Source organism: Heterocephalus glaber, unplaced genomic scaffold, assembly GCF_053883595.1.
Source record: "Heterocephalus glaber isolate CG9 unplaced genomic scaffold, H.glaber_assembly_v1.0 deba00001729, whole genome shotgun sequence".
Lineage (NCBI taxonomy): Eukaryota > Metazoa > Chordata > Mammalia > Rodentia > Bathyergidae > Heterocephalus > Heterocephalus glaber.
This window is the reverse complement of record NW_028258440.1, coordinates 4,740,733-4,884,911: the sequence shown is the minus strand read 5'-3', so window position 1 is coordinate 4,884,911 and position 144,179 is coordinate 4,740,733. Positions and strand designations below refer to the sequence as shown.

General features: G+C 38.4%; 2 protein-coding genes and 1 pseudogene across 10 annotated transcripts; 1 reads left to right on the top strand and 2 right to left on the bottom strand.

Annotated features, from left to right (window-relative positions):
- Positions 1-3,280: 3,280 nt before the first annotated feature.
- Rbmx2 (RNA binding motif protein X-linked 2) lies at positions 3,281-19,554 on the top strand. The gene is made up of 6 exons (XM_004860063.4): positions 3,281-3,389; positions 3,589-3,704; positions 4,693-4,744; positions 11,267-11,396; positions 12,725-12,902; positions 13,443-19,554. The coding sequence occupies exons 1-6, from the start codon at positions 3,385-3,387 to the stop codon at positions 13,940-13,942; spliced, it is 981 nt and encodes a 326-aa protein (XP_004860120.1). The 5' UTR covers positions 3,281-3,384; the 3' UTR covers positions 13,943-19,554.
- A 61,050-nt stretch (positions 19,555-80,604) lies between these two features.
- Positions 80,605-137,690, bottom strand: LOC110344934 (uncharacterized). Of its 9 annotated transcripts, none has more exons than XR_015446827.1 (10): positions 137,482-137,690; positions 107,473-107,598; positions 106,693-106,828; positions 105,895-105,984; positions 105,434-105,569; positions 104,450-104,590; positions 102,881-102,995; positions 89,303-89,406; positions 85,801-85,934; positions 80,605-83,830 (listed from the first exon to the last, which is right to left on the bottom strand). XR_015446827.1 is itself a non-coding variant. In XM_087199859.1 (9 exons), the coding sequence occupies exons 5-8, from the start codon at positions 105,536-105,538 to the stop codon at positions 85,929-85,931; spliced, it is 330 nt and encodes a 109-aa protein (XP_087055985.1). In that variant the 5' UTR covers positions 105,539-105,569; positions 105,895-105,984; positions 106,693-106,828; positions 107,473-107,598; positions 137,482-137,690; the 3' UTR covers positions 80,605-83,830; positions 85,801-85,928. The 9 variants fall into 9 exon arrangements, 1 of the variants encoding a protein (XP_087055985.1); XR_015446831.1 differs by having other exon boundaries at positions 106,717-106,828; XR_002387909.2 differs by lacking the exon at positions 137,482-137,690 and adding an exon at positions 108,021-108,806.
- On the bottom strand, positions 118,901-121,724 carry LOC101703675 (vacuolar protein sorting-associated protein 37A pseudogene; annotated as a pseudogene).
- Positions 137,691-144,179: the final 6,489 nt, after the last annotated feature.

Here is a 144,179-nt window from a genome sequence, read left to right as displayed (position 1 = left end):
TTCCCTCCGACAGCATTACCCCCATGTCTCTAACGTGGGAGCAGGTAAGTACCAATGGCATGCAGGTGAGATCTATAGGTCCTCTTGAGTCAACTTGCCTGATAGTGAATTGCATTGAGTCAGTTGAAATAAGTAGGTGAAAACATTGATAAATTAAAGGTGCTTCTGTCAAAAGACCTTTTCTGTAGCATTTGACAATTATGACCACCTTCCACTCTTCTTTTTTCATATACTTTCTCTTGCTTCTTCATTTTTCTGTCATCCTCCTCCTCAGTCTTCTTTGTGGACTCTTCAGGCACTTTGAGTCATCAGTTGGACAACTGAATTTATCATTTTTTTCTCCCAAACCAATCTTCCCATCTTTCTTTACTTGGAAAAGATCATCACTACCCAAATGTTCTCTCAAACCAGAACCTCAGCCTCACTTCAGACATTTCCTTACCACGCATATCTACTTTAGTCAAAATGCTCCTGAAATCTATTGACTTTGAGCCTGGCCATCACAGCCAATAGGTCTCCTAAGTGATCTTCCAGTGTCAAGACTTGTGTTCCTTAAATCCATCCTCCACATTGCTTCCTAAGTGGTCAGAATTAAAATTGATTTTGTCACTCCCAAGCTCAAGGAAGCATACTAGGATTGTGTTTCATTTTTTTATATATATGCTCTCCCTGTGTACTGAGCATGTTCATCTTTGTATTCTCAGCACTTAACGGGTGTCTGCATGTAGCAAGTCCTCAACAAAAGTGGCTGGCTGGTTGATTGAACGACTGAATGATTAAACATTTGACACTTTGTTTTTAGTTAACTCTGAAATTGATTATTTTTAATTTTATTTATTTATAGAGATTATTGGTACATTTTAGATATACATTATGATCACATTCATCATTGGGAATTTGTACCTGTACAAGATATATATTATTTTTTCCCATTCCCCTGTCCTCCCTTCAACTCCTCCACCCTTCCTATATACATAAACTTTGTTTCCATTTTTTCCTTCTTTTCTTCAATTTTTTTCTTTCCCTTCTTTCCTTTCCCCTACCCCCCAGTTCCCCTTTCCCTTTGAACATTTTCTTCCTATTTCACAATATCTATTATACATTTTGGCCCTCATTTACACTTTCAGTTTCTCACACCAGAGAAACAATTCATTATTTACACATGTGTGTACTATTTATTTCACTTAAGAGTATGGCTTCAAGATGCATCCATGTAGCTATAAATGTCTCAATGAACACTTTTTAATATCTGCAGCCTAGAATCTGACCTTCTTGGCTACTCCATTCTCATTTCAGCCATTAGGGCCATACCCTATCCCTTTCCCCACCCACACAATGCAATTCTCATACTTTGATGCTTTTTCATCTGGTAGTCTCTGCTTGAAATGCTCTCTCTGCACAGCACCCATGTCGTCTTCCATCTACATGGTGACTGCCTTTAAGGGCTAGCTCAATTGTCACCTGCCTCTTTGTAGTTACCCTGGCAATCTGCTCTCTCCCCTTGGGTCCTGCTGATCCCTCAACAATCAGAATTACTTCTCCCTCATCTAGTTCTAATGGCATTTCACTCATACCTTCATTATGATATTCCTCACTTTCTATTATGTTTATTCATTTCTATAACTGTCTTACAACATTGTGAGACAGTCAAAAGAAAGGACTGGGTCTTTGGTGTTCTTCACTGTAATATTTCTAACATCCAGCCCAGAGCATAAGTGCTGAACAGGGTATGCCTTTATGTTGGTGTCATTGTTTTCTTATTAATTTTTATTGAAAAATATTTTTACTTTGAAAACATGCCAGCATGTTTCAAGATCATCAATTCTCTAAAGTTTCTTCCTCTATAAAATGGGGACGGTAATTGTATCTACTTCATGGGGTTGTTGGAAGGATGTAGGGAAAACATACCTAAATTGTTTAGTTCATCTATCTGTTCAACTGATATCTACTGATTTCTGCCTCCCCCTCAACTAGGAGAGAGACTATGGGAAAAGGTGTCAGAGCTCTGACACAAATCTGTGAGTATTCAATTCGGCCTATACAGATACACTAGTCAGCTGCCTATATATTGGTGATAGAGGAAAAATAACTCCCAACCTGTCAGATGTCAGATATGCAGAAGTCGTGGCCTCACAGCATAGAGCAATGAAGGTGAGAACTAAAGAAGAAGGTTAGGAGAGTTTTATTGGAAATAAGAAGACTAGCTCCTGGGTTTCCAGGAGGGGTCCTGAGTGGGTGGCTGCAGGGCCTCTCCATCCAGAGCTACTTATAGACAAACAGAGCACAGGAATTGTTGTTTAGTGGCTGCCTATCACAGGTGGCTCTGTGGATTTAAAATGACCGGATGGAACTCAGGTTCTCTAAATCCAGTTCTTCAACATGTAAGGTGTAAAGGGAACTGGGATTTTAGAGAAAAAAAAAACCTGGTTATTTTGCATTTTAAATTCCTGGGAATTCAGGCTCTTAGTGGGGAGCAGCTGCACTTCCCTTTAGTAGGGAGGGGACTGCATTCCACACTGCCTGAGGAAGTTCGTTCTTTGTCCAAAGTCACTGTCTATTCTTAATTTTTATCAATGTGGTTAGTCACCCAACTCTATCTCTGGTCCTTCCACTAGTTAGCCGCCTTACTCATAAATTAACTAAATAAACTATTTTCTACATTGCGATGAGGACAACAAAATATTTACCCTTTCACCCAGCTTTTTCACTTTTCTGCTCTAACTTCTGAATAGGGATGCTTTGACGGGACTGTATAAGCAACTGACTGGGAGTGAAGGTCCCAGTGGGGCTTCAGACTAGAAGCGTTGGCTGGGACTAAAGTTACCACAGTTTGGGCCGGGGATTTAGCTCAGTGTTTTCGCCGCCTGTTATGCAAGCGCAAGGACCTGAGCTCGATCCCCAGTACCAAAAAAAAAAAAAAAAAAAAAAAAAGATCAGGGGCCGGAGATTTGGCTCAGTGGTTTCGCCGCCTGCTGCGCAAGCGCAAGGACCCGAGTTCGATCCCCGGTACCAAAAAAAAAAAAAAAAAAAAGTTACCACGGTTGTTCAGTCTCCATTCCGCAAACATTTAGAGCTAAACCAATCAGTGTCAGATATTATCCAGGAGCTTGGGGTCCCTGTAATGGACCAGGCTCATACCTTTGCCCCTTATCACAGAGTAGAGTTGCGAAGGAGTAGGGAAAAATTCTCTACAGTGAAAGGAGCAAAAGCCATCAAGCGTGGGAGACCGTGTAAGCGACAGTGCGCAGGCGCCATACCTCGCTGTGGCTGAGCGCTTCCTGTTTCATTTCCGCTGACTCCAGTGGGCCTGCGCAGGGCCGGCACCGCGCCTGCGCCGCGCAGCCTAGCCCGGAAGCTGAGTGAGGAGCGCGAACTACCCCGAAGATGAAGTAAGGTTTCAGTTTGCCGCTGAGGAAGGGGGAGTGGGTCGCAGGGGGTGGCCCACTCGGGTTTGGGTGGTAGAGTGCCTACCCGGCGAGGGGAGGTAGCCGCTTGGAGACCAGAGCGTCTCCTTCCCTAATTTCGCTTCCCCTTACCTTGGGCAGGCCTATCTTACTTGTCCACTCCCCTCCCACCCCCGCCCCACAGCCCTTTGACTAAGGTGAAGCTGATCAACGAGCTGAATGAGCGAGAGGTCCAGCTTGGGGTGGCCGAGAAGGTATCCTGGCATTCAGAGTACAAGGACAGCGCCTGGATCTTTCTGGGTAAGGTCCACATCTTCCTCCAGCAGTGCTCCTTGGAGTCTCTCCTAGCCTGCTTCTGATCATTTCAGAGTTCCTGCCCATCATTTCTCCCCATATTCATCACGCAGTTTTGCATCGTGTTTGCCTGTGAATCCGTGTTTCCCTTATGATTTTTCGCCTGTTTTAGTTTGCTCTCCTTGCCAACCAGTGCTCTTGGGAGTTACTACTTGCCATTCACCATGCTAAGGGTCTTTCCACTTGGTTCCCCAGAGACTGTTGTCATCTCTCCCACACCCAGTCACCCCTTATACAGCGAAGGAAACCAAATGCAGTGAAGTTAATGGACTTCTCTCAGATCACACAACCAGAACTGTGGGATTCTAGAACTCATGGGCTTGGCTATTATCCTATATTACTACTAACTGCCTTTTCCCATCCCTCTCGCCTCAGATTTATCTTTCTTCTCCAGTTAGCTCCTACTTTCCGTTTATGGCCACATTACCATCTCTGTACTCAGTTTCACAACCAGTAGTTACTGCACCAGATATTGTCCTAAGCACTTTACATATCGTTATATTTAATTCTTATAAGTCCGGTGAGACAAATATATTAATATCCCCATTTTACAGAGAAGGAAAGAAACATTTGGAGAAATTATTTCCTATGAAATAATTAACAGTTGTCTTTATAATCTTTAGTTTATGTGTAGGTGGAGTTAATAATGATGTATACTGTTATGTTTGTGCTTTGTTCATAGAAGCTGGATGTGAGGACTGAATAATCAGATTTGTTTGGTTAGTGGTGACCCCAGCCCGTCCACTCAGAGTTAATCACTTTTTTTCTGTATTACTGGCACCTTATATGTACCTCTGTCATTGCATCAGACTGATTTCTGTGAGAGCAAGGCTTGTGGCATACCTTTTGTACCCCCAGTGCCTGGTCCAGTGCACAGTACATAGTAGACACTCGGTTAATATTTGTTGAACTGTAATGTGATTTTCTCTTCTAGGAGGGCTTCCTTATGAACTGACTGAAGGGGACGTCATCTGTGTCTTCTCACAGTAAGTTTTCTTTCATTTCCTGCCTCTTGGGTCAGCAGAATAGTTTGCTTCCATAATGCATTTTGTGGCACCAAAATATAGCCATTTTAATTCTAGGCTGAGTAGCATCCCTGCATGGGGAAGGCTGGAGCTGTTGCCCTAGTCTGAGCCAGTCACAGGATAGGGTGGTAGAATGTTCCCAGGTAGAAGATCCCAGAAGTTGGATAATTTGGGAGGGTGTCTTTAGGATTCTGGTCTATTTCTATTATTTTTTTTCCCAGCACCTTGTTTTGCCTGAGTCTAAACTAGAACAGACTGGAACTCCCAGGAAGGTATCATTTGGCTTATCTCTTTGGGCTCCTGAAAATGACGGATAGCCCCTGATCACAGGGCTCTCTGGACCTTCACCTGAGTGGCATTGTAGGATTAGGGTAAAGCACAAAGGAATTGGGGGTGGAGGGCAGAAGGTTTAGGATATAGTTTTGCTTTCTTCTAGATAAGTGTGAAGTTGAACAGTGACAAGATCTAGTCTCTTTACTCAGAGGCTAAAAAACCACACCCTGATGAGGAACAAGTGTGAATAGGAGACATATTACGGTTTATATCTAAAATGTCCCCCAAAGCCTCAGGCTCCCAGGTGGGGCTTCTGGACCATGGATGTAATAACTGGATCAGTCTGCTGATTGGTTAGTGTAGTTCTAGGTGTGACTGAATGGATTTACTGAAGATAGAAGACCAACCCTGGTGTGAGTGGCACCAAACAGTAGGCTTGCAGCCTGAATGGAATAAAAGGGCAAAAGGAGGCTTGCTGCTTCCTGCCTACAGCCTGTACGCCATAAACTGTGTCCTCTGCCATGCTGCCCTGCCTTGGAGGCAGCTAACTATGGACTGAGTCCTCTACAAACTGTGAGCTAAAGAAAACCCTTCCTCCGTTAACTTGTGGGTGTTGGGTATTTTGTCCCGACAATGAGAAAAACTGAAACACGTGTATATTGTATATTCTGCTATGAGATAACTGCAGCAGCACCTAGTGAGAGAGAATTTTGGCAGCTCACATGCATAGTGGCACCAGGTAGGAGAGGCGCAGGGCAGCTGATACACAGGCTCAGCGCTAAACAGCATGGCTAGACAGTCCACAGGGCCAGAGGGCCTTGGCAGCTCACAGGAGCAGAGAGGAGTAAAGTCTTTTTAAAAAAAGTTTTTACTGCGCCTGTCTTGCAAGCGCAAGGTCCTGAGTTCAATCCCCACTACCAAAAAAAAAACAACCCAAAAATGTTTTTAAAACCAGCATTTATTTTTAAATTAACACGTAGTAATTGTACATGTATGTGTATGGGGTAAACTTTGATACTTTGATAATACTTTGGTATTTGTAGCCTTCAGTGGCAGGCAGAGGACTAAGAGGAGTAGAACATTATATATAGTCAGAAGGCATAGCAAAATGAACAGGGCCAGCACACAGGCAGCATACCCTGGCAGAGAGCTTGCCTTGGCAGGATAGTTGGGTCATCCTACAGGATAGAGGGCCCTGGTGAAGTGGTTGGGCAACTTATGGGGCAGCAGACCATGAGAAAGGAATTGGCAACATCTATGACAAGAAGGCCATGGCAAAGGGACTGGGCAGCCCACACAGGCTACTTTCTCCAATTTCTGGATGCTAGAAAGTTTACAGCAGGTGAAACCTGTAGTTTCATCCCTTTATGGTACCTCTGCTGGATCCAGCCTTCCATCTTGCAGCTGTTTTTGTTTCACTTGCATTGAGTGGTGATTAGCTTGTTTGTGTGTGTATGTTAATTCTGTATTCTGTCTACACACAGTGAAGATTACCTTTGCTGCTGGTAACAATGGCTTTCAAAAGTGCTTAAAATTATAAAGGCAATGTGTTTATACATGTCATTAAGAACATTTGAGCACAGCAAGAGAAACCACCAGCAGTGTGAAGAGACAGCCCACAATGTGGGAAAATATTTTCACCAGCGGTCCCTCAGACAAAGGTCTACTATCTAGAAACTATAAAGAACTTAAAAAGATCAGACCTCCCAAATTTAAAGACCCAATCCAAAAATGGGCATCTGAAATGAACAGACATTTCTCACACAAAGAAGTAGACATGGCAAATAAACATGAAAAAATGTTCAACATCACTGGTCGTTCGAGAGATGCAAATGAAAACAACGCTGAGATTCCACCTCACCCCAGAAAGAATGGCTGCTATCATGAAATCAACCAATAACAAATGCCGGCCGCCTGTGGGGAAAGAGGAACCCTGCTCCACTGCTGGTGGGAGTGTAGACTGGTGCAAGCACTGTGGAAATCAGTATGGAGATACCTCAAAGAACTAGGACTGGAAGTCCCATTTGACCCCTCTATTCCCCTGCTGGGTATCTTCCCCAAAGAATTAAAAGAATCATACCACAGTGATATATGTGCGCCCATGTTCACGGCAGCACAGTTTTTAATAGCTAAAACTTGGAAACAGCCCAAATGCCCATCAACTAGAAACTGGATAAAGAAAATGTGGTTTTTTAATAAAATGGAGTACTACTCAGCCATCAAAAATGAGAAATTAGAGACATTTATTGCTAAATGGATGCCCATTGAGACAATACTCTTAAGTGAAATAAACAAGACACACGTGTAAATACCGAATAGTTTCTCTGGTGTGAGAAACTGAAAGTGTAATTAAGGACTAAAATGTATAATAGATATGTGAAATAGGAAGAAAAGGGGCAAAGGGGAGGGGAAGTGGGAGGGGTAGGGGAAAGGAAAGAGGGTAATGGAATTAATATGAGAAAATTAAAAAATGGAAACCAAAGTCTTTGGAAATAGGGAGGGATGGAGGGGTTGAAGGGAGGGTAGGGAAAGGGGGAAAAAAAGAACCAAGAGGGTATGTAAAGGTGCATATCTCCAGTGATGAATGTCATTATGTTGTACAACTAAAATGTACCAATAAAAGGGTATACAAAAAAAAACACTTGAGGACTAGAGGGGAGAAAGAGAAAGAACAAAGGGTAATACAGAATGGAAAAGGAAAGGAAAAACTGTCAAATTTTGGCCTATTTTTATCTTTTTAAAAATTAATGTTGGGCATTATTTCTAATGGTTTGCTATTACAAGTTATATTTCCAAGTAGACTATCGCATATAAATTTTTGTATACATCCCGATGGTTTCCTTAGTGAAGGAGGGCTAAGGATGAGTAAGCATTTTTAAGATGTTTTAAATGTTAAATGTTCCCAAATAGTTCTCTGAAAAGGTTGTACCAGTTTCCACTCTCACGGGAATGCCCATTTTTCCTGAATTTTCATCAATGATTAAAACATATTTGCCAAATGACTTCATTTTACTTTGCCTTTATGTCATCATCAGTGAGATTGAACATTTTTCATAGCTCCTTATTATTTCTTCATAAATTGTCTACTCATATCCTTTGCCAGTTTTTTGTGTTTCTTTTTCTTTTCCTTTTTTTTTTTTGGTACCGGGGATCGAACTTGAGACCTTGTGCTTGCCGGGCAGGCAGCAGCACCACTGAGTTAAATCTTCGGCCCCATGTTTCTTTTTCTTGTTGATTTTATGAGTCCTTCAGGTGTGAAGGATATTAGCTCTTTGTTATAATACTTTCTCATGCATTTATATACCTGTGGGCTTATTTTTAAAAATTTTGATGTTATAATACATTACCATAATTATTTTTTTTTGATGCACAAATTATCCCAATTTGATCATTAGGAGTCCCTTCAATCCTGCTCTTGTACTCTTTTTCTTAATTTTTATTTTGAAATAATTTCAGGCTTAAAATAGAAAAGTTATGGAACAGTATAAAGAATATCCCTGTCCCCTTCACTCACATTCCCAAGGTGTTAGCATTTTACCATATTTACTTTGCTATTATCTCTCCATATATAGATGATGATTTTTTTTTCTGAACTATATGAGAATGAGTGGCAGGCCCAATGCCCATTTATTCCTAAATTCTTCAATGTCGATTTCCCCCAAAACAAGGACATTGTCTTATTTAACCTTAGTACAGTGAGCAAATTCAGGAAATAAGATGATATTGTACAACACTGACCCAATATTATTATCTAATCTGTAGACTTTTCAGCTTTATCAGGTGTCCTGGCAATTTCCTTTATAGCAAAAGAAAAAAATGACTTTCTGGTCCTTTATCTGTGATAAAAATTATAAATATTTTCTTTTAGTTTGTCTTTTATCTTTTGACTTTGCTTATTGGGATTTTTTTGCTGAGCAAAGTTGTAAAAAATTTTATTCATTTGTATATTTTATTTTAGTATACAGTAAAATTGACCTTTTGAGGGAAGTATACAGCCCTATGAGTTGTAATTCCTGTATAGATTTGTATACTTACCACAATTAGAATGAACAATAGTTCTATCACCCCCAAACTCCCTATGCTTGCTCTTTATAGTCCCCCCCCAGTATTTTATTTGTATGTGGTCTTATTCATTAGTTTTTCATTGCTTCTGGATTTTGAGTCATGATTAGAAGATATTTCTTCCCCTCTATCCATTTGTGTTGTACTTGTATGGCTTCAGTTTTGTACATTGAAATCTCTATTCTGTTGTTCATTGTGAGATTTGGATCCAGTTTTATACATTTTTGTTTTGTTTTTTGTTTTGATTTTTTGAGACCGTGTCTCTGTTATGTAGTTCAGGCTGTCCTTGAACTTACTATGTAGCTCAGGGTGGCCTTGAAGTTGCAGAGATCCTCCTTCAGCCTCCTCAGTGCTGGGATAGAAGTGTGTACCACCATACCTGGTTTTTACTTTTCCAAACAGCTATCCAGTTGTCCTAACTCCAAACCACCTTTATCATACACTAAATTTTTTCCTATTTACAGTACTTCAGTTATGCAGCATTCTGTTCTGTTAGTCTGTTATTTTATTTGTCAGTGCCACATTATTTACAGAAGCTTTTCAGTATATTTAATACTGTATATGGTAGAGTTATACTCATTGTTCTTTTTACATTTTCCCAGGTATTCCTACAAGTTCATTTTTTTTTCTACAAAAATTTAGAATCAGTTTACCCAGCTCCAGAGGAAAAAACAAACTTGTATTTTTATTGGGATTATATTAAATTTATGTATTAACTTGTGGGAAGATCTTGCTGTCTTTATGATATTGAGTTATCCTGTTCAAGAACAAGTGATGTCTTTATATTTGTTCAAATTTATGTTTGTGTCTCTCGGGACTTTTTAAAACATTTTCTTTATATAGATTTTGTACATTGCTTGTTAAGTGTATTTCTAAATATTTATCTTTTTTGTTGCTATTGTGAATGGGATTTCCTTTCTATTATATCTTCTGCTTATTTTTTGTATGCAAGAGGGTGATTGATTTTTAACTGTATCTTTTATGAAATTTTTAGTTTGCTTTTATTATTGTTTTTAAAACAAAATTCCTGGGTGTGGTGGCACACACACTCCCAGCACTCTGGGAGGCTGAGGCTGGAAGGATGGCAAGTGCAAGCCCAGCCTGGGTAACCTAGTGACTTAGTAAGACCCTGTCTCAAAATGAAAAAAAGGGCTGGGGATGTAGCTCATTGCAAAGCCCAGGGTTCAGTTCTCAATACCACACAAAAAAGTTTCAAGTTCTAGTTAGTAGGATGTTTTTTGTTTCAAATGTTATTTCCAGCTTTCTAACATTATGATTTGAGAACATAGTTTCTTCTACGTTTGGGGTTTGAGATTTGCTTTGAGACTTAATGTATAGTCAGTTTTAAAATGTTTTGTGAATTCTTGAAAAGAAATTATCATCTTTTTGTAGGATTCAAAATATCAACATATTTACTAATAGGACATTAATATTTGGTAATAAAATTATTTATAGAATTTTATATTAATTTCTGTGGTTTTATTTCTGTGGTTTTATTTCTGAGTGTTAAATTACCTCATAACTCTGTTTCTCTTTGTATTTCTAATAGTATTTTTAATTAAAAATTTTGTTTCTGAACTATAATGAAGTTCCATGAATTATGCCCTTGTTATGTATTAGGACCATTTTCAATGTAAAATAACCCTCTTAGTCCCACTTAATGTTTTAAATTTTGCCTTGAATGTACCCCTCCATCCCCCCAAATGGAATTGAATCCAGGGCCTTTGTACTGAGCTATATCCCCAGATCCCCAGTTCTTTTTTTTGGTACTGGGAGTTGAACTCGGGTCCTTGCGCTTGCTCAGCAGGCGGCAAAACCACTGAGCTAAATCCCCTGCCCACCCCAGTTCTTTCGTTAAAAAATTTAATTTTTAAATTTTAAGACAGGATCTTGCTAAATTGCCAAGGCTGGGCTCAAACTTGTGATCCTCCTGCCTCAGGCTTGAAGTTATTTTTGTTTTTAATATTGCTGCCCATGTTTAAACTGAATGCTCCTGCTTTATTCTTGTTTAACTTTTTATTTCAACCTTTCTATGTCATCTCGTTCTGGAGGAGTCTTCTGTATAGACTGTAGTATTTGAATTTTTATCATCCAATCTGAAAGGTTTTGCATTTTAAATCAATAGTGTCTTTATTTTTTATAAAATAGGTATGGGGAGGTTGTTAATATTAATCTTGTGCGAGACAAGAAGACCGGGAAATCCAAAGGATTCTGTTTCCTCTGCTATGAAGACCAGAGGAGCACAATTCTGGCTGTTGACAATTTTAATGGAATTAAGGTAAATGTGTTTTTTAAGCAGGATTTTGCTGGATTTTGCCTGTGTGTAGGGGTTAGGTTTAATTTTTTACCTGGGCCTCCCAGGTTCAGGGACAATATTGGTCAGCTGGGTGTGTTGTGAGGACTGCAGAAGTATGGAGATACATTGGCTGGGAAATGATTCCAGGAAATCTTTTGGCTCAAGGCCCTGCCTAAGTTTGTTCTTTTTCCCCATCTGTTAGTAAATCATCTTCCCAGAATCATTCCGTCCCTTTTCCCCTACCTGCCATGCAGGCCTCCATTTTTTACTTTTCCCTTCTCCTCCACCCTCATCTCTAGTGTACTAGGGAATGAAGAGACTAGCAAATATTGCTCTAGGCCAGGGGACCTAGGGATTCATGGTGGCTTTTTGACTTATGACATAGCTGTGCATGTCTATTGTATGACTCCAGTGACCTAGCACATTGGGCCCTGGAAATTCTCTAATTAAAATCTAATGACAAATTCTACAAAAGTAAGTCATCCTGAAATTTTAAGAGAGCCAACAGTCAGAGTCAAAGAAAAAAGATTTTTAAAAAGTTTCAAAATGAGAAATAGAATAAGGTGACAGAAGTTTCTTAAGCTTAAAGGTAAGAATAAAAAATCTGTTCTTGCACTGGGAAAATAAAAGCCAAAAATTTCAGCTTTCAGATGGCTTTGCTTCTGGAGTAAGTCTGTATCTACTTGCAAATAAAATGTGTTTAAGTGAGGGGTTAATTTTGTTGTTGTTTACCTGGAGAATTGTAGTTTACAGCACAAGAATCAGTATGAACTGAGTGTACCAGTATGGTGGGGTTAGAGTAAGGTGTGAGGGGTTTAGAAAAAAGAATGTAACCCTTTTTCAACCCCCCACCCCAACTATTGGTCTGACTTTGCCTCTTCCTAATTACTGTCTTGAGAAAGCAGCTGTAACTAAGGCAGATTTCAGAATTTCTGTCTAGATGCCAGACTTTTCCAGGGAACATTTCACTGTAAATTAATGTTACAGGTTGAAGGTAATTAATTGTTTGTGCTTCAAAATTCTCATAGCCTTTCCTGATGCTTGTGTTTTGGAGCAGTCCTTCCCAGATTTTTTCACTTCATGGCACACACAGAGTATGATGATATTTGCATGGTCCCACTTGGCTGCCTTGAGTGCTGAGTGTATTAATAGCTAGATATGTGTGTTCTGACACACCAGGTGAGCAGATCTGCTTTAATGGTTTCCACAGAAACAATTAGCATGAAGATAATGGATATGGTTCTCCATAGCTTAGGTTCAAATAGTTTGATGTGAGAGCTCTTTGCTGAAGGATTGCCCATCTTGCTTAGATCAAAGGGAGAACTATCCGCGTGGATCATGTGTCTAACTATCGGGCTCCTAAGGAGTCAGATGAAATGGATGATGTGACCAGACAGCTCCAGGAGAAGGGCTGTGGGGCTAACACCCCCCCTCCGAGTTCATCTGAAGGCTCTGAAGATGACAGACCTACAAAAAGTCACAGAAAAGGTAAAATGTTAAGACTCAAGAGGAGATTCCAGGCAGTCTTGGTTTCTACTCTTCCTAGTATTTATGGATAGTTGATAGTGAACTCCTGAGTGTGAAAGGGGAAGGTGTGGGGGTCCTTATTTTAAATGGGAAAGGGAGAATGTCAGAGAAGACGAGTAGTATGGGCAGAAATGTGTCCCCTCAAATTGATATGTTGAAGTTCTAACACTCAATACCTTAGAATATGACTGTATTTAGAGATAAGATCTTTAGAGAAGTAATTCAGGGTGGGGATTGCCTTGTGCAGCGACTTAACATACCAGAGGTGACAGACACTGAAGTTGGCCTCTCAGAGGCACTTTCCTGGCCATAAAGCCTGTGACCATGTCATGCTGCTGCCAGGGCTGTTTTCTTTATGTACATTTTCCATCTGCTAGCATGAGAACATTCTGGAACTGTATACCTTGGTTTGACGTGATATACTCAGAGAAGAAAGACACCTTTTAGAGAGTCTTTTTGTTGTTTCCTTTTATTATTGATCGTCCCCCTTTATGTCTCCAGATAAAAAAGAAAAAAAGAAAAAAAAGAAAGACAAAGAGAAGACTGACCAGGAGGTACAGGCAGAGCAGCCATCTTCTTCTTCACCTCCCAGAAGCAAGATGGTAAAGGAAAAGGATGACCCTGGTCCGAAGAAGCACAGCAGCAAGAAATTGGAGAGGGTTCAGAAGCCCGAGTCCAGAGAGGGGAGGAAGCACTACCCAGGTTCCCCTGAGGTCAGGTCCTCATGCCGTGGTGGAGGAGAGGACCCAGAGAAGGATCCAAAGGAGAAACTCAAGTATGAGCACAAGCCCTCAAGCAGGAAGGAAGTGAGAGAAGACAAGAACAAGGATCGAGACAGAGGGCGCAGCTCAGATACACATTCTAGCCGGCACAGTGGGCATTCTGAAGGGCGGAGTCATAGAAGTAGAAGTAGGAGCCGAGATAAATCCTATAGGCATAAAAAGGCCCGTCACTCCCAGGAGTGGGAGTCCTTTAATCCTAGTGACCACAGGCGTCACTGAAATCTTCTCTGTCTGCCCAGTTGATTTAAAAATAAACTGTGTTTTAAAAATGTAATGAAATTTGCGCCAGGGATTTAGCTCAGTGGCACCGGGCCTGCCTTGCAAGCACAAGGTCCTGAGTTTGATCCCCAGTACTGAAAAAAAAAAAAGTAATGAAATTCAATTCTGCTGTTAATATTTCTGTATATAAAATCTCTGGGAATGAGTTCTTTTAATCTCTTGCATAGATTCATTGAGAGGGCTGTAGTTTCAACAGCCAGGTATCCTGGATTTTTTAGCATGAGCCCTGGGAATATACCTGTAACTTTAGAGTATGTGTCCTAAATTTTGGTTCATAAATACGGCCCTTGAACCCATAGACCCCAATTTGAGATGAAATTGCAGGAAAGGGAAAAATCCAGGTAACTCTACAATTCTAGTCTTTGTGTTAAGTGTTTAGAACCGAACACTGTAGGACTTTTCTAGTTGTCAAAGAGTCACAAGATTCAGACCATTTCATGTGGATACAATAAGATCTTAAGAACGGCCAGTTCCCAGCCCTCTGGAAAACAGTTTTTAATTTTTTTTTTTTCATTTTTTGGTTGATGCTTTGTTTTTGTTTTTTGTTTATATATTTGCATTTTTTCTTTTGGTTTGTTTTTATTGATATGAAATTAAAAGTAACCAGGGCTGGGGATTTAGCTCAGTGGCACTGCTCCTGCTTCATAAGTGCAAGGTCCTGAGTTCAATTCCTGGCACCAAAAAAATAAAAATAAAAATAAAAGTAACCATTTTGAACAGTTCAGTGGCATTTGTTACATCAACAGTGTTGTAAAATCACCACTTCTATCTAGTTCCAAAACATTTCCATCATTCCTACCCTGTGCCCATTAAAGCAATAACTCCCCATTCTACCAATCTGTTTTCTGTTCCTATGGATTTACTTTAGGTATTTAAGTGAAATCCTATGATAGTAATCTCTTGTGCCTAGTTTCTTTCACTTAGTAGAATGTTTTCAGGGTTCAGCTACATTGTAGCATGTGTCAGTACTTTATTCCTTTTTGTGAGTGCATAACATCCCCACTGTACAGATAGACAGTGGTGCCTTGGTTTTACGAACTTAATTTGTTTTATGATTTGGGGAAAATGGCTGCATTTGTGTTTGTGTGGGGAAGGTGGTTGTGGTTGTGCTTGTCACTCCATGTGGAGTTTGTGAACAGAAGCAAAATTTTGCGGTACGCTTTTGTTTGCGAACCATATTGTGAACAGAAGCATCAGTGAACTGAGGTATTACTGTACTGCATTTTGTTGATAGATGGACATTTGGGTTGTTTACACCTTTTGGCTAGTCAGCTTCCTTTTTGTGTACCAGACATACCGGGCCTTCTGAGCTTAGTCCACTTTTCAAATAGCCACTCTTGCTGGGAAGGAAATACTTGTCAGCTCCATTGCCTCTCTATGGCTTGTTTAGCAGTTCTTCCTCGTTGTGACTCTCAGCTTTCTTATCAGTCAGACCTTGTGGTTTGTTATGGTGTTTGTGGCCTCCTGGTGTCTGGTGGTTAAGCACCTCTACCTGGTTTTTGTTACTCTGGGGCTCCCTTAGCCCCTGTGGATGTTGATGGACCTCTTCTGTGAGGGTCTCCCTTACTTTCCTCTCTGGGCTGAAGAGAGGCCCTCCTTAGGAGTGCTGGTGCTCCTTTCACAGTGTGTTCCTGCTGGCCTCTGTGCACGAATTGTTCTCTTTTGGTGCATCTATTCCAGCATGTCCACTTGCCTTGACCTTGTTTTTTCTTGTGGTACCAGGGATTGAACTCAGGACCTTGCACTTGTGAGGCAGGCGCGGTACCACTGAGCTAAATCCCTGGCCCTGCCTTGACTTTTTTATTTCTTCCTCTAATATTTTTTGGGGCAGCTCAGGCCTTGTGTTAGTCACCTGTTGCTGGGATAAAATAACCTGATGACCTGAAATTTAGAGGGGAGGTTTATTTTGGCCCATGGTTTCAGAGGTTTCAGTCCATGGTAAATTGGCATCAAGGCAGAAACAGCATGGTGGCAAAAACTGTTCACCTCATGGTGGCCAGAAGCAGAGAACAAGAGAGCCAGAGAAAGGAGGGGGCTGGGTACAGGTTATATCCTTCAAAAGCATGTCCCCAATGACCCACCTCCTCCAACCAGACTCCCCCTCCTAACAACACATTCAGTCATGATGAATCCACTGATGAATATAACACCTCCACGATCCAGTCACCTTCTAAAAGCCCCACCTCTGAACACATGAACCTTTGGGAGACATTTTAGATCCAAATCATAACAGGCCTCTACTTTGTTCAGCATTAACCTTTACTTTCACCAGGCCTCTGAGAGCCTACTTAGTAGAGCCTATTCATCCTTGTAGTCCTTGCCAGAGGGTTAAATCCTGTACCCTGAGAGAGTGATTCCGAGTCTGAAATCATGCTTTTTTTGGCTCTTTTGCTATAACATCCTTGAAATCCAAACCCAGTGCTTCCTTGGCTCCCATGCTATCTGATTCTAGCAGCTCTTTGGTATATGTGCTTTATTAGGCCTAGTACTTCCCTGGCCAGATTATGTTGGGATTTGGGCCTTCCTATCTTTTAATTATCAGGAGAGGCTGCAGATGGCTCCTTTGAGGGGATTATTGGTTGCCTTGTAGGAAACAGCTTCTGTGGATCTTCTGGTGCAGGGGAAGTGCCAGCTCCTACCAGGGAACAGTGGAGCAGCTTCAGGGCTGGAACTCTTAGGGCTGTCTGGCTAGGTGTTCCAACCCCATGTTTCTGGGTGCCAGGTCTTTCCAACCACAGGAAGTTTTGTAGTCCTGACGAGCAGAGCAGACCTGTTAGGAAATATTGAGCATTTAAATCTCCCTGGAGTTCCGCACCTCTCACAGCTTCTCTAAGACAAAGGGCATCTTTATAAGCCCCACAGAAGCCCCCTGGCTCTTTCACTCAGTCTTCAGGTGCTTATTAACTGTCAGTCATTTCTCAGTATGCTGCTTAACTGTCATTTTTCAGTACCCTGCTTTGGGGCATCAGTAGCACTTCACACTGTTAAGTTAGCCAGCTTTATCCACTCTGTAGGCCTCTTACAGATTTTGTGCATGTCTGAGTCAGTGCAGCTGCAAGGCCCTTCTCCCAGTTTATCTCCACAGAAGTCCTTAGCAGTTGGTCTGCCACCCTGTGCCTGGGGCTGTTTGTGCCCCACATCCCCCGTGTGAGGGTGTCCCGAACCCCTTCTCATCATGGTTTATATTCCTGGACCACCCACCACAGACACCATTTGTGCTAGCTGACTCCTTTAAGAAGCAAATGTGGACATGGGATTAGACATACAAGTGGCTGATTAGTGGAAAAAAAGCCAGATGCAAATCTAAACCCGGAGAAGGGTAAAGAGAAGGCAGAAAGGATGAGTAGGAAGAGAATTGTGCAATCCAGTTCTAAGACTGGTTCAGCAAAGCAAAAGTATCTGTTGGGAGAGGCAGCACATGCTGCGCCCCGAGCGCCCCCTCCTGTTCTTTGTGGGTGTCTTAAACTGCAAGGCTCATCTGTTTCCAAATACTCAGCTGTTGCTGCAACTGGGTAGGGCCAAGTGACCACAGTGTGACTACTGTTTAGCTGTTCACTCCCCAGGGTGAAGGCACTGGTTTGTTTGCCTATTGCCGGAGAAGTTATAAGCCCTTGACCTCAGGTTCCTCAGCTGCAATGCAACCTTCACACGTGTAACATTCATCTGAACCTGTTACATTGCTCTGTGGGACTTGGGGGGAGGGAAGCTAAAGAAACTATGTGGATGCCCATATTTGCTGTGCTAAATAAAATAAACTGACTTATAACCCATGAAGTCTGTCAACTTTCTATATTTGTGAAGTGAATGGCATGGTTACTCTGCCATCCTTTCTGAGGTTTGGAATCTTCCCTGGCCCAAAGTTGCCTGTTAAGGGAGTCCCATGTTTTGCAGAAATGGCCTGCCTTAGTGACTGCCACATTGAGATATGCCCATGGGAAGTCTGGGCTTGGTGAAGAGGCAGTGATGGATGATGGGTTTCAGCCTTGTTAGATTTTAGCTGCAGCTCAGCAGGATTGGATTGCAGAGTTCAACCGCTGTGGCCAGCAATTATGCTCTCTATAGTCAGAGATCTTAGAGACCCAGGTAGAATCTGCACTAAGACCAGCCCGAGACAACCCACTGGCCTTTGGCTTTTGTTAATCTTTGGGAACAGTGAATGTTTCCTTGTTTGTTTCATAGATTGACTTCACACAGGGCAGTTTGAGTTCATTGGCAGACAATTTCCAGTGACCTCAAAGCTAAACAGCCACATTGAATGAAATACAAAGAATGCTTTTTAGTTCTTAGCATACCTGTTTTATTGATATGGCTTAATTAATGCCTGAGTCTCTCTGTCTCTGTTCTGCTTCCTCTAACCTACTGGGGCACTACCTAGTAAGTACCTGTCTTGGCAGTTTATGGACTTGTTGACTTTAAAATTGGAAATCGTCCTTATCTGGCACAGACCATCCCTTCTGTAAACATTTTGAAGCTCTTTGAAAAGAATAACCTGATTATCATCTAAATGACATTTTAGTGAAGTGTAAAGTGCTCTGCATTGTGCTGTTTGACCAAAGAGTAAATCTCATTGCTTCCTGGTGTCTTATTTTACCTGAAAATGTAAACTTAGAAGACATAATTTTGGGTGTGATTATTTGCATTGTGAAGGATTTAACCTATACTTCTTCCTTTACTAAATAAGTGACTCCTGATTTCTGCAAGTGCTACTGGGAACTGCGTTGTAAAATAGAATGATAAAAACAGGCTGCATTTCTAAATTAAGCATGACCAGCAGTATGTCATCCGAGATCTACTGATCCCTAGATGAATCATTAAATATACTGAAATTATATACCAGGTTTTGTAAAGGGGCAAAACCTTATGACACATGTTAATTATTTTACTATAAGGCAATTGTCACACAGATGTAGAGCTGTTGTGTATTCACTCTCAAGCCAATATGCTCTCTATAATGAATATCAGTAAAAATTTGAGTACTTTTTGCCAGCTTAGAATTTAGAAAGGTATTTTTGGGATGATTGAAGATGTTCTACCCTCTTTAAAGAAGCTATTTTAAAGAAGTGTTATGTGAATGCTTTCTTTTCTCTTGTGCCTCATGAGCAGCTGAGGCATTTAATATTCATTCCATTTCAGATTTGGATTATAATTTGCTTAAGTGATGTTGGTGATGATTATGATGATCAAGAGGAAAGCAGTTATTAACAAGCAACCAGCAACAACAAAAACCCTTCATATTTAAATCCCTAAGTTCTTTGGATTTGTATTCGCATACTATACTGCCTGATTGATAAATTATAAAGTTTACTCTGTAATTATGAGTGCACATTTGACTTTTTGTACTGTTTTCACTTATATGTGCATTTCTTTTTTGGTACTGGAGATTGAACTTGGGACCTTGCACTTGTGAGGCAGGCAGGAACACTGAGCTAAATCCCCAGCCCATTATATGTGCATTTCTATGTATTCATATCATTACTATGCCATGGGTATATAACATTCTTTCCTAATGTACAGCATCAGTCTCCCACTTGAATTGTTTTAATTTTTCATGATAATAAAAGTTATTTCTACGGAGATTTTTATACAGCCCTTTAAAATTTTTTTTCTTTTCTTTAAGGTTTTTGTGGACTGTATTCCCTAAAATGGAGTGGCCAGCTCCAAAAGCACAGATAAAATGACAGTTGTCTTATTGTCATATGACTTTTCAGAAATATCAAATTTGTAGAACCATTGGGACTGTAGAACTCAAGTGTAATTCTTTCCAACATTCTGGGCAGCCTTGAATTTTATAATTTTATTCCTTTTTTTCTCTGAAAGGTATATTTTGATATCTTCAAGTAAATCTAATTTGTATTTGCTTTCTTTGCAGGTGAGGCCAGCTATGCATTGTCACTTGTAGTGCTTTAGTGTAGTCCTTTGTATTTAAATGGTTCCACGGATTGCAGATACTTTTCTTGTGGTGCCCAGGATCAAGCCCAGGGCCTCATGCATGCTAGGTAAGTGCTGTCCCAGTGAGCTATATTCCCAGCCCCTGGATCATGCATTTTTAATGTATTTTGGCTGGCAGACTTTGAATAGCTATGGTAGGCACCTTTCCTCCTTATTCAGGTGCTCACCTTTGTATATTTGTTTATTATACGAAAAGCATTTTATAAAGGAGGGCTGGCTGACTTTATTCAAAGCTATAATTGCAAGCGTAGAAACAGGTGCCACCGGGGTATGGTGGCTGTCAAAGAACACACTTATGTTCTCTATCTCTCCCAGTTCTCTCCTCTTACCTGTTTTCTGGTTTGCTGAAGGGAGGAAACTCAGACTTTCTAAAGACAGATGTTAATATACTTTTTATTCCACTGACTGTTTTAGGGAAGGTATCGATCCATCAGCCATAGAGATTGCTTCTGGAGAACAGAGTAGCATCTGGCCGAGGGAAGGCTGAGGGGAAAAGGCTTACTTTTCACTGTATCTTTTGTTCTTTGGAGTTTTGTACTGGATGTATGTTACTAATAAAAATGAATTACAGCCATATGTAAGATCAGTGTTTGTCATTATTGTGGGCCTTTACAAATGACTTTATAAGTTATGCTGCTGCATGTGATGAACTTCAGTATGTGAGGGTAGGCAGTGTGTGAGCAGATGAAAACAGTCAAATTTGAGTGTAGGTGATATTTGGGTGGCAGAGCTGTCTGCCATTTCATTTATTAAAATTCAGTTCACCTAACATTTATAGAATGCAGGTATAGCACGAAGCAAATTTACTCACCTAAAGGTATTTCCCAAAGACATTTTGGATAAGGCTGGGACGTTTCTCTGACCTAGTTTCTTGGATAAAGCCAGGGTATGAGAATAGCAGATTGAGTCGATCATTCTCCTGTTTAACAAGTGGCTGGAGGGAGGCCAGAATGGTTTCTGTACCAGAGTGGTGGTTCTGTCTATGGAAGCTGTTCCTAGCTAAGCAATGTTTGAGGCCTCCTGGTAAACAAAGGTTTTGGTTTGCTCTTTGTGATTACTTGACTTGGGTGTTCTAGATTAGGCCTGTCTTTTTTCCATCAACTGAGTTTTGACAAATGTGGAGGAACAGGTATGGCTCAAAAACGTGAGCTTCCTCTAGTCACACGGGTGGCGTATGTGTCTTAAATGGGCCAAGCAGATGCCTGGAGGCTTCAAAACCACTCTGAAGAGTCACACTGTGAACTGTCTTAGAATAGACTTTGGAAATGAACTTTCAGGGAGGCCTTCACCTCACCTGAATTGGCTTGTACCCATGAAGTCATATATTGACTAGACCTTCACTGTACAATAAGAGCCACTAGGCACATGTAGCTATTAAAATTGAAATAAAAATGAACATTCTAGTTGCTTAGTTACACTAGTGACTCATTAAGCAAATATGGCTTGTGATTATTGGACTGGATTGTGCTTATGCAGACCAATGCTATCATCACAGAACATTCTGTTGGACAGCAATGAAGTAGGCTATTCAGGTGTGGCACAATCCAATGTAGCTGTGATCCATTGGTGCAATCCTCTTTTGGCACTCTCCGTGTCTACCTAAACCCACCTATCCTTTGAGGTTTGGCTCAATTCTATTTCTTCCAGGAAACTTTTGCTGACCACTCCAACTCACAGCAGTGACTGGGATTACCTAGAACCTCTGAAGTACTTCAGGACATACTGCCTTATTGGTATTGTACTTTTGCTTGTCAGGCTATCTTTCCAGCAAGGCTTCAGGGCCAAGAGCAGAGCTTAAAACCCACAGTGCTTGGGAGATGCATCTATATGTAGGTCCCACTCCTCTTCTTATGCTAGAATGCTTAGCCAAAGCATCTATTAAACTCTCCTTATGTTCAGTATTTATAAGAATCAATGTGTAGGACAGACACCACATCACACTTCAGAATCCATTTACTTTTAGAGGTAGGTCAGCATATCATTTTAGATTCAGCAATTCCAACTTTTGTCTTAGGGGGTGGAGGTAGGGTTAAGGAAGATTTGGAAATATTGGCATTAGATCTTTAAAACACCTTGGACATAGCTGATGATATCTTTTTCATCACTTTAGAACATTGTTTGGAAGTGCTGGGTTTGGGGTCTGTGAACCAACTGAAAGAGACACAGACATTTATTAGACTTTCTGACTAAGAGTGTCATGCTAGATCATTGAAAAATTAGGACTCAGCAGCATTTACAGTATAATTTAAGGGTTTAAAGTGCTTTTGCTTTATTTGCTCCATTTGACATCCCTATTCAGGAAGCAGAAGAGGTCAAGAAGGTCAGATGAGGCCACAAGGGCAGAAAGTGCCCCAGTTGGTACTAGAGCCAGCTTTGCACTCCCTGATATTTTTTGAGCAAATTCTGCATCCTGCTTCCCTCATCCTAGCAGATAGCTGTCAAAAAGCCTACTGAGTTCATTCCACATGATAAAGCAACTTTCAACTCTGTGGTGTGGGCATTTGTTGCAGAATGTCCAGGTTAAAAATAACAGTGCATTGAAAAGAACCCATCATTTCTCAGCCGGTTGGGGGAAATTTTCAGTTGATTGACCCTAAGTGGTCTTTTGGTTCTGTGAGCTATAAAGGACTTGTGTGAGTAATAAGAGTTTCCATTTGGAACCATTTTTCTGCACTGTTTGTTTTGTACGTTGGGATTTTAAAAGCATATCCTGGTTTACATTAGCAAAATGATTATTGTATCTGTAAGAACAGAAGTGACTCTTTGTCTGTATTGTTGATGTATTGTGACAGGATGTGATATCACATGAAACAACATAGGGTAATAAAGCACATCCTTTGTTCTTTCCAGCAAAAGACAAAGTTCTCTTACACTTCTTGTGGTTACTTGCTTTTTACAAAAAAATTTATTGGTACATTTTAGGTATACAATACAGTTACATTCATCATTGGAAATTTGCAACTTTACATAATCTCTCTTGGTTCTTATTTATTCCCCATTCCCCTGGCCTCCCTTCAACCCCTCCATCTCTCCCTATTTACAAAGACTTTGTTTCCATTTTCTCATATTGATTCTATTTCATTCTTTCCTTTTCCCTACCCCTCCCACTTCCCTTTTGCCCCTTTTCTTCATATTTCACATTATCTATTATATCTTTTATCCTTAATTACACTTTCAGTTTCTCACACTAGAGAAACTATTCGGTATTTACACGTGTGTCCTGTTTATTTCACTTAAGAGTATCATCTCAACGTGGATCCATTTAGCAATAAATGTCTCTAATTTCTCGTTTTTGATGGGTGAGTAGTACTCCATTTTATTAAAAAAACCACATTTCCTTGATCCAGTCTCCCGTTGATGGGGAATTGGGCTGCTTCCAACTTTTGGCTATTACAAATAGTGTTGCTATGAACATGGGTGCACATATATCACTGTGATATGATTCTTTTAATTCTTTGAGGAAGATACCCAGCAGGGGGACAGGTGGGTCAAATGGGACTTCCAGTCCTAGTTCTTTGAGGTATCTCCATACTGATTTCCACAGTGCTTGCACCAGTCTTTACTCCCACCAGCAGTGGAACAGTGTTCCTCTTTCCCCACAGCCCAGCCAGCATTTGTTATTGGTTGATTTCATGATAGCAGCCATTCTTTCTGGGGTGAGGTGGAATCTCAGTGTTGTTTTCATTTGCATCCTTCGAATGAACAATGATGTTGAACATTTTTTCATATGTTTATTTGCTATTTCTTTTTTTTTTTTTTTTTGGTACCAGGGATTGAACTCGGGTCCTTGTGCTTGTACAGCTGGTGGCGAAACCACTGAGCTAAATCCCCAGCCCCTCATTTGCTATTTCTACTTCTGTCTGGGACATATCTGTTCATTTCAGATGCCCATTTTTGGATTGGGTCTTTAAATGTGGGGGGTCTGATTTTTTTAAGGTCTTTATAGATTCTAGATAGTAGACCTTTGTCTGAGGAACAGCAGATGAAAATTTTTTCCCACAATGTGGGTTGTCTCTTCACACTGCTGGTGGTTTCTCTTGCTGTGCAGAAGCTTTTCAATAGGAAGATATCCCACTTGTTGATTGTTTGTGCTAGTTCACGGGAAACTGAGGTTTTGTTCATAAAATCTTTTCCTACACCAGTGTCTTCAAGAGTTCTACCTAACCTCTGTTCCAGCTGGTTCAGCGTTTCTATTTTAATATTTAGACCTTTAATCCATTTCGATTTTAGTTTAATGCATGGTGAGCGATAAAGGTCTAGTTTTAATCTTTGGCAAGCTGAAACCCAATTTTTCCAGCATCATTTATTAAAGAGGCTGTCTTTCCTCCAATGAGGGTGTTTGACTCCTTTATTTATTTATTATAATGTTTTTATCAGATTCTTGAAGGGATGTGTGATCCCCCAAAGTTTAAGATAGACTGTTTAGGCTAGCTATATGCTCTGGATCTGAGAACAAATTTCACCATTAGGGTGAATAGGGGGCCCTTGAAGGACCTCCCTTTCCCTCTTCTTTAACGCTAGCACTGTCTGCCTAGAATCCACTGAAATCCATTGTGCTCTTTATTCCTGTCTATGGTAGCCCCAAGAGCCCCAGGTTCCCTAGTTCTTCAACTCCCACACTGTAGTGTCCATAAGGATTATGTATCTTTTATTTTTTAAATTTTATTTTATTGGTACATTTTAGGTATATATTTTGGTAGAATATAATGACATTCATCATTGGAAATTTACACCTTTACATAATCCATCTTGGTTCTTATTTTTCCCCCTTCCCCTGCCCTCTTGACTCCTTTATTGAAGATGAGGTGGATGAGTGTGTCTGGAGTTGTTTCTGTATCTTCTAATCTGTTCCACTGGTCCTCAGTTCTGTTTCTTTGCCAGTACCATGGTGTTTTTATCACAGTAGCTTTGTAGTATAGTTTCAAATTAGGGATTGTGATACCCCCTGCCATGTCTCTGTTACCTAGAATTGCTTTTGCTATTCTGGGTCTCTTCTTGTTCCAAATGAATTTTTGGATTGTTTTCTCAAGGTCTGTGAAGTATGCTGCTGGAATTTCAATTGGGATTGCATTGAATCTATATAGCAGTTTCAGAAGTATGGCTATTTTCACTATGTTTATTCTTCCTACCCAGGAGCAAGGGATGTCTTTCCATTTTCTGATATCATCTTCAATCTCCCTTTTCAGAGTGCTATAGTTTTCAGAGAAGAGGTCTTTGATTTCTTTCATTAGGTTGATTCCTAGGTATTTCAGTTTTTTGGATGCTATTGTGAAAGGAATTGTTTGCCCTATTTCTCTCTAAGTGAGTCTGTTGTTCATGTAGAGGAAAGCTATTGATTTTTGTGTGTTGACCTTGAATCCAGCTACTTTACTAAATTTGGATATTAAGTCTAGAAGAGTTTTGGTGCAGTTCTTGGGGTCTTCTATATACAGTATCATGTCATCTTCAAATAATGACAATTTGACTTCTTCATTTCCTATTTTCCTTTTCTTTCTTTTGTCTAATTGCTGTGGCTAATGTTTCCAAAACTATATTGCACAGAAGTGGTTATAGTGGACATCCTTGTCTTGTTCCTGATTTTAGTGTGAAGGATTTCAGTTTTTGACTATTTAGCATGATATTGGCTGTTGGTTTTTCATAGATGGCTTTTATCAGGTTGAGGTAGAGACCGTCTATTCCAATTTTTTCTAGGGTTTTTATCATAAATGCATGTTGGACTTTGTTAAATGCTTTTTCTGCACCTATTGAGATGGATGATCATATGGTTTTTGTCCTTGGCTCTATTGATATAGTGTATTAAATTTATTGATTTGCATATGTTGAACCATCCCTGAATCCCTGGGATGAATCCCACTTGGTCAGGGTGTGTGATCTTCTTGATGATCTTCTGCATTCTGTTTTCCAGTATCTTATTAAGGATTTTTGCATCTATGTTCATTAGTGAGATTGGCCTATAGTTCTCCTTTTCGGTTGGGTCTTTCTCTGCTTTGGGGATCAAGGTGATGCTTGCTTCCAGGAAAGTATTTGGGAGTATTGCTTCCCTTTCAATTTCATTGAAGAGTTTAAACAGGAGTGTCAGTAGTTCCTCTCTAAATATCTTGTAGAATTCAGCAGTGAAGCCATCAGGACCCGGGCTTTTCTTAGTTGATAAGTTTTTAATTACATTTTCAATTTCATTGGTTGATACTGGGTTGTTTAGAATGTTTAGGTCTTCTTTGTTCAACTTTGGTAATTCATGCTATCTAGGAATCTGTCCATTTCTTCTGTGTTGTCCATCTTATTGGCATATAGGTTCTGGAAGTAGGTATTGATGATCCTCTGGATTTCTGCTGGGTCTGTTGTAATTTCACCCTTTTCATTCCTAATTACATGGATTTGGGCCTTTTCTTTCCTTTTTCTGACAAGGTTGGCTAAAGGTTTGTCAATTTTGTTGATTCTTTCAAAGAACCAACTCTTGGCTTCAGTGATTTTTTGTACCGTTCTCTTAGTCTCCATTGCATTGATTTCTCCTCTGCTCTTTATAATTTCCTCCCTTCTATGAACTTTGGAGTTGTCCTGCTCTTCTTTTTCTAGAAGCTTGAGGTTCAGCATGAGGTAGTTTAATTGGGCTCATTCTGTTTTCCTAATATGCATATTCACTGCTATGAATTTCCCTCATAAGACTGCTCTCATTGTGTCCCATAGATTCCAATATGTTGTACTGTCATCGTCATTTAATTGAAGGAACTGTCTGATTTCTTCTTTAATTTCCTCTGTGACCCATTGGTTATTCAGAAGTGTGTTGTTCAATTTCCACGTGTTTATGAAATTTTTCCAGTTTCTTTTGCTATGGATCTCCATTTTCATCCCACTATGGTCTGATAATGTACAGGGGATAACTTCAATTCCTTTGCACTTACTTAAACACGTTCTATGTGTGAGTATGTGGCCTATTTTGGAGAATGACCCATGTGCAGCTGAGAAGAATGTGTATTCTGATTTTGTGGGGTGGAACACTCTAAACATCTGTTAAGTTCATTTGTGCAAGAGTTTGAGGTCTAGTATTTTGTTGCTTGTCTTTTGTCTAGTTGATCTATCTATTTGTAACAGTGGGGTATTGAGGTCCCCCACTACTGTTGTATTAATGCTTATTTGATTTTTCATGTCCGTTAGTATTTGTTTTATATAGTTGGGCGCACAGGTGTTTGGTGCATATATATTTATGATTGTCATCTCTTCCTCTTGGATTGTTCCCTTTACAAGAATGTGTAGTGTTGTTCCTTGTCTCTCTTAATCAGTGTTGGTTTGAAATCCACTTGATCTGTGAAGAGGATAGCTATTCCTGCTTTTTTCCGGGTTCCTGTCACATGGAGTATTGTTTTCCACCCTTTCACTTTCAGTCTATGAGTTTCTTTTTGAATTAAGTGTGTTTCTTGTATGCAGTATATTGTTGGATATTGCTTCTTGACCCATTCTGCCAGTCTATTTCTTTTGATTGGTGAATTGAGAACATTAACGTTGATGGTTATAACTGATACATATTGAATTATCATTGTCATGACTTTTTCTTTTTGTTGGATTCTCCTCCTTTGCGTTTAGTTTCTTGTTGTGCCTGATGGATTCATTCTGCTGGGCTTCCTGGGGTTGTGATCCTTGTTGTCTTTTCCTAGGATATTGTCTAAAATTTTTTGGAGTGCTGGTTTGGTATTCATGAAGTTCCTAAAATGAACTTTGTCATGAAAGTATCTTATTTCTCCATCAATTTTGAAAGATAGTTTTGCAGGGCACATCAATCTGGGTTGGAGGCTGTTTTCCTTTAGGGCTTGAAATATGTAACTCCAAGCTCTTCTTGCCTTGAGGGTTTGCGTTGAGAAGTCTGCTGTGATTCTGATGGACTTTTCTTTGTATGTGATTTGTCTCTTTTCTCTAACTGCTTGTAGAATTTTGTTCTTCTGTTGGGTTTCTGGAATCTTAACAATTATATGCCTATGTGTAGATGTTTTTTGATCAAGGCTTTTTGGAGTCCTATATGCCTCACTTATCTGTATGTTAAGTTCTTTTCCCCTGCTTGGGAAGTTTTCTGCCATCACTTCTGTGAACAGTTTTTTTTAATGTGCTCTGCACTCTCTCCTATTTCTTCATTGATTCTGATTAGTCTTATGTTATTCTTCTTTGTATCATCTAGCAGATGCTGCATTGAATTCTCATGGTCCCTTATTATTTTAAAGAATTTTTTCTTTTCCTGGTCACTATTTGAAATCTTATCTTTTATATCTGAAATTCTATCCTCACATTGGTTCATTCTGCTGCGCAGACTTTCGATGGAGTTTTTAATTTCTGGAAATCTGTTTGTATCTGTTTTATGGATTCCATTTGTTTCCTATGTTGGGATTCCATCATATTCCTCAGCTCCTCTATTTTTTTTTCTGTGTCCTCTCTAGATTTATTAATCATGTCTTGCACTATGAGCACAATCTCTGATGTTATCTGAGAAATTATTTCTGATTTCCTTTTTTCTAGATCCTCTTTCATTGCCAGTTCAGGGAGTCCAGGTGGTTGAGTATGATTGTTCCATCTCGTTTCCCTTTGGGGTTGCTTGAGGTGATCTGGAAGTCTGGTTTTGAGACTTGTTTATGTGTTTTCTCATTTCAATGGGGGGGTGCTGTGTGTTGCTGGCATCTGTGAGGCTTACCTCCTGGGCACTCGGCAGGGCTGTGCTCCTCTGTGCTGGGGGTGGTGATACGGTAGCCTGAAAGGCTCAGCTGCTTGGCGCTGGTGGCCTCTCCTCTGTACTGGGGGCGGTGGTACAGTGGGCCAAAAGGCTCACCTTCTTGGCAATGGGCGGGGCTCTACTCCTCTGTGCAAGGGGCGGTTGTATGGCGGGCCAAAAGGCTCAGCTTCTTAGTGCTTGGGGCCTCTGCTCCTCTGCCAGTTCCTTGGTTTTTATCTTCTCCAGAAACATAATCCTGGCAACCTCAAGAATCTAAGGTTCAAGCTAACAGTTGATAATTTACCCTCTGAATAAAAGGAAAATTTTTTCAAATTAGTAATGCAGTATTGAAATGTGTGTGGGTGTTTAAGAATTGAGAAGAATGAGTTAGAAATTAATGAAGAAAAAGCCCAAATATATATGGAACAAAGATAAGGGCTTGAAAAGGGAGCTCTATAGTCTGAGAAAGCAAGACAAAGACTTTATTGATAGGATTGATGCATGCATTACAAGGCTATGTTCTGAAAATCTCACTGGAGGGGATAAAACTTTTTTTTGATACAGTGTCTCACAGTTTATAACTCAGGCTGACTTCAAACTTGTGATCCTCCTGCCTTAGCTTCCTGAATGCTAGAACTATAGGTGTGTACCACCACATCCAGGTGAAGCTTTGCTTTTGAAATTTGGGAGTTTTGTTAAAAATGCAGATGCCTGGATCCAAAGTTGCTGAGCAGGCAGGTTTAGGGATGGGCCAGGATTCTGCATATTGTTTCAGATTAACAGGTGGCTGTTATCCTAGGATCTTAGTACACATGAAGCTTATCCTGAGGAGCACAGTAAACCCTTTAGCTACTGATTCATACTCCTTTCAAAGCCAAACTGCTGAAAAGAGAAATCAAGTGGTAGGTGTAGTATTCACAGCATGTGGGAAGTAGGTGAGTTAGGTAGGTATCATGTTAAAGCTTGCTTGATGAGACCAATTCTCTTTGACACAGATATCTTGATGCTGCTTTTATTGGCTCATAAGCACAGTAGTGGAGTTCATCTGGTTGGCACTTGTCACTGTGGAGAGACATGTGCCTGAGATGTGGATGTTGAAACAAATGGGCCACAATGCACACTAAGGGCTGTGAATGACTCTTCACACTTTGAACTGATTTAGATTCCCAATAAGATCGCATTTGTAAAATATACCCTATGAGTTATAATGGGCATGTGCTGGTCCAGAAGTCCTCTTTTTCTTGTGGGTTTTCGTAAATAGGCATCACTGTAATTTTAAATAAATTCTTCTCTGTGGGGTTTTTAGTTTTTTTTTTTTTTGTTGTTGTTATTTTGAGCATCTTAGCACAATGTCGGTCATTTATATATTCCTCCAGCAGCCCTTATCAGAGAGAAAAAATATATGATTTGCCTTGAAACTGCTACCTAATGAGTTCCAGGGATGGGGACGAGGTGTGTCCCTGCCAAACTAAAGATACAAAAGAATGTGATTTTACTACTTGGTTGGTCATGCAGTTGGAAACCTAGCTGAAATCTTTTCTCCTTGCCACCAAACTCTGTAGGCTGTCCTTGGTCACTACCCAACTCTGGGATGCAGTGGTGTCTGGATATAGCCCTGGACTTGCAAGAGGAAGATGTGTGGGATGAGAGCCCCTTGCCCTGTGTAATTTGAGGCCTTGCTCTGCCATTTGCTGGCTGTACAACCTTGGCAGATCATTTCCTTCCCTTTTTCTCTTCTGTAAAATGGGACATGACTTTCAGCAGGAACACAGAATAGTAAGCTATTTCACTTCTGAGACTGTTTCCTCATCAATAAAATGGAGATAATGCTTCACAGGGAATATGGGAGAAAAGCACTTAGTGGAATGCTTGGCGTACAGCCAATATCTAATAAACATTCTTCTTCTACCCGTCTCTCCTCTGTTGTGAGGTTGAAGTCATAGAACTGCATAACAACCTACAAATCACAATCCATGTTCACAGTAAGTAATATTATTTCAACAACACATTGGTGGCAGGCAGAGGTGCTGCAAAATAGGAGCCACTTACTCCATGGAGTGAATAAGCAAAATATGTATATTCAAAATGCTATAACTCAGAGCTGTATTAGACAGTGGTATATATTCTGTACCTGAAATGTTATCATTTGAAGAATGTGCATCCTTGAGGATACTTTCACATTGAAATAAGGTTATAAATTGCCAAGACAAAAGGGAAACAAATGATATCGTAGGCCTCTACCCTTCGTTGGATAGAAACCTTCAAGGGTGGAGCACCACTGTAGCATCGTGCCCAGTAATCTCTCTGTTCTGCAGTCTCAAAGAATCATTCTCCTGGGCTTTGGTTATTCCTAGGCTCAACTTTCTCTCTCATCATTCTTACCAATTATGACACCCAGGATTGATCCCAGTCTTGGATGCAGACTGGAGTTACCTCTGTAGGATCATGTCAAGGACTCAGGTGTCCCAGGTCACAAAAAATGTCAGCCATGTCTGCCCTTCCCTACTGGGGGTTAGAATAAATAAAACATTACAGATCTTCTGTAAGAGAAGGTAATGATGGGAGTGGGAAATTCTTAAGGGGAACAGGGGTAAAGGGATGTCTGTTTTATCAGCCCAACTTCCTTTTATTGTCTTTGTGATGCTGGGGATCAAACCCAGGGTTTCTGTTCCCAGTCCCCTTTTAAAGGATTCTAACCCTAGGTAAACACTCAACCGTTGAGCTATGTCCTCAGCCCAGCCCAATCCCGTTTTAAAGGATTCTCAGCAATTATGTGATTGGGAGCCAGAAAATGACTGGATGGGGTTGCAGGAGCTGGGAGATAGTGGTAAGACATGGGGATTGGCTTAGCTTCTGGCTTTCTGTGGATTTTTACCACTTCTTGGAATACAGAAGCAGCATGGTTCCAGAAGGCACAAAATAGGCTGGGGTTTAAAGTGACCCAAGAGCGTTTAAAGGTGATACAAAACTGAGGGGGATGGGTAGCTTCAGCCCTCATGGGAGATTTCTTAGGGGGGAAGGGAAGGAGAGTTTGCTGGGGTCACACTGAGGAGTTGGCCTGGCTACAAAAGCTGCTTATAAAGAGTCAGGCCTGGGGGCACTGGAAAGTGGTTGGAGTCAGCACTCATCTCCCTCAAGCAGGGCTACTTCCTCTCTGAAGCATCTGTTCTTGTCTGACTTCTCCATGGGTGTCTCCAGGAGTGCCAAGTGCCTCACTCTTCTCCCTTTTCTCCAAAGGCGCAGGAACAGTGCAAATGAGTGGAACTGTATTAAAGGGCTACTCAGTGTGGTTAGACAATGATAAGGATTTGACCCAAAGGAGTTGGCTTTGATGAAGATATTTTTAGGCACCTGGAGTCAGCTCCAGCTGAGACAGATTCAAGCATGGGAATCTTGAATCTCTTTGTTTAGATTGAATCCCAATCTCGTTGTTCATGGGAATGGTGAACAACGGAGTATTTCCCGAGGCCCGCCTAGCACACCTTATCGCACCCTTATTTTACTTTGACATCTGGGTCATTTCTGTCAGGGTCTCACTGCATTGCAATGAGGAGCCAGTGAAAGCTACTTACCTTAACACTGCTTGACTCTGGATCTAGGTCTGTAAGACTTTCTGTCATAAAAACACAATATTAGGAAAGAGTTATTTCTGAGACTTGAATACATTATTGGAGCATTATAATCTCAATACTTCCATCAAAGAATCATAACAATTAGGCACTCAGAGAAAGCTAAAAAAGAAGTGAAATCTCTAGAACGCTGTGCACAGGTCTTGGCTTGTTCCTCAGACACTGGGAAAAATAGAGTATGATGTGGTAGAAAGAATATAGGCCAGAATGCTGAGAGGGGCAGGCTCTGCAACTAGCTAACATCCTTGCAGTCACTCAAACTCTTGGCCTCTTTATTCATGTGAAAAATGAAAGATTAGACTGTGGGTGATTTCTAAGAGCCTTTTCAACTCTCAGTTGTAGATAGTTTAAAAAAAATTTGTCTTTCTTGTATCGTATGCCTAGAAGCCTCTTCTTCCAGATCTTTCTGTATCTGACTCCTTGTCATTAAGATCAAACGTTTTGGGTCTAGTTTTTATCAGGAAATCAGTATGGAGATACTTCAAAGAACTAGGACTAGAGGTCCCATTTGACCCAGCTATTCCCCTGCTAGGTATCTTCCCAAAAGAATGAAAAGAATCATACCACAGTGATATATGTGCACCCATGTTTATAGTGGCACAGTTTGTAATAGCGAAAGCTTGGAAACAGCCCAAGTGCCCATCAACTGAAAACTGGATAAAGATATGGTTTTTTAATAAAATGAGTACTACTCAGCCATAAAGAATGAGAAACTAGAAACATTTATAGCTAAATGGATGCATAGTGAGGACATACTCTTAAATGAAATAAATAGGACACACGTGTGTACTCAGATAACAGCAAAGATTTTGCTCATGGTGCAAGACATGATTAATAAATCTAGAGAGGACACAGATAAAAAATAGAGGATCTGAGGAACATGATGGAATCCCAACATAGGAAACAAATGGGATCCATAAAACAGATGCAAATAGATTTCCAGGACATGAAACACTCCATTGAAAGTCTACACAGCAGAATGAGCCAATGTGAGGACAGAATTTCAGATATAGAAGATAAGATTGCAATTAATGACCAGGAAAAGAAAAATTGCTTCAAAATGATAAGGGAACATGAGAAATCCAGCAGCTGCTAGACGATGCAAAGAAGAATAACATAAGACTGATTGGAGTCAATGAAGAAAGAGGAGAGAGTGCAGATGACATAAAAAAACTGTTCACAGAAGTGATGGCAGAAAACTTCCCAAGCAGGGGAAAAGAACTTGACATACTGATAAGGGAGGCATATAGGACTTCAGCTAGCCTTAATCAAAAAAAATCTACACATAGGTATGTAATAGTTAGGATTCCAGAAATCCAACAGAAGAACAAAATTCTACAAGCAGTGAGAGAAAAGAAACAAATCACATGCAAAGGAAAGCCCATCAGAATCACAGCAGACTTCTCAATGCAAACCCTCAAGGCAAGAAGAGCTTGAAGTGATACATTTCAAGCCCTAAAGGAAAACAGCCTCCAACCCAGATTGATGTACTCTGCAAAGCTATCTTTCAAAATTGATGGAGAAATAAGATACTTTCATGATAAAGAGCACCTCAGGAACTTCATGAATACCAAACCAGCACTCCAAAAAATTTTAGACAACACCCTAGGAAAAGACAATGAGGATCACAACCCCAGGAAACCCAGCAGAATGAATCCATTGGGCGTGACAAATTAAACGCAAAGAGGGAGAATCCAACAAAAAGAAAAAGTCATGACAAGGCTTTTAAAACTTTTGACTTCATCTCCCTAATGAGTGTATAATTCAGTCTTATTATTGTACTGATTAGTATTTTTCTGATTCTAGAGTTGCACATGATTCTTTGTGCTATACTGGCTATTTATCATCTTCTTATGTCTACATTTTAATTGGGTTGTGTATTAATGAGCTCTAAGAATTCTTTATATATTCTGGTCATAGGTTATATGCATTGTAAATATGGTCTGTTTAAGGACTACTTTTCATTTTAATGATGTCATTTAAAGTTCTAAATTTTGATGGAATCTCATTTATCCAGTTTTTTCTTTTATACATCACGGTTTTGTATCCTAGGTAGTTCTTGCCTACCCTGAGTTCATAAATATTTTCCCTTATAATTTCTTCTTAAAGGTTTATACTTGTAGGCTTTCATATTTAGGTTCATAGATCCCTTCAGGTTATTTTCATATATGGAAAAAAAGGGTTGAGGTTAATTTTTTATATATGGATACCAGGTGTTCTAGTGCCATTTGCTGCAAACACTATCTCTTCCTCGGCTCTTGAATTGAGTTTATATTCTATAAAATGCTAATGTTAAATAATCTTTCAAAACTCAGTGAACCATATATGTGTGGTTCTATTTCTAGATTCTGTGTTTTATTCAAATGATCTATATGTCTTTCCTTACACCAACACTGCCTTGATTACTGTAGCTTTAGAAGAAGCCTTAAAATTAGGTACTAAACGTCTTCCAACACTGTTTTTGTTTTTGTTTTTGTTTTTAACTTTTCTAGGTCCTTTGTACTCCTACATAACTTTTAAATTTCAATATCCAATTCTTCATTTATAGCAAGTATACACAGACTTGAATTTTTATATATACCTTATGTTTTCTAATCCTGCTAAATTCAAGTACAAGTTCTAGGGACTCCTAGAGATTTCTTAGTATTTTCTCTGTAGATGATCATTTCATCTACATATAAAGATTTTGCTTCTGCCCTGCCAATCCTATCCTAGTTGTGTCATTTTATTGCCAGACTATTTTGGTGGGGACTAGGTTTCAAAGTTTAATGGACAGATAAAGACTAAGCATATCTGCCCTTGTTCCCCACCTTAAGGAGAAAGCATTGTATCTTCTCCATTTATATAAGGCGTTCTCACTGGAAGTATGTAGTACATGTCTTTAATCTGTTGAGAAGTTTCTGTTCTACTTCTAGTCTCCTGATAGCTTTTACCATGAACAGCTGTAGAATTTGGTCCAATACTTTTTCTCCAACTAGTGACAGGATCATATGGCTTTTTCCTTTCCTCTGTTAAAAGGATGACTTTTGGGGGTGGATCTTCCAATGCTGAACCAACACTGCCATCCCTATAACCAAACCACTTTCTACATCCTGCCAGATCTGACTTCCAATAGTTTGTTTTGTTAAACAGATTTCTATCTATGTTCATACTTTTTTCTTCTATTATCTTTATCCAGTTTTAGGATTAGCACAATGTTGAGTTCCTAAAATGAGGGGAGAAGTGTTCCTTCTTTTTTCTGCTTTGTTTGATATAATTTATCAGTTAAAATGTTTATGAGCCTGCTGTTGTCATATAGGTAGGTTTTCAAGCTAGGAATATACTTTCTTTAATAGGTGCTATTCAAATTTTATATTTCCTCCAGAGTTAGTTTCATTAATTTGTCTTCCAAGGTACTTCTTAGAAGTCATCAAATTTACTTCAAAAAAGATTTTTGTAATATGCTTTCTATATCCTTTTAAATTCTGTAAAATCTGTGGTAATGTCTCCTAGATCTTAATATTGTAATTTAAAACATGTATAACTGATATTGTGTAACAGGAAGAAAAGGTCTAAAAGACCAGGGGAATTGGGAGGGGTAGGGGTAGGGAAAAAAAGGGAAAGGAAAAAATATGAGAAGAGGAAAAAAAGAAAATGGAAACAAAGTCTTTGCAAATAGGGAAGGGTGGAGGGGGTGAAGGGAGGGCAAGGGAAGGGGAAAAAAATAAGAACCAAGATACTCATGTAATGGTACAAATTCCCAATGATGAATGTAACTCTATTTTATACCGAATATGTACCAATAAACTTAATGGGGAAAAAAACCCCAACCCAACCTTCTGTTAATTTGGCACTGGGATCTGAAAGTCGATCGTCTTCATCACTGTTAAAAATAAAAGGAAAGGGCTGGGGATTTAGCTCAGTGGTTCCGGTGCCTGCCTCACAAGTGCAAGGTCCCGAGTTTGATTCCCGGTACCGACAAAAAAACCAAAAAAATAAAAAAATAAATAAAAGGAAAAGATTTCATTTTCTGTGTATTTAACACATGAAAGAATACTGGCTAAGTAAAAGGATGATCTGTCAAAGTCATTATTCATATAGAAGCACACCTGGAGTACCTGTGTATGTGAGTTCTCAAATCAAATGAAAATGATTCTTACGTTGACTTTTATTTGGTTTTATACATGTCCTCTTCTCTTCTCCATTGATACAAATAATTGAGAATTACCTTCATTACTAATTTTGTATGTTAAAACCAGAATGAGAAGAGATAGGGCCCATAGTGGGCCAAGAGTAATTGTCCTAAAACAGCATCAGGAGAAAACTTCAGTGTCAAATGGGAAAGAATGTAGGTAAAACAAACCAAATTTTCTCCTTATACTCACTTCTCTCATGATACAAAGTGCTACTCCCCCCCATTTGTGAATTCTTATAAATGTTAAGCATAATTTTAGACATGTTTTGGCCATTTGAGGGAAAAATGCTAACTGCATACCAAGTCTACATGGTACTTTGATCCTCCTTGCCCCCTTTGCTCCTATAGTCTCTCCCAACTTGGATAGTCTTCTTAATTAAATCTATCCATCTTTAAACTCCAACTCAAATTCCACTGTTTTTGAGACTCCTTCTCTGAATGCTCTGGCTTATACCCTCTCTTCCATTCTTGGAATTCTTCTTAAGTGGTACTTAAGGATACTTAAGGATAAGTACTTAAGGTACTTAAGGATACTTAAGGGAACTAAGTAGGACCCCTTAGGGCAAGCCATTAGTGCAGGGACTATTGTTGACCCAGCTTCAAGAACCTAACACATTAAAGACCTAACTTACCTGTGCTAACTAGATCTCTAAAAAGCAAGTCTTAGGAGAGGGAAGCAGAGGCCAAATAAATAGGAATGGGAGAGAAGGTGGGAAGGGAAGGTCAGGGAAGGAACTACACCTGGGAACCAGCGAAGGGAGTAAGGGAAGATTGAGACCTAAATACTGGTTTCCTCATAGGTTAACTCACGGGCCTCATTCTTCCCATGAGTATAATTTCTTTTCAGATTTCTCTTTTCTTAGCCAGCTCATATTGCTTTAACTGTACCTAAAATGTAAAGACAAATCCTCTTCATTGTATGAGGAGAAACTCATAATTTGGTGCAAGAAGAAATGTACTGGTTCTGTGGTAGATCTCATTTCTTCTACCTGGAAAAGTACAAGTTGAGTTTTACACAAAGGAGGGTTTGCAATTAATCAAGTAAAATATAATGTAACATTTCTTTTTTTAATCTATATTTTATCTTAGCCAAAAGGCAGGGAAGCAATCCTTTGTCATCTATATTGCCAGCATTTCTGACCAGGCACACTGTTTGGTCATGAAATCTCAAATGGCTTCCCAATAAACAGAGAAGAGTGACCTAGTGAGCTCCTGAAGTGAGCAGAGTTATATTTCTGCGATGTTTTCTCTAGTACACTGCAGCTTCTCGTTTCGTTAACCTGGGTGCCATTGCAAATGGATACTCTAAGAAACTGTCTCACCAGAAAAATCCTAAATTATATGTAGTCTCCAAATACATGGTATGATACAAATGTTTGGGTAGAGCCAACCCAAGAAGTCAGCAGGGCTGAGACCGTCACTAGAGAAAAGTAACCAGGTACAGGAGCTGCCTGTCACAGTGACTGTAAGGCTCATAGGCTGACAGCAGGAGGAATATTCAACACAGCTTAACTAACTTGCTACATTTCAGCAAATTGGCAAAATAGTTTTAAAGGAAAAAATTTGGCTAGGTGAATTGGCCAAAGGTCACATAGTGGCAGAGCCAAAATTCTGACCTAAATAGACTGAATTTTCATGTACCTTTTTATTTCCTCCAGCCCATTTTCTGTCCTAGCCCACTGGCATGAGATTTCTGTGTGCCAAACTTATATGGTATTTACCAGCCAGTGAACAAGAAAGGATGAAATCCATCGTTTAAGATAATTTGCTTGCACTCTCCTAATTAGTTTCCATTTTATGTTTTCTTTGTGCTAGTATCTAACTTGGGACTCTTTCCATAATCTGTTTTTTTTTTTTCTCTCCACTAACAGCTTCACATTTACTGCAAGCAAATATCAGAATTGGGAGAGATGGAGTGAATTCAATTTACTGACCTTTTCTTTCTATCCAAGGTACATTGCTTGGGCTACATTTGAGGAACTCTCTACCTTTGCCTCAGAAATCCCATCATTGATATTTACATTTCTCACTAGATGGTGTCCTTTTCTCCTCCAAGGAAGAGTCTGTGCACGTTGCAGATCTTGAAGTGTACATAGGAGCGTCAGAAAGAAGTCTTTCTAGTTTTGGCTCTTCAGATTCTGTCCATTGGCTTGGGATTGTTTCAGTACTTTTTGCAGTACTGGACTCAGGGTAAAAGCATTCGCTTAATGACAGAAGACTGCTCAGAGTGCTCTTGCTCACTGGTGGCTTGGGGGAAGTCAGCGTCTTTGGAATGTGCTTTGTGTCTTTTCTGACTGGGTCTTTAAATAGGCCTGATGGAAAGCCTTCTTTAACAACTTCTTGAGAAACAACTTTGTTTTCATCAGAAATATACCTCTCTTCTACCTTATTTTCTGACTCTTTTTGATTAGTATCAGGAGCTACCAAATGATTTTTTTTGTTTTGGACATCTTTTAATAGCTCCACTTTAGTAGTGTCAGGTTTTGCTGCCTGGAATTGAAGAGACAAAACAATTGCTACAGTGATTTCTTCCATGGTTCAATTTTAATAAGACAATTTTCATATGGTTTCTAGTTTCAACCTAGTAGATTATTTTCAAATTCTATTTTCTTGCATATTAGTGATATACTTGAAAGAGAAATGAACATGTTAAGCAATATTTGCATATATATGAGCATAAATATATATTTATGTATTTCATTCACATGTCATTCCAGACCAAAGAGAACCTAATTGAGGTTCTTTCTTTTGCTTCAAAGTTTACTTTTTACTTGTTAAGAAATGCAAACTGCATACATACCTCAATTAATTCTGTTTTCATCATTTACCTTGAAACATTTTTTTTGAGACTGGACCTCACTATGTAGTTCAGGCTGGCCTTGAACTCACTGTGTAGCCCAAGCTGGCCTAGGGGTGGTCTGCTGCCTCAGCCTCCCGAGTACTGGGATTACAGGTGTGCACCACCACACCCAGCCATTCAAACTTTTGTAACACTCTTATTTATGATTAACATGTTTTTCTGAACTAAGAAGCAATTTGAATACAGACATTTTGGGAAAAAGACAAAGTATTAGCTGACTTGGATTTTTATTAAATTTTTACTTTTACATGCTTGTAGAACAAAAGGATTATGTTCCTTGTGGGGAGTTGGTAATTGTATGTAATACACTTTAATTCTTTTTACATCCCCTTCCCCATCCCCTGGCTTGGATTTTTAAAAATGATGAAGAATGGCCAAACTGTGAAGGACTTTGAATAATCTCTCTCTACTCTTTTGAATATATTTTCCGAAGAAGCTCTAAAGTGTAAAGCGTCATCTTTCCTCATCTCCTTAGTTAAATGTCACTTTCCATTTTACAATGTTAAAAGCGGCTCAAGGAAAAGACAGTTGTAATTAAATAAATGACTTTTCCTGTTTCTGTAGCCTTTGCTGATGCTACAGAACCTATAAATTAATTTGAGTTTTCAATCTTAGATCAAAACACTTCTTTGAAACATAGCAGGCCAGTTTTTTAGATAAATGCTACCCTAAAGGAATGTCTTTTGTACAAAACAAAATGAAAGGGAGAAGTCTGAAAAAATGGAAACAATACATTTTGATTATCTGTGCTGATGGAGGTAAACAGCAGTTCAAAAGATTAAAAATAATTATTCTGTATGGCTTTGGCATTTGTCAACATATGGGCCTTTACTATGTATGCGTCTTTTGTGTTGGGAGATTTTGGTACCTCAAAACAGAAAATGAAGGCCTGCTCGTGGATTCTGGACTCAATAGTAGTCTCAAAATTGTCTGGTTTTCTGAACTCATGCACTATTGTTTCTACAACCCCTGCCCTCATGCTGAAGGTGGACGAGGCCTTGCTAACCAGATCTCTGCAAACAATCTGTCCTAGCTCAGCTGCTTATGTTGATTTACTTTCCTTAAGACAGTTTTTGCTCCCATTAAAAGTGGCAGGGGTAGTTGTTTTGAATTAAATATTTGTCTCCAACTTCTTCTGGGCTATAAAGAGATAGTGAAAGTATCGATAAAGGATGTGAGTAAAAAAAAACAACAGATAACCATGAATAAGAACTGTGACAGTTTGGCCGGTGATTAAGCACTGACTTGGGGTAATGTTCTACAGATTAGTCACACAGTTCTGTGTCCAAGGAATCATTTATAAATGAAGGCTTTCTAGTTAATACTAATGTGAATTTGAGAACCCAGAGAGCATAGGACCCTTTAGTGCTGGAAAGAACCTTCATCTAGTCCAAGAAGCAAAAAGTGAGGAGATTCCATTAGTGTCTCAGACCATAACAATCTCCATATTTGGGACTGAAAAAAAGTACCTATCAGTGTACTTACCAGCTCTGAGACTCAGGTTAGTAGGTTGGAAAATAATGCTAAGAAAAACATGTTCCTAGGCTTATGCTCCAGCAGGCGGACTTTACAGAAGTTTACTTAGTTTTACAAAAATTTTTTTTTTATTTTTGTAGCACTGGGGAATGGAACCCAGAGCCTTATGCATACTAGGCAAGTAGTCTACCACAGAAGTATATCCCCAACCCAAACTTTGCTTATAATTTAAGCCACAGGTTCCATCCCTAGTAGGAATGCACACTGTTAGTGCAAGATGCTCATTCATACCAAGGGGCTTTGGTTTTTTTTTTGTGGCCTTGGGAATTGAACCTAGGGCCTTCTCACTGAGCTATGTCCCCAGAGATTTTCATTTTCTATTTTGAAGCATAGTTTCAGGCTGGGCTGGAACTTCCGATCCTCCTGTTTCAGCTTCCCAGAGTGCTAGGATTATAGGCATATACCAACATGCCTGGGTCCATGAGGCTTGGCTATAAAATGAGAGTGTGGGGGCTGGGCATTTAGCTCAGTGGTTCCGCCGCCTGCCTCAAAAGTGAAAGGTCCCGAGTTCAATCCCCGGTACCAAAAAAATAAAATAAAATAAAGTAAAATAAAATAAAATAAAATGAGAGTACGGGGCTAGCTCAGCCTAAGTCCCTTTCTAGGCAAAGTCTTCTGTAGTGAAGGTGATTAAGAACAGTAAAATTTAAAGAGCTTGCACTCTAATGTTTGTTGATGAATGTTGCTAAGTAAAAACAGAACTGCTGCAGAGTCTTAGGTTTGTACATTTAAATGTTTACTAGAGGCTGATTTAGCTGATCTTCTCACAGGTCCCTTTATACCCCTATTGTACTATGATAATGTATATTCATCATAAAGAACTATGGGAAGCCAGGCGGGCTGGTGCATGCCTGTAATCCCAGCTATCTGGGAAGCTGAAGCAGGAGGATCATAAGTTCCAAACCCCAGTCTGGGCAACTTCATGACATAGCAAGACCCTGTCTCAAAATGAAAAATACAAGGGCTGGGGATGAAGCACAGTGCAAAAGCCCAGGGTTCAATCCCTAGTATTGCAAAAACAAAATAAAACAAACAAGCAAACAGAGAAAACCCCCAAACACTGGAAATTGTAAAACATTGTATTTCTTCTGAGTTGCCAAATGAGGACTATAATTCCGCTCAGTCAGGTTTGCTGCTAAGGGTATTTTCTTATGTTCCTATTTCTCAAGAAATGGTAGGTCAATTTGATTGACTAATGAAAACTAGTTTGTACATTTACCCTGAGCCATGGAGCTGATGAAGTAAGTCCTAGGAAGGCAGAGGACTATACTGGATGAAATAGTCAGTTCTGTTTGTCTGGGCAAGAGAAAATTGACTATATTTTACAAACACATTTCATAGACCTATAGAAGGAAAGAAGTCAGAGGAGGACAACCAAGTCTCACTAGCCATTCATTTCCTTCACTACTGCCTTTTTGCACTTAATTCTAATGGCTTCACATTCAGTTGCCCAGAAGTGTCCATTGAGATGCAGCTTGCTTTCCTCCATTTTTTTGGTAGCAGATGAGTCTGAGGAGTAATTACAGTATACCCACTTAGTGATGCTCTTCTCAGTGCTTCTATGCTATATCCAGTTCTAGCTAACCACTCCACTTGGAGTTGTACAAGAGACTGCATTTTTATAGAAATGACCCCCAAATGTTCTGTGACAATGTTTGGATATTGACTGGTTGCTTCCCATGGTGAGAAATTATTTTAATTGGAAGCTCTTCTTCAGTTAAATCTTGATTGGAATCTTTTTGCTCAGGCTCCATTTTAAAAACATGCTCCTGTATCTTTTCAACAATTTGACTGACATCCAGATCATCTAAAAGATTAGCATGTGAATCTTTTGAGCTACAATAAGTCCCTGACTTATGAAGATTTGAGTTATAAACTTTCACAGACTACAAATGGACCTTACATTACGAACATTCATAGATGTGATTGCGCAAGTAGCTCACATGTCTGCCAGACATTGTCACAGTTGTGCCGCTGTGCTCACTGTACAGTGTGATGGTGTACAGCACAGTGGTCAGTCAGAGTCCAGGATGTCGGGAAGCAAGAGGAAAAGCAGCGGTGATGTGGAGGGGACTGCTAGGAAGTGTGAAGTGCAAAGCAATAACCATGGAAACAAAAGTGAAAATAATTGAGAGATTGGCCCAAAGTGAAAAGACGGTAGACGCTGTTCATTCTTATAACACGAATCATTCAATCATTGGGACAATTCTAAAGAACAAGGACAAGATCATGGAACATGTGAAGTCTGTTGTGCCAATGAAGTCAACAATGATATCCAAAAAGTATGGTAAAGTGATAAAGGAGATGGAGAAACTTCTCAGTGTGTGGATGCAGGATCAGCATTTATATTGAGTCCCACTCAGCTTAATACTTATTCAAGAAAAAGCTAAAAGCCTGTTTGAAGACTTGAAGAAAAAACAAGGTGAAGGGTACATCTTTTACCCGAGACTCACTTTGTCTGACTTACGAGCAAATCTGACTTAGGAACATTCTCCCTGAATGGAACTCATTCGTAAGTCGGGAACTTACTATACAGTATTTGTTTCTAGTGGACACCTTAGAACTTTATTAATAATCAAAGAAGCCACTTTATTAGGGAAGAAGAGGTTTGCACTTTTCACATCATAATAAAGTTCTTCATGTGTTCCATCTAGATGTAGTAGATGATTATACACAGAATCAACAATCTGACAAACAGCTTCTATGCTTTCTGTACTTAAGTGTTCAACAAGATTAGCAGCTATAACATAAATGTTATTTCTGGAGATTTCAGCTGTCACAGATTTTGTTAATGAGATGCAATTTTATTTAACTCAGGCTTTGGTAAGTTTTTAGCATCTTTGCCTGAGACATTTGGCAACTTCACTAGTCTAGCCAAAAACAAGACCAGTGTTTCATCTAAAAATGTGGCATTTAACATAGCATCCTTTCTGGATGAAGGCTTTTCTTTTGATTTAAGATTATCAACCATCTTAACCACTTTTCCCATAATTGTGACAGCTTTTAGAACTAAGTCGGAACTTGATGGCTCTTCCTCCACTTAAGGTGGAAATTCTGAACTGAAAATTTCCTTCACTATTACAAATCCCTATGATGTCAGAGAGGACACTGCCATCACCCATTAAATCCTTATACTCTGCAATATGTGAACCAGAATGCATTAAAACTGTGTTGTAAACAGAACTAATACTTTTTCAACAGCTTCACTGTCTGCTAAAGATATAATGCATGATGTTTTGGCCTGTGGTGCAACTTTAATCTGAACTTTAGACATATTCTTGCAATGAATCTAATATTTTTGAGGTTATTTTTTGCATTTCATCATTTACAGACCTTTTTGGTTCCTTATATACTTTTGCAAACAGGTAAAAGCTTTGAAAGAAATTTTACAACAACTTCTTCTATTATGTTGAAAGGCAGTTTGTAAGCCTAGGATGGCTGATGCTGGGGAACCTTAGTGCTTTGGCTAACACCTCTATGGATATTTTTAACAACATTGTCAACTTCTAAATATTGATGTGGACTTCCACTTCTTGCACAAATAAATTAACCATTTTCTGGAAAGTAGTCTGCAATCCTTGGTGATACAATTTTGTATGCTCTTTTGAGGTCAAATTGTAGCAAGATATTAATATAACTAGTCTGAACCACTAGTCAAATAATTTCATCATTATTAGGATGTAAGGATTCTACATATTTTATGTTCATCTTTGGAGACCTCTGTTATAATTGTATTAACTAACTTCATTTGAAAGTAATCCAGTTCTGTGTAAAAATCATCTTCAGATATTTCTGCTTTAATGTTGGCTACTGTTGAGAAAATTTTTGACAAAACAAATTACACTTTGTAGAACTTCTTGAGGCAGTATTATGTTATATGGGCAAAATATCTGACATTTTTTGCAGGCTTTTTGGGGCACTATTTGGACTTTTCTCACAAACTCCTTCAGTTTTAGAGGCAAACATACTGAACCTGGAACCTCATTGCAAAGTAGCAAGGTTAGCGGCTGCTGAAAAAGTTCTTTGATCATTGCATTAGCTAGCCTTTTTGCTGAAGTTTCACTGTTACTATTTATGTCCTTACAGATACAGTCTTGATATCTATATTCCTGCAAAATATTTCAGGCAGAGGAATGAACAACTTTATGACCAAGGTTTTATCAATTGATGGTGTTTAGGGCATTAATGGTACCTGATCCGAAGAGGGTGTGCTAGTTGCAAGTACTATTTTATGCATGGATGGTATTTTATCCAGAATTATCATTTTAATTTCAGGTGATGCTTTACCCACACATTTGTTTCTGCTTGAGAGGTACTTTAAGAGCTGATGACACTTTACAGATGGAAAGTGTTGATTTTCCTGATGTGGGTTTAATATTTTAATTTGAGCATCTGAAAATGCTTTTAACAGGGAATCAATCAGTTTCATAGCTGTTATAGAGCTCCTCTTGATTTATGTTATTGGTTACATTTTGACATGTGTCATCTATGTCTGGTAGGGAAGAACAAAATGGATTTATTAACTATTTCAGAGATAAGCACTTCTACAATATTCGTTGGTAAAACTCCAAGGTTTTCCCCTGGTGGATTATGAGGACTGACTGGCTTACTAGGCTTACTTTTAATCTTTTTATCCTTTTACTTTTCAATCTCCTCCTTGAGGGTAGGAACATCTTGGCTTCTTAAATTTGTTGAAGCAGGCTGTACCAAATCCTTGTCATCCTCTTGAGTTATATATGCTGCTCTACCATCTATGAGACTTTGGGAGTTTGAATCATCTGTTGATCCTCGAAAAGAAGATATTTCTACAACACTGTTGTAAATGCTTTCAGTGACACTTGGGACATGTTTAGTATGACAGATCTGTTTGTCATCTGTAACTTTGTAAGCCAGAGTACATCTCTTTTCTTTCACTTTCAACTTCTGACATGGTAATTCAAAAGGTGCATCCTCTTTTACTAATGAACTTTCTCTGTTTTTGTCACTCTTTTCATTGACTATTTTAAAGTCTAGTTCCTGTACAATATTGTCACTTTTCATGTCATCAGCTGTTGGTGAAAACATCAGTATACCTCATAATTTTGCCTTTTGTCATTTTTTTCTAGATAAACTATCATTCTTGATTTCATTCTTTCTAAGTGGTGTTCCCTGAGTATTTTTACTTTTCACACTGGTTGTTGCAGAAGTAACTTTTGCTACCTTCTCATTATCTTCTCTATTGGAAATTCCCTTTTTCTTTTTATCCTTTTTATTTTTATTTACTATACTTCCAGCTCTGATGGAGGTTACTTACTTTGTTCTTCATAATGCTAGTTATAGAAGTACATATTGGCTAGTGGGTGCTGCCTTTTTTCATTGATGTCTCTTCCTTTTTGAAATGTTCTTTTTCACTAAATGCTCCTCTGTGCATCTTCAGAGTGACAATTTGTTTTTTGGGCCTGTGGTAGATGGCTATGCTGGTGAAGAAACTGGGTTCTCCTTTAAGAAGTTGTTTATCTTTGTAAGTTTTCTGTGATAAATTTTCAACTCTTTAGATGATTTTATCCACACCTAGAAATGAAAAGAATGTGGAAGACCAGTCTTCCCCCAAAAGTGGTTGAGTTTTAAAAGCAGAGATTGCATTCTGGTCTAAAGCAGCAATTATCTCTAGAATCTGAGTGCTACTTTTATCATATTTCTTAGCATTGTTAGATCCATATATTTCTATGACTTCTTCATAAACAGATTCAGATATCTTATCAACTGTCTCTTTACTGCTAGAAAAGAAAATGCTTTTTCAGCATTTGCTAGAAATTTAATTTCACTTTTCATAAATTCTCCTATCAGTACATTGGAAAATTTATAGCCACGTCTACAAGTTCTTCTTCTGATATTTCTTTGTCCTTAGAACTTTCAGCAAGTCTTTGGAAAATATAAAACTTGTAAATAACATCAATTATAACATCTTTCAAAAATGAAGCAGAATATACAGAAGTAAGAATGTTTTTTTCTTTAGAAGGATTTGAGAATTCAATAATATGGCTCATTTCAAGTAAGATGAAAAGGCTGGAGATGGTGATCCACAATTTCCTTCATAATGAAACCAGCTACTCTCCCAAGGAAGGAACTTCTTCCTTGTCATGCATCTTTCTGTGCTTTTCAGTGTGGAATTTAAATTTTTTCACAATATTGCTACATATGGCATCAACAAAGTTCTCAATTGCCTCTAGGTGCATACTTCTTGCATTCTACTCTGAAGTGGCAAGTCTAATCTCATGTTCAGAAATTTCTTTTATGATTTCATCTGGAAGTTTTGAAGTATATCCCCTGATTCATATTCTGGTAGCAGCTCTTTCTCTTTTAGTTTAGTTGCAGTCTTAGAAGGGAATATACATACTACAAGCTTCTAAATCATACCTTCTAAAAGGGAACAAGGCAAAACAGTGATGCATGATGGTAAGGTATGGTTATCATCATTGATGATATGAAGTACACATCTGATGATGTTCTCCTTTTGCAGGGAGGTGTATGCTGCGGATTCTCCTGCAATTAATGCCTCTTCCAGATAATCATAAATTTCTCCTAATAGCAAATAAAAGATTTTTCTTCCAAAACTGATTACATTGCTTTGTATGGCCTTGTAGATATAAATCAGAGATTTATAATCATTTAATATTTTTCATAAATTAGATTGATATTTTTGAACCATTTCTTTATACCTTTCTGAAAGATACAGATTTCATCCAAGATATCTGAAACTAAAATCTGTGATTCAGTGAATTCTGACACAATCAATTTTACTAATGTTGTAGTATCAGTCATGGTGGCTATTGCTTTACGTGGGTTTTTAGCAGCAAAGACATTATGTGAGAATACATGAAGTATTCTGCATAGAAACTCAGAAATTACTTCTGACAGCTGTATTCATAATAAAAGACAATCCTTTTTGTTTAAGATCTTTTGCTTTGTGTTTATAAGTTTCATGAACTTTACCTGAAAGGAGAGTTTTATCTCTAGTAAAAATGTCTGAAAATGATGGTTAAATATTTCTTTTATTATATAACTCACTGTTTTTGAAACAGGTACATAACTTACGCCTTTTTTATCTTGTATAATGGAATGGTACATATCTGAATGAGAAATATCAGTATAAATGGCATCAATCACAGCCTCAATATCTTTTTCTGAAATTGCATTTTGCTTTTCATTTCCATGTTTAACAATGCATATTAGAAATTACTGACATGATTTTGTCAATCTGCCTCATGATTGTGTTACTGAATTCTGATTGTGATAGTTCTGGGTCTTTGCACTGAAGTTCAGTGGACTTATCTGTGACAAAACCTGGGTGACTCTTTTTCCAAATGTGCATATCACAATATGGTGATATATTTTGTACAAGTCTGTCTTTGGAGTATTGATTTCCTAACACTATAGTGAAGTCTCTTTACTAGCACATCAGGATTGAGTTTTGAGTATGACTTAAAAAGCAGCTTTGATACAATATCTGGATGAATTTCAAATCAAAAACTTTATCCAGGATAATTTTAGTTACCCTTTCAGCCAATGTCTTTGTTTCACTGAGGAAACCCTTAGGAAGTAGTAGTTACAGTTCATATTCTTGTATATCTCTGCTGTATGTATATGTGTCTGTGATGTTGGGGATTATATCTGTACCCTATGTTGATAAACACAATTGTTCCTTAGTGTTTTCCAGGATGGTAACTTGGGCTTTTATAAATTCTTCTGTTATCAAATATATGAGTTCTTCAGGTATTTCTAAAAGCTCTTTTATTGAATCTCTTATTGATTTTTTTGCACAGTCCCTAACATACTGTAGAATATTTTGCTCAAAACCTTACAGATCACATCTTCCAAAAAAGGCTGAGGGGTAAGCTTTGGCAAAAAAATGGATGCGTTCTTGCATCATCAAAGTACATGCATGTTGATGGAGGTAACATACTTCTGTATACAAGTGGATGCAGATATTGTTGTTGTTGTTGTTGTTTTTGAGATAAGGTCTCACTATGTGGCCTAGGCTGGCTTTGAACCTGCAGTGCTACTCCTGCCTCAGACTCCCAAGTGCAGGGATGACAGGCGTGGATACAGATATTATCGGCAGGTTTTTAAAATGATAAAACCTGCTATTCTTTCAATAAGAACATCATTACCCATTTGTGATATCATGCTCAATTGCGTCTTGAGACCTAGTTTTTCAAAATATTTCCAAATACTGAATCAATGAGATGCTGAACATGATCATCTGAGTAGACAGGGTTAATTCCTTTGTCATTTGAAAATAGAATTTCATGTTGGGAAATTTTCATCTTAATATTAGTGATTAGTTTTTAAGAGATTTCACTGAAATTAATTCCTGATCTATCTCCTAGAGCTTCCCCATATGAAATCATGCACAACGGAAAAGAAAAAATTCTAGGTAATAGTACTTTGATTATGTCTTCTAAAAATGTGTATGGTAGTAAAGTGTTATATGGAGATAAATGCTGGCTTGGCGTGGTAGATTTACTGATGCCATTAAAGATGTTCTGAATAATATTCTCTGCTGTTAAAGTGCCATAGGAAGATGCTGACAAATCCCTAGAAAACAGTGGATGAAAAGATAATCAGAGATAGATTTCACAATTAAATTGGTAATATTTTCTGCAAAAACATCACTCTCTTTGAGTTGTTTATTATTAACCTCTAAGGACAGCCCACATTGTTTCAAAACATCTGCATAAACTGAATCGACAAGTTCATCCACAGTGTCTGTATTTATGGCAGGAAAAGAGTGCTTTTGGTCATCATGAAGAATACAGATTTTAGCTTTGGCGAAATGGTTATTTACTGAATTTACTATTTGAGGGGTCATTTTACCTAGTTTTATCCCAGTGCTACAGTTTGGATGAAAGATCTTTGAAGTCGTTGAATAAGGTAAGCTCTCTCCACTAAAATAGGCTGAAGATGATTTTTAATAATAATAATACTGGCCATCTGATCAACCATAACGGTACTTTGGCTTACTATACTTTTCTGTATTGACACAAGTGAATCAGACATCTGCAAAATATTGCCATAAATAAACTCCATGATATTTCAGAGGTTTGTTCTGTATATAGATCTTGATGATCATATTTATTGAGGCAAATATTATGCTTTGAAATGGTTCACATAACTTATTTATACAAATGGGCATCTCATTAAAACACAAAACTATTAAATTGTTCTTTCCCAAGCAAGAAGCCTTGCTGGATAGAGGAAGGAGTTGAGATAACAGCTTTCTGCTGATACCTTCCAAAAATGAGTGTGGTAACATGGTAGTATAGCCTGGTAGATGTTGAACTTGGTAATCAAATTTCTTCACATTATTTTGAAGTTTCTTCAGTATATCTTCTGCTTTGAAAGGGTAGTATGAATACCATATGTAATTGGAGCTGGAAGTCTAAATCTCTATCAGTATGCCACTAGTTATCTGTTCTATTATTGAGATAATAGTATGTGCCAGATGATCATCACAGATCACTTGCAATTCTTATTCCTATAAAACATCATTATAAACCAAATCAACAATCTTTCTAACAATTTCTTTAGACAATGATGGAAAGTACATCTTTTTTTTCAATATCCCATAAGCAATGACTCAAGCATTGTTAAACTCATTCACTATTGAGTTCACACTTAATATATTTATTGAGTTGGGCCTCAGTGATATTTATATTTTTGGCCCACAATGAGGTATACAGGTTAAGAAAAATGCCTGCAATTATTTCTTCCAAAAATGTGACAGAGTAAACTGTTGCACTAATTGTCTTTTCTTCTAGTCTTTGAGTAGGAGGTAGGCAAGTAGATTTTGTTGGGAATGCTTACAAAAAGGGGGTTGTCTTTTGGGATAAATCACCCTGAGATTATTCAATGCCCCTGTCAAAGGTTCACTGTCATAACTGGAAAATCTCACAGAGTCTTTACCCTGCCTTTATTCTCTTAATTCTGGCCTTTTTGCTTTTTGGGGAACTGGAAAGTCTCTTTCTTGTCCTGCATGTTGTACACTTGTTTGTAAAGGACAGACTTCTCAAAGGTTGTTGTACATTGTATGACAGTTTTTCTATTAAAGATTTTACCAAGCTATAGGAAATAATACTATGCATAGATTCTTAATTTATTTCTTCTAGATTTTCTAAAAGTTTCAAATAACTACCATACATTTTGACGTATGTTGAACAGTTCACATTCTGCTAATATTTCATCAGAAAGAGGGTCATTTGTGAGGAGGTTGTTGGATGTGTATTCCTCCAAAAGCATTCCAATAAGTTTCTCACAACATTTAGAAGAAAAATAATTTGGGGGAGAACTCTAGGTTTTGTCTAGGTGTGCTATGACTTTCTAATTTTCTAAAGATGAGTACATTCTCATTGCTCTTCTACCAGAATCAATGCTCCAGTTGGGGCATTTGTCTGGCTAAAACAAATCTAAAACATTAAAATTTTATTAACTACTATTTTGGATTTATGAGATCTTAGGCTACCAACCAGAGTACCTAATTTACATGCCAGAGAATTTACCTTACAATATTTTTCTGTATTAGTTGATCCTTTTGAGGAAAAGAAAGACTTCCAATCTCTGGAGCTTTTGTTTTCATAGTTTTGGTTTTGTTGTGAGTGGCCACATTATGGATTCTAAGCATGGAAAATGCTTGTTTCTTTTATTGCTGTCAGGCTGATCATTTATTTCTATCTTTGAACAAAACATGAATCACTCCTATTAAGAGGTCTTGAAAGAGATTGTTAAAATTTGTTACAGCTACCCTTGGGCAGTAAATAGATATTCTTTCCCCAGAACTATTTGTTGCCTATTGTCTGCTTTTATTTTTTTGTATTAAATTCTTTTATTGGTACATTGTAGGTATACAACACAATTACATTTCTCATTGGGAATTGTACCTTTACATAATGCATCTTGGTTCTTATTTTTTCCCCATTCCTAGCCCTCCCTTCACCCCCTCCACCCTTCCCTATTTACAAAGACTTTATTTCCATTTTTTCCATTTCTCATCATTTTTCCTTTCCCTTCTTTCCTTTCCCCTGCCCCTCCCACTACCCCTACTCCTTTGGACCTTTTCTTCCTATTTTACATTATCGATTATTCATTCTAATTATTGGTACATTTTAGGTATACAATATAATGACATTCATCATTGGAAATTTGCACCTTTACATAATCTCTCTTGGTTCTTATTTTTCACCCTTGCCCAGCCCTCCCTTCAACCCCTCCAGTCCTCCCTATTTACAAAGATTTTCTTCCTATTTTTCCATTTTCTCATATTAATCCCGTTCCCTTCTATCCTTTCCCCTAGCCCTCCCACTTCCTTCCCCTTTGCCCCTTTTCTTCCTATTTCACATTACCTATTATACATTTAGTCCTTATGTACACTTTCAGTTTCTCACACCAGAGACACTATTCGGTGTTTACACATGTGTGTCCTATTTATTTCACTTAAGAGTATTGCCTCAAAGTGCATCCACTTAGCTATAAATGTCTCTAATTTCTCATTTTTTATGGCTGAGTAGTAATTCATTTTATTTAAAAAAACACATTTTCTTTATCCAGTCTCCAGTTGATGGGCATTTGGGCTGTTTCCAAGTTTTAGCTATCCCAAACTGTGCTGCTATGAACATGGGCGCACATATATCACTGTGGTATGATTCTTTTAATTCTTTGGGGAAGATCCCCAGCAGTGGAATAGCAGGGTCAAATGGGACTACCAGACCTAGTTCTTTGAGGTATCTCCATACTGATTTCCACAGTGCTTGCACCAGTCTACACTCCCACCAGCAGTGGAGCAGGGTTCCTCTTTCCCCACAGCCCTGCCAGCATTTGTTATTGGTTGATTTCATGATAGCAGCCATTCTTTCTGAAGTGAAGTGGAATCTCAGTGTTGTTTTCATTTGCATCTCTCGAATGACCAGTGATGTTGAACATTTTTTCATGTATTTATTTGCTATTTCTACTTCTTTGTCTGAGAAATGTCTGTTCATTTCAGAAGCCCATTTTTGGATTGGGTCTTTAAATTTGGGAGGTCTGATCTTTTTAAGTTCTTTATAGATTCGAGATACTAGACCTTTGTCTGAGGAAGAGCAGGTGAAGAATTTTTCCCACATTGTGAGTTGTCTCTTCACACTGCTGGTGGTTTCTCTTGCTGTGCAGAAGCCTTTTAAAAGAAGAGATCCCACTCATTGATTGTTTGTGCTAGTTCATGGGCAACTGAGGTTTTGTTCATAAAATCTTTTCCTACACCGATATCTTCAAGGGTTCTACCTAACCTCTGTTCCAACTGGTTCAGAGTTTCTATTTTAATATTTAGATCTTTAATCCATTTTGATTTTAGTTTAGTGCATGGTGAGAGATATAGGTCTAGTTTTAATCTTTGGCAAGTTGAAGCCCAATTTTTCCAGCACCATTTATTCAAGAGGCTATCTTTCCTCCAGTGAGGGTGTTTGGCTCCTTTATCGAAGATGAGATGGCTGAGTGTGTCTGGCGTTGTTTCTGCATCTTCTAATCTGTTCCACTGGTCCTCAAGTTTGTTTCTTTGCCAGTACCATGCTGTTTATATCACAGTAGCTTTGTAGTAGAGTTGCAGGTTGGGGATTGGGATACCCCCTGCCATGTCTCTGTTACCTAGAATTGCTTTTGCTATTCTGGGTCTCTTCTTGCTCCAAATGAATTTTTGGATTGTTTTCTCAAGGTCTATGAAGTATGCTGCTGGGATCTCAATTGAAATTGCATTAAATCTATATTGCAGTTTTGGAAATATGGCCATTTTCACTATATTAATCCTTCCTACCCAGGAGCAGGGGATGTTTGTCCATTTTCTGATATCATCTTCAATCTCTCTTTTCAGAGTGCCATAGTTTTCAGAGAAGTGGTCTTTGATTTCTTTCGTTAGGATGATTCCTAGGTATTTCAGTTTTTTGGATTGTATTGTGAAAGGAATTCTTTGCCCTATTTCTCTCTCAGTGAGTCTGTCATTTGTGTAGAGGAAAGCTATTGATTTTTGTGTGTTGACCTTGTAACCAGCTACCTGACTGAATTTGGTTATTAAGTCTAGAAGACTTTTGGTGGAGTTCTTGGGATCTTCTATATAGAGTATCATGTCATCTGCAAATAATGACAATTTGACTTCTTCATTACCTATCTTTATTCCTTTTATTTCTTTCTCTTGTCTAATTGCCGTGGCTAATGTTTCCAGAACTCTATTGAAGAAGAGTGGTGATAGTGGACATCCTTGTCTTGTTCCTGATTTTAGTGTGAAGGATTTCAGTTTGTGACCATTTAGTATGATATTGGCTGTTGGTTTTTCATAGATGGCTTCTATCAGTTTGAGATAGAGACCATCTATTCCAATTTTTTGTAGGGTTTTTATCATAAATGCATGTTGGATTTTGACAAATGCTTTTTCTGCATCTATGGAGATAATCATATGGTTTTTGTCCTTGGCTCTATTGATATAGTGTATTACATTAATTGATTTGCGTATATTGAACCATCCCTGCATCCCTGGGATGAATCCCACTTGATCAGGGTGTATGATCTTCTTGATGATCTTCTGCATTCTGTTTGCCATTATCTTATTAAGGATTTTTGCATCTATGTTCATTAGTGAGATTGGCCTATAGTTCTCTTTTTCAGTTGGGTCTTTCTCTGCTTTGGGGATCAAGGTGATGCTTGCTTCAGGAATGAATTTGGGAGTATTGCTTCCCTTTCAATTTCACTGAAGATTTTAAACAATAGTGGCAGCAGTTCCTCTCTAAATGTCTTGTAGAATTCAGCAGTGAAGCCATCAGGGCCCAGGGTTTTCTTGGTTGATAAGGTTTTAATTACATTTTCAATTTCATTGGTTGATATTGGGTTGTTCAGAATTTTTAGGTCTTCTTCGTTCAACTTTGGTAATTCATATGTATCTAGGAATCTGTCCATTTCTTCTGTGCTGTCTATCTTATTGGCATATAGGTTCTGGAAGTAGGTATTGATGATCCTCTGGATTTCTGCTGGGTCTGTTGTAATTTCACCCTTTTCATTCCTAATTACATGGATTTGGGCCTTTTCTTTCCTTTTTCTGACAAGGTTGGCTAAAGGTTTGTCAATTTTGTTGATTCTTTCAAAGAACCAACTCTTGGCTTCAGTGATTTTTTGTACCGTTCTCTTAGTCTCCATTGCATTGATTTCTCCTCTGCTCTTTATAATTTCCTCCCTTCTATGAGCTTTGGAGTTGTCCTGCTCTTCTTTTTCTAGAAGCTTGAGGTTCAGCATGAGGTAGTTTAATTGGGCTCATTCTGTTTTCCTAATATGCATATTCACTGCTATGAATTTCCCTCATAAGACTGCTCTCATTGTGTCCCATAGATTCCAATATGTTGTACTGTCATCGTCATTTAATTGAAGGAACTGTCTGATTTCTTCTTTAATTTCCTCTGTGACCCATTGGTTATTCAGAAGTGTGTTGTTCAATTTCCACGTGTTTATGAAATTTTTCCAGTTTCTTTTGCTATGGATCTCCATTTTCATCCCACTATGGTCTGATAATGTACAGGGGATAACTTCAATTCCTTTGCACTTACTTAAACACATTCTATGTGTGAGTATGTGGCCTATTTTGGAGAATGACCCATGTGGAGCTGAGAAGAATGTGTATTCTGATTTTGTGGGGTGGAAGACTCTGTAAACATCTGTTAAGTTCATTTGTTCAAGAGTTCGATTGAGTTCTAGTATTTCATTACTTATTTTTAGTCTAGTTGATCTATCTATTTGTGACAGTGGGGTGTTGAGGTCCCCCACTACAAGTGTATTAGTGCATATATGACTTTTCATGTCTGTTAGTATTTGTTTTATATAGTTGGGTGCACTAGTGTTTGGTGCATAGATATTTATGATTGTCATCTCTTCCTCTTGGATTCTTCCCTTTACAAGGATGTAGTGTCCTTCTTCGTCTCTCTTAATCAGTGTTGGTTTGAAATCTACTTGATCTGCAAAGAGGATAGCTACTTCTGCTTTTTTTCGGGTTCCTGTCGCATGGAGTATTGTTTTCCACCCTTTCACTTTCAGTCTATGAGTTTCCTTTTGAATTAAATGTGTTTCTTGTATGCAGCATATTGTTGGATTTTGCTTCTTGACCTATTCTGCCAGTCTATTTCTTTTGATTGGTGAATTGAGACCATTCACATTGATGGTTATAACTGAAACATATTGACTTGTCATTGCCATGACTTTTTCTTTTTGTTGGGTTCTCCCCCTTTACATTTAATTTCTTGTCATGCCAGATGGGTTCATTCTGCTTTGCTTCCTGGGGTTGTGATCCTCATTGTCTGTTCCTAGGCTATTGTGTAAAATTCTTTGGAGTACTGGTTTGATAATCACGAAGTTCCTAAGGTGCTCTTTGTCATGAAAGTATCTTATTTCTCCATCCATTTTGAAAGATAGTTTTGCAGTGTACATCCATCTGGGTTGGAGGCTGTTTTCTTTTAGGGCTTGGAATATGTCACTCCAAGCTCTTCTTGCCTTGATGGTTTGTGTTGAGAAGTCTGCTGTGATTCTGATGGGCTTTCCTTTCTATGTGATTTGTTTCTTTTCTCTGACTGCTTAGAGAACGTTGTTCTTCTGTTGTGTTTCTGGAATCTTAACAATTATATGCCTATCTGTAGATTTTTTTTGATCAAGGCTATTTGGAGTCCTATACGCCTCACTTATCTGTATGTCAAGCTCTTTTCCCCTGCTTGAGAAGTTTTCTGCCATTATTTCTGTGAAGAGATTTTTTTATGTCATCTGCACTCTCTGCTGTTTCTTCATTGAGCCCAATCAGTCTTATGTTATTCTTCTTTGCATCATTTAGCAGCTGCTGGATTTATTTCTCATGTTCCCTTATAAGTTTGAAGCAATTTTTCTTTTCCTGGTCACTAATTGCAATCTTATCTTCTATATCTGAAATTCTATCCTCACATTGGCTCATTCTCCTGTGTAGACTTTCAGTGGAGTTTTTCTTTTCCTGGAAATCCATTTGCATCTGTTTTATGGATTCCATTTGTTTCCTATGTTGGGATTCCATCATGTTCCTGAGCTCCTCTCTAGATTTATTAATCATGTCTTGAACTAGGGGCACAATTTCTCCTGTTATCTGAGGAATTATTTCTGATTTCCTTTTTTCCAGATCCCCTTTTGTTGCCAGTTCAGTGGGTCCAGGTGGTTGAGTATCAGAGTGTTCCATCTCATTTCCCTTTGGGGTTGCTGTAGGTGATTGGGAAGTCTGGTTTTGAGATGTATTTATGTGTTTTTTTCATTTCGACTGGGGGGGGGGCAGGGGGTGCTGTTGGCGCCCAGGTGGCTCACCTCCTCTGAGCTGGGAGAGGAGGAACAGGGGCCGGGAGCAGTGGTAGGGGTGGTGACCCAAAAGCCCTTTCCTGTGGGCTGGGAGCAGTGGGAGGGATGGTGGCTGCAAAGCCCCTTCCTCTGGACCAGGAGCAGTGGGATGGCGGCTCAGAAGCCTCTCCCTTTGGGCCGGGAGCAGTGGGAGGGATGGTGGCCTGGAAGCCCCTTCCTCTGGGCCAGGAGCAGCGGGACAGAAGGTGGCCCAAAAGCCCTTTCCTCTGGGCTGGGAGCAGCGGGAGGGATGGTGACTGGAAGCCCCGTCCTCTGGACCAGGAGCAGTGGGACGATGGCTCTGAAGCCCCTACCTCTGGGCCCTGAACAGCGGGACTCAGTACCTTGGTCTGGTGGTCTGGTGTCCTCTGCGTCTTTGTAGTGTGGAACCAGGTGGCTGCCTGTCTGCAGCGGGGTGATTCGGTGTCTTCCGCGTGACTCAGGACCTTGGTAGGGTGTGCACAGACCTTCCCGTGTGCAGCGGGCTAATTCGGCGTGTTCTGTCTGACTCAGGACCTCGGTAGGGCGTGCACAGACCTGCCTGTCTGCAGCGGGCTGATTAGGCATGTTCTGTCGCTATTATAAATTTCTTCTTTGATAACATTTTAAATTACTTGCTACTGGCACAGAAAATACAATACACTGATCTAGCCATCCATTTTAATAAACTCTGCTACTGCTTCTAAAACTTGTTATGGGGGTTCTGTGCAAACAATTTTATTATGTGCAAGATTTTATTTCTTCCTTTCCAATTTTCATGGCTTCAGTTTCTCTGTTACATTATTCAGGGTAGGATCCGTCAGGGTCAGCGTGGGCAGCAGCACTCTCAGCCGGGACACCACAGAAAGGGCGAGCTTTGGGAGAAGGTTCTGGAAAACTTCCATAGTACTTGATTTAGCTTCATCAGGAAACTTATTCAGGGGCTGTAATTTTGGCAGCAGATTTTCATCAGTGTTTCTTTTGGACAGCAAGAAAGTTTTCAATAGGCATCCTCATAATTTCATAAAAAGCACATGCTTAAACTGTAGATCTACGAATTACTGTAAGGTGTTCAAAACTCCTTTAATGATCTCTTGAGAGATTTGGTGGCTGGAGCCCAAATCAATTTTGTTTTAAAAAATTTTTGGAGTATAGATTGGTACATTGCTGCTGTTCTTTGTTCTTTCTAGAGGTCGTCTTTTGCTTCCTTGAGTTTCTTTCTTGTTGGTTAGGAATACCTGATTTAAGAAACAATAATTTTTCAAATAGCATTTCAACAATTTCTTGGCTAAAGGTATTAATTTGTGTTTGGTAATCCCCAGCTCTAGTAGAAATTCTTTAAAAATTATGGTAGTACTTGCTTTCACAAGCCTCAAGAGGTGACAAATTTAAAAGTGAAACAGACTGCTCTAATTGTTTTGCTTTTATTAATATTTCATTCAAAAGTCTCAGCTACTATCAACAGCTTATATTTTTCATTTTCTGGGTCATTTGATTCTGCTTGCTATTTATCAAACACTTGTTTAGAAATATCTTTCTTAGGAAAAATATTCTCTAGCTGTCAAGTAATATTCTCTAAAGAAAGATGTGCTTTAAAGAGATTGTGTCTAAATTCTTTTGTGAAAGTTTGAGTTTATCCAAATGTGAGCTTTTTATTGGGTTAGCCAAATTGTTCTTAGTAGCATATAATCCTTGCAAAACTATAATCACTCACTTGTAGGCATGAGTTTATCAAAGCATAAAAGTTTTACCTTTACCACTGCTCTATTTTGCTTAATCTTTTCAAATTCATTCACAATTATTTTCAGAATATTACATACTATATGTTTGGCATACATTTTTAGTTTTTCTGTGTGGAGTTTTGTTTTCACTAAGGAATTTTTGGCATTTTCTGTTGATGGTAATGCTGCAGCCCAATGTTGCCTCCTGGTGTTTTCTTTACAGGACCTAACTTGGTCTTGCTTTTGGCCTTAACACTAGGCTTCAGCTGTGGTCTAGTCCAAATTTAAACAAGGAGGAAACTTTTGATTTTGTTTTGAAATTTTTTTTTCTAAAGCCTCCTTTAGGGCTGCCCTTAGGATTAGCTTTAGAACTGCATGGTCTCAGAGATGGTATTGCATCTGACTGACCTTTAGGAAATAAGCTCTCTTCTAGATTCAGCTAAACAAATTTGGTGATCTTTTTGAGAACCTTTTGGACCAATTCTTCACCCACTTGTAATGGAGAAAATTCAGATAATGTGGTTTCCAATAAAGTGACACTTTTAATGTCTATGAAAAGAAAAGCTTGCCATATCATATGTTCAGGAAAGACACTTTTTTTTCTGCTTGTTTCAATCCCCTAAAGCATTATGGATTTATCAGTAATTCATCACTACTAGGTGCTTCTGATCCTCTCCTCTCGCCATTATTTTCATACCAGCCTGATTCAATTATTGAGAACATTTTCCCCCAAACACTTGCAACTATATCATTTGTGACATTGTTTACATACGATGGTGAGGGATTTTTTGCATTGCTGTTATTTTAGTTTTATAATCAGATGTAAAGTGGGGGAGTTCTTTAAATGGTAACCAATTGTGTACATCTTCCATTACCCTTCCATATACCCTGTTTAAAGTTTTCTTTTCTGCACTTAACAAAATAGGGTTATTCTTGTCCCATAGTCTCCACTTCTAAATACTTCCTCTAAAACTTTTCTCAGGTATAATATGGTTTTGATCTTGGCATTTTGAAATTTGAGACAGCTCAGTGTTGTCTTCCATTTTTCTTTGACCTGACAATATTTCATTTTCTACAACTAATTGTGTTAACAGGTCAGAGTTCTGTTTTGAGTAAAAACTACTGTCTTTTAAAGATAACCTACTGAGCAAATTCTTCAAGATATTGTTGATAATTTCACTTGGGTTGATTTTTTTCTCGGAATGAAGCATTGTTTAGATATGAATACATCTTTTTGATTTTTAGATCTACATAATGCTTAATAAGCATAAAAATGGTACCAGCAATGATGTCAGCATATTCCTTAAGACAATTTAGTTATATATGAATTGCAGGTTTATGTTTTTCTCTGTAGTCATCAAATATGTAATTTGTGACCTCTTGATTCAGACTGATTTCATCTGTCAATATTTTTGGGATATTCACATGTGATGGCATTTGATTTAATTCAAGAAAAACACTGTCATCTTGTTTAAAATTTGTAAATTCAGGGCTAACAAATGATTTTTAACTAGTCTGGCAATCAAGAATATGTAGCAAATATATTTTTTCTATGACAAAAGAATTTAAACTATCCAAAATAGTTTTTGTAATAAAGTTAGCATTTTCCTTACATTAGTCAGAGGGAGATTGCTCGGTATCTTGTTTCTTAAGTATAATTATTTGTTTATCATCAGAAGCTGATTTCAGCAGTGTATCTTTTCCCTTTCTTGGAAATGGAAAGTTCTCCCTTTTGCTTTCATGTGTTGGGTCCATAATAGGAGATGGTTGGCACTCTGCTTTTGGAAATGTGCCACACAGTGTCATGGATAATCTTGAAGAAATAGAATCCTTTGGACTTATGCCAAACATGACAGTAAAACTGAGATTTTGAAGAACAATATATCCAACATATCACTGGAAATCATAGCAACGTGTAAGTTTGGAACTAAAATTGTTAGAATAGTCTTATTTCTACACTTTGGGACTATTCCAAAATTTGCTTCCAGGTATCTCTCAACTATAAGACATTTAACATTTAATGAAGTATGTGAGATATTTTTCTCCTCTATTGTTTTCTCAGAAATGTTACTTATGCTTTCAATAGTATCTAATATTTGAAAGTGAAGTTTTTTTTGATAGTCATTTTTATTGATCAGTTTTTCCACAATATCTTCTGACTAGCTTGGGTCAAACTCTCTGTCAGATATGTCTTTTACATACTTATACTTACTTTTAGTACATATAATGTCCAGCATAGTGTTTGTTAACAACCTAACTTATAATATTTTCAGAAATAACATTATGAGTTATGAATAGATTTTTTTCTTTCTTTAACTCATGTTTGATTCCTTGTAAAATCTGTCTAATCAGTAGTGTTGCATACGTATTTAGTTTAGAGCCAGTTAGATGACACATTGAGGTAGTCATTCCTGACTTCTTTTAATCCACTGAACATCAAGATATGAATCTTTGGTTGATAACCATGGTTGGTTTAAAGCAGTCGCATCTTGCTACAGTGGTAAAGTCATTAGAACTGTGAGGTTCATATGAAGACAAAAGAGAGATTTTACTTTGGAAGTAACAAATGTTTCTAAATTTATTATCCTGATTGTATAATATCTTTAACTACATTTGCTTTGGTCAGTTTACCAATACTGAATCTGGGCTGATGTGTACATGGATTTCTGTCCAGTACGGTAGAATAAGCAGACTACTTTCCTTTACTGCAGTTTTTTGTTCAGGAAAGAGATACAGGAATTGTGGTAGTGTGGCACATGTTTTCATATGCACTTCTGTCTAATATGGCAACAGAGTAAATTTTTTGAAATATGATTCTAATAATACTCTGTAAAAATGATTAGTCTGCTTCAGACATGAAAAGATCCATTGTTTTATTCAGAATTGTAGCAGATATTTGAGCAAGTGGCTTATCACTAGCATGAGGGAGGTCACATAAATGGGATTGTGGCAGAGAAAGTATATTTAAGTGATCAATTAAATCAATTCTGAAAAATTTCATTTAAAATATTTATTTTATTGGTATATTTTTGCAATGCATAAAGTTTACATTGATCTTAGGAAGGCGGTAGATGTACATAATACATCTTGATTCTTTTTTTTATCCTTTCCCTCCCCCACTAACCTCCTTCCCTCATTCCTTATGGGTATTTGGTACATATACATGATACATCTTAAATTTTTTTACTCCCCCAACATTATTTCTTATAATGGACAAAATGGGGGCCCTTTTCTGTTTTTTTGAGTTCTACCTCAAGTTTTTTTTCAATGTTCTTTCTAGTTCTTGTTGCTCAAAAAAGTCTGATTCAGTTTCTTCTTTTAGTGATCTTTTCTCTCCAGCACTTTCTCTGTATCCTCATGCTCTTCTACATTCGACTCTGGTCCAGCTCCTCCAGCAAGAAAATTTCCATAGTTTGGCTTGTATCTGTAACTTTCCATGTCTCCCTCTTCTGGTTCAGTTTCATTAAACATGTCTGGAAACATTTCATCTAAAGTTAAATTGATTAGCTTTTTAAGCATTTGTTTTTCTTGTAGTAGGTTGTGTGTACATGTTTCCAAATCTGGCAAGTTCACATTTAATCAGCTCGAATAGCCTTCAAAATAATACTTGATACCTTCTTTGTGTGCACATGTAAAGCAGAATGCGATAGCTCTTCATGTATGTTAGTACAAAAGTTGGCACTTTCACTTTCCCAGCCTGTCTTGTTGTTCTTTGTATTTTCACTGAGTATAGATTCTAGAGTTTTAAAATTTCTATTGACAAATCCCTCCAATTTAGCAAACACCATTTCAAGGATCTCTGAAGTCATGACTTTCAGTTTATCTGACCACTTTCCTTTTGTGTTCCCTGTTTGGGGAGCAGTACTTGCTCGGCTGTTGGTAATCACCTCTTGACTGCCTTGCCAGATCTCACTAGGCATCATGCTGGAGGAGATGCCAAGCATCCACTCATGTCCTCAAAAAGTGAAGCAGTATACCCACCAGTTCTCGCACATCTGGGACCTTTATCTGCCTAGATGGCCAATGAAAAGGAGAATATGTTTGTTAATTGATGTTAACAGTGGCATTATCTCAGACCTTATCTCCTTTTGAAGGGACTGGAACTTTGCTTTTGCCTGTCTTTCCACTTAACATCTCACAAATACAAATTAATAATGAACTTATCATAATGTCATTGATTAGCTTTCTGACAACAGAATCTAATTTTTTTTCAGCATTAACAAGAAATCTTGTATCTTTACTCTTCTTGGGAGAGTTCTTTACCCTAAGATTCTGATTTTTCTTATTATACTTCAGTTCTTTTGGGATAGCTCCTAGAAAAATTTTTATCACTTTGGTTGTGCACGTACTAAGTAGAGGTTGAAAAAAAAGATTTATTGCTAGATATAGGCTTTGACCTGGCAGCATAACTTTCTTTATTTGAAGTATATTTGCAATTTTTGATAAATAAATGACTACAACTTTTAAAAACTGTATGAGTGATCTTTATTTTTTTGATACTGGGAATTGAACTCAGGACCTTGCACTTGTGAGGCAGGTGGCGGTGCCACTGAGCTAAATCCCTGGCCCTGTATGAGTGATTTTATCATTAATACAAATTAAAGGTTGAAATGTTGATTCACTTTTTCCAGTTTTTAACCAGGAATGTTTTGTTGGATCTCTACCAAGTACAGCTAAAAATTTCATAGTCTTCTTACTTTCAAACCATATTTCTTTTTAAAAATTTATATATTAATTGGTACATTTTAGGTATGCAATACATTTACATTTATTATTGGGTGTTTGTACCTGAACATGATGTATCTTATTCCTATTGGATCTTTCCAGTCCATCAGCATTTTCTAGGTAAGTTTGGTGTACTGATAAAAAAAATGTCAAGTTTAGTGGCATTGATATGATTAGATGCTATGTGAAATATTTTTAATACAGCACCTGCTATTTCTTGGGCTACAGGATGGATTTATGTCATAGAGAACATCTGGCCCTCCCATTCTTCATGTGACAAATGTAATGGTTATATTGAGGTAAAAATGAAGCTTCTTCACTATTTTTATTAATGAAGTGACCAAGGGACATGAAGGTATGCCTTTGAGCACTTGTGCTAAAATATTTATAATTGTGTTCAATCCACTGGACAACCCCCCCCCCCCCCCCGATTCTCTGTACAGCCACCTGGTTCCACACTACAAAGACACAGAGGACACCGGACCACCAGACTACAGTACTGGGTCCCACTGCTCCTGGCCCAGAGGTAGGGGCTTCTGAGCCACAGTCCTACTGCTCCTGGTCCAGAGGAATGGGCTTCCTGGCCACTATCCCTCCTGCTGCCCCCAGCCCAGAGGAAAGGGCTATTAGGCCACCATCTGGCCTGCCACTCCTGGCCCAGAGGAAGGGGCTTCTGGGCCACCATCCCTACCACTGCTCCCGGCCCCTGTCCCACCTCTCTCAGCTCAGAGGAGGTGAGCCACCTGGGCGCCAACAGCAACCCCTGCCACCCCCCGCCCAGTCGAAATGAGAAAACACGTAAATAAGTCTCAAAACCAGACTTCCAGATCACCTACAGCAACCCCAAAGGGAAATGAGATGGAACACTCTAATACTCAACCACCTGGACCCACTGAACTAGCAACAAAAGGGGGTCTGGAAAAAAATAAAATCAGAAATAATTTCTCAGATAACAGGAGAAATTGTGCCCCTAGTGCGAGACATGATTAATAAACCTAGAGAGGAGCTGAGGGACATGATGGAATCCCAACATAGGAAACAAATGGAATCCATAAAACAGATGCAAATAGATTTCCAGGACATGAAAAACTCCATTGAAAGTCTGCGCAGCAGAATGAGCCAATGTGAGGATAGAATTTCAGATATAGAAGATAAGATTGCAGTTAATGACCAGGAAAAGGAAAACTGCTTCAAAATTATAAGGGAACATGAGAAATTAATCCAGCAGCTGCTAAATGATGCAAAGAAGAATAACATAAGACTGATTGGAGTCAATGAAGAAACAGGAGAGAGTGCAGATGACATAAAAAAAATCTCTTCACAGAAATAATGGCAGAAAACTTCTCAAGCAGGGGAAAAGAGCTTGAAATACAGATAAGTGAGGCATATAGGACTCCAAATAGCCTTGATCAAAAAAAATCTACACATAGGCATATAATTGTTAAGATTCCAGAAACTCAACAGAAGAACAAAGTTTACAAGCAGAGAAAAGAAACAAATCACATAGAAAGGAAAGCCCATCAGAATCACAGCAGACTTCTCAACACAAACCATCAAGGCAAGAAGAGCTTGGAGGGACATATTCCAGGCCCCAAAAGAAAACAGCCTCCAACCCAGATGGATGTACACTGCAAAACTATCTTTCAAAATTGATGGAGAAATAAGATACTTTCATGACAAAGAGCACCTTAAGAACTTCGTGAATACCAAACCAGCACTCCAAAGAATTTTACACAATATCCTAGGAACAGACATTGAGGATCACAACCCCAGGAAGCAAAGCAGAATGAACCCATCTGGCATGACAAGAAATTAAATGTAAAGGGGGAGAATCTAACAAAAAGAAAAAGTCATGGCAATGACAAATCAATATGTTTCAGTTATAACCATCAATGTGAATGGTCTCAATTCACCAATCAAAAGAAATAGACTGGCAGAATGGGTCAATAAGCAAAATCCAACAATATGCTGCATACAAGAAACACACTTAATTCAAAAGGAAACTCATAGACTGAAAGTGAAAGGGTGGAAAACAATACTCCATGCGACAGGAACCTGAAGAAAAGCAGGAGTAGCTATCCTCTTTGCAGATCAAGTAGATTTCAAACCAATACTGATTAAGAGAGACGAAGACAGACACTACATCCTTGTAAGGGGAACAATCCAAGAGAAAGGGATGACAATCATAAATATCTATGCACCAAACACTAGTGCACCCAAGTATATAAAACAAATACTAATGGACATGAAAAGTCATATATGCACTAATACACTTGTAGTGGGGGACCTCAACACCCCACTGTCACAAATAGATAGATCAACTAGACAAAAAATAAGTAATGAAATACCAGAACTCAATCGAACTCTTGAACAAATGAACTTAACAGATGGATGTTTACAGAGTCTTCCACCCCACAAAATCAGAATACACATTCTTCTCAGCTCCACATGGGTCATTCTCCAAAATAGACCACGTACTCACACATAGAATATGTTTAAGTAAGTGCAAAGGAATTGAAGTTATCCCCTGTATATTATCAGATCATAGTGCGATGAAATTGGAGATCCATAGCAAAAGAAACTGGAAAAATTTCATAAACAAGTGGAAATTGAACAACACACTTCTGAATAACCAATGGGTCACAGAGGAAATTAAAGAAGAAATCAGACAGTTCCTTCAATTAAATGACAATGACAATACAACATTTGGGAATCTATGGGGCAAATTAAAGCAGTCTTATTGGGGAAATTCATAGCAGTGAATATGCATATTAGGGAAACAGAACAAGCCCAACTAAACAACCTGATGCTGAACCTCAAGCTTCTAGAAAAAGAAGAGCAGGACTACCCCAAAGCTCATACAAGGGAGGAAATTATAAAGATCAGAGGAGAAATCAATGCAATGGAGACTAAGAGAACGATACAAAAAATCAATGAAGCCAAGAGTTGGTTCTTGGAAAGAATCAACAAAATTGACAAACCCTTAGCCAACCTTATCAGAACAAGGAAAGAAAAGGCCAAATCCATGCAATTAGGAATGAAAAGGGTGAAATTACAACAGACCCAGCAGAAATCCAGAGGATCATCAATACTTACTTCCAGAACCTATATGCCAATAAGATGGACAACACAGAAGAAATGGACAGATTCCTAGGTACATATGAATTACCAAAGTTGAATGAAGAAGACCTAAAAATTCTGAACAACCCAATATCAACCAATGAAATTGAAAACATAATTAAAAACTTATCAACTAAGAAAAGCCTGGGCCCTGATGGCTTCACTGCTGAATTCTACAAGACATTTAGAGAGGAACTGCTGCCACTACTGTTTAAACTCTTCAATGAAATTGAAAGGGAAGCAATACTCCCAAATTCATTCCTGAAGCAAGCATCACCTTGATCCCCAAAGCAGAAAGAGACCCAATTGAAAAGGAGAACTGTAGGCCAATCTCACTAATGAACATAGATGCAAAAATCCTTAATAAGATACTGGAAAATAGAATGCAGAAGATCATCAAGAAGATCATACACCCTGATCAAGTGGGATTCATCCCAGGGATTCAGGGATGGTTCAACATACGTAAATCAATCAGTGTAATACACTATATCAATAGAGCCAAGGACAAATCCATATGATTATCTCCGTAGATGCAGAAAAAGCATTTGACAAAATCCAGCATGCATTTATGATAAAAACCGTTCAAAAAATTGGAATAGATGGTCTCTACCTCAAACTGATAGAAGCCATCTATGAAAAACCAACAGCCAATATCATACTAAATGGTCAAAAACTGAAATCCTTCACACTAAAATCAGGAACAAGACAAGGATGTCCACTATCACCACTCTTCTTCAATAGAGTTCTGGAAACATTAGCCACGGCAATTAGACAAGAGAAAGAAATAAAAGGAATAAAGATAGGAAATGAAGAAGTCAAATTGTCATTATTTGCAGATGACATGATACTCTATATAGAAGATCCCAAGAACTCCACCAAAAGTCTTCTAGACTTAATAACCAAATTCTGTCAAGTAGTTGGTTACAAGGTCAACACAAAAATCAATAGCTTCCCTCTACATGAATGACAGACTCACTGAGAGAGAAATAGGGCAAATAATTCCTTTCACAATAGCATCCAAAAAACTAGGAATCTACCTAACGAAAGAAATCAAAGACCTCTTCTCTGAAAACTATGGCACTCTGAAAAGAGAGATTGAAGATGATATCAGAAAATGGACAGACATCCCCTGCTCCTGGGTAGGAAGGATTAATATAGTGAAAATGGACATACTTCCAAAACTGCTATATAGATTTAATGCAATTCCAATTGAGATCCCAGCAGCATACTTCATGGACCTTGAGAAAACAATCCAAAAATTCATTTGGAGCAAGAAGAGACCCAGAATAGCAAAAGCAATTCTAGGTAACAAAACTATACTACAACGCTACTGTGTTAAAAACACTATGGTACTGGGAAAGAAACAGACCTGAGGACCAGTGGAACAGATTAGAAGGTGCAGAAACAATGCCAGACACACTCAACCATCTCATCTTTGATAAAAGAGCCAAACACCCTCACTGGAAGAAAGATAGCCTCTTGAATAAATGGTGCTAGAAAAATTGGGTTTGACCTTGCCGAAGATTAAAGCTAGACTATATCTCTCGCCATGCACTAAACTAAAATCAAAATGGATTAAAGATCTAAATATTAAAATAGAAACTCTGAACCAGTTGGAACAGAAGTTAGGTAGAACCCTTGAAGACATCGGTGTAGGAAAAGATTTTATGGACAAAACCTCAGTTGCCCATGAACTAGCACAAACACTCAACAAGTGGGATCTCTTCTTATTTAAAGGCTTCTGCACAGCAAGAGAAACCACCAGCAGTGTGAAGAGACAACCCACAATGTGGGAAAAAAATCTTCAACTGCTCTTCCTTAGGCAAGGTCTACTATCTCAAATCCATAAAGAACTTAAAAAGATCAGACCTAACAAATTTAAAGACCCAATCCAAAAATGGGCATCTGAAATGATCAGACATTTCTCAGACAAAGAAGTAGAAATAGCAAGTAAATACATGAAAAAATGTTCAACATCACTGGTCATTCGAGAGATGCAAAGGAAAACAATGCTGAGATTCCACTTCACTCCAGAAAGAATGGCTGCTACCATGAAGTCAACCAATAACAAATGCGGGCGGGGCTGTGGGGAAAGAGGAACCCTGCTCCACTGCTGGTGAGAGTGTAGACTGGTGCAACCACTGTGGAAATCAGTATGGAGATACCTCAAAGAACTAGGACTGGAAATCCCATTTGACCCCACTATTCCACTGCTGGGGATCTTCCCCAAAGAATTAAAAGAATCATACCACAGTGATATATGTGCGCCCATGTTCATAGCAGCACAGTTTGGGATAGCTAAAACTTGGAAACAGCCCAAATGCCCATCAACTGGAGACTGGATAAAGAAAATGTGTTTTTTTAAATAAAATGAATTACTACTCAGCCATAAAAAATGAGAAATTAGAGACATTTATAGCTAAGTGGATGCACATTGACGCGACACTCTTAAGTGAAACAAATAGGACACACATGTATAAATACCGAATAGTTTCTCTGGTGTGAGAAACTGAAAGTGTAGATAAGGACTAAATGTATATTAGGTAATGTGAAATAGGAAGAAAAGGGGCAAAGGGGAAAGAAGTGGGAGGGCTAGGGGAAAGGATAGATGGGAATGGGATTAATATGAGAAAATGGAAAAATAAGAGCAAAATCTTTGTAAATAGGGAGAAATGGAGGGGTTGAAGGGCTGGGAAAGGGTGAAAAATAAGAACCAAGAGAGTTTATGTAAAGGTGCAAATTTCCAATGATGAATGTCATTATATTGTATACCTAAAATGTACCAATGATTAGAATGAATAATCGATAATGTAAAATAGGAAGAAAAGGTCCAAAGGGGTAGGGGTAGTGGGAGGGGCAGGGGAAAGGAAAGAAGGGAAAGGAAAAATGATGAGAAATGGAAAAAATGGAAATAAAGTCTTTGTAAATAGGGAAGGGTGGAGGGGGTGAAGGGAGGGCTAGGAATGGGGAAAAAATAAGAACCAAGATGCATTATGTAAAGGTACAATTCCCAAAGAGAAATGTAATTGTGTTGTATACCTAAAATGTTCCAATAAAAGAATTTAACAAAAAAAATTGTGTTTTCTGAAGCTTTTTGTATTTTATGAATGTCATCTTGGTTGAAAATCCAAATACCTTCCTTAACAAATCTTTAGTATAAGCTGGAAAGTCAATATTCAACCTCCATTTTTTTTTGTTTTTGTTTTTTGTACCGGGCATTGAACTTGGGACTTGGTGCCTGCGAGGCAGGTAGCAAAACCACTGAACTAAATCACTGTCCCTCAACCTCCAATTTTTATTTTTATTTTTTTTTTGTAAATTTATATATTAATTGGTACATTTTAGGTATACAATACATTTACATTTGTCATTGAGTGTTTTGTACCTGAACATGATGTATCTTAGTTCTTATTTTTTCCCCCATTACCTATGCGCCCTTCACCCCCACCACCCTTCCCTGTTTACATAGACTTTGTTTCCTTTTTTCTTTCTTTCTCATAATTTTTCCTTTCCTTTCCTCTCTTTCCCTTTCCCCTCCCACCATCCCTCCACCGTTGGACCTTTTCCTATTTCAAATTACCAATTATTCGTTTTAATCATTTTCATCCTTATTTACACTTTTAGTTTCTCGCACTAGAGATATTATTCGGTATTTACACATGGGTGTCCTATTTATTTCACTTAAGAGTATGGCCTCAATATGCATCCACTTAGCTATAAATGACTGGAGTTTCTCATTCTTTATGGCTGAGTAGTACTCCATTTTATAAAAATACCACATCTTCTTTATCCAGTCTCCAGTGGATGGGCACTTGGGCTGTTTCCAAGCTTTACCTATTACAAACTGTGCTGCAATAAACATGGGTACACATTTATCTCTGTGGTATGATTCTTTTAATTCTTTGGGGAAGATACTCAGTAGTGGAATAGCTGGGTCAAATGCGACCTCTAGTCCTAGTTCTTTGAGGTATCTCCATACAGATTTTCACAGTGGTTGCACCAGTGTGCACTCCCACCAACAATGGAGAAGGGTTCCTTTCTCTCCACACCCCCACCAGCATTTGTTATTGGTTGTTTTCTTGATAGCACCCATTCTTTGTGGGATGAGGTGGAATCTCAGTGTTGTTTTCATCTGCATCTCTCGAATGACCAGTGATGTTGAACATTTTTTCATATGTTTATTTGCTGCATTTACTTCTTTGTCTGAGAAATGTCTGTTCATTTTCGATGCCCATTTTTGACTTGGGTCTTTGAATTTGGGGGCTCTGATTTTTTTCAATTCTTCATATATTCTAGATAGTAGACCTTTGTCTGAGGTAGAGCTGCTAAAAATTTTTTCCCATATTGTAGGTTGTCTCTTAGCTCTGTTGGTAGTTTCTCTTGCAGTGCAGAGGCTTTTTAATAAGATGACGTCCCAGTTGTTGATTCTTCGTGCTAGTTCCCGTGCTAGTGAAGTTTTGTTCATAAAGTCTTTTCCTATGCCAATGTCATTGAGTGTTCTACCTAATTTATCTTCCAGCAATTTTACTGTTTGTGTCTTGATATTTAGCTCTTTAATCCACTTCAATCTTAATTTAGTGCAGGGTGATAGGTATGGGTCTAGTTTTAATCTCTGACAGGTTGAAATCCAGTTTTTCCAACACCATTTATTGAACAGGCTATCTTTTCTCCAATGAGGGTGATTGGCTCCTTTGTCAAAGATGAAGTGGCTGAGTATGTCTGGAGGTGTTTCTGTGTCTTCTAATCTATTCCACTGATCCTTGGGTTTGTTTCTTTGCCAGTACCATGCTGTTTTTATCACAATAGCTTTGTAGTATAGTTTCAAGTTGGGGATTGTGATACCCTAAGCCATGTCTCTGTTGCCCAGAATTGCTTTTGCTATTCTAGGTTTGTTCTGCTTCCAAATGAATTTTTGGATTGTTTTCTCTAGCTCTGTGAAGTATATTGTTGGAATTTCAATCAGCATTGCATTAAATCTATATAGTAGTTTTGGAAGTATGGCCATTTTCACTATATTGATTCTTCCTAACCAGGATCAAGGGATATCTTTCCATTTTCTTATATCCTCTTCCATCTCCTTCTTCAGAGTTCTGTAGTTTACAGTGTAGAGGTCTTTTGCTTCCTTTGTTAGGTTGATCCCTAGATATTTCACTTTTTTAGATGCTATTGTAAAAGGAATTATTTCCTGAATTTCTCTCTCAATGGGTCTGCTATTTGCGTATAAGAAAGCTATTGTCTTTTGAGTTTTGACCTTATATCCAGCTACTCTACTGAATCTGTCAATTAGTTCTAGAAGGCTTTTGACCGAGTTTTTTGGGTCTTCTATGTAAAGTATCATATCATCAGCAAATAATGACAGTTTCACTTCTTCCTTTCCTATCTTTATTCCTTTTATTTCTTTCTCTTGTCTAATTGCTATGGCTAATGTTTCCAGAACAATATTGAATAGCAGTGGTGATAGTGGGCATCCTTGTCTTGTTCCTGTTTTTAGCATGCAAGTTTTCAGTTTTGACCATTTAGTATGATGTTGGCTGTTGGTTTTTCATAGATAGCTTTAATCAGGTTAAGATAAAGACCTTCTATTCCAATTTTCTATAGTGTTTTTATCATGAATGGGTGCTGGATTTTGTCAAATGCCTTTTCTGCATCTATTGAGATGATCATATGGTTTTTGTCCTTGACTCTGTTAATATAGTGTATTACATGTATTGATTTATGGATGTTGAACCATCCTTGCATCCCTGGGGTAAATCCGACTTGGTCATGGTGTATGATCTTCTTGATGACCCTCTGTATTCTGTTCACCAGTATCTTGTTGAGGATTTTTGCATCTATGATCATTAGGGAGATTGGTCTGTAGCTCTCTTTTTGGGTTGGATCTTTCCCTGGTTTTGGAATCAAAGTAACACTTGTCCAGGAAAGAATTTGGAAGCCTTGCTTCCCTTTCAATTTCCTTGATGAGTTTAATGAGTAATGGCAATAGTTCTTCTTTAAAGATCTTGTAGAATTCAGCAGTGAACCCATCAGGACCTGGGCTTTTCTTTGTTGGTAAATTTTTTATTACATTTTAAATTTCACTCATTGTTATTGGGGTGTTTAGAATTTCTATATCTTCTTCATTTAACTTTGGCAATTTGTATGTATCTAGGAATCTGTCCATTTCTTCTGTGTTTTCCATTTTATTAGAGTACAGGTTCTCAAAGTAGGTATTGATGATCCTCTGAATTTCTGCTGGATCTGTTGTGGCTTCACCTTTTTCATTCTTAATTGCATGAATTTGAGCCTTTTCTTTCCTTTTTTTGATAAGGTTGGCTAAAGGTTTATCAATTTTATTTATTCTTTCAAAAAACCAGCTCTTCGATTCATTGATTTTTTGTATCATTCTCTTAGTCTCCATTGCATTGATTTCTGTTCAGATCTTTATAATTTCCTTTCTTGTACGAACTTTGGGTTTGTTATGCTCTTCTTTTTCTAGGAACTTGAGGTTCTGCATTAGGTTATTTAACTGAATTCTCTCTGTTGTCCTAATATGGCCATTCACTGCTATGAATTTCCTGCATAGAACTGCTTTCATTGTATCCCATAGATTCCTGTATGTTGTACTGGCATTATCATTTACTTGTAGAAACTGTCTAATTTGTTCTTTAATTTCCTCTGTGACCCATTGGTTGTTCAGGAGAGTGTTATTCAATTTCCATGTGTTTGTAAGTGTTCTGCGGTTTCTTATGTTATTGATCTCCAATTTTATTGTACTATGGTCTGATAATATACAGGGGATAACTTCAATTCTTTTACATTTACTTAGATATGCCCTATGAGCTAGTATGTGATTTATTTTGGAGAATGACCTGTGTGCAGCTGAAAATAATGTGTACTCTGATTTTCTGGGGTGGAGCACTCTGTAAACATCTCTTAAGTCCATTTGTTCAATAGCTTGGTTCAGTTCTAAAATTTCATTGTTAATGTTTTTCCTAGGTGATCTGTCTATTTGTGATAGAGGGGTGTTGAGGTCCCCCACTACCATTGTGTTAGTGCTTCTTTGGTTTTTCATGTCCATTAATATTTGTTTTATATAGTTGGGGGCATTCGTATTTGGTGTGTAAATATTTAGGATTGTCATCTCTTCCTCTTGGATTGTTCCTTTCACAAGGATGTAGTGACCATCTTGGTCTCTCTTAATTAGTTTTGGTTTGAAATCTACTTTGTCTGCAAATAAGATTGCTACCCCTGCTTTTTTCTGGGATCCTGTCATGTGGAGAGCTGTTTTCTATCCTTTTACTTTCAGTCTTTGAATTTCCTTTTGAGTTAGGTGTGTTTCTTGTATACAGCATATTGCTGGGTTTTGCTTCTTAATACATTCTGTCAGTCTGTTTCTTTTGATTGGTGAATTGAGGCCATTAACATTGATAGTTATAATTGAGAGATATTGACTCATCCTTGTCATGATGTTTTACTGTTGTTGGCTTTTTTATTTCTTATTTTTCCCCCTTTCACTTTAGTGTCTTACCTTGCATGGTGCCTTCTCTCTGTTTGGCCTCATGGAGTTGTGACCTCCATTGTCTTTTTCTAGGATATTGCATAAAATTGTTTGGAGTGCTTCTTTGGTGTTCATGAAATTTCTCAGGTGTTCTTTGTCATGAAAGTATCTAATTTCCCCATCGATTTTGAAAGATAATTTTGCCGGATACAACAGTCTAGGTTGGAAGTTATTTTCTTTTAGGGCTTGAAATACTTCACTCCAGTCTCTCTTTGATTTGAGGGTTTGTGTTGAGAAATCTGCCATGATTCTGATGGGGTTTTCTTTGTAGGTGATTTGTTTCTTTTCTCTAACTCCCTGTAGAATTTTGTTCTTCTGTTGGGTTTCTGGGATCTTGACTCTTATATGCCTAGGTGTAGATTTTTTTGGTCATGGCTAGTTGGAGTTCTATATGCCTCACTTATCTATATGTCCAATTCTCTACCTCTGTCTGGGAAGTTTTCTACTATTACTTCTGTGAACACTTTTTTTTTAATGTCAATTGTACTTTGTCCTGTTTTTTCGTGGACTCCTATGAGTCTTATGTTATTCTTCTTTGCATCATCTAGCAGCTGTTGGATTGATTTCTCATGGTCCCTTACTATCTTTAAAAAATGTCTGTTTTCATGGTCCTTAACCGCAGTCCTGTCTTCTATATCTGTTATTCTGTCTTCTGATTCTCTTAGTCTGCTCTGCATGCTTTCAGTGGAGTTTGTAATCTCCTGAATATCTGTTTGAATCTGTTTCATGGATTCCATTTCTTTCTTATGTTGGGCGATCATGTTTTCCATTTCTTTCTTATGTTGGGCATTCACGGCTTCCAGTATGTTTCTGATGTCATCTATTTTCTTATCTGTTTCTGCTCTAGAACCTCTAATCATGTCCTTCACTTTGCTCACCATGTCTGTATTTATCTGGGAGATTATTTCTGTTTAATTTTTCTAGAGCCTCATGCATCTGTTGTGTTACTTCCTGTGCTTTCAGTTCAGGGTGTCCAAGTGGTTGCTTATATGACTTTTCCACCTCATTTCCTCCAGAATTTCCTTTTTGTGGAGTGGAAACCTGCCTTTGTGCCTTGCTTAAGTGTCTTCTCATTTTTTTTTTTGTACTGTCCTTGGTTTAATTCCTGGATTGATATTTCAATATTGCTTAATGTATGTATCTTTGTTGCTTGTGTTTAAAACCCTTGTGAAATGATTGCTTTTCAGAGGTGTCTTCCAGATATAGCTTGTGTTTGGGTTTTGAGACTAATGACTCTGAGGTTATTTTATTTTCCTTATACCAGGAATGAAAACCAATTAGATCAATCACAACATGTTAGCCCAAATGACATAGTCAGCAATACCATAGCATCAAGCGCAGCTCAGACAATGACAATTTGTGGTAGTTATTAATCTATCACATTTAACTATGTGAGTTAAATTAAAACCGAGGACCAACCCAACATAAGTTTATAATGAATAAACTCTCCAATATAGCATCTTTCCCCTTTGGAGTGGGGAGTTAAAAGGAGTTGGGGAGGGAGGGACAGATAGAAAGATCAGGAAAGATTAGTGGTGAGGCCAGAAGACACAGGAAGATCACACAAACTCTAAGAAGTTGTTAAAGGCAAGAGGAAATGGCAGAATGAAAGAACAAAGATGTGAATAGAATCACCTAACAGCAACAGGGAGGCTAGATACCATACTTACTTTCCTTTAAACCTAATGATAATCAAGAGAAGGAAAAAGAGAAGAAAAGAACAATAAGGGAAAAATCTAAATTCAGTGTAGAAAGGAACAAATGGGGAGATGAGGAGCAATGTGGGACAGCAAGAGAACGAGTGAGGGAGAGAGAGAGAGAAGGAAAAGATAATAGAAAGAAAAGTAAAAAATTGAAGAGTAGAAAAATGTAACAATTAAGAATTAAAAATAAGAGAAAAAAAATTTTTTTCTTTTTTGCAAATAGCAAAAAATAAAAATTATGGGCCTCCTTCAGGGTGTGTCTCTGCGGTCACAGTAGGCAATGTAGGAATCCATGTGCATATAGGAGTCAATGAGTCTCAGCAAGCCAGCAGCAGACCAAGTACAGTGGTCTGATGTGCCTTTATTGTAGAGATTCTCTTTACTTTTCCACTGAGCTTCAGTTTTCATCGAGGAGCATGAGAAGCCCTCTTTCTGTTACTAACTTCTGCTCTATCTTGTGGTGCTCAGGACAAGGGTCTTTATAATCCCCTGTGCCTCTGTAGTGTGGGACCAGGTAGCAGAAAAGCCAGAAGGCCAGAGACACACGGGAGGGGTGGGGGGATGAACTGGGCCTTGGAGGTGCCCATGTGGCTAAGTGGACCTCACCGTGGCATGGGTGGGGCCTGGGATGGCCGAGGAGATTCAAGCTGCCTGTCTCACCTGGCTGGTCGTGGCTGGGAGAGGGTCGGATGCTTGAGTTTCTTTTTGAATTAAGTGTTTTCTATGCAGCATATTGTTGCATCTTGATTCTTGACCCATTCTGCCAGTCTGTTTCTTTTGATTGGTGAATTGAGACCATTAACATTGCTGGTTATAACTGATATGTATTGACATAATTTTCTTGACTATTTCTTTTTGTTGGATTCTCCCCCTTTGCATTTAATTTCTTGTCATGCCTGATGGATTCATTCTGATGGGCTTCCTGGGGTTGTGATCCTCATTGACTTTTCCTAGCATATTGTTTAAAATTTTTTGGAGTACTGATTTGGTATTCATGAAGATCCTCAGGTGCTCTTTGTTGTGAAAGTATCTTATTTCTCCATCAATTTTGAAAGACAGTTTTGCAGGGTACGTTATTCTGGGTTGGATGTTGTTTTCCTTTAGGGCTTGAAATACATTACTCCAAGCCTGTCTTGCCTTGCGGATTGTATTGAGAAGTCTGCTGTGATTCTGATGGGCTCTCCCTTGTATGTGACTTGTTTCTTTTCTCTAACTGCTTGTAGAATTTTGTTCTTTTGTTGGGTTTCTGAAATCTTAACTATTATATGCCTAGGTGTAGATGCTTTTTGATCATGGTTAGTTGGAATCCTATATGCCTCCCTTATCCATATGTCAAGTTCTTTACCCCTGCTTGGGAAGTTTTCTGCCATTATTTCTGTGAACATTTTTTTTAATGTCATTTGCACTCTCTCCTCTTTCTTCATTGACTTCAATCAGTCTTGTGTTATTCTTCTTTTCATTGTGTAGCAACTGCTGGATTGATTTTTTATGGTCTCTTATTTTTAAGAATTTTTTTTTCTGGTCATTAATTGCTATCCTGTCTTCTATATCTGAAATTCTGTCCTCACATTGGCTCATTCTGCTGTGTAAACTTTCAATGAAGTTTTTAATCTCCTGGAAGTCTGTTTCCATGAATTTTATGGGTTCCATTTGTTTCCTATATTTGGATTCCATTATATTCCTCAGCTCCTCTATTTTTTTTTTTTTTTTTTTTTTTTGGTACCAGGGATCGAACTTGGATCCTTGCGCTTGTGAGGCAGGCACTGGAACCGCTGAGCTAAATCCCCGGCCCCCAGCTCCACTATTTTTAATCCGTGTCTGCTCTAGATTCTTTTAATCACATCTTCCACTTTGGACACAATCCTTGTTGTTATCAGAGAAATTATTTTTGGTTTCATTTTTTCCAGAATCCCTTTTGTTGCTAGTTCAGGGAGTGCAGGTGGTTGAGTATCAGACTGTTCCATCTCAGTTGCCCTTTGGGGTTGCCTTAGATGATCTGGAAGTCTGGGTTTGAGACTAGTTTACATGTCTTCTCATTTCAACAGATGCAGCCTGCTACACATTTGTTGAGGCAACTTTTTGTTCACCCAGTGTTCTTCAATTCTTAGTAAGCCACCCAGCAGCCTTTCCTTTGCTGCTTACCAGTACACCAATTCTTGGGTTCAGAGTGGTGGCGTTCTGGATCCTTGTGCTCCCTATTGTCTGGGTGGGCTTCTGTCTGGGGTCTGTGCACAGTTGGGATGGTATCTAAGTGTGCCTGTGGCTTGGGCCTGTCCTTCTATGTAGCTGTTGTCTGGAAGGGTCTTTGACTGGGGGCTGTGCACCCCAGTTTCTGGTGTCTGGGCGGGCTTCTGGCTAGGTCTGGGCATACTTATTGATCATATCTGGTTGGGCCTCTGGCTGTTGCTTGTGCACCTGTGCAGCTCTTTTCCAGGTGGGTCTTTTGCTGGGGCCTGTGGGCCCAAGCATCTGGGATCAAGTCTGGGCTCTAGTCCACACTGGCTTCTCCTCTACTTCTTAAATACACAAGGCAGAGACAATTAGTTCAGAATCCCCAAAGAGCAGTCAGTCATAGTTTTCATAGTTTAATTTGCCATGCCATAAAACTATAAATACACCTTTCTGTTCCTGATCTTCCCCTCCATATATCATTACTTAATCCTGAAGATACCTTAAGGATATCTTCACTTGGCTGGCCAGCCACCACCCACTGAAGATTAATGTAACAAGACTAAATTTTAAGCAGTTGGCTTAATCCTTCTGAATATCTAAGTCTTAAATTTGATTGGTTTAAATTTTATTCTACTTGTATCTTAAGTCCATAGCTTTGGGATGATTTGTAACACTTCCTGATTAACTAGACCACATGGTCTATTCTTTTTTAAATTTATGTTTTGGGTTTTTTCCCACATAGTCTATTCTATTCCCAAATTATTTACTATTTAAAGTAGCTGGGAGGAGAGGGGATTTGAAAGCACCACATCTGTGTCCTAATATCAGTTTTCTAAGCAGTTCCATGAGTGGCTGACATTTTATCTACCACCATTTTGTCCTCAACTCACTCTCTGGTATTATTTATGTCTTCCTGTTTTTCCTCCTGATACATTGTAGGACACAAGTGAGGCCAGGGGAAGTGCTTCATTGATCTTGGTACCCAACTGACATCCAGCACTATGCTGTCAACATAGTAGGATCCCAAGAAAGTTTGGTAAACAAATTTCCATTTAATGTTTTTGATCTACACATAGTTCTCTTTGCTCCAACACTGAGTCCTTTGTGCAGACCACAAATAACTAATGGACTTGTACAACCAGCTTCTAGCTAACTGTCTTCAATTTGTCATACATGTTATTAGCAGAGGTATTCAGCAGGGATGTTGATTCAAGAATGTCCCATTCCTCCTCACAACCATCAGACTGTCACCCAATGAATAAAATGCAGTCTTTAGCGCAACAGACTCTTGCCTTCTTGACTCTACTTCTCCTCCTCTCTTCTATCTCAATCATGAGAACATGCTCGTTATCTAACACAAAGCTCAATTGTTTCAACTGTTTATCCTTACCACTATCTTCACATTTTCTTCCTCTTATCTTGATTTCTTTGGTCCTTAATTATATTTTATTGTGAAAGTGCTAGAAAAACAGAGAACTAAGCAACTGAAGGATTAGAATAGAGAGGATGTACATGGTGGAACAGCTATGGTATGTCCACAGGTGAATCTTATGGAAGAGCTGTATCAGAATAAGAGGATGAAGGCAAATGCCTTAAACATGCATTATTATTTATAAAGTAAGAGAATGTGACATGGGTGCTAGTGCCAGCTGAAATGATGTTGAAAGCTAGCTTTTTTTTTTTGGTGTGCATGTGTGTGTGTGTACATGAACTCTGGTCTATGCTATCCAGGTATGGGTAAAGGTATTTTAACTCCATATATTTCAGAGGAATGTTGAGGCAGCTCCAGGTCATATGTGAGTTCTTCATCATGATTGAGTTTACTTGAGCTAAGATTTTTAATAAAATCATATCCAAGATTTTTTGCTATTAAGAAAGACACGTGATTTTGTAGTTCTGTGGTTTAGGATAGAGGAAAGAGAAAAAGAGAGGCGGCATTGACCCTTTATAAACTGCATGTAATTATTACTCTATTGCATTTATATATAAAGTTATCTGATATTTGGACTAATGAGTTTATTTCCTATGATATATTTGAATCTCAGGAGCAAGTAGTAAGCCAGACAAACTAACACCCATCAGTCCTTAGGTCAAACTCCTTCTCTAGGAAGCTTGGTCGACACAATTTACTACCATGCAACCAACCATTTGTATTGTAATTTGGAATTTATAAAGCCTATTCTGTACTTCATTTGTTTGTTGGGTATTTAAAATATATGTGCATTCCATTGAGTTATTTCATATGCATGAAATATTGTTCCAGGTGGTAAAGAACAGGATATTAGCAAAACAGGTGTTCATCAAGGTTTGAGGGCAGAAAGGCCCATAGGCTAAAAATAAAAGTCCTCTGCACTGGACTTTATTTTCCATCATTAGAGATTGAGTAGTTTAGATTATAGTGCAAATATCCTCAAAACGGGGTAGCAGAAATTAATTCTATATATAGCAAATTATTTTATTATTAGAAAAGCAATAACCTCAAATGGTATAAGCAAAAATGCACCTGTAACCAGGAAAATGAGAAAAAGATAGATGCAAATCCTGGAAATCTATCTGGAGAGGAGAGGTGGTGATAGGGTTCTACCTGAGAGGGGAGTGAAAACCCTGGGTGCTGAAAGAGCATAGAACCAAAGTGAGAACAGACAGAAAGATGTAGAAGAGCACGAATGACTACATTTTTAGCTTGGTCCTGGCAGGTTACAAAAGACGGGAGATTCACTAAATACAAGTAGAACTACAAGAATGAAGAGAGAATGATAGAAATCTGCTCTCAAGCTGCATTCTTGTGTAATTACTAAAATAATTTGTAAATTTATTAATTTTTTTGATATTTATGTGATGAATCATGAGACTGTTCAATTTTCTGTGCTGCAGGTAGAATTTTAGACAGAAAAAAGAAAATTACTGTTTGTTGGTATCCTTCATATACTACTTGTAAAAATGATAATTAGAATATCTTACTAGGTTTTTATTCTCTGCTACCATTTGCTCTGTTTCAACCATCCAAGGACTCCTTCGATCATAAAATGAATGTTAAAATCTGGGCCCTCTCCTACCCTGCCAGCATAATCTTTGATCCCTGTCCTACATATATTCTATGCTCAAGAGTACATAGCAACATGCAGCTCCATAAACATAATCATGTGTTTCACACCTCAAGGTTTTTGTTCTATTTCCTTTGTCTGAAACTCTAATATCCCTCTTTTAAACGTCTCATTCTTTAGGATTTGTTCAGCTCATGTTGCCTACTCCAAAGAGACTTCCTTAAAATCTATCTGCACATCCTCTGTTAATGCTCCTGAAACAGCCTATATATCCTTCTATTATAGGACTTACTGTGTTGTATTATAATGATGAGTTTACAGTCCCTGGAACATAGTAAGCACTCAATAACATTTATTTGTTGAATGAATTCTCTTGTTCATTAGTCTGCATATCATTATTTTCTTCCCACTCAAACACCATCTAACATGTTTGTATTCCATCTAGTCCCATAAAAGAATTTTAGTAAATATTTCTGGGTAATGATATTAAAGCAAGCCTTCATTTAGTACATGTCCATAGGAATTCTAGGATGGTCTATGTCAATTAAGCATGTGGCTTGACTAAATGAAAGTCTAGACAAACAGAAAGCTCTAAATAATAGAAAGTAGTGTTACTAATTAGGTCCTGGTTCAAAGTCAAGATGATTTTGTATTTATTTTTTTCTTCCAATAAACGTGAAGCATATTGTGAGTAGCCAGTAAATTGCAATGATCAGGGCTGGAGGTGTAGTTCAGTGGTAGAGTGCGTACCTAGGATGCATGAGGCTTTGGGTTTGATTACCAGTACCACAAAACATTCCAATGATCTACTTAAAATATTTTACTTAAATTCTGCATACTTTAATGAGTTTCTTTGGGTATGAATGTGTTTTTATGTACGTTTAAGTTTTGGAAAAGAAGGATCTGAAATTAATAGTGTTTAAGCCTGAGAAATTAAGTGTGAAAATGATACTGTCATGGTTTTAGAACATATCCACAAATTCTTTGATATTCCTCCCTCCAAAGGGGAGAGGTTAATTCTCTTCTTGAATGTGGGCTGGACTTAGCGGCTTGTTTCTATTCAGTAGAATACAGTGGAAGTGATGGTGTGTAACTTCTGAGACTTCTGGGGGAATCAACTGCTGGATCATGAGCCCTGTGGAGAGGTCCACAGGATGAGGTTGAGACCAATAGCCAATAAGGAGTTGAGGCCTCTTTCCAATAGTCCTGTGAGGGAGCCACCTCAGAGATGAATCTACTAGTCCTAGCCAAATCTTCAGATGCCTATAACATTCCTGGATGATATTTTGTAGCTTCATGCAACACTGAATCAGAACCACCTAATTAAGCTGCTTCCATACTTCTGACCACAGAAACTATCACAGGTTTGTTTTTTTTTTGTACTGGGGATTGAAATCAGGACCTTGGGCTTGCATCGCAGGCACGGTGCCACTGAGCTAAATCCCCAACCCTACTATCAGAGATTTTTAAGGTGCCAAGTTTTGGAGGGTAATTTATTACTCAACAAAAGATATCTAATGCAGCTGTTAAAAAAATTTAAAAAACCTATTGTTTTCAGAAAATTGGAGGATTAACTATCTCGAAGAGCCTAAATGTGTTAAATCTATTAGAAATGCAATGGGGATTTGATGTAAATGCAATTATAGTGGAGAACATCAGTACACCTGTCTGATAGATGGAAACATCTAGTAGACAGTAAGAAAAGATAATCTAATACACAAAAATCAGTAAAGGCATTGAATAATATAATCATTAAACATAATTTAATATTCATTTATAGATTTACATCTTTCAGATAGGAAATAGATATTCTTGGTATGTCCATGAAACACTTTCAATTATAAATCACATATTTGGCCACAAAGAAAACCTTGACTTCAATATGGTACAGATTTACAGGCTATAACCTAATAAAGCTTTATTATTTTATTATTTCTTTGAGTCCAATCTAATTCCATTTTTCCTCTTTTGCAAAGGCAAATTCTGATATTCTTCAATAGTTTTCCTTTGATAATAGGATAAAAAGTAAATGATTTTTATAGCCTACCAGAATCTTAATGATTCAATCCTTATTTACCAGTTAAGATTTTTCTTCTACAATTCTCTACTTTGAACTTTTAGCTAAAGCAATTCTGAAACAATTTTCATTTCTACAAAACACACCATGCTTTAATGTCTGTATCTTAGTAAATGCATTCCTCTTCCCTGTAAGATTTTTTTCTACAGTGTTTCATTTGTTTGCCTAGAATAATCTTTCTCATTCTTCATGTCTCAGCTAATTATGGTTTCTTCTGTGAATGTTTTCCTATCCTTCCAATAGACTTTATACACACCTCCATTATATACTTATCCTATTGGGTTGATTACTGACATGAATGTTTCCCACTGAAATGTAAAATCCAAGGGTAGAGACCATGGTCTTTGCTATTTTGTTTGTTCAATAATTGACACAGTGCCTGGTGTGTAGTAGAAGCCCAATAAATGTTATCTGAGTGAATGAATTAGTGGACTACAAGATTTGCTTAATAACAATTATTAATGTTTACCTGACTTATGACTGTTGCTTGATTTCTTGGTCTTCTTCCTAATTAAATCAGCACAAATCACCTATATATGACATAAGAATAATAAAAATAATGAAACAAACCTAGTATCGAAGTTTTTAGAGGATTTGTACATTTTCTATTTTTCACATTAAAAATCCAAAAATTTAAGAAAATGAGTTAAGAACTTATTTTAAATGCCTATTTATAAAAATATCCATATTTTATTTGGTTTATATTACATGTATTATTTGAAGAATTCAAAGGTAAATAGAGTTCATTGATATTCTAAAGTAACTATGTAAAACACTGATAGGCATGGAAGCTAATCAATTAAACAGCTAACTAGGGGAAAATGTTTTTAGAGATCTGGCAGGCAGAGAGCAGGTTCCTCGCCTACATGGAATGTGATTTTTTTTTGATGTAGCCAAGTTCTCTACTTCTTTGGGTAACTATATGGGGAGATAAATCCAACAAAGTACTTTACTTTTTTTCCAGGTCTGAAAGCTGAAAGAAGCCACCAGAAGTACATTTCCTACCACTAATGGAAGGGAAGAAACAAGTTGAAAACTAGTATAATATACTACTGTGACCAAAGTGTTCATGCTATTTCTCAAAACAAATGAGGTATTTATGATTATTTAATGTACTCATATTGTCCAACTTATTTCAAAATCTCTTTTAAAAACTGGTGGTCTAAATTTTTATTGACTTTTTAGGTAAAATAGGTGGTATTAAGTTTACCATCCATGCTATACTACAGGGACTCTTTCTGTCCCTATACTGAAGCTAATAAAAAAAAATGAATTAACTCCTGATGTGCAACTACTCAAGTATCTCAAAGTTAAGTTTCTTTCTTTAGACAATGAGCATACTGATTATGAATATTGATATAGTAGCACAGTGGCCTGTGCACAGCAGGTATTTCATAAATGTTCATTTATGCAGAGAAGCATATTATGGTTGACATGTGACATTTTAGCCTTTACACATAAGGGTGTCTTGTCACTATGCTTTTAACATAGGATGTAGCAAATGATGCCATTTTCTACTTTAGTTATATAGAATTCATTTAGGAAGGCTTCAGTAAATTTCCTCCACAATGAAATCTCTCTTAAGCCATGTTATTTTTTTAGAGCAATGGAAGCAGTTAAAACAGTGCTAACAGAGCTAAGACTGTGAGGTGGGTATGATTCCCATAATAACAACAGAGTGGCAGCTACAGAGACAATCTGTGCTGTGACCAGAGGCTGCACTGTGAATATCTGCTACTAAATTTCCAATATTCAATGGCTGAACACTGGTGACAAAGGGGGCAGTGAGACAATATGGCTGTCTCTGCATGCCATCAGCACTAACGAAGTGATTCACAAGCACTCAATGTGGTGCTTCCTCTGCAGGGCACAAGCAGGTACCTTGAAGTTATTGTGGCCCACCCGTTAGAGGGCTTCTAACTGAGGGCTACTGAGTGGGAACACTCGAGTTGCTTCAGGTGATCACTATAAAGAACCAAGCCAAGCTGGGTGTGGTGCTGCACACCTGTAATACCAGCTATTAGGGAGCCTGAGAAAGGACAATGGCAAGTTTGAGGTCAGCCTGGACAACTTAGCAAATCTCTGTTTTAAAATAAAACTTAAAAGATTGGCTGAAGATGTAACTCAGTGCTCCTTGGATTCAATCCCCAGTAATACGCACACACACACTACACAACACATACATGCACAATACACAACACACACACAACTGAGGCAACTATAATGTTGAAATTTTGGATCTAACAGTTTAAAACTTCAGGCTTTCTTTTGCCAGCTTACAAATTATTATTGGCACTCTCTACAGTTTCAGTGTAGCAACCCTAACATAACTGATAAACATGGGTGTCAGTAGACAAGTAACCCAGGACTGTTACTGAGTCTGCATTTTAATTTTTATAAAATCTTACAGTAGAATGGTTCACTTCAGAAAATAAGGCTTTTTAAAGTGGTCATTTAATGAATGAAATTTTTTATATCAATCTTGATCATAATTTCATACTTTTTTGGTTCTGTCTGCATCTGGTAAGAAAGAAGTTTTCCTTGTTGCTTGCTCTGGAATACTCGGTAGAGATTGTCTGGGGACACTTGGTTTAGAAGTAACAACTTCAAAATGAATGAAGGCACTTTTTATTCCTGGGGAAAACAAGAGGTACTGTTAAATATGAGAAAAGGATATAATTCTCTTTGCTAGGCTGCCATATTATCTAGAGTTACCAGAATCAAGGATGTATTTATTTCTTCAAGGTAAGGCAGTAGATGGATAAGATGACTTGATGCCTTTTTAAATTCCTCTGCTTATAAATGTCCACTGGTTCACGGTTGCTCCAAGGATAAGCCTCAACTCCCTAATCTTTGGCTCTAACTTCCGTTGCCAGAGTAATTTCCCCTCACCCACCTACCACTCCAGCAGAATAAACTGTTTTGCACTTTATTCAGCAGGCAAAGAAAAACCTCTGAGGACTTTCAAGTACAGGAATGGGTGTCCAAAGCTGTCTTTCAGGAAGATTCCACTCACAACAACATTTAGCATAGGTTAAAGAGGAAGAGATCAAAGACTAATTATTGCAGTAGTTAAGGGCAGGAGTGACACAAATAGAAAAGGGAAGTTATGAGGACTTAAAGAGTAGGTTAGAATGTGAAAACTTTGGGACATGGAATATGAGCAATAGGAAAAAGTCAAAGATGAGTCAGGTTTTGTGATTGGACAAAAATAGGAGGAGCAGAGAACAGGGTTTGTGTTTACCGAAAGTTGTTACAGTTGGCTTTGTGCACATTAGATTTGAAGGGCCTGATGGCCACCTGGTTGGAGATGTCCTAGGATTCTTCATAAGTGTGTATGTGTGTATGAGGGCAGAATATACATGGGAGGCTTTTGCAGAGACAGCTGGGTATGGTGAACCACACCTGTAATCCTAGTAATCTTGGAGGCTGAGGCAGGAGGATTGCAAGTTTGAGCCCAGCCTGGTCAATTTAGAAAAAACTTGTCTCAGAATGAAAAATGAAAAAAAAAAAAGGGGCTGGGGTTGTAGTTCAGTGTGAAGGTCCTGGGTTCAATCTCTAGTACTGGGAAAAAAAATACACAACAACAAAAAAAACTAGCAGACACTTATCCCTGGAGATATGGAAAACAGGATGCAGTTATATGTTTGGGGAGAAAGATGGCAGTAGAGGCTAGGGATCTTCTTGGGGAGAATTGTTTGTACTGGAATTTCCAAATCACAGTATAGTATGTTAGGAACTTACTTTGTCTATCAAGATAAGCAGCCATAACACAGATTCTAATATCTGCATACCTTGTAAATCCCAAAGGGCCTATTCACCCAACAAATACTCAAAAATGTAAGATAATAATACTTATAATTATGAGTAATTTGTAATTTTCCAGTACCAAAAAAAGCATGGATTTTATAATCAGGAAAAAGCATAACTTCAAAAACCTTGAGACAAAAACTATATGTAGCTGAAAGATAGCAGAACAGAAATATTGTTCATTTTCTTACCTGTATTTTTAAAAGGATTTGATTTTTTAGTTGTTTTCTTATGCTTCTGTGTGGATAGTATTCAAAAGAAAAATATTCACTAGTACTTAAGCTTCTAAAAAGAGACTTTTGCCTACTCCAGAGCACTCAAGTTAATACAGTACCATCCCCCAACGCCCCCTGCTCTCCTAAGCACTGGTCTCAATCCTAATCCATATTATCAACCTTCTTGATACCTCTCACAGATACCTAAACCTAACTCATTCCAAATGAAGCCTTGGGTACCTCATTTTTCCAAACTTGTTTCTCTGCCTTTAGTCCTTATTTTGGTTAAAGGCATAGTAATCTACCCTGTGGTCCATTCTAAAAAGCTTGGAATTGTTCCATTTATTTCAGATAAGGCCAATCCAATCCAATTTAATGCTTACTGGGTACACTGTTTGGAACTGAAATAAGATATATAATTTCTGACCTTAAACTTATTATCCTGTAGAATAGACAGATATGACAAAGTATAATGAGTTCTGAGATAGAAGTAAGTCTGAGCACTATGGGAGCCCAGAAAAAAGATATCTCATTCATCAAGACCTGTACAAGACCTGTACATAAAAACTGAAACAGCATTATCATTCTAACCATTAATCCTGATTTGTCAACTTCATTGGATTAAGAAATACCTAGCAAATTAGTAAAGCATACACTTGGGTGTGTGTGGGTGGGTCACGGAGGCACAGCCTTGGGTACCATATGTTCCCTCACCAGTTCCTCTCTGACACTGTTGCCCTGCTCTGCTCCTTGGCAGCCATGAACTAAGCAGTGCCCTGCCATACCCTTCTGCCATGGTGCTTCTGCCTTGGAGTCAGCCAACCATGGACAAAAATCACCCTAAACCATGAACCAAATTTAACCTTCCCTTCCTTAAGTTGTGAGCGTTGGATATTGTGTACAGCAATAGAAAATCTAACTCATACAATCAATCATCATCATCATCTCCCTTTCTCCATTATTTCTCCTATTATGTACATGTACCAACTCTCCAAGATAAATGTAGTTATTATGTGCTGCAAGCATGTACAGTACCAATAAAAATAAAAAGAAGCAGTCTAACTGTGAAATATCTTGAATCTGTGGCCTCTTACCCTAATTGTCATCATCTTAGTTTGAGCTCTTACATTTTATCTGGACTATCCCAGCAGACTTCAAATTATCTTACCCCTCATGTTTATTTTATCTGCCATCTATCTCACATGCTGCAACTAGATTATCTTTTTGGAATCCCAAATCATTCTTTTTTTTTTTCACATCCCTATTGAAAAACCTCCAGTGGCTCCCTATTACTGAAGGGATACTTCTTCAGTGAGGTATACAAGGTTCTGGCTTCAACCTACATTTTCATTCTCATCTTCTGTACTTGTCTGGCTATGCTTGCTCACCACACCATGCTTTCATTTACACTTTCACTCGTCTGCAATTCTGCTTCACTGTATTCACACATCTATTCATCTGGAAAATTCCCTCTTACATTTTAATTCAATTACATTTTCTTTAAGAAAGTCTTTTTAGACTTCTCTAGGCAGGATTAGTCTTTAGGTCTTCTGTATTCCCACTGCACTTTGTACAAATTAAAACTTTCCTCTCATTTTATTTTAAGGACTTTTGTCTAAGTATGCCTGACCTTTAGATAGTGACTGTGTCTTTTTCATCTTTGTATCCTACGTCACCTACATTTTCCCTTTTCTCTTCTTTCTAGCTTAGCACAGGATCTGGCCCACAAGAATGTTAGCTATCATCATCATCATCTTTATCATCATATGTTTAAGTTCTTTTCTGGTAAACTACATGGCACATTTAGCTTGAAGCTGACTCAACAACTTTGCCAGCAAAAGAGTTAAACCCTGTGTAGGATCCCATGATCCCTAACCAGTAAGTACCAAGCCAGCAAAGGGGCTATTTCATAGAAATAAAAGTTAATTAGATAAACTAATGATTAATACAAAAAATATGAAATATACAACTTTCTACCTTTTGTTCTATTGCGTTATTCTGTACATCCTGCTTAGAGGGTAATGAGGTGGATAATTTCTGAGCAGAAATCTTGTTATTACTTTTAGGAAAGTGAACTGATTCTGAAAGTAAATAAAAGAGAAATTGTGTAATTTTAAAACAAAAATTAGAATTGAAGTACAATAAATTGCAGTGTTTAAAAATCTATGTTTTTTTCAGTTTTGACACATATAAACCCATAGAACCAACATCATAATCAAATGAACACATTTCCATCACCCCCCAAAATTTTTCTGTACTCCCTTGCAGTTCATACTCCAAGCAGCCACTCATCCTGCTCTTATTATAAATTAGTTTCCATTTCCAAGAATGTCATATAAATGGAACCAAACAGGATGTATTCTTCTTTGCCTATCTTCTCTCATTCAAGAAAATTATTTTGAGATTCACCAATATTGACAGCTGTATTAATAGTTCATTCCATTTGTTACTGAATAGTATTCTATCTTATGTATGAACATGTTTCTCCATTTACCCATTGAAAAGCATTTAGGTTGTTTCCAGTTTGGGGCTGTTACAAATAATGCTGTCATGAACATTGGCATGCCACTCTTGACGTGGACATATATTTTGGCTTCTTTTGGACACATGCTTAGGGGCGGAATAATGGGATCATATGGTAGAAGTAAATTTAACTTACATCTGTCTTCCACAGTAGTTGTGTCATTTAAATTTTCACCAGCAATGTAAGAGAGTTCTAGTTGTGCTACATCCCTACAAATACTTGGTACAATCAATTATTTAAATTCTAGCCATTCTGTAGTGATAGCTCATTGTGGTTTATTTGCAGTTCCCTAATGACTAAAGATGTTGAACAGCTTTGTGTACTTATTTGCTATCTGTACATCTTCTTCAGTAAAATTCTGTTCATGCCTTTTCCCCATTTTATTAGGCTATTGTATGATACATATGTTCTATATTTTACAATGAGTATGTCTTCAGGGTATAGGTCTGGGGACCCATATTCATATTTTGTTTGGAGGCTTGACAGATGTGAAGCCACCATTGTGCAACAGGGCTATTGTTTCACAAACTATATACAATTTTCACATTTTTTTGAGTCCTTAAATGCCCTTTGCCCTAGTCTTCCATAGGCATCTACACTTGCGGGGGGCTATGGAGGCAAGGAGATTAGAATGTGTAACACGAGGGATGCCATGATACATATCCAGGTAGCATTCAGCACATCCCATCCAAAAATAGGATGACACAGCAAGACGGTATGCCTAGCAAGCCATGCAAGTGTCTTAAGAATTTGCCTAAATATTATCTTCCTTTGGTAAGTTTTCCTAAGTCTGGAAACCTTAGAAAATTCTGTAGTATACTGTATGGAGATACCTGTGTTCACCATTAAGAGTTATCTGGGGTCAGAAAGAAGGGGGATATAAGTTAGGGAAAATGACTTAAAAAATGTCATTCCTTTAGCAGCACAGAAGTGGTGGGAAAATGGAAGGGTGACGGAGAGACAGAAAGGCTGGAGGGCAACGAAATCAGTTGTGGCTTCCTGTGTGCCTTGCTCTGGGTCTTGTTTAAGTGAGGTTAATACAGCAAGCAAACAAGAAAGACTACTACTCTATTTTTCATTTAGGACTCCAGAAAGAGATCTCTCTGTTACCCTCACCCTTGCCTCTTCTCACTTGGGGCACCTTTGTATCACAGTGTGGTCAGGCACATCAAGGTCCTGAGATTTTACTTTCATAGGCCTTTCTCTGTTCCCATGTAGTGTAGACATGGCCCAGAGAGGGATGAGAATCTGAGAATCTGGCCAGGGAGCTTGTTAGGGGGAGTCACTGTGCGGGAGATGAGAGAACTATATCTTTTTTTTTTTTTGGTACCAGGGATCGAACTTGGGTCCTTGCACTTTCAAGACAGGCGGTGAAACCACTGAGCTAATCCCTGGCCTGAGAGAACTATATCTTAAGTGTCATGTGGTAGCAGTCAGCACGGAATTGGGTTGTGGGAGGGAAAGCCAGAGATCTCCACTAAGCCAGGGAGACCAAAGTATGAGTCATGAACTGATGGCAGACTTTAAGTGTGAATGTCAACAGGTCAAGCACTCTTATAGTGGATAGGAACACCTCTCTGGAGACCAGGGGAGGCAGAGGACATTCATCCAAGTACCCTGACTCTGTCTAGCTTCCGTGGGGTCATGGAGGTCAATGCTTCCTAAACTTCAATGTGCATAGGAAGCGCCTAGGGGTCAATAGATCTGGAGAGGGGACTGAAAATCTGCATTTCTAGTAAGTTTCTAGGTGATGCTTATGGTGCTGACACTTAGAGGAGTAAGTACATCAGCCACACTTCTTGCCTCAGACATGAACACCACATTTGGGAAAGAAACAGAAGGAGGGAGTGGTTCCTTAAAAGTCTGAGCCATTAGCGGGTCCACAAAGATTGAATCTAGAGGAATCTGTTAGAAAATTCAATGACTGACCTAGAGAGCAAAAGGAAGGAACACACTTTAATGCAGCAGATAGTCCTGGTTCTCCACGTGTGAAGGAGGCCTACTTGAGAAGTGGGAAGGAATTTAAAATGACAACAGCCACTACTCAGTTGGCCTTTTCTTAAAGGAACAGGGGAACAAGAATGGGCAACACTCCACTGCTGCAGAAAAGTGTGTGGCAGAATAAAATATTTCTGCTGCTAGTGAAGTGATGTAAGTTACTATAGGTCTGCAAAGATCAAAGCCAAAGGAAAGGCAGGTATTGAGAAAGAGCTTTGGCAGGGTCTTGGTCCTCACTAGGTCACTGGGACCCCAGGCTCCAGAAATGGCAGCACCTCCATTCAGCAGTCTGTAAGGTGGAGCAAATGAGATGAGGGTACAAACCTTGTAGTAGGCAGAACTACTGAGCAAGGGGTGGCAGAGCTAGTGAGGCTCAGGCTGAAGAAATGTTTCAGGATCTTGTTGGGCACAGAAAAGAACAGAGATGAGATCAGGAGCAGGGGTGGTGGGAAAGTCAGGATTCTGAACTGTGCTTGGAGAGTTGTCAGCTGAAAAATGTGGGCTACCCTGTTCATGGGAGTGTGGAGAGAGTGACACTAACTGAGAAATTAGAAATCTAATCCAGACAGCAGTAGAGACTGTGACATTGTTGGTAAGCATTATGCAAAATCCATCATTTGATAAAAAAAGAATAGAGGATGCATTATAAATAGAAGAGGTTGTTATCCAATACCAGTATTTCCAAAAATCACTAATTTCTAATCATAACATTTCAATTACGTTTTGGTTCCTGACATCCTCACTGTGCTTTCTGGTCAGTGGCAGTGTAACTCATTTTCTTTACCTGTGGAATAAAAGCTTTAAAAAAAGATGTTTATTTAAACAGTGGAGATGACAAAAATATCCCATATTGATTCTGTTTATCATTTCATGGCCAATAAAGGAAGAGCCATATGTCAATCTATGTAGGCTTGTGGCAGAAATTGGAGAGGACAGTCGGTGGCTCTCAAGGGGAGGCAATTTTGTTCTTCAGGGAACATCTGGAAATGTAGAGAGACTTTTCTGATTGTCACAAATGGTGCAGGGCTGTTTCTGGTTTGGTTAGAGGCTGGGGATGCTGCTAAACATCCTACCCTACATAGAATTTCCACCATAAACAAAGGATTATGTGTCCCCAAATGTCAATAGTTGCAAGGTTGAGAGATCCTAGGATATAGAGATGAGGTGGCAAAGGAAGGACAATGATATTTATAAAATTACCTCATGTACTTAAAGCTATGCTTTAACTCTAACAAGACAGAACTGTCTTCTGGGAGAAAGGAAAAACTACATCCTGCTCAAGGAAAGCGTAGCTTTTTTCTCTGTACAGGATATAGACCAGTGTAGTGACTGCTGGAGACACTCCGGGCCGCAGTGGCAACGATCTCGGTAATATTGTGACCTTCAGTTTATATTTTCTTTCTCAGAAAATATTTGAGGTGGCACAGTATAGGGTGCCTATCTGAAACCTTCTTTCTACTAGAAGTGAAAGTTAGCTGTTGGAATATATCCATCATTTCAGAGGCAGAACACTATGGCCACTGTTTCACCCAACTGAACTCCAAGCTTTTCTTCCTGACCCCTCTTTCAGAAAAATTTCCTTCTGTCTTGTTTTTCATATTGTCTATTCTTACTAGCTCCCCCTAGTAAAACTTCCTTTTGCACACATTTTCATTTAGTAAATATTTTCTTTTCTGATTTTCTTTCTTTATCCCTTTTCCTCCCCTTTTCTTCTTTCCTCACTCTCCTTTCTCTTTCACTCTTTATTTTTCTTTCTTTTCTGCACCAGTGGTTCCTTCTTTTAGAACTTATCGTTAAACATCCTACTTCTTTCTGTCTTTCCTCCCCCTTTATATGAAACAATTATTGGCCCCTTTTAAAAAAATTTATTGTCTTTCTTTTTGTTGCCTTTTCACAAGCTTCTTGTTTTTAAACTTCTCTCTTTTGTTTCTATTTATTTTTCTTTTCTTTCTCTTTTTATTTTTATGTACTTTATTCTTACTGACACTTTCTTGCTTGTAAAACTTCTTTCATTCTCTTAGTTTTATTTTTCCATCTTTATTTTCTTATTTTAGATCTGATTAAATATATAAAGAACATACAAATATATAAAGAGCATAAAGATGGGGAAAGAAGAGACACCTACTTTCTGCATTTTGTACACCTCCCCACCTTCATTTTTCCTCCCCTTAGCCCTACTCTCTGTTGTTTTCTCGTTCCCTTTATCCTGTTTCTCTTCTGTACCTGTCTGCCTTCCTGTCCACCTGCTCTCCTTCTTTCTACCTTCCTCCCTTCCTTTCTTTTTTGGTACCGGGGATCGAACTCGGGTCCTTGCTCTTGTGAGGCAGGCGGCGGCACCACTGAGCTAAATCCCTGGTCCCTCTCTTCCTTTCTTATCATGTATTTCCTTGTTATTTTATCTTCTATTTGCTGGCACATTTTAGAAACTTTTTAAAATTTCTTCTCTTTCACTCCCTATTTTTACATGCCAATTTTTTGGTCAGGTTCATTTACAAAATCACTTTGTTATATCTTTTTTTCCTATCTCTGTCTTATAATGCCCTTTCTCTCTAGTTGTCATCTATCCATCAAACTATTTTATTTTACTGTACTATTTTAATGGACTTCCTTCTTGGAGGTCCTTGGATTTCTCGTCTCTCCATTATTGTGCCTAATTTTTATACTAGCTCCTACTTTTCAAGCAATCCATCTCATTTTCTCATTCTGTCCTTTTTATTTTACTCTTTCCTGCTGAAAACTTAAAGTTTTCTTTTCAACTCCTTTCTGTCTTCTTTCTTTTATAAATCAATATTTATTTTCATTAGTATATGTAGTACATAATGATTATATTCACCTCGGGCCTCACACTTCTTCATTCTTTTTTCATCACCTCCCCTCCATGTCCCCTTTTCCTTTTGCAAAAGCTCCATCTCCCTGTTTCCTATTATCTACCTTTAATTTTGCCCTGTAATTTATTTATACTTTGGGTTTCTCTTATGAGAGAAACCGTGTGCTATCTACGCTTGTGTCTTCCTATCTTTATTGCCTTGACCTATGGTTTTTCTCATTCCATTTCATGCTTTCTCTAGTCCCTCCCTTCTTTCCTTCCTTGCTTTTGTCCCCTCTTTGTTTCTTCCTCAAAGCTTCTGCCCTTCCTCCTCTCTTCCTTTAATTCTTTCTTCCTTTTTTTGAGAGAAAATTTTTATTGTTATATAAAATACACTTTAAAAACGTCCACAGAAGGCATATAATTTTTTATTGCTATATACATTTATTGAAAATATGTTATTCACCTAAAACATAATGTAAATGATGAGTTATATTCTAAAACAAATGCATCACTGACTCTTAGCAATCATTGGTTTAATAATAATTAGTTTAAGGTTATATAATCACATCTATATTCTGGGATGTTCATTTACTTTCATGTAGTGTAGTGGAATTTTGAGTATAATGCACATGAATCATACAGAAAAATATTCACTAGTAAACCATTTTATATCTTCATGACAGGTAATCATCCTGAATGCAAATGACAGCTCCAGCTATGGTCTACAACACAGCTCTGGGATTCTTAATGCAATAATTTGTATCTGTTTGTGTCTATTTGTGTACTCATGGAGAAACTTAAAGTATATATTTAGTAAGCAGGTATAACATTGCTGTCCACTATTCTGCATGTTTAAATAGTCTAATTGTAAACAAACAAAAAACTCCACAGAAATATGTTTAATTCTATTTAAAAAAATCTGTCAAACCACAATTATATGGTTTACTTGAAGACACACTGAACTTCTGAAAGTTGCATATATTACCATAGATAATAAGGTTTAGCAATGAGTGTTTCATATTTTATACAATGAAATGTGTATTTCTAATATTTGTTTTATGCAGGATGAAGTTTAGGTCAAGAAATTCCAAATCTTTCTTTTTTCCTTCTCTGTCATTTTGGAAGTCTTTTCTAATTCACTCTTCTTTTTAACATTTCCCTTAAATTTTATTATTGACTTTCCTTTTTAACCTTTTATTTTTCTTTTTTGTGTAAAGTCTTTTTATTTTTAACTTTTTTTTCTGTCTCTCCTGTCTCTTTTTTTTTTTAGTTCTTTTATTGGTACATTTTAGGTATACAATTCGTTTACATTTAGCATTGGGTGTTTGTACCTGTATATGATATATCTTGGTTCTTATTTTTTTTCCCTATTACCTGTGCACCCTTCACCCGCTCTGCCCTTCCCTATTTACATAGATTTCATTTCCATTTTTTTTTCTTTTCTCATACTTTTTCCTTTCCCTCTTTTCCTTTCCCCTTCCCCTCCCTTCACTCCTTCGTCTTTGGACCTTTTTTCCTATTTCAAATTATCAATTATTCATTTTAATCATTTTAACCCTTGTTTACACTATCAGTTTCTCACACTAGTGAAACTATTCAGTATTTACACGTGTGTCCTATTTATTTCACTTAAGAGTATGGCCTCGATATGCATCCATTTAGCTATAAATGACTCTAGTTTTTCATTCTTTATGGCTTAGTAGTATTCCATTTTATAAAAAAACCACATCTTCTTTATCCAGTTTCCAGTTGATGGGCACTTGGGCTGCTTCCAAGCTTTAGCTATTATAAACTGTGCCACTATGAACATGGGTGCACATATATCACTGTGGTATGGTTCTTTTAATTCTTTTGGGAAGATACCCAGCAGGGGGATAGCTGGGTCAAATGGGACCTCTAGTCCTAGTTCTTTGAGGTATCTCCATAGTGACTTCCACAGTGGTTGCACCAGTCTGCACTCCCACCAGCAATGGAGAAGGGTTCCTTTCTCCCCACAACCCCACTAGCGTTTGTTATTGGTTGATTTCTTGATAGCAGCCATTCTTTCTGGGGTGAGGTGGAATCTCAGTGTTGTTTTCATCTGCATCTCTCGAATGACCAGTGATTTTGAACATTTTTTCATGTATTTATTTGCTGTTTTTACTTCTTTGTCTGAGAAATGTCTGTTCATTTTGGATGCCCATTTTTGAATTGGGTCTTTGAATTTGGGGGGTCTGATGTTTTTCAGTTCTTTATATATTCTAGATAGTAGACCTTTGTCCGAGGTACAGCTGCTGATTATTTTTCCCATACTGTAGGTTGTCTGTTAGCTCTGTTGGTGGTTTCTTTTGCAGTGCAGAAGCTTTTTAATAAGACGAGATCCCAGTTGTTGATTCTTTCTGCTAGTTCTCGTGCTGCTGAGGTTTTGATCGTGAAGTCTTTTCCTATGCCAATATTTTCAAGAGTTCTACCTAACTTATCTTCCAGCAAGTTTAGTGTTTCTGTCTTAATATTTATATCTTTAATCCACTTTGATCTTAGTTTAGTGCATGGTGATAGGTATGGGTCTAGTTTCAATCTTTGGCAGGTTGAAATCCAGTTTTTCCAACACCATTTATTAAATAGGCTATCTCTCCTCCAATGAGGGTGGTTGCTTCCTTTGTCAAAGATGAGGTGACTGAGTATGTCTGAAGTTGTTTCTCTATCTTCTAATCTATTCCACTGATCCTCAGGTCTGTTTCTTTGCCAGTACCATGCTGATTTTATCACAGTAGCTTTGTAGTATAGTTTCATGTTGGGGATTGTGATACCCCCAGCCATGTCTCTGTTGCTTAGAATTGCTTTAGCTACTGTAGGTCTCTTCTGGTTCCAAATGAATTTTTGGACTATTTTCTCTAGTTCTGTGAAGTATATTGTTGGAATTTCAGTTGGCATTGAGTTGAATCTATATAGTAGTTTTGGAAGTATGGCCATTTTCACTATATTGGTTCTTCCTACCCAGGAGCATAGGATGTCTTTCCATTTTCTTGTATCCTCTTCGATCTCTTTTTTCAGAGTGCTGTAGTTTTCAGTATAGAGGTCTTTTGCTTCCTTTGTTAGATTGATTCCTAGATATTTCATTTTTTTTGGATGCTATTGTAAAAGGAATTGTTTCCCTAATTTCTCTCTCAGTGAGTCTGTTATTTGTGTACAAGAAGGCTATTGTTTTTTGAGTGTTGACCTTGTATCCAGCTACTCTACTGAATCTGTCAATTAAGTCTAGAAGTCTTTTGGTGGAGTTTTTTGGGTCTTCTATGTAAAGTATCTTATCATCAGCAAATAATGACCGTTTCACTTCTTCTTTTCCTATCTTTATTCCTTTTATTTCTTTCTCTTTTCTAATTGCTGTGGCTAATGTTTCCAGAACTATATTGAACAGGAGTGGTGATAGTGGGCATCCTTGTCTTGTTCCTGATATTAGCGTGAAAGTTTTCAGTTTTTGACCATTTAGTATGATGTTGGCTGTTGGTTTTCCATAGATAGCCTTAATCAGGTTAAGATAAAGACCTTCTATTCCAATTTTCTGTAGGGTTTTTATCATGAATGGGTGCTAGATTTTGTTGAATGCTTTTTCTGCATCTTTTGAGATGATCATATGGTTTTTGTCCTTGACTCTGTTAATATGGCGTATTACATTTATTGATTTACGAATGTTGAACCATCTTTGCATCCCTGGGATAAATCTAACTGGTTTTGGAATCAAAGTAACACTTGCTTCCAAGAATGAATTTGGAAGTATTGCTTCCCTTTCAATTTCCTTAATGAGTTTAAAGAGTAATGGCGTTAGTTCTTTAAATGTCTTGTAAAATTCAGCAGCGAAGCCATCCAGACCTGGGCTTTTCTTTGTTGGTAAATATTTTATTACATTTTCAATTTCATTCATTGTAATTGAGGTGTTTAGAATTTCTATATCTTCTTCGTTTAACCTTGGCAATTCATATGTATCTAGGAATCTGCCCATTTCTTCTGTGTTTTCCATTTTATTGGAGTAGAGGTTCTCAAAGTAGGTATTGATGATCCTCTGAATTTCTGCTGGATCTGTTGTGACTTCACCTTTTTCATTCTTAATTGCATGTATTTGTGCCTTTTCTTTCCTTTTTTTGATAAGGTTGGCTAAAGATTTATTGATTTTATTTATTCTTTCAAAAAACCTGCTCTTTGATTCATTGATTTTTCGTATCATTCTCTTAGTCTACATTGCATTGATTTCTGCCCTGATCTTTATAATTTCCTCTCTTGTACAAGCTTTGGATTCGTTTTCCTCTTCTTTTTCTAGGAGCTTGAGGTTCTGCAGTAGGTTATTTATCTGAGTTTTCTCTGTTTTCCTAATATGGGCATTCACTGCTATGAATTTCCCACATAGAACTGCTTTCATTGTGTCCCATAAATTCTTGTATGCTGTACTGGCCTTTTCATTTACTTGTAGAAACTGTTTAATTTCTTCTGTGACCCATTGGTTGTTCAAGAGGGTGTTATTCAGTTTCCATGTGTTTGTTGGTGTTTTGCAGTTTCTCATGTTATTGATCTCCAATTTTATTGCACGATGGTCTGAGAATATACAGGGGGTAACTTCAGTTCTTTTACATTTACTTAGACATGTCCTATGAGCTAGCATGTGGTCTATTCTGGAGAATGACCCGTGTGCAGCCGAAAAGAATGTGTATTTCGATTTTATGGGGTGGAATGCTCTGTAAACATCTATTAAGTCCATTTGTTCAATAGCTTGGTTCAGTTCTAGAATTTCCTTGTTAACTTTTTGTCTAGATGATCTGTCTATTTGTGATAGTGGGGTACTGAGGTCTCCCACTACAATTGTGTTAGTGTTTATTTGGTTTTTCATGTCTATTAATATTTGTTTTGTATAGTTGGGGGCATTTGTATTTAGTACATATATATTTAGGATTGTCATCTCTTCCTCTTGGATTGTTCCCTTTACAAGGATGTAGTGACCATCTTTGTCTCTCTTAATTAGTTTTGGTTTGAAATCTACTTTGTCTGCAAATAAGATTGCTACTCCTGCTTTTTCTGGGTTCCTGTGGCTTGGAGAACTGTTTTCCATCCTATTACTTTCAGTCTATGAGCTTCTTTTTTAGTCAGGTGTGTTTCTTGTATACAGCATATTGCTGGGTTTTGCTTCTTAATCCATTCTGTCAGTCTGTTTCTTTTGATTGGTGAATTGAGGCCATTAACATTGAGGGTTATAATTGATAGGTATTGATTTATCCTTGTCATGATGTTTTACTGTTGTTGGCTCTTTTATTTCTTATTTTTCCCCCTTTCCCTTTAGTGTCTTACCTTGCCTGTTGGCTTCCCTGTGTTGGGCCTCATGGAGTTGTGGCCTTCATTGCTTTTTTCTAGGATATTGTTTAGAATTGCTTGTAGTGCTGGTTTGGTGTTCATGAAATTTTTCAGGTGTTCTTTGTCGTGGAAGTATGTAATTTCCCCATTGATTTTGAAAGATAATTTTGCAGGATACAACAGTCTAGGTTGGAAGTTATTTTCTTTTAGTGCTTGAAATACTTCACTCCAGGCTCTCCTTGATTTGAGGGTTTGTGTTGAGAAGTCTGCTGTGATTCTGATGGGCTTTCCTTTGTGATTTGTTTCTTTTCTTTAACTGCTTGTACGATTTTTTTTTTCTGTTGGGTTTCTGGGATCTTGACTATTATATATCTAGATGTAGATTTTTTTTTTGATCATGGCTAGTTAGAGTTCTATATGCCTCACTTATCTGTATGTCCAATTCTCTACCTCTCTCTGGGAAGTTTTCCACTATTACTTCTGTGAACAGTTTTTTTATGTTAATTGCACTTTCTCCTGTTTTTTCCTGGACTCCTATCAGTCTTATGTTATTCTTCTTTGCATCATCTAGCAGTTGTTGGATTGATTTCTCGTGGTCCCTTACTATTTTTAAGAAATCTCTATTTTCATGGTCTCTAACCGCGATCTATATCTGATATTCTATCTTCAGATTCCCTTAATCTGCTATGGATACTTTCAATGGAGTTTTTGATCTCCTGAATATCTGTTTGAATCTGTTTCATGGATTTCATTTCTTTCTTATGTTGGGCGATCATGGTTTCCATTTCTTTCTTATGCTGGGTGTTCATGGCTTCTAGCATGTTTCTGAGCTCATCTATTTTTTTTATCTGTTTCTGTTCTAGATCCTCTAATCATGTCTTTCACTCTGCTCACCATCTCTGTAGATATCTGGGAGATTATTTCTGCTTTGAATTTTTCTAGAGCCTCATTCATCTGCTTAGTTACTTCCTGTGCTATCAGTTCAGGGTATCCAGGTGGTTGGTTATGCAACTTTTCCATCTCATTTCCCCCAGATTTACCCTTGGTGGTATGGAAGTCTGAGTTTGTGCCTTCCTTAAATGTCTTCTCATTTTTGTTTTTGGTACTGTCCTTGGTTTAACTCCTGGGTTGAGAGTTTGAAATTGCTTATCGTAGGTATCTTTGTTGCTTGTAATTAGAACCCTTATCAAATGATTGCATCTCAGAGGTGTCTTCCAGATATAGCTGGTTTTTAAGTTTTGAGTCTCTAATGACTCTAAGGCTATCTCATTTTCCTTATACTAGGAAGGTTCATTGACTAGATCAATAACAACATCTTAGCCCAAGTGATACAATCAGCAACACCAATGCATCAAGTATATCTTCGAAAATGACATTTTGTGGTACTTATTAATCTATCACCTTTAGCTGTGTGAATTAAATCAAGATCAAGGACCAACCCAACATATAGTGAATAAACTCTTCAATATAACAACTTTACCCTTTGGGATGGGGAGTTAGAAGGGGTTGGGGAGGGAGGGACAGATGGGAAGAAGGATAGGGGAAGGTTAGCAGTGTGGCCAGAGGACACAGGTGAGAAGGAAAAAGAGAATAATAGGGAAATAGAGAAGAACTCTGAATGAGGATCAAAACAGGGACAAAAAGGGAAGATGAACAATGTGGGAGAGCAAAGAGAGTGAGTGTAAGAGAGAGAGAAAGGAAAGAGAAAAGAAAGAAGAAAAGAAAAGAAAAAAAGGAGAGAAAAACAAGTATTTGCAAAGAGTAGGAAAAAAATTAAAGATAAGAGGAGCAAAAGAAAAGAGAATAAAATAAACTAATAATGCTAATTTTGGGAATAAAAAATAACAATGAAGACGAAGGGCCTCTTTCAGGATGTGTCTCTGCTATCACAATAGACAACGTGGGTTGCAGTGTGCAGATATAAGTCAATGAGTCTCAGCAAGCTAGTCACAGACCCGTGAGATTCAGGCAGATTTCTGGCTGCAAGTCCCAAGTGGAGCTCCCCGTCCTCCTGTAGGGTTGAACTCTGCAGAGTTGTATTGCAGATTCCAACTGCCCTTCCCCTGAAGATAGTCCCGGTCCTGATAGGAGGTGAAGATGACTCCAACTTACTCAGTACAGTGGTCTGGTGTTCTGGTGTTCTCTGCATCTTTGTAGTGTGGAACCAGGGGGCTGTACAGAAAGAGGCCAGAGGAGCGGGTGGGTGGTGGTGGTGGTGTCCGTGGATTGCTGCCAGGGTGAGGGCTGATTCGTCGCGTTCCGCGGGACTCGCGACTTTGGTATGGAGTCCCTTTTCAACTTTTTTATTCTTACCTCTTTTGTTTCTTACTTTGTGTATATTTGCATATCTTTTTATAGCCTTTAAAATCTTTTCCTTCTCTTTCTTTCACTAGCTTTCTCTTTCTATATTTTGTATAATTTTTTCTTACTGGTTCATTTAAATTTTTTCTATATTTTTCTTTGTATTTTTTCTCCATTTGGGAGATAATTTTTTTTCTTAAATTTTCATTCCTGTTTTCAATCATTTTGTAACATTTTTTTGGGGTACTGGCTCCTCCTGTTAAACCCATTTCTTTCTCCTGCTCTTACCTGTTTGTGCGCGCTGTCTCCTATTACTGGCCCTTTTAAAAACAGGATATTCTGGCAGTCTTGTCTACTGAGCCACTTTATAAGAATAATGAACCTGTCATGGTTATAATGTACATTATACATACTGTGGTTGTGTATGCACACTTTAAAACTGGAGCTGTCCTGGACTTGCTTTACACAAGTAGTATGAGATCCTAGGACTTAGTTTTTGGAAGGGCCTTGTGTCCTCTCCAAATAAGGAGGGGATTTAAAAAAACACTAATATTTAATATACATATATGCATATTCTACTTAGCTATTTTGCCTTTTATTGTCTCACCTGTCACATCTTGGCCTTTGTTTTCAAAGGTACTTCCCTCTGATTCTTCTTTGTATTCATTTCTTTGCATTTTTTGCAAATGGTATGCAATTTTTTTCTCTAGATATGCTTGTTTCTAAAATATTAAAATATATTTAATATATTAAAATGCTTAGTATTAACTTGCCACTGGAATTGAAAACAGATATTTTAAATATGATGGTGTATTTGAATTCAATCAATATTCTTGTCTGGAAATTCCTAATGTCACCTAAGTACAAAGTTAGAAAGATAGAAAGATAGTAAGAAGTAAGGACCACCTTTTGTTGTCCAGCATAAGTGCTCTACCACTGAGCTAACCCCCAGCCTAAGAAAATATTTTAATAACTAGGGCCAATTTAATTCATTGATCATTTTCTGCAGATTATTCCCACTTCAGCCCTTGAAACTCAGGATTAGGCCACACTTGGTTTCTCCATCAGTAGCTGGCCTTGTGAGTGTAGGCCACTTCTGACAATACTTTAAATTATCAAAAATGGCAAAAACCTTTCCTCAAACAGCTCAAGTGTTTGGCAAAACCTCACTACCTTCTGAGCAATTCTGTCTCTGATTTTCTGACATTGTTCATCAACTTTCACGTCTCTTTTTGCTTCTTCTCCAATCTTTGTCATAAGTAACATTTCTTTATTTTTCCATTCCTGAAGAGTACAATGTTACAGTCATAAGCATGGATTCTCTTTTACCAAATTTTTTAGTACGTATTTTTTTCTATCTCCCACCAATAAGCAAATTAGATTAAATCAATGGTATAACAGAAATCGAGTCAATCATGATGAAAATCTTGCACTGACATTCGAATGGGCTTATTTTGATCCTTCACTGGGGATATGTTAGTGAATTTGTGGATGCAATGGAATGGCAAAATGAATTTTTTCTTCTTTTTTGTGGTACTGGGTATTGAACCCAGGGTCTTTGCACTGAGGTACCTCCCTAGCCCTTTCATTTTATATTTTGAGGCAGGGTCTCACTAAGTTGCTAAGTAGTCTAGACTGGGTTTGAATTTGTGATCCTCCCACCTAAGGCTCCCAGAGTGCTGGGATTACAGAAGTGCACCACCAGACCTGGTTTATTTTGCTATTACTGTATAAGCTTAATTCAAGTATAATCCTGGCTCCAGAGGTGCATCTACAAGGAAACAGACAAAAGGGTTTCCATTTCTAGATGCAGAGGATCCATCAGCTGAAATCTGCTGCTCTTAAAATTCATTTTGACAGAGAAAATAAATAAATAACAGCCCTGTCTGAGTTTGGGGGGAATAAGAATGCATGATTATTTTTTCCTACAGCTAAATTACAAAATTTTAAAAAGCAGATAAAATGTGACTATGTCAGGGATATGTAACTTGTGGTATCAGTCTATTTTAATTAAAAGCTTGTTCATAACAGGGATAAAAGATTAACAGGGGTTTATGTTTTAGAACTGTAATAACTTCAACTAATATAGTGAGACTGTTAAAATGCTTATAAATAAAACACCCATATAATCCCCTCTAATATTTAACCCTAATATTTAAAATGTGGTGTTCTTCACCTCCTCAATTTGTCCATGTAGATTAAGTTTTCATCTTATGTGGTCCTGATATAGTCTTTTTCTTTCTTCATCTGGAGCATACTCAGGTTTTCTGTTGTGTCTTCAGTCTTGTCTATTTCCTTACTAATCATATCTAAATATCTAAGTAAAAATGCAAATATAAGTGAAGATAAATTGGATGTCTCCTTTATGATAGCAGTATCTGCCTTGATATTTCCAAATTACCTGGTTGGTTGCTTCTTTTTTTTATTTTCTGAATTACAGGAAATTGAGTTATTTGGGAACCTTTGAACTAGCCCACCAACTCACCATGATATACTCATTTCACCAGTATGTTACAGAATTCTCAGATATTGTAGCTAGGATAATGACAAAATGTAGAATAGAGTGATTAAGGGAATTTATTCATAATTCAGTGGTCTGGGGAACATAACTTTCCAAAGATGGCCAAAATCAACTCAAAGATTGATTTCAGAAAACCAAATGATTTGAATTTTCCTGATAAATAAGGGGTACTGGCCTCCCTGAACAACCTTTCATCCACACAGAGGATCAGACTGGCCATAAGGATGAACAGAATCCTGCAGATTCTCAGCCTGGGACTCCTGTGGATCAATATGCATTCTGGCATATTGTGAGATGAATCCATGGAATATAAGAGTCAGATGATGGGGAACTGGTCTCCACCTCTGATGAAGGAGAAAGAAAAAGAACTATAACTCATACCTTTACCTCCTGAGGCATGGGCTTGGCCTCTGAATGATAACACTGAATGTGTGTAGTAGCAGCTGCAGGAAGGCCTCTTCCCTAGCCTTGGTATCAAGGTCCCCCAGCCCTCTACCTCTTGATCTACCTTCTCTCCACATGGTGTTCTGTGGGGGGTGGTATCTAGTTTATGCTGTATTCAAGTAAGTCTTTCTAGTATTTTTACCGTTCTTGGGGGTCCAGAATATGTCCATACAATATGCTTAGCTTTGCCCATACCTGCGTTTTATTGCCTGCTCTTGGTCTGGAGTTGTCTGTGTTCCTTTCTGTAGCATTCTTGGAATTTTGCAGCATCACAATTGTCATAGACTTTTTGGCCTTCATGCAGTTTGTTTACAAGAATCTTAATAATTCTCTGAAAGAAAAAAGTATTAAAGTTTTTATATTTTCCAGAAATAAACCCAGCCTTTGATATACCTAGAACTGTATTTTGCAAATGATTAATACTGTTAACCTGCATTTAAGCCATGTGGCTCCATTTCAGATAAATAAAAAAATTTCTCTGAAAATGAAAAAGCAAATGTCTCACTTTATCTTTTATAGATCCATTTAGGGATCTTATTTGACTTGTTACTTTAATATTTTTATGTTGGAATATCTTAAGCAAGTAATCTGCGTAAGAACAAACCTTATATAAAAATATCTTATAAGTCTGAAATAAAACAAATTGAAGTACTTACATGTTCTCTTATATATTCTCTTTCAAAGTCTATTTTTAAACTGGTCAGATATTGCTGGTACTTATTAAATTCACTCAAAGAACATATGACCTACAAAAGCCAAAAATATAAATACAAATTTGTAACAATCATAACACTTTGCAGAACATTTTGGTAACAATTTGGGGATTAAGTCTAATAATTATTTTATTAGCAATTTTGAAGGCACTATCTCTGTATAATTGTTTTATCACCAGGAAATTTCTGTCTAAATAATACTATTTCATTAGTAAATCTCACACCATAGTCAAAAATTTACTATTCCCACACAAATTGTTATTGAAACAAAACACCAACATAATGATGTTATCATACCATGCAAATAGTTTATTTCATCAAGGTGTTTACTGGTAAAATCCATTTTGTCTCTAGTTTTCCCAAAGAGTTTTACAGCCAGGGGAAAGGCACTACAATATGTCTGGGGGGGGGGGATAAATACATACTGGTAAATAAATACATGTGTGTGTTTGTGTGGTCTTTACATACTCAAAGTACTTAGTAATTATCTTTCACTGTTTTTAAAGAAAAATGATTAAGTAGGCAATAATTTTAGCAAAAACAGCCACCTGATTTTCCCTGACCCAAATACTGAGTCATTCATTGAGTTTTTTATTAGGTAGCCTCTATTGCTCAACTAAAAGTTGACACAGGTTCCCAGTGAGGCACAGAAGCAAATATCTACCAAGTCCCCAGGTTTTTGGTGATTAACAGGAAGTAGTAGGCCTCAACACACTTTATTATTGCTGGTGATGAACCCACCTCTTCTTAATCTCCTCAGCATACCTTTTCGCTGGTAGCATGTTTTTAAGTGTGGATCGTGAAGGCTTTTATAGGTTGTTTCCAAAAGCTGGCAGTAAGGATCAGCAAGGTTAAACCCCAAAGAAGGTTGATAAAGCTGCAAACAAATAAATGCAAAAATATGACAAATGCAAAGTGAGTGAAGTAATACGTTTACACATCAATTTGTTGAAATGATTAAGATGTTCACTGAAAAATAAACCATGCTAGCAGAATCTGAAGTGAGAGAACACAGACAATGGGATGACTTGGGCAAACCTGTTGCTTTTGTCTTTGTCTTCTCGCCCAGACTCATCTTGTGGCTGGAGGTGGCCTGTGGAATTCCAATTTGTGAATAGCTGGCCGGTAGCCTCAACCTCAATCCAGTTTCTGAGCAGAGGTTGTGACTGACGGTCGAGAAGGAGAGGACAATGCATGCCAGGTTTTGGGCACCAGATAGGCAGGCACAGAAGTAGGAATCAGCACGGCATGTGTGAGTAGGCAGAAAAGACCCCAACCTGCGCAGCAGGAGCTTTAGATGGAGAAAAGGCAGAATGGGGATCTGGATAGGGCAGCTGAGACATCCTGGGGCCTTCTATCATTAAAAAGTGAGTTTTAGAAACAAATGCCCCAACTCATTTAACCCCAGCTGGTGTGTGAAATTGAAGTCACAATGCATAACCATACCAAAATGTTTCAAGTTTAATAGCAAGCTTAACGGGGTATAAAGAATCACTTACACACTACTAAAACTTAGTTTACCTTTTCACTTATATTTGTAGTATAGAATACATTAGTGCTTCCTGGCAAAACAGGCAGCTTGACCCCAAGAGGCAGATCCAACAGGCGAGCCACTCCAATTTCTGGAACTGGGTGTTTCTGTGGGCTCTGTCAGACACAATTGGAAAGTTTGTCTCTTCTGCTGGCAGCTATTCATTTACTTTGGCCTATCTATTCACATTTCAATGTGCTAATACCTCCACATTAATCAAAGTATCACACAAGTTGAAGTGACTCGCCTGGCTAACAAACCAGAAAGCTTCCCCTCTTCTCCAGGTCACCAGCCCAACTTCTGGGTCCCGCCCAGGACTCATCCTGGCTAGGGGCTGCCCTGAGCCAGGATGTGGGAAGCTGAACTATCAAAGATCTACTCCATTCCCTCCCCTCCTTAGTCAAGATCTCTGTCCCATGGGTCCGTCTAGGGGCCAGGAGGAGGACGCAATAGTGGCTGCCATTCACTGTGCTACATTTTTTCCCTGCATTTAGGCTGTTGGCAGCTGCCTTGGTGGTGGCAGCTTTCCCAGTCTTACAGCAGCTGTGGAGGTATAGATCCATGGCCACCCATCGACCACCGGGAGACCGGGGCCTGGGGTGGCGGGCTGTCCTACTCTTCAGCGCACTCTTCCCTCTTTACTCTAAGCAAGTCTGGGCAGCCTGGGGCAACGCCTTCCCTAGGACACGCCCCTCACAATGCTGCGTTCCAGGCTGCTGAGCTGACGTCCTCAACAGGCGTCACTCCAGCGGACGTCAACTCAATGGGCGTCATCTTCTGGGGTCTGGTGGGCCACACTGGGAGAGAAGATAGCGGGAATCTTGTTGCCTCCCCAGATACGCATGCACACGACCCAAGACTAGAGGCTTTAGCTTTCCAAGAATTGGGAATGTGGTCCGAAGTGCCAGGTATAAGAGAACAACAGCCAGTATTTCATATCTCTCTGAAACCAACAGCTCTTCATTTTAACTAAACCAGAATGTATCAGGCTTTGTCAGTGGGTAACTGGTTGTAGTTCCTCCGATTCTTCTGAGTCTCCAAGAAGCTACTGTTTGTGTTTAACAAAGGTCCAAGTGCATGAGTAATTGTGTAGTTTTTCTTAGGGTCAAAGTCCTGGCTTTGCACATTTACTCTCTTTATAGACACTGTGACCTCTCTTCTTCTAAGCATACAACCCTCCAGTCTTACTTTAGGACACTTCGGTTTCATTAAATCAAATATTAGAGACTAAGAAGTCTCTGAAAGAAAGGATGTATTGAGCGGTTGCAGATCTAGCCAAAGGTGCAAGGACCAGTCCTGGGACAAATTCTCTAAACCACCAGTAGTGTAGCCAGATTGCAGTTGGAAAAGTGCCCACTGTCTCCAAGGGGTTAGGGTGCCTTACAATACAATTTTTGGGAAGAAAAAGCATAAATCATTCACACTGAACCTAAATAGGCTGTAACTAAGGGACAGGACAAGGCCATGCAGGCAAAGTCCTGGGACAGAAGGTTAATGCATAAAGAGAGATTTTTGGTACTACTTGGTTGTGTCTAAAAGCCAAATGCAGTGTGGCCTGATGGGAAATTTCTAGCATACAGGAAGGGAATGTGAAACAGTTACTTTTTTCTTTTCCTTGTTGATGTAGCTTGAAACAATCAGTTAAAATTACCTTACCTTACCTTTCTCCCCCCTACCCTCTGGCCTGTAATGTAATTTAGGACACCTCAGAATTCTTAGCAGTTTTTTCAAGCACTCAATGCCTTCCTTCTTGTCTTGCTGGTCCCTATCTTGGGCTCTTCAACTTTTGCACTTTCCTCTTCCTCTTTTATTTTTTCTTCCTATCTTCTCATTCAATTGGCCAACGTTTATTGAGTGCTTGCTCTATGCCAGACACTGTGCTGCATACTGAGGACACAATGGTGAGTAAAACATATTCTCTGCCACCAAGGAGCCCACTAGACAAAAAATACATGACAGAGTGAGACTACATCTGACATGTCAGGAATTTGTATTTTGTCTCCATGCTGTGTCTGTCTGCCTATCTAATTTATATACATATAAACTCAAGACACATCATGAACTTCTGAAAACTAATGACAAGAAACAATCTTGAAAGCAGCCAGATATAAATGAAACATTACTTATAGTCAAAAACCAATTTGAATGAAAGTACTTCTCATCTGAAACTGTGGAGGCCAGAAGGAAGAGTATGGCATTTTTCAAGTCTTGAAAGAAATGAGTTGTCAACTGTGAATTCTATATCTAGTTAAAATATCCTTCAAGAATGAAGAAGAAATATAGACAGTCTCTAGCAAATCTGACCTTAAAGAATGAGTAAAAGAAGCTCTTTAAGCAGAAAGAAAATGAAAACAGAAGGCTTAAAACTTCAAAAAGGAAAACAGAGCATCAGACTGGGTTTAAAACAGGGATAAATATAAGAGTATCTTATTCTTCAAACGTTTCTTAAATATTTTATGCCTGAAGCAAAAAGTACAGGAAAATCTGATGTGGTGGTTAGTGTATGTAAAGGAAATATAAGACAACATATTTCAAAAATGAGGCATGTAAAGGGACATAAATGAAAGTAAGGTTTCTACACATCATTAAAAGTGGGGAAATATTAATACTAGTAAATTTTGGTAACTTCTAGAGCAGCCATTAAGAAAACTATACAAAGAGATATATTAAAAACATTGTAAATACATCAAGGTGGAATTCTAAGGGTTGAAGTGTAGCTCAGTGGTACCACACTTGCCTGTTATGGGTGAGGCCCTGGGTCGCACCCTCAGCACTGCTAAAGTAAATAAATAAGCCAGTAAATCAATACAATAGAGAAATAAAAAGATAGACTTCTAAAAATGCTCAAGTAATGTCAAGGAAGGCAAGAAAAGGAACAGAAGAATCAGATATTAAGGAAACAAATAGAAATAAATAATAAAATGGCAGACTTAAGCACTGAAATACCAGAAATTACTTTAAATGTAAATGGTCTAAACCTGGTAGTTAAAGGACAGAGATTGGCAGATCAATGAAAAACATGATACACCTATATGTTGTCTACAAGAGGCGCACTTCAAATACAATGAAATATATAGGTTGAAAATAAAAGGATGGGAAAAGGTATTCAAAGCAAATATTAATTTTGTAAAAGCAGGAGTGGCCATATTAATATCAGATTAAGTAGACTTTAATTGTTAGAGACAAAGAGGAACATTACATTATGAAAAAGATCAATCCACCAGGTAAATAATGATTCTAAATGTACATACACCAAAAATAGAGCCTCAGTAGGGCATGGTGGTGCATACCTGTAATCCCAGCACTTGGGAGGCTGAGGCAGGAGAATTGCTGCAAGTTCGAGGCTAGATTGGGCTACATACTGAGTTCAAGTTTAGCCTGAACTACACAGCAAGACCTTGTCTCAAAACAAAAATAGAGCCTCAAAATACATGAAGCAAAAATAATAGAGGTAAAAGGAGAAATAGACAATCCCCAATTATAAAGTGAGGTATACTAAACACCTATCAACAGGAGACTGGATAAATAATTTTACGGCATTCATATCTACTCAGCAGGTTAATTGAAGACTTAGTGCTACATATATTAGTGTGTAATTCAAAAACATAACATTGAAGCTGGGCGTGGTGGCCCATGCTTGTAATCCAGGAGCCTGCAGAAGGAGGATTGCAAGTTCAAGGCCAGCCTGGGCAATTTAGCTAGATTCTGTTTCAAATTAAAATAAAAGGGCTGAGGATATAGCTCAGCATTCTCTTGGTTCAATCCCCAGTACTGGAAAATGAACAAATAACACAGCATTGAGCAAAAATAGAAAACTGAAAACCAATATAATCTATTTGAAATTTGAATCAAGTTTATGGATACTCACTTATGTAGTAGTAAGGGAATAAATCATGAAGGGATACGAGGAAGATTGACTTCTTTCATATTTTATTTCTCAACACCAAGTCTGGCTCTTCTTCACCCTCTTTCTTCCCTTTACCTTTCATTCTCTTCCCATCTCTTCTAGAATAATTCAGTACTAAAGTCAACGGTGGGGACATCATAGATGTCCATGCAGAGGGGTGGTTCTGGATGCAGATGCTCAACTGGAGTAAGAAGAGGGACCAGAGATGGAGGCAGATTGGAATGGACATAGAGCTTCAGGAGAGTGAGAGTTCCCCATGGGGGATGGTTGATGTAAAGAATCAGAACTCAGGAGGAGAGGAAACATCCATGTTTATGAGTAGCCTAGTATGGAGTGTTAGTGCCCAGTGTCAATGAGAGGATCTACATAGAAAGGAGGTCTAGCATGAGATTCAGAGAATGAGTAGGATGAGGGTGTTATCATTGTGTGGGACAGCATGGAATGTATTAATTTCCTAGGGCTTCTATAACAGAGTACCACAAACTATGTGTCTAAGATCAAAGTGTTAGCAAGGTGCTCTCCCTGATACCCATACGGGAGTCCTTCCTTGTCTTTCCCTAGATTCCGGAGGTTTGCCAGCAAACATTGGTATTCCTTGGCTTGCAATCATATAACTTCAATCTTTGCATTTTTTAGTTAATTTTATTGATACACTTGATATACTTAATGATCACGTCCATCATAGGAAATTTGTACCTGTACATAATATACTTTGATTCTTCCCTTTTTCCCATTTCTCTCCCCTCCCTTCAAGTTTTGTTCCACTCCTTATTTAAAAAAGTTTTGTTTCCATTTTCCTATTCTCCTTTCTTCCCTTTTCCCTTCCCTGTCACCCCTCCCTTGTTCCTTTTCCCATTTGAACGTTTTCTCCCTGCTTCCCAATTTGTATCATCCATTTTGGTCCTTATTTACCCTTTTGGTTTCTCACACAAGAGAAACAATGCAATATTTAAACACGTGTGTCTGATTATTTCACTTAAAAGTATGGTCTTAAAGGTGCATCTATTTACCTAAAATGTCTCAAGTATATCCTTCTTTATGGCAGAGTAGTACCCCATTGTATGTAAAAACCACATTTTCTTTATCCATTCATCTGATGATGGGCATTTGAGCAGTTTCCAAGATTTAACTATTACAAATTGTGCTGCTATAAACAGGGATGTTCATACAATGCTGTGGTATGATGCTCATAACTCTTTTGGGAAATTTTCAAGAAGGGGAATAGCTGGGTCAAATAGAACCTCTAGTTTTAGCTTTTTGAGGAATCTCTATATTGATTTCCATATTGGTTGGACCAATTTACACTCCCATCAACAATGGAAAAGTGTTTCTTTATTTTCACAGCCCCGGCAGCATTTGTTATTGGTTGATTTCTTGATGACAGCCATTCTTTCCGAAGCGAGATGAAATCTCAGTGTTGTTTTAACTTGCATTTTTTTTCTCTTTTTTCTTTTTGGTACCAGGGATTGAACTTGGGACTTTGTGCTTGCAAGGCAGGCAGCGGCACCACTGAGCTAAATCCCAGCCTTGCATTTCTTGAATGACCAGTGATGCTGAATATTTTTTCATATATTTATTTGCTGTTTGTACTTCTTCAGTTGAGAAGTCCATTTTTAGATTGGGTCTTTAAATTTGGGGGTCTGATTTTTTTTTGAGTTCTATATATATTCTAGATATTAGTCCTATGTCTGAGGAATAACTGGTAAAAATGATTTCCCTTCATGCATTTTGTCTCTTCACTCTGTTGGTGGTTTCTTTTGCTGTGCAAAAGCTTTTTAATATGATGAGATCCCAGTTGTTGATTCTTTGTAAATATATCCTGTGTAGATGGAGGTTTTTTTTTTCCTTTTCTTTTCTTTTCTTTTTGGTACTGGGGATAGAACTGAGGAACTTGTGCTTGCAAGGCAGGCATGGTGCCACTCAGCTTAATCTCTGCGCCAGTTGCAGTTTTGTTCATAAAGTCTTTGCCTACATCTATGACTTCAAGAGTTTTACCTGTTCTATCATCCAGCAGATTAAGCATTTCTGTTTTAATATTTAGATTTTTTGATCCACTTCAATTTTAGTTTAGTGCAAGGTAAGAGATATGGGTCTAGGTTTAACCTCCAGTATGTGGAAAGCCAGTTTTTCCAGCACCATTTATTAAAGAGGCTATCTTTCTTCCAGTGAAGATGTTTGGCCCCTTTGTCAAAGATGGCGAGTGTGTTTGGAGTTGGTTCTGCAACTTCTATTCTGCTTCATCGATCCTTGGGCATTTTTTTTTTTTGCCAGTATCATGCTGTTTTTATTATGGTAGCTTTGTAGTATAATTTCAAGTTGGGGATTGTGATGCCTCCTGTCTTGCTCTTGTTGCCCAGAATTGCTTTTGCTATTCAAGGTCTCTTCTGGTTCCAAATGAATTTTAGGATTATGAGGCATGTTGTTGGTATTTTGATAAGGATTGCATTAAATCTGTAAAAGAGTTCTGGAAGTATGGCCATTTTCACTATATTGGCTCTATCTATCCAAGAACAAGGGATATTTTTCCACTTTCTGATATCCTCTTGATCTCCATTTTTCAGAGCACTATAGTTTTCAATGTAAAGGTCTTTTATTTTCTTCATTAGATAGATTCTTAAGTATTTCACTTTTCTTTTCTTTTTTTTTTTTACTATTAGAAAGATTTATTCTACTAAGCCTTTGGCTATTTTTGCTCCTCTAATGAGCATCTACCCTTTCTCTTCCCACACTCCTCCACACTATGCTCACTCTTAGATGTGCCCATTTGTAGTGTGACTTATTCTTTAGCAGTGACTGAAAGTTCAAAGCAACATTTGCCACCCATTGCTGCAGCTAAGATTAGAAATGGGACTTAGGTTCTTCCCATCAGATGCGCAGTGCAAGGTTTGCAGGGTAGGTGGCTCAGAGGTTGCTGCACAATTGAGCTGGATATTTCAATTTTCTTGATGCTACTGTGAAAAGTTTTTTCAGTTTTTTCCTCTAATTTCTCTCTCAGTGAGTTTGTTATTTGTGTACAGGAATGCTACTAATTTTTGAGTGTTGACTTTATATCCTGCTATGCTACTGAATTTGGTTATTAAATCCAGGAGTCTTTTGTGGAGTTTTTGGGGTCTTCTATGTAAAGTATCATGTCATCTGCAAATAATGATAATTTGACTTTTTTCCCTATCCCTATTTCTTTTATTTCTCTCTCTTGTCTAATTGCTCTGGATAAGGTTTGCAGAACAATATTGAATAGGTGAGGTGTCAGTGGACATCCTTGTCTTGTTCCTCCTTTTAGAGTGAAAGCTTTCAGTTTTTGTCTATTTAGTATGATGTTGACTGTTGGCTTGTCATAGATGGCTTTTATCAGATTGAGATAAAGACCATCTATTCCAATTTTCTCTAGGGTTTTTATCCTGAAAGGGTGTTGGACTTTGTCAAATGCTTTTTCTACATCTATTGAGATGATCGTGTGGTTTTTGTCCTTAGTTCTGTTTAGTGCATTACATTTATTGATTCACAAATGTTGAACCACCCCTACATCACTGGGATGAATCCTACATGGTCATGATGTATAATCTTGATAATTTGCTGCATTGTGTTTACCAGTATCTTATTTAGGATTTTTGCATCTTTGTTTATTAAGGAGGCTGGCCCGTACTTCTGTTTTTTGGTTGGATACTTCTTTGGTTTTGGTATCAGAATAATGCTTCCTTGCAGGATGAGTTTAGGAGTATTGTTTCTTTTTCCTTTTTTATTATTTTTTATTAAATTTATTGGTACATTTTAGGTATACAATATAATGACATTTATCATTGGAAATTTGTACCTTTACATAATCTCTCTTGGTTCTTATTTTTCCCCCCTTCCCCTGCCCTCCCTTCAACCCCTCCCTATTTACAAAGACTTCGTTTTCATTTTTTCCTTATCTCATATTAATTACATAGGAGTATTGTTTTTTATTAGGTTTTATCAAAGAGTTTGGGGAGTAATGGCATTAGATCCTTTCTAAAATTCTTGTAGAATTCAGCAATGAATTTGTCAGGGCCTGGGTTTTTCTTTGCTTGTAGGTTTTTTTTTTATAATTTAATTTTATTGGTACATTTTAGGTATACAATATAATGACATTCATCATTGGAAATTTGCACCTTTACATAATCTCTCTTCGTTCTTATTTTTCCCCCTTCCCCTCCTCTCCCTTCAACCCCTCCATCCCTTTCTATTTACAAAGACTTTGTTTCCATTTTTTCATTTTCTCATATTCCATTCCCTTCTTTTCTTTACCCTACCACTCCTGCTTCCCCTTCCCCTTTGTCCCTTTTCTTCCTATTTCACATTATCTATTATAACTTTTAGTCCTTATTTACACTTTCAGTTTCTCACACTAGAAAAACTATTTGGTATTTACACATGTGTGTCCTATTTATTTCACTTAAGAGTATCGCCTCAATGTGTAGCCATTTACGTATAAATGCCTCTAATTTCTCATTCTTTATGGCTGAGTAGTACTCCATTTTATTTTTAAAAATCCACATTTTCTTTATCCAGTCTCCAGTTGATGGCCATTTGGGCTGTTTCCAAGTTTTAGCTATTACAAACTGTGCCACTATGAACATGGGTGCACATATATCACTGTGGTATGATTCTTTTAATTCTTTTGGGAAGATACCCAGCCGGGGAATAGCTGGGTCAAATGGGACCTCTAGTCCTAGTTATTTGAGGTATCTCCATACTGATTTCCGCAGTGTTTGCTTGTTTCCCACAGCCCAGACAGCATTTGTTATTGGTTGATTTCATGATAGCAGCCATTCTTTCTGGGGTGAGGTGAAATCTCAGGGTTGTTTTCATTTGCATCTCTTGAATGACCAGTGATGTTGAACATTTTTCATATGTTTACTTGCTATTTCTACTTCTTTGTGTGAGAAATGTCTCTTCATTTCAGATGCCCATTTTTGAATTGGATTTTTAAATTAGGGAGGTCTGATTTCTTTAAGCTCTTTGTATATTCTAGATAGTAGACCTTTGTCTGAGGAACAGCTGGTAAAAATTTTTTTCCCACATTGTGTGTTGTCTCTTCATGCTGTTGGTGGTTTCTTTTTTTTTTTTTTTTTAACATTTATTTACTTTTATTCATTTACTATTACTATTTTTGCTTCACCTTTTAAGAAAAAAATAACAAAATTTCCCCTAGTTTTTGCCAGAGATTTATTAAGACATGCTGAGATCTATGGTGCTTTTAATAAGTAGCCCTATTTAAAAATTTCTAAAAGGTTTGAATATAAAAGTAAAACAATACACAACAGACAAAGCGACAATTTCATAGATTGCTAATGTAATAAAACTTTATCTTAGTAAATATTTCTGTGTCCTCAGTACCTAAGACAGGATGCAACTAAAATTTGAAAATATTTGAAAACAAATATTTACAAGTTACAAAAATTCTGTAACTTTTCAAGAACATGGAATCTGGAATCTCCAACTGTAAAAACTGTTAAATAATGCGAGGAAAATACAGATAAGTGAGGAGGACTTTACAAATGTAGATAACAATATCTAAAATTCATTAGTTAAGAAAAAAATTAAGAGATTCGAGGAGCATATGTTTCCAGTGATATGAAGACAGAGACTATGAACTGAAATCCCAAGGCAACTACTCTGAGCTAAATTGCAGAAATAGTTTATAAAATGATTTCAGTGAAGTTGTAATGCCTGGGTACACTTGGTTTCTCCCAGTGTTCTCATCTATTTAAAATTTTATCTCTAAGAAAAAGCAGCTGGGTGTGGTAAAGCATGCCTGTAATTCCAACACTCTGGCAGTCTGAGACAGGAGAATTGAAAGTTTGAACCCAGTTTGAGCTACTTAGAAAGACCCTGCCTCAAAACAAAAAATGAAAAAATGGCTGGGGATATAGCTTACTGTAAAGGCCCTGGTTTCAAAACTGAAAAATAAAGAAAGAAAGAAAAGAAAAAGAACACAAGTGAAAAGGTCAGTAATCTGAGTGATCAGAAAAATATAAATTGAAAGTATAGTAGGTTACCATGACTCTCAAAAAATGCTTCAAATGTAAAATATTCATAATATCAAGTTGAGAAAAATTAAAAGTCTCATGTTTATTGACAATCAATGCAATCACTCTAAAAAAGTGTTTTTGTAGAATCTACAAGGCTAAGTATATAACCACTCTACAATGCACTAGTTCACACCGCAGCCATATATTAAAGAGAAATGAGTGCATATGCTCATCAAAAGATATCTACAAGAATGTCCATAACTGGTTTATTCTTTTTTTCTTTTTTGAGACAGGGTCTCACTATGAAGTTCAGGCTGGCCTTGAACTCACTGTGTAGCCCAAACTGGCCTCGAACTTGTGGAAATTCTCCTGCCTCAGCCTCCCAAGTGCTGGGATTACAGGCATGTGCTACCACACCCAGCTCTTATAACTGCATTATTCTTAATGTTCAAAATCTGAAAAGAAATCTGAAAACAACACTATTCACTACCTTAATTACAAATGCAAGAAAGCACATACAACATTTCAGATGATAAGATCTATTTTTAAGAACTTCAAGCAGAGGCAAAAATATGATTAAATCAGAATAGTGGTATTTGAGGAGGTGGTACTGTCTGCAAAGGGGCGTGACAGAACATGTTGGAGTGCTAGCATTTTCTCTGTCTTCATCTGAGAAGATCACAGCCTATCACACGGTACAACAACAAATTGCTGAACACAGAACAAATTAAAGAGAAAATTCAATGAAATTCATTAAAATTTAGGATTGTGTAAAATTTAAATGTTAAGTTTACTTATTACTCTACATCAGGGATGGCAAAACCTTTTAGACTTTTCAAAGATATCAAATAGCCTGCTGTGGCACATGTGCCATAGGTTCGCCACCACTGCTCTGTATTTTTCTTTAGGAAAGTCTAATTTACAGTAAAGGCTGGAACAATTCATTAACTTTTTAATATCTATGTTTATTATTTATTAACAAAAAGATTGCTAACATTTGGAATTTTGAAAGTATAACAATCTAATCATAAACCCATCAGATACTTATTTTTAAAATACTAGCATAAAAGTTTGTCTTGGACTGGTTGAAGTGAAAGGTATTTTTTTATTAAATAAAATATTTACTTGTATTGCTTCTTAAATCTTTAGTTTTATAAATAAAACAATATATAAAAGCAGCTGGTTTACTCTCTTAATTTATTGTAAGTATTAAAAGTTATGTCTCGAGATGGGATATTGGGGGGTTTGGTGCTTCATGACACTATGAATAGTTAAAAATAAATTGGCTTTATCATCCAGAAAGAAAAAAAGTATATTTCCACAGTCGAAAATAGTTTTTCAAAAAAGGTGGAGAGTAAAATAATGTAACACACAATTCTTAACAAAGAAATGAGGCAACTTCAAATTAAAACTAAAATTTAAATTAAGTGGCTTTATAAAATATTGAAAACTAGCTAAAATTACATGCATAGGAATTTAATTAATAAGAGGAATTGCAATGAAATTTAAATATGATAGGATTTATCAACAATAAATAAACATTTTCAGTGCAAACAGTGCAGAAAAATTCCTCAAAGATCATAGCAATCATTCTAATCTATACAAAATCAGTCTTAATTCTATATACACTTTATATAGTACTATATATATACTTTATATAGTACTGTATTCAGCCACTGTGATGAAATGCCAACTCATGAATCATAAATATAAAACAATGTGCTTAGTTTTGTGTCCCATTTTTTTCTTGGCAGTTCATGTTTTCAGGAAAATCTATAGAGGAGCATGAAAATGGCTGTGCATTGCTATCACCTGTTGGAGTTCTCTTCTTTGGCTCTTCTACAATGGCAAATTGTTCTCTTTTCCATGAAGCTACTCAGAAAAGCATCTATTTCAGTTTTGCCCTCCAAGAAATCTTCAGCAATATTAGATTCTTCCTTAGCTTCATGTGCAGCTACTTTCAATCTTGCCTGGAAGGTACTTACACTATAGTTCTCACTAAGTTCCTGCTCCCTTTGCATCTTCTTTTCAAAAGCAGATTTAATTTGTGTAAGTAACTCATACTTATCCAAAACAGTTTGTCTTTTTGCTTCTAAGCGGGGTTCCAAAAGGAGATTTTTTCTTGCTAATTCCTCAATAATTTTTACTAAGTTATCTTTGTGAGTAATAATCTCTTTTAGTTGACGCAAAGTCAGAAACTGTTCTAGTAATACCTCCTCTTATTCATTTGTATCTGTGAGTTGTGAGACACTTAGTTCTGAGAGTTCTGGAAATGCATCAGGGACATCTGGCATCTTGTAACCCAAGCCATTTTGGCTTATGGATGCTGAAGTGTCTGTTGTAGGGATGGGCAAAGGCAGACTTGGATGCCAAATGAAGGAGCAGCAGGCTTGGCTGTGGTATAACTTGTTGAAGAAGAAACAGTGTCAGCAACAGATAAAGAAGTGATGGTCCTGTTAGCTTCTTGTGGAGGGTATGAAGGAAGAAATGGAAAGTGCTGAGATGCATAAGGAGGCATCCCACCTGAGTTACTGTACAAGTATGGAAATCTTGTTGAAGTAGGAGCTAAAACTGGAGGATTTTTCCAGAATTCATCCAAGAGACTCTGAATAATTTTTCCAAGATCTGAGTGCATCGTAAAATTGCTTACTAATGGAGAAGTAACATATACACCTTATTTATCTATTAAGTGATGTCGTATTGGTGGAAAAACACTGATCACTGGTTTTTCCCAAGAAAATTGTGGAGGAAGTAATATATTAATGTTAATTGTCAGGTTGTTTACAGCGAATGGCAATCTATATTCCAGATCTTTCTGTATTTCAGCTATACTGGAGTGTGAGTTTCAGAGGGACTCGATCAAGCACTGCTTCTGCTGTTGGAGGTTGGTGAGGCCACCAGGGGAACAAGCTGTGGAAGAGGTGGCAGTCTTCATCAGGGAAAAGAGCCAGCTCATCCTCCTGTGGTCTCCAGGCCCCAGGCCCTCTAAGACTGGCCTGCTTCTCCCAGCTGCTCAGCCGGTCATTCTCCAGACAGACGGGCAGGCTGAGATGCCTGTGGCCCAAGCGCTGGGGGACTGCTCCACTAAGCAAGTCCGGTTCGTGGTGCCAGGTTCTGGGGGACACTCTAATAGTGAAACAGCTAGAGAGGGCAACTTGCCTTCCGGGACAGGCAGCCCTAGCTTTTGTTGGTGGTTTCTCTTGCTGTGCAGAATATTTTTAATAAGAAGAGATCCCACTTGGTGATACTTTGTGCTAGTTCACGTGCAACTGATGTTTTGTTCATGAAATCTTTTCCTACGCCAATGTCTTCAAGAGTTCTACCTAACCTCTGTTCCAGCTGGTTTCTGTTTTAATATTTAGATCTTTAATCTATTTCAATTTTAGTTTAGTGCATGGTGAGAGATATAGGTCTAGTTTTAATCTTTGGCCAGTTGAAACCCAATTTTTCCAGTATCATTTATTAAATAGGCTATCTTTCCTCAAGTGAGTGTATTTGGCTCCTTTGTCAAAGATGAGGTGGCTGAGTATGTTTGGAGTTGTTTCTGCATCTTCTAATCTATTCCACTGGTCCTCAGGTCTGTTTGTTTGCCAGTGTACCCAACTATATAAAATGGACATGAAAAATCAAATAAGCACTAATACAATAGTAGTGGGGGACCTCAATACCCCACTGCCACAAATAGATAAATCAACTAGACAAGATATAAACAACTAAATACTTGAACTCAATCAAACTCTTGAACAAATGAACTTAACAGAAGTTTACAGAGTGTTCTACCCCACAAAATCAGAATACAAATTCTTTTCAGCTGCACATGGGTTTTCTCCAAAATAGACCACATATTTGCTTATAGAACATGTTAAAGTGCAAAGGAATTGAAGTTATCCCCTGTATATTATCAGACCATAGTGTGATGAAATTGGAGATCAATAGCAAAAGAAACAGCAAGAATTTCATAAACACATGGAAACTGAACAATGTACTGCCAAATAACCAATGGGTCACAGAGGAAATTAAAGAAGAAATCAGACAGTTCCTTCAATTAAATGACAATGACAATACAACATATCAGAATCTATGGGACACAAAGCAGTCTTATGAGGGAAATTCATAGCAGTGAATACTCATGGTAGGAAAACAGAGCCAGCTCAAATAAACAATCTGATGCTGAACCTCAAGCTTCTAGGAAAAGAAGAGCAGGACAACCCCAAAGCTCATACAAGGGAGGAAATTATAAAGATCAGAGGAGAAATCAATGCAATGGAGACTAAGAGAACGATACAAAAAAATCAATGAAGCCAAGAGTTGGTTCTTTGAAAGAATCAACAAAATTGACAAACCCTTAGCCAACCTTATCAGAAGAAGGAAAGAAAAGGTCCAAATCCATGCAATTAGGAATGAAAAGGGTGAAATTACAACAGACCCAGCAGAAATCCAGAGGATCATCAATACCTACTTCCAGAGCCTATATGCCAATAAGATGGACAACACAGAAGAAATGGACAGATTCCTAGATAAGTGTGAATTACCAAAGTTGAATGAAGAAGACCTAAAAATTCTAAACAACCCAATATCATCAGTCAATGAAGTTGAAAATGTAATTAAAAACTTACCAACTAAGAAAAGCCCGGGCCCTGATGGCTTCACTGCTGAATTCTACAGGACATTTAGAGAGGAACTGCTGCCACTACTGTTTAAACTCTTCAAAGAAATTGAAAGGGAAGAAATACTCCCAAATACATTCCTGGAAGCAAGCATCACCTTGATCCCCAAAGCTGAGAAAGACCCAACTGAAAAAGAGAACTATAGGCCAATCTCACTAATGAACCTAGATGCAAAAATCTTCTGTAAGACACTGGCAAACAGAATGCAGAAGATCATCAAGATTATATACTCTTACCCAGTGGGATTCATCCCAGGGATGCAGGGATGGTTCAACATATGCAAATCGATAAATGTAATGCACTGTATTAATAGAGCCAAGGACAAAACCATATGATCATCTGAATAGATGCAGAAAAAGCGTTTGAGAAAATCCAACATCCATTCATGATAAAAACCCTACAAAAAATTGAAATAGATGGTCTCTACCTTAACCTGATAAAAGCCATCTATGAAAAACCAACAGTCAACATGATACTAAATGGTCAAAAACTGAAATCCTTTACACTAAAATCAGTAACAAGACAAGGATGTCCACTATCACCACTTCTGTTCAATACAGTTTTGGCAACATTAGCCACAGCAATTAGACAAGAGAAAGAAAGAAAAGGAATAAAAATAGGAAATGAAGAAGTCAAATTGTCATTATTTTCAGACAACATGATACCCTATATAGAAGACCCAAGAACTCTATCAAAAGTCTTCTAGACATAATAACCAAATTCAGTAAAGTAGCTGGATACAAGATCAACATACAAAAATCAATGGCTTTCCTGTATATGAACAACAGACTCACTGAAAGAGGAACTGGCGAAACAACTCCCTTCACAATAGCATCCAAAAATATGAAATACCTAGGAATCAACCTAATGGAAGAAATCAAAGACCTCCACTCTGAAACTATAGCACTCTGAAAAAAGAGATTGAAGAGGATATCAGAAAATGGACAGACATCCCTTGCTCCTGCGTAGGGAGGATCAATATAGTGAAAATGGCCATACTTCCAAAACTGCTATATAGATTCAATGAAATCCCAATTGAAATTCCAACAGCGTACTTCACAGACTTTGAGAAAACAATCCAAAAATTCATTTGGAACAAGAGACCTAGAATTGCAAAAGTAATTCTAGGCAACACAGATAAGGTAGAGGGTATCACAATCCCCAATTTGAAACTATACCACAAAGCTACTGTTGCTCCTTTTTGCTTAACAATTCATTCCTTAATACATTCACATCAGGGTTATAATTTGTATGTTTCACCGCAGGACAGCTCCAAACCACTGTTAGTATATACATGACTAACACATCTGGTGACATGGAACAGTCCCATTGGGTGGTACAAGTATGACCGATGGGACAGTCATGCATGTACCACTGGTGGTTCAAGGTGGCGAGAATGTGTTAATTTATCTCCTTCTTTCATTTTACTATAAGCAGCAAGGAGCAACCAGACTGCATGTTCCACTCTTCGCTTGGAAGTTTCCTTAGCTATATCCAAGTTCAATTCTTACAATTTCTACATTTCCTCCAGCAGTTAAAGATAATTCAACCAAATCCTCTCTGTCCACTATGTTGTCCTTCATTTCTACCTGGGCCTTCACAGCATCTTTAACATTCATACTTTAAGCAATATTCTCTTCAGAGCAATCTAAATTTCTTTTATTGTGAACCTCAAAATTCTTCTAGCCTGCACCCTTTACCCAGTTCCAAAGCCACTTCCGCATTTTAAGGTATGTGTTACAGCAGTACTCTTCTTCTCAATGCCATAGTCTACATTATTTCTTAGGACTGCTATAACCAAGTACAGTGCCACAAATGGAGTGGCTTAATGTAATAGAAATGCATTGTTTCAGCATTCTGGAGGCCAGAAGTCTGAAGTCAAAGTGCCAGGAGACCAATACTCCCTCTGAAACCTATAGAGGAATGTTTTGTGCCTCTCCTGAGCTTCTGGTGGTTTTTCAGCAATCTTTGGTGTGAGTTGGCTTTCAGCTGCATTGAGACAGAAAAATAAAATGGCTGACAGACAGGTGGGACACCAGCCCAGGATAATGTTGGTGGAGAGCAGTTTTAGTTTTTCAGCCCAAGCAAATTTCTGTTTGGCAGACCCTGCCCTGAACTGATGTGTATTCCAAATATGTGTCTCCCTTATCTAGCTGACCTTACCTTAAGCTAATGTTTTCTAACCTGAGTTTGAACTTGCTATAGACTAATCAGTAATAATGATATCATATGCAACCAATCAACTGTTTTCTCTGCTTCTGTACTTAGTTCCTGCTTGCAAACCCTATATAAACTGTAGAAGGACAAAAGACAGAAGGCTGGTTCTTTGAGGAACTATCCTGACCAGGCCTGTTGACGTAATAAAGTTTGCTTTCTGCCTCCAAGTCCTGGGTGCCTTTCAGTGTTTCCCATTTGCCTTTACAGCATAACTCCTATCTCTGCCTTCATTGTACAAGGGATTCTCCCTAATAATTTGTCTGCATGTGGCCATCTCCTTATAAAGCCACCAGTCACATTAGGTAGGGACTCACCCTGCTCCAGTAGGACTCATCTTAATGAATTACACCTGTGGCTTTCTAAGATACTGAGAGTTAGGATTTCAGCATATCTTTCAACACACAACAGAGCCTAAAGAAGGCAAAGAGAGTGTCCTTGTGTGGGCACTGCCTAGCATGGGGAATCAGAGCAGGAGTGGGAGGAGGAGGACATCCTGCAGATCTGGGTGTTGGGGTGTGGAATATCAGATCCTGGGCAGTGGGAGCTGGACATCTAAGCAGAGAAAATCTCGGTGATGGAATCTGAGCCCAAGCAGAACAAGGAGACCATATGTGAGCGCTGTGCCAGGTCTCTGAGCCTGGACAGGTGAGCAAGCCTTTCTCTGCATGGCAGTAGGGTTGGGCATCTGTTGCAGGTTTCAGGGCCTGAGTGAGGTGAGGAAGGCATCCCTGCAGGAGGGAAGACTTAGCTTGGGATGCTGAAGTACAAGAAAGTAGAGAAAGTGGACTGTGTGTGCAGACAGCCTGACATGGATCATCAGAGCCATCACAGGACATTACTGAGACAATTGACGGACCTTAAATGAAGCCTGAAAAATTTGACAGTTGTATCATGTTGATGTAGGAAAATGTCTTTGGTCATATTAAATCCTGAAGTATTTGGGTGATATGGGGCATCAGATTGACAAATAGAAAAGTCTGAGCTGTACTTGTAACTTTTTTGCAAGTTCCAAACTAAAAAGTAATTAACAACTCTGAATCAAAGATAACAAAATGCCATAATTCTAAAGACTTTGGTGGTATGTTCACAGGTGCTTATTATGACATTACTTATAACTTTATGATTATAACATTTCAAAGTAAAATACTAAAAAATTAAAGGTAATGCATGTTTGTTATAGAGGAAAATGTCAGTCATGAATTTATTACCCAAAGACACTAACACCAGATATATTCCCTTTAAAGAGAGAATTATCAAAGGAAACAGCTTGATGGTGTAAGTTTCTTAAGGGAAGTGATTTCCTTAAAAGTTTGAATCAGATAAATCATTTTCCTTTTATCTCCTTTGGAAGAAATGTTGAAATTGTTCAAGCTAAAGGGTTCTTATAAAGTGCTTGTTCACTCGTAAGTCATCGCTGTGATCACTAGAGGGCGCACTGCTACCAAAGACCATGCAAAGTTCTGGGGAAAAACTCCTGTAGCATTTTTGGAAACCAAACAAGGGGGAAGAATGTGTCAAATAAACATCCGTCCATCTTTTAAAACACCAAAATGGTATACTGATATCCTTTTTTAGTTATCTTAAATCGACTTCATTTTTAGAATGAGAAAATATGCAATCTATTGCTCACATCATAGCTGTCAAAATATTGGAATTTCCATTTGAGCCTAATTCTACCTCTATGCCTTAGGGGTTAGTATAAACCCTCTTGAGGTTTTGTGTGTTCTCCCCACAATTTTCTCACACTTCCACAGAAGTAGAATTATCACAACTACCTAATCAGTGGCCCTGTCCTAGAGATGTTGCCTCCCTTTGGAGATATGAGATTTGCTTTGGTTTTTATGTACTTAAAAATTTCTTTTGTAAATATGGTGGCTGTGTAGAAAAAGGTAAAGACTATTTTCCTTGTTTGAAAGCCAAATCAATCTTGATATTGGAATGTGTGTTGAGGTTTGTGTGAGGAGATATTTGGGGGTATCAGTACTTGTTGGGCCATGGACTTTGGCCAGGAAACAAGCCTACTACCAGACCCAAGATTATGCCAGTGCACTGGTGCTAGGATGCCTACATCACTGAACATAGAGACTGTCAGAGATACAGAGACCTGTCTATGTTTGTTGAAATCCTATGGTTCCTCAAATATTTAATCTGAATTTCATGAAGAAGTTTTATTTTTATTTTTTTCTCTTTTATCCTTAATTTTACTTTTTTCCCCATTAAGTTTATTGGCACATTTTAGGTATACAATTTAATGACACTCATCTTTGGTAACTTGTACCTTTACATGATGTATCTTTGTTCTTATTTTTTCCCCATTCCCCTGCCATCCCTTCAACCCCTTTATCCCTCTCTATTTACAAAGACTGTTTCCATTTTTTCCTTTTCTCATATTTTTCTTTTCCCCAGCCCCTCCCACTTCCCCTTCTCCTTTAGACCTTTTCTTCCTATTTCAATGTGAAATCACGAAGAAGTTTTAAAGTCTGAGCTTGTACTAAAAGAAAATGTGCCTGTTCAAATGTCAGACTCACTTATTTTCAGTAGACCTCAGAATAATTACTTTTGGTGTCACAGTACTGTGTTTTAAACTTCTCTTAACTATCATTGACTAATAAGAACTTACTGAATGCTTGCAAAGTGGTGAGCATCTTGCATATATCATCTGATTTAAGAGTGTGGTTAACATTATTTTCCCATTTTACTGAAAGAGGAACAGAGGCCCAGAAATTTTAAGTGTGATATGATTACTCAAATAAGGTCTGGAGGACTCCCAACTCTTACCTGTGCAACCATAAAACTATACAGTCTTCCCAAATAGGTAGTTTGTAACACTATGGTTTTTGCCTCCAAGTCAGACCTATAAGGCTTTGTTTATGTAAAGTAGTACAAGCAGGTAAGCCCCAAAATGCATATGGGCCACACTCCACTTGAAGCTAGGCAAGCCTACGGGAATTTGCACTGGGTGCCTGCCCCTGTCACTAGAGAGAACCCTGAGTGCAAAGACCTGATGAAAGCAAGTGTGGCAGAGCAGGAAAGTGGGCCAGAATGGCTCATGTAGAGTGAGGTAGGGAGAGAATAAGGGAAGAGAGGTTAGATGAATAAAGGGGATCAAATTTTACAAGGACCTGTAGGCCTTTGTAAGGCTTTTACTCTGGGTGAAATGTGGAAATATTACAGGACTTTGAACTGAGATGTATGAGCTGACTTAAGGTTAACAGGGAACTAGACAGGAGGTTATGGGTGGAAAGCAGGAAATTAGTTAAGAAGTTTATTAGTTTCCCAGGGTCACCATAGTAAAGTACCATAAAGTGGGTGGCTTAAAATGTCAGAAATTTATTGTCTCACAGACCTAGAAGCTGGAGGTCTGAAATCAAGCTGTCATCAAGGCCATGTACCTTCTGGGACTTGGGGTGGAATCCATCCCCTTCTAAGCTTCTGGTGGTGGCTGTTGATCTTTGGTATTGTGTGGTTTGCAGCTGCAGCACTCTAATCTCCGCCTCTGTGGTCATAGGCTTCCTTCCTGTGTGTCTCTGTCTTTACCTGGCTACCTCCCCTCTGGGTCTCTCTCTTCTTCTAATAAGGACAACAGTCATATTGGATTAAGGGCATACCCTGCTCCAATCTGACCTTATTTTAACCTACCTAATTACATCTGTAATACAAATAAGGCTGCATTTTGAGGTAACAGAGGTTAGGACTCCAGCATATATTTTGGGGCACACAAATTACAGCAGAAGGCTGTTACAGTGATTTAGGCATGAGTTAAAAGGAGTTTGGGCCAGGGAGGCAGCAAAGAGTGGTAGTGAGAAATTATTTGGCTATGAATATGTGTCAGAAGTAGAGCCAAAAGGCTTTGTTGATGAATTGAGAGTGGGCCTCCAAGAAAGAGAATAATCAAACATCATTCTAAGGTGTTTGGCTTGAGGAACTAGAAGGATGAAGTTAACAACTGTGAATGGTAAATGCGGAAGGAGAACAGATGTAGAGAAAATCATGCTTTGGTTTTGGACAAATGAAATTTAACATGGTTATTAGATATTTAAGTAGTGATGTCCACTAGGCAGTTCATGATATGAGCCTGGACTTCAGGATCGAGTTTAAAGATAGACACAAAAATCTGGGAGTGATTCCTTGGGAGCATGAGAACCCATTTGTGATTTGAGGCATAGAGTTTCAAAAATGAACCTTGCTTCAGCCACGACCAGTTGCTGGGATGCAGATGCTGAAAAAGTGGAGAGTTGAGTTTAATGCTGGTTCAGGTTTTTCCCAGTAAGTAGGTTGCGAGGAGAGGGTGGTATGGAGCTGAGGATGGATGTGAGGAAGTGATTATAATTATGGGGCAGAGAATCTAAGTCAGATAAACATGGGAGTGAGGATATGAGGAGGTGATTGGAGAGAAAAGATGGCTAATGATGGGAAGATTTTTGGCATAGAGATATTTTAAAAATTAGGGAGAAAGAGAGGAGAGTGAGGTGCTTAAAATGGAGATTTTTAAAGGTGGTACAGTCATTTGTAATGACAAGCTCTAGGAAATGAGCATGTGTGTGTGTGTGTGTGTGTGTGTGTGTGGCTGATCATGGCTAGAGGACAAAATCTTTGGAGTACAAGAAGTCAGACAACTGAGAGGCCAGGATGTTCTATGGATAGATTGTTTTAGTGCAGGCAGTGAATGTACAAATGTACACCAGTAGACTTCATATAGACACTGAAATTGCCAAGAACGATGGCAGGAGTAGTAGTGGCGAGAAGAATGAACTGTACGCTAAAACCATCAATAATAAGAGTTCTCTTCCTGAGGAAGAGGGTAGATGACAGCAATAAGGAGGTGTAGTAGGGAATATACTATGGTAGGAAAATGATGGAAAGGATCTGGGGCAGGGAGGTTAGAGAGACCCAAAGGACAGAAAATGACAAAGAGAAACAAGGAGGAGACCCGTCCATCTCTAGGTCAAGTGGTACATGGAGTATGAATAAAAAATGGCCATCACTTGAGAGGGCTGAGGGGAACCACAGTTTTAATAAGGCAGAAATTCAGAGGAAATTTTGGACAAGCTGAGGATGGAAGGGATTTTGCAGAGAGCAGGAAACAAGGTTTGGAGAGGGCCTGGGAGGAATAGTAGATTAAGATTAGGAGATGCATGAATGCCTTTCCGTGTGAGTAAGAAAGCATGATCTGGGTGGTTTGAACTTTCTGTGATCAATGAAGTAAATGGGCATTTTAGCATATTGAGTTCTGATAAGCCAGATCTTTGCATGGGACAGATGGTCAGTTTTAACTGTAGGTTCTTCTTGGGACTAGTGTTTTCTGTTGTACAGTGGTCAGTAATAGGGCTTATGTGGCGTAGTGGTCTCCTCAGAAGCATGTGGAACAGTGGACCTCTGATTTTCACGAGAGAAGTGTTGAGCCTGGAGGTTTCATCTTACCTGGAGGGATTGTAACCCTCAGGGCCTCCCCTTTAACCCTATTGGGTAATTGTAATAGCTCTTCCTTCCCTTACCCTCCCTGCTTTTTTTCTTTGAGATAGGGTCTGGCTGTGTTGGTTAGGCTGGCCTTGAACTCCTGGGCTCGAACAATCTTTCATCTTCAGCTTTCTGAGTAGCTGGAACAATACACACCACCACACCCATTCTGCCACTTGTTTTCATGGCTTGCTCATCACTTTAAAATAGTACAACAATGTTTATTTTTGTAAAAATGATACGTGATAATTATAAAATACTCCAGTAGGGGAGAGAAATATAATGAAAGAAATTTAAAATTCCCTAAATAACCCTCATTAACACTAGGTGAGACACTCAGGCATCTCTATGAATTTTTACATTTGTAACTATTTTACATGGCCTTGAATTTCTTTTAAAACATGAGCCACGTGCTACAGAAAGTCTAAATACTGTGGATTCATTCTAATCTTCTAATTTTTCAAATGAGGAAACTGAGTCCTAGGGAAAGGAAAGGACCTGTCCCAGGTCACTCATTCAGTCAGCTACACCCATGACGCTTGACTTCAAAGTTCAAATTTTTTGTGGTCTAGGGATTGGATCCAGGGCCTCACACATGCTATGCTAGTGCTCTGCTACTGAGCTTCATCCCCAGCCCTCAGTGGGGTTTTATCTGTTCATGAGTTTGTTAAATCATGCTCTTCTACTCTTACCATCTCTATGGTACATTCCCCAACCTTTCACCATTTAGATCTCCAAGCAGCTCAGTTTGCCTTTGGACTTGATACTGATCTAACCATTCAGCAAATCTTTATTAGACACCTACACTATGCCAGATAAAAATGCTAGACACTGGGAATGTGATAGTGAATGAAAGAGACACAATGTTTGACCTTGTAAAGCTTACATTCTACAGAGTGCACAGAGAGTTTGCGCTGCATGCCTCAACTTTCTCCAGTAAGGCTAAGGCCTATATGACAGTGCACTTGTTTAAAACCCCAAATCCTCTAGTGATGATGCGAAAGCAAAGTGGAAATTATTAGACTTAAAATCATATCACTAGCACATGAGAGTACCAAATGAGTAATTATAAATAAAAAAGTACTAACAGAATCCTTGAGGTCTCGGATGTTTTTCTATAGTTATGATTCTTTTTAATTCATTAAAAAATACCATAGTGTTACATATAGGAAAGAAAACATGCTCATAATCTAAACATCTCCAATTTATAAATATATACAGAATGTAAAGAGGCAAAGGTCCTTCTTCACTAATTCTACTGTCTTAGTCATTTTCCTCATTGCTGAGACACAGTGCTCAACACTCACAGCTTAAAGGAGGAGAGGTTTAATTTGGCACACAGTGTCAGAAGTCGCAGCGCTTCCGTGATCAGCCAGCTCCAGGCAGAAGCAGCATGGTGGAAAGACTTGGGCAGAGGCAAGCTGCCCATGCCATGGTGGCAGGACACACAGAGAGAAAGGATGAGCCGGGGAGGGAAGATCCAGCCTTCCAGCTCAAGACAGTGACCCTCCTCTAACCAGGCCCCACCTCCCAAGAGCAATCATTTTCCACAGCCCAGTCCCTGAGTGCAAGAAACTTTGAGGGGACAATTCCAGATCCAAACCACAACACCTACTTCCCAGAGGTAACACTTGTAAAGACTTTGATGTGTGTCTGCAGCAACATTTTTATGTGCTTATACACATTTCTGTTTTAAAAATAATAACAGGATTGTGTAATTTCTGTAAAAATTTAAACAGCACAGAAAGGTCTATATAAAATAAAGAGTAAAAGTTCCTCACATCCTCATCCCCAATCCTACGCCTCATGGGTAACTACTGACATATTGATATATATTTGATGTGAATATTTTCAAACATTTTTCTATGCATTTACACACATATGCACACACACATGCAAACTAAAGGAGCTCTTTGTTTTTTGGGTTTTTTTTGGTTTAAGTCAGCAGCATTTGGAAATTTAAAGTTCAGAAGTCAATGAAGGGGACAGTCCTGTGTTTTTAATTGTCTATGAGTAGAACAATGCAGCCATATGCTAGTCCCTGTCTGGATTTAGTATCCAATGCTTGGAATGTGAGCAGATGCTGAAGGCTATAAATGATGTCCTTACAGGGAGGCCTATTTGTGTAGGCAAAAGGCCAAAGTTAAATGTAGTGGCCAACTGGGCAGCTGGCAAGGGGGTAGGACAAGGAAGAACATGCCAATGTTGGTTGCAAGTTGCTGGGCCATGGGACCCACATCATCTGGGGAAGTGCCCAGACATTTCTGTCATTTACGAAATGGAAGCAGCAAAGTAGTTTAGCATTTTAACCTTAATTTCTACTTTAGTGTGTCGCAAACATAATAGAGAAGGAAAGAAATCTGGAAAAAATACTCTGCTGAAGTCTAAATGACAGTGCCTTTTACCATGTCGAAAACTAGAAAACTCCAAGATACTCTCTTTTTAATAAATTCTTTAGATGCAAAGAATAAGCCCCAGTAGTGTAGGTTTGATTATCGCGAACTCTCTAAACTCCTTAATGGCAAACAGCTACTCTTCATTACCAAACACCACATGTGTTCCTCTCTCAGTCAAGGCAGAGCACGCAGTCACACCACCAATCAGATATTTGTTGTAATAGCCTTCCAATCAGATAGTGCGAGAAACAGCACAATGAAGTTGTTATAACCATACTTGAAATAATTAACCTTTTCTAATTTAAAAAAGCCTAATAGGGAATGGCCTCAGTGACAGGTGTAAAATTCCATTTCTTCTAGAAAATTACTCACCCAGCAGATGCTCCTTCTGACTGAAAGAGAGATTTCATTGGGAAAAAAGTGTTTTCCTTTAATCATGAATATTTCACAGGCACAATGTATTAAGGCAGAGGCTTTCCATGAGGCAATTCATGACCTTGATCTTCTGATTGCTAATATTCAGTGTCCACATACAGATTATAAATATTCACCCATTTCTATTCACCAGCGAATTTCAGGGACACTTCAATTCTAATCCTTAGGGTCATGGGAGCCTGAGAATGATCATGGTATTAGGCTTTCTCAAAAAAGTAAAGTAGGTTATGAGGCAAAGCCCTGACTTGAAAATAGAGATTGTCCGAGGAAAAATAATTCTATTTCTACTGCAGAAGAGGAGAATAGAGATCAAGAGGGAGAAGTTATTTTTATACCATAGAGTAAAGATAAGACATCTTTGATGAATTATTTGGATGTGGCCCTGGGCTTAACTTGGTAAAACTTGAAGCAGTTTTCTGAGGTACTTACTCTTCTCTCCCTACACAGACCTGGACACAGACACAGGCATTTTTGTCAAGTTGAATCCAGCATGAATGCTGTGTGGTTCAGCAGGCATCTGTGGTTGTGGAAAGATGAGCCTCTGTGCCCTGAGGAAGAGATGCTGTGCATAGAGACCTGATTTTCTTGGCGAGGAGCAAGGTGGATGAGAGCAGTGGGAGAAACAATGGAGGTCACATCACCTTTGGGTGAAGCACTGTGACGTTTAGGAGGAGGTTAGTGGAGGTGTGAGGTTGTTGATGTTGGGTATGTCAGCTTGCTGACTGCTAACTAGAAGACAGAGTGAAGGCAGCCAAACTGAGAACCATGACTGATAGATGATCAAGCAGGGAATGCCAGCTGTTTTCTTTGCCCTTTTCTCTTTTCTTTTTCTTTCCTCTTCCTTCTCTCTCCCCTTGTAAACACTTTGATATTTCTCCTCTCACCCCTCTCCCCTCTCCTCTCCCTTATACCCTCCCCGATCCTCCCCCTCCCTTCTCCTCTCTCTCTCTCTCTCTCTCTCTCTCTCATCTACCACTGAGATACATCCACATCCCAACCCTTTTTATTTTGAGACAGAGTCTCACTAAGTTTCCCAGGCTGGGCTCAAACACATGACCCATCTGCCTCAGCCTCTAGAGTAGCTAGGATTATAGGCATGTGCCACCTTACCTGCCCTTTCTACACTTTTCCCTCCCTCCTCTCTGTTTCTCTCCTCCTTCCTCTGACTGATTGCATTTTTTCCTCTTCTGCTAGCAGTATGAGAGTCAAGGATGGGATTTAGAGAGGCTGTGAGCTCCTTGATAGTTCAGCAAAGAGAAAGACCTGTAATCTGTGGAAGAGTCCCAGTTGTCAGGATCCCCAAAGCCTGTGAGCTGCTTCTCCTCTCTGCTGTGCCTCCCTTGAATGCAAGGTCTCTCAAGGGGCAATGATGCTTTCTTCTTTAAAAATTCACCTTTCCTTTGAGTCTTTTCTTTGGTCCATCTTTCCATTATTTTGACATAAAATTAAAGTTTTCTTTGTTTACTTTTATTTATTGAGCAGAATTTTACCTTTTCTTGCAAGAGCGACTGAGTGAAGTTTCTTCTATTTCTTGCCCATTTTGTTCAGGTTGGTTTTTATCCCCTATTGGACACTTGCTCTTAATAGAAAAAAAAAGAGATTCTCCCCACCTTCTGTGGGGACTTTGCATTTTGCAGCTCCATAGCAAAATAATATTCATGATCAAAACCTAGCAATTACTGACTTTACTCTGTGCCAGGGACTTAACATATATGATCATATTTAACAATAGTTCTTGGCCCACAGGGTTGTGCTGAATGAGTGAGCTCATCTGTACAATGTCCTTAGCAGTGCCTGGCATACAGCAAGCTGTCAATAAATGAGCTACCACGACTGTTATTACCACTATTACTGCTGCTACTGCTGTTGAGTTAATGGAATAGCCACAGCCAGTGGCATTATAGAAGCAAAGTGCAGGGCTGAGAACCAAGACTCTTGATCCATACAGCAAGATGGCTAGGAGTGAGATAGTTCAAGGTTCTTTGGACATGGCAGAGGAATGATGTAGCAGCAGAGGGAGTAAGGAGCAGTCTGATAACTAGCTCCACTCCAACCATGGGGATAAGATGAGGTTACTTTTGGAGATTTTGTCTAGTAAGGCTAACTGCTGTAGTTGGGATAGCACATTCAGATTTGGATTTCAGTCCTACTTAGCTGTGTCTTTCACAACCGAGTGAACTGGATAAATCATTTAGTCATTCAGAGCCTCAGTTTCCTCATTTGTAAAATGTCAGAGCTACTAGATCCTAGCTCCAATGATGGTGTAACACAGTGAGTTAAGACATGTGAAGTAACTACAGTGTGTCTGCTATCCAGTAAATGGAGTTATTAACATTATCCTTCCCATCACCCTGCAAAGCAGGCACATTCACCCCGATTTTACAGCTGAGAAAACTGAGGCTTAGAAGGGCTTAACTAGGTTGCCCAAGGCATATGATAGATTCAGGTCTAAAATTTAAACTGAAATCCGTCTGCACCAAAGCCTGTGGTCTTTCTACCACTCTATAATGCCTCCTAGAAACACTGTTCTTATTCCAGAAATGAGCACAAGGTCAGCTATCACCTAAAAATAATAATAATAACAAACCAAACATGCTTCTTAGCCCTTGAGGTACCCCAACTGCTCATTTCACTTGCTTTCAACTCCAAGGAAAAGGAACTGTTTGTTACTTGTGGTTTGGTGCAGTTATTTCTTTCTTCTCCAAAGCCAGAGTCCCTTTTTCAGTAAATTAGTGTCATTTCGGCGAAACAAAGGTGTTTCTGATGTTTCAGCCTTTTCATCTTCCACTAAACATCTATTGAGTGGCAGCTTTTTATTTTCAGATACATTACTGGTGCTCCAAACACAGGGCTTTAGGTCTATGGATTTTCTGGGGCCTCAATATCTCTGAGAATCATACTTGTGCTGGGCTGATAACATAGGAGGTTCTGCTTCACTCATCCCTTACATGATGCCGCACTCGCACCTTTGGCTTCAGCGTTTTGGCAGATGGTGTTGCTGGCTCTGGCGTCTGATACTCTCTGCAGCTCTGGCATTCTTTTGTTGCAGTAGCATGCCCTTTTAGGTGTTGCTCACACGTACCCTGTTCAGCACTGCCATTCCTAGAATCTCACTGTTCTCACCCAGCAGAGGGGTGAAAGGGGCACATTTATCGTGCTGATCTTGGGGAGAGCAAGGATTTGGGAGGATTAATGTCTCAGGAAAATTATTGGGATCGTGAGAAGGAAATATTATAAATTGCATGGTCTGAATTTATTTGACAGAAAATTATTAAATGTGAATTATGAAGAAAGCATTGTGCTAAATACTGCAGGAATATAAAGGCACAGTCTGTTTTTGTGTAGCAGATGAGATAGTAAGGGCTAACAAACAACACTTAAAGTCTTTGTGAAATTTTAAGTTCCATAAGCAAAGTACCCCTCCTCTTCCCTCTGCCACACAAGTTCTGTGGGGAGCCAGTGTCTGTAGAACCAGGGAAAGGGAAAGCTTCACAAAGGAGGTGATACCCGGTCTCGCTGTTACAAAATAGATGTCCAAGAAATATTTATGAAATTGAGTTCAGACCAATAAAATGTGAAAGAGTGCTATAAGTGAAAAGTGTGATGTGAGAAATATTGTACAGGCAAGAATGGTAGCAAGGGGTGCCGGGAACAGAAATGGTGTGAGCCAGAGTAAAAGATGCATGTCAGAATCCAGGCGTGGTGGTGCATGCCTAATGATACCAGCACTCTGGGGGGCTGAGGCAGGGGGATGACATATATGAGGCCAGCCCGGACAACTTAGTGAAATAAAAAATTCAAAAGGGCTGGGGATATAGGTCAGCGAGAAGACCCTGGGTTCAATCTCCAGTATTAAAAAAAAAGTATTATCAAGGAGAAGTTGAGAATGTGGCTAGAACAGAAGATCATGGCCCAGAATGCCAGGCTGAAGATTTTGTCCATTGATTAGCAGGCGTTAAGGAACCACAGAAGGCTACTGAGCATTAGGCCAATGACAGAGGTGTATTTCCTAAGATGGCTCTGATGACAGAACTAGTGGCTAGTGTTTTTTGTTTTTTGGGGTTTTTTTTAAGCAATAGTTGGAGAGAATGCATGGAGAATGAGCATGAAAAAATAGATCACTCTCTTTGGTGATCAGAAGCACTTCTGGTACAATAATGGGTTAGAAGATGAATTTCAAAAGTTTAAAGGAGTAAATGTGGGAATGGAAGGAAGGTGAGAAAGCTTCAGCAACTTGAGGGCTCATAATCCAGAAGGCAAACCTTGTGGACTCTTGAGCATCTTGGAAGGTCGAGAGGAAGGGGCCTGTGGAGCGGGAGAGAGCAGCTGACTTATACAAAGAGATCATGGAGGACAACACATGGGTTTTCCTTGGAAGGGAGGGATTCTTATTCTCCTTTTTTGGGGGGGGGGAGATGGGACTAAAGAGAGAGGAAAGGAAATGTCTTAAGGGAATGAACCACAAGAAAAGGAAAGAGTAGAAATCTGCTCAGATCTATAAGTAGTCTTTCTCAGCAGAATGCTCAAAACACCTTCTTGAAGCTTGCCCATCATCCAGGGTTCTTCCGTAAGATTTATGGCCTGACTGATTCTCTTCAGCTTCAGTCAGAGACAACCTGACAGCTGCAGTCAGCTCAGCCCCCCTTGCAGCAAGTTGACACCATTTCTGGTGAGCTTCAAACAAGTATAAACAGCTCTCCCCCAACAGCAGGCTCCACTGGGCACCTAGGCAGCCTCATTACACAACCAATTAAACCGCCATCACGCGAAAGGAATGGATGGCAGCTCAAGGTCTACTTGAGTACATTTCACATTTCCATGTTCACACCTATCGCAGTCTTCCAGCCAAGGGTTCCCAGCCACTGCAAGGGGAAGATGTAAACGTGATTAACCTTCTCTAAGGGGCGTCCCAGAAGATCTTACTCACCTGACAGTAGGCAAGATCCCTCTTCTTTGGGAATAGAAAAGAGTCCAGACAGCTGTGTAAGATGTGGAAGCTCAACCTTTTTGCTCTCTTGCCTCCATCTGGCCACTAGCATGTCAGCTCCTCCATGTCTGGCCTTTCTGTGGCTCCTGAGGGAGGCCCCCGGGTACTGAGCACAGTAAGCCAGAGTCTGGCTTTTCCCCATAGAAGGGCTCCCGTCTTTTGGTAAATACATCTTTCAGAAACTAATTTAGCTGGTTCCACTTAAATGACCTGGGAAATGATCCAGTAGAAGGACTGAAGTGGGGGAGAGAGGGACGTGCGCCAGGTATCACACTGCATCAGGAGTGGCCACGCTGGGCCTTTTTCCTTTTGCAGGAGAGTGTTGACTTTTTGAGTGCAATGCACTTTCCCGTCTACTTACTATGTTATTTAAATAATTGCTTTGCTCTTGAGGGACCTTATACTCTTTGGCTTAGTGAGAAAATGGTAGATTGGAGTCAGAAGGAGCTGTCAATGTGGAATCTTAATAGAGTTTCAGTGTGGGAATATTAGGGGTCAGGAGCAACCTCACATTAGTTATTGCATCTTGTCATTAAATGACATGGATATTACTATAAAGAGGAAGTCTGTGGGGAGCACAAAGATGAAAGCGATAAATTGGCTAGAAGAAGTAGATTTCAATGTGAAAGCAAGTGCTTCTATTCAAGATGCGGACACCGAGCAGCTCTACAGACTGCTCAGACTTCCTGTTTCACTTGAACCTCCTCTCCCTTTTCCTCCTTTGAAATATTGTCAAATTGGTATTATTCATTGGTTCCTTTTAAACAAGTTCAGCTCTTCTTCCCTAGTGCCCCCAGATGACAAGGGTTCAGTGCCAGCAGAGTAATTTTAATGCTGGCCTAAACAAACTTAATTAAGGAAACTGTCCTGCTGCCAAAAATCACCTAGCACATTCTGAAGCCAAATTTAAAGGGTTTGTGGATTTTCTATTGTTTGTTATCTACTATATTACTGTTTTCCTTCTTTCAGAAGGCACACAGGAGCTTATTATCATGCTGATTCATACAGTGACCACCTGTGTGACTTTGACTGAATTACTTAACCTCTCAGAACCTTAGTTCCTCTGAGGTAAAATGGAGATAATAATGGTACTTGCCTCTGAGGACTGTTGTGGGTGTGCAGTGCAGTAATGCATTTGGAGTGGTTAGCACAATAGGCACAAATACACAGCAAGCACGAAATAAACTATTGTTTTCTTACAATAACTTAAAGCAAATATGTAATGAATTGAATATGTGTGTGTTTCAGGGTTGATTCATTTTTTTTTTGTCCTGGTTAAAAGTGTTTTGAAAAGGAAAGCATAAATGTGAGGACAGAAGGTAAGTAAAGAAACATATTTCCTATGTTCATTTTAATATTTCACAATTAAGATTTTAAACTAAAAATGAGAGGGGCATAACAATGTGCTGTTCAAAGTCTTCAAAGCTCAAGACCAGAGTGTAGGGGACTTTTGTGTTTTGTCACTCCAAACTTATAACATCGATATTACTATTGTTGACAATATATATTTTTTCAGTGTATCAAGTGCTAGTACCCAGCAGTCTACATTGGATATTAGCTGAGGTATGTAGCATCTCATTTCTTTTTGACTCATTTTTTGATGGACACCTCAGAAGAGTTGGCATCTGGATTCCTGTAAAAATATAATCTCTTGAGCCCCCATCCTTATAGATTCAAGTTCAGGAGAATTGGAAGGAGGTTCAGGAACCACAAGCACCATAGGTGATTCAGATCCCAAGGTCCCAGAGTCAGAATTTGAAAACCATGCATTACTGGGACCCACCACCTCCCTAGCCCAATGTGCCCTTGGCCATCTTATGTTGCCCAAAGAACTCAAAAACACTCTGTGGTCTGAGATCCCTTAGTGTGCTTTGTGTCCTTGAATTGGCATGGCTTTAAAGCACCAGGGCACTTCTGCTTGTCTCCTGTTAAGCAGGGATGGGTCCTTAAGCAAAGTTTGCCCTCTCCTCCTGACACAAGCTCTGCCCCACAAGGACCCGGCATCATTACCATAATTGTCGCCCAACTTCTGATTAGATACAAACATGACAGTAGCAATCATCTTTCATCTTCAACTTGTAATTGGATGCAATATGGTGATTAAGGGCATTTCCATGGGATAATAAGTGCTTGCAAAGCAGTCTCCTTGGGATGCTTTTGCTTTTGCCTTTTAGTGCCACAACTGTCCGAACTTCCTTTTCCCCAAAGGGATAGCATGACTTTAGCATGCTGCTGATTTTGCTGTGATTTTTATCAACAAACATAAACATACACACAGACACACAGACACACACACAATCTCATTGGTGTATCTCTTGTTAATTGGCTGCCTCTCATGGCTAGTCCTTCTAGGGCTCTCTCCTCCCTCCAACAGCTCCTTTAATCCTCAGGTCACTTAGAATGGAATTGAGAAAAATGATCCGTGAGTAATTTCTTTACAGACTCATTTTTATTCTTTGCCAGTATGAAGCATCTCTTTTCCTTCTTTTTGTCCTTTTTCTCATTGTCTCTTCTCTCTGTTAACAGAATTGGGTCCATGGATGTCTCGCTCTCTTCCCTCTCCTCTCTCTCTTCATCTGTAACTGGGAGTCATCATGGCAGAGTGTAAAAAGCCCAGGCTCAGATCATCCAGTTCTGCCACTTTCTAGCTGTGTGAACCTCGGGAAATCATCTCATCTCTCTGAGCCTAAGGTTGTTTTTGTCAGTAAATGGGAATCGGTGTGCTTATGGTATTGGTCCCTTTATAGTATTGTTTGGAAAAATAAATTACACATATGAAAGTGAGGCTCAGAGTGAGCAACTGACTGGTTATTGTTTTAGTACTGATAACAGGATTATTTATGGTTTTGTTTTAATGAGATAATGTGTGCAAGTAGCTCAAAACAGAACCTGGGTAGTTGCATAACAATTAACTGTTCTCTTCCCATTTGTTTTTTTTTTTTTTTTTTGAAAATAGAATACATAAAGTGGAAGAGGAAGAAACAACACTCACTGGATGCAAAGGCAGAGATTTAAGGATGCCTCATATCAGGCCACCCTGAGTTAATGCAGTGGAGTTGTCAGTTGTTTCCAGTGTACCTGGCCTAATTGTTGCCACAGACAACATCCCACACTGCTCCTTAGAAATCCCTGCTTTTCTCACTTCAAGGCCCAAGCCCAGTTCTGGCAACCCTTACTTTACGTTCTCTATCATTCTCTGTGGTTTGGTGATGTTGATACAGAGGTCATTGTTGGAAATCATTGCCTGCCTTCCGTCTCATTCTTTTCTCATGCTCGCCTCTCTTTTCCCTATGTAACCCTCCTGGTGGCATTCAAAGCTGAAGAAGATGCTAAACTCAGTGTTATGTTCCTATGCCACCCAGCACATGTTGAATTTTTATTTGATTTTTTAGCTGACTTTTCTCTAATTGAAAAAATCATGGCATATCATAGTTTGGAGGACATTTAGAGATCATTAAGTACAAGCCACTCATTTTGAACTTAAGGGAATTGAGACTCAAAGATGTTAACTTATTTGTTCAGGGCCAAGCCAAAGATTCACGACATAAAGCTGGGGCTAGAGTTCAAGTCCTTGACACCTGCTCAAGTGCTTATCCCTCCGTAGCATACTACAAAGTTTTTAAAGATGCTTTTATTAAGCTGTAAGTTACAAAAACATTTTGCTCCCTTTATTACAAGGTCTCCTATTTTATTTTTTTAGCTCTCTCTTTGTTAATAGGTTGAATTGTGTCCCTCAAAAATGTTACGTGGAAGTCCTGCTCCCTAATACTTCAGAATGTAACCTTATTTGAAGAAAAGGTCTTCACAGAGGTAGTCAAGTTAAAATGGGGTGATTATGATGGACCTTCATCAAATATGACTGAAGTCCTGCCGGCGATTTTGCTCAGTGATGCCACTGCCTGCTTTGCAAGTGCAAGGTCCAGAGTTCGATCCCTGGTAAAAAAACAAAAAAACAAAAAAACAAAAAACAAAACAAAACAAAAAACCCCAAATATGACTGAAGTCCTTATAAAAAGGGAAAATTTGAACACAAAGACAGACACTGAGGTAAGATGATGTGGGGATACACAAGGAGAAGACAGCCATGTGACTAGAGTGCTGCCTCTACAAGCCAAGGAACACCAACGGCCACAAATATGAGAAGGTGGAAGAGCCAATGAAGGATTCTCCTCTAGAGCCCTCAGGGAGGGCACGGCCCTGCTGATGCCTTGATTTTGGACTTCTAGTTTCCACAACTGTGAAATAAATTTCTGTTGTTTAAAGCCAGCTTGTGGTACTTTGTTATGTTACCTAGGAAACTAATACATCCACCATAGGTACTTTTATAATCCACAAACTGTAAATATTATTAGATTCAGAGAGAGAAATTTGTTAAAAGAGCAAATGTTCACCACACACACTTGTCTGCTTTTAATTATATTACATTTGTACTTGGGAGCCATGTTAATTGCCCATGGTATCAGTGTTTTGCATTAGTCAGGGTTCTCCAGAGATACAGAACCAACAGGAGATATGTATTTACATTTATATCTCTCTTTATCTATCTACCTGTGCATCCATTAGCTATCTGTCTATCTATCATCTATCTATCTATCTATCTCTACTGAGATTAATTAAAGGAATTGGCTTACCTGATTATGGAGGCTGAGAAATCCTACAATCTGCTGTCTCTAAGCTGGAGGCCCAGGAAAGCCAGTGATAAAATTCAGTCTGAGTCTAAAGGCACACGGAACAGGGGAACTGATGGGTGATGACAGAAGCTGGATGTCCCAGCTCACACAGAGAGAGCCAATTCCCTCTTCCTCTGCTTTTGGCTCCATTTAGGCCCTCAATGGATTGTATATGCTTGCATTGATGAATTACTGATCTTTACCCAGTCTACCGATCCAACTGCTTATCCCTTCTGGAAGTACCCATACAGACACACCCAGAAATAGTGTTTTACCAGCTAGTTGGGTACCCTTTAGCCCAAATTGACACCTAAAACTAACCATTATACCTTATACTGAATCTGTAAGATCATTCTGTCATCATCATTATTATTATTATTATTTTCCTTGTGCTTATTCTGAGACTTGGAGAATTTCCAAGGAATATGTTTTGGTTGGTGGCTATATAGGGAAGATGTGCTGACTAACAGTGTTCCTCTAGGCATAGTTACAGTTTCTGAGGATTGTTGCAAGTCTCCAACCTGCACGGGCCTCTGTAGATAGATATACCTTTGCTTCCTCATCTGCTTTCAAGCTGATGAGTCTGGCCCATGCTAACACAAATTCCTTTATGTTATTGCCTTAATGATACAGCTGTCACTGTGATCTCACAGGACAGTGATGGGATCCAGGGATTTTTTTTTTTTTTTTTTTTTGCCAAGCATCAAAGCTAAGAAATCCATTCTAATAACTGTTTTCTCCTCCATCCTGGCACCGGCACTGGTGCAGTTACCAAGAATTATCAATACAAACACAAGGCTAATCCACACTGGGGAATACCCAGACAAATCTTCATGACAGATGACTGGAAATTTTCAGAAGTAAGGATCTTTGCTTTTCATTTTCTTGATGGTATTTTCCCATCATCGCTGTTTGTAGTGCTGCTGAAAGTTAGATGGCTAACAGTGTGCTGTGAAGACTACTTTGAGGGCGAGGAGAATGAAAAGGGGCTGTGTAGCTATGACTAATGTACTTGACTATGAAAATTGGTATAACTTTACAGAGGGGCATTACTAATGGGTACTGTAGGGGAGAAGGAAAATAGTGTGGACTTTGGCATCAGCCAGATTTAAGTTGGAATTCTGTATGAAGCACTTTCTATCCTGCACCAACCCTGTGCTCTCCCCAGTCCCACTCCACACACAGGAAAAGCGATTAATACCAAAAACTTAAAAAGTCTCTGACAGAGAAAGTGAAATTGCTTCTGAAATGGCAAGGGTTGGTAGAGACTCTTATTGGAGGGCTAATGAATATATCTGGAAAAGCAGAGCAAAGGGCTTGCTTAGGGAAGTCATGGGTGGTATCTTCAGTTTTTAAATATAAATTAGAATCTGTGGGGAAAATATTAGATTTCTAGGAGGTTGCATGGTGTTCAGAACAAGACCAGATGAGTCTGAAATGAGTGCTCAGTGCATACTGGCTCTATGTGATAACTAATTTTACATAGCGACTTGGCTGGGCCGTGGTACCCAGATGTCTGATCAAACGTCATTGTGGATATTCCTGGGAAGGTGTATTTGGATGACATTAACATTTAAATTGGAGGGTTTCGAGTAGATTATCCTCCATAATGTGAGTGGGTCTCATACTATAAAGCCTTAAGAGAACAAGGACTGACCTCCTCTGAACAAGAAGGAATTCTGTTTCCACATTGTCTTTGGACTTGAGACACATCATCAACTGTTCCTGGGTCTCCATCCTGCTAGTTTTCCCTATTAGGTGCTCACTAAACATATGATGAAGGAAAATGAAGAGAAATTGGGAGGAGTGAAATTGAGTTAGCACATATGAATGAGGTTCATGATTCAAAAAATAGGCTAGAGAATCTTGTTTCTTGACTAGACTGGGTCTTGTAATGTCCCACTGTGGAAGGTGTTAGTGTTGCTTGCCAATATTGCTGGTTCTTTTCCTGCTAGGTATAGAGTAGGA

Coding starts and splice junctions, on each gene's coding strand:
- LOC110344934 (XM_087199859.1), bottom strand. CDS start 105,538: ATGAAGGCCAAAAAGTCTATGACAATTGTGATGCTGCAAAATTCCAAG. Junction 102,996..105,433: donor GAGCAGGCAATAAAACGCAG/GTATGGGCAAAG, acceptor TTAATATTTTAG/AAACAAGCATATCTAGAGAA. Junction 89,407..102,880: donor CAAAGGCCAAGATGTGACAG/GTGAGACAATAA, acceptor ATTTACTTTCAG/AATCAGTTCACTTTCCTAAA.
- Rbmx2 (XM_004860063.4), top strand. Junction 4,745..11,266: donor GTCATCTGTGTCTTCTCACA/GTAAGTTTTCTT, acceptor TTTATAAAATAG/GTATGGGGAGGTTGTTAATA. Junction 12,903..13,442: donor TACAAAAAGTCACAGAAAAG/GTAAAATGTTAA, acceptor TTATGTCTCCAG/ATAAAAAAGAAAAAAAGAAA.